We start from the raw sequence: 144,179 nt of genomic DNA on the forward strand, positions 1-144,179 counted from the left end.
ATTCCACGCCTGCAATAGCTAAAGCTAAAAACAACATCTACAATGAAAAGTCTAGACATATTCGCCGGAGGCATAACTCGATTAAGCAATTGTTGGCTAATGGAGTAATTTTTTATAGATTTTGTGAGATCTAAGGAAAACTTGGCAGATTCTTTGACGAAAGGATTATCGAGAGATGTTGTAAATGTAACGTCGAGGGGGATGGGGTTAAAGCCCATACCAGAGTAAATCATCTACGACTAGGGGTGGGAATCGGTCCGGACCGGTCGGTATCGGACTCTAACTTCATCGAACCGGTCGACTCGGACATAAACTGTTGGTGACCACCTATTTACTCGGGCGGACTCGGACGGTCACTCTCAAGAATTCTTTGTCCATTGACCGTCCAAGACCGTTTATTTTACCGGTCCAGTCGGACACCGGACGGTCTCGGTCCGGACTTTCCAATAAATTTACTTATTCAGAACTTTATTTTTATTACCACAAACAAAATTACTTACAAATGAAGATGTTTAGCCAAGAAATCAAAAGTAAATATAAAAAAGAAAAAACACAGTTGATCATCATTCGACAAGATATAATTAAGCCATTCACTAATGTTTGGTCTTCCAGAGGACTATATGACTATAGCCAACGAACATCATATATTTATATGTCTATAAAATTCAACGGTCAACTTCTAAAAATGAGGACAGTTTAGTCGGCCAACCTATTCGGTCACTCGTACCGGTCGGTCAGCGGTCGGTCCTTCGACATAAAATTTTGACCGTGACCGTCCGCCAATTCTTTCGGGCCGGTCGGACACTGACCGTTATGACCATCGGGTGTCCATGGACACTTTTTATCTCGGTCGAACGGGTCGGATAGCGGTCTTCCGGATCTTTTTCCCACCCCTATCTATGACGGACACCCATCCCTGGAATTGGAGATCCCGTGACCTTGGTTCAATTGGACAACTAAGTTGTAGATGATAGATTATGAACACTCAGAGGAGAAAACTCCTACCCATCCCTATGGGAAAGAGAGTGTACCTGTTCAATGTGGGGGATGAGATCTATAGCTTGGGTATACCAAGTGGGGTGGAACAGGACACCCTTGATGGACTCACCTATATTAGTGTAGAAGTAGGGTCGCTTCCTATGAGAACTGGGCTATTCTCTAGAGCACTCATGAATACTAGGATATGCTCATGGCCGATAACAAGCACGACCGAATGATCTTGGCAGAAATTAGAGGACTTGTGTGTGAGATTTGTTGATAGAATCTACAAAACAGAAGTTCAGTTCAAGAACATCATGTTCACTAAACGACTAGTAGTCCCAACGAATCATCACAAGCAACGGTTCAAGTCATAACGACACCTTTGCTGATACACAATGCCTTATACTCTTCTCTTCTATCCAGCTCTTCTAATTTTATTCATGTGGGGAATTGTTAGTTGTATTTGAATAAAATATGACATTTAGTTTTTATTTTGAAATAAAATGAGCTAAAGTGAGCTTACCTTTTTGGAGAGAAATTTTGGTGGGAACTCTTTTGATCCACAAACAAACAAAATACAATGTCGTACTAACAACACTTGTGGAATAAAGTTAAAAACCTTTTCATCCTATTTACTAAAATAGAAATGAAAGCTGATGGGTCATGAAAATGTCCCATCTGAGTCGTTTAATTTAGTCGAGTTAGTTCGTTTCGAGTCTTTATTATAATAAAATGGTTGGTTTTCTTGATTAGGTGTCTTTTGGAGAGTTAGGTGTGAAAAACGGTTAAAAACGAGGAAAAGGTGCATGAAGGATATTTTGGTCATTTTGAGTCAAGGAAATTCTGGTAATTTGGCCAAGGTCAGTGCGTGGTTGAAAAGTAGAGGTCGAGACGAGTCCGTAGGAGAAAACGGAAGTCAAATCGGAGTTCGGATGAGTGAAATATGCAAAGTCAAAGTCAGTCAACATTTGGTGCACATTTGGTCAACACTCGGGACAGTGTCGGGCACAGATTTGGCGCGAGGTACACCAAGGAACACGTGGCGCGCTATGGAGGCTGGTGCATCTAAATCCCGTGTTTCCGCTAAGCAACGAAATGGACCCTATAGGCCTGATCCGGTGGAGCGCGCAGCAACTTAACCCGGTAGCCCCACTTTAACGTTTTAATCTTGATCGTTCTTCTCCGCGTGTCCCAGATCGACGGTTGCTGAGCGTCCTTCTCAATTGATGCTTCTGTGTAGCCCGTTGCAACTTAACTCCGTGCACCCGGAAGCAACGTTTTAATCTTAGCCGCTCCCTTCCGCGTGTCCCAGATCCGACGGCTTCCGTAAGTCCCGTCCTTTATTCCATTCCCATGTTGCCCGTAGCAGCTTAATTGGATGCATCCGATTACGTGTCACTCTCCCGACCCTCCAGATCCCGCGTTCTTTTCCATCCGACGGCTACTGAATCATCTCACCCTATTATCTTATAACCGGGTACACCAAATCACCCGAATTCCCACCTTAAAGCCCTAGCCACCTGGTTTTGTCCTTTTAACCCATTAAATTCCAAAAGTAACCCTTCCTTTTAATTCCTTTTACCATTTAACCCAACCAAAACCCTAACCCATCTATAAATAGCACCTTTCTCCTCCATTAAAACCTAGACTTGCAAACCCTCTCAATCTCCCTTCTTCTCTATTCCCATACTCCTTCTCTAATCCCTCTTCTCTATATCTCCTTCTCCTCTTTCAATCCCCTCTTACCTATTTCTTTCTCTCTTCTCTACTACTAAATCCACTTTATCCATTATTTTACCATCTCTTTCTCTACTACTACTTCTTCTCTACCACTATTTTTCTTCCATTAATAGTCTTCTTCTTCTTCCTTCCATATTCTTCTATCATCTTTACCCTCTTCATCTTTTCTTTCCAACTTCTTTCTAGATCTAAATTCTTCCTTCTCTTTCTTTCTCTTATTTGGGTGGCAATAAAATAGCTATTACTTGGATTTCTTGGAGTAAAATTCTTGAGCATAAATGGAGCAAATCTTGGATAAAATGGAGATACATGGGGATATGGAATTGGACATTCTTGGTTATTTCTTTCCATTAGTTTCTTAGTATATTCATTTATTTTACAATGTCAATGAATGTTATTTCTAGATTCCATGTATAGTTAATTTAGCAATCTAAGGTTGTAGATGAAACCCATTTTGGATCTTTGTAATACTTGTCTTGATTAATTAAATCCTTTGATGTGCTTTAATGTCTATTGATTGTTTACCTATATGGATTGGATTTTCTTTCCATTACTCATGCCTCATAATTAGATATTTCATACTTTCGTTAAGTTGTTAGATGGAGTATGCTTTTTAGATGATGAATAATAGTTAAGTGATCCGAATCTTTATAAGGAAGACAATTAGAATTAGTGATTATAAAATTGTTTTATCTAGAACATGATCCGGAATCCAAATAGTTCATTATATTGGATCCCGAGTAAATACAAAAGAGATTTAAGTAATTAAGTGCTTGTTTATAAAGTGAAATTATGCGGTGGATTTTATAACCTTAGATATCCTCTTACCTCTCACTTAGATAGTTTAGTAGTTTTATTTGTTTTCTTATTTCTTGCAAATCAAATCAAATTTATGAGTGGGGTGTGTGTGTGTTTTAGTCTAAGTTAGATATTGACATCTTGATTATTGGGCTAAACTCGCCGTCAATATCCGAAGTGCCTACCTATCCCTTGGGACGATTCTCGATTTACTCACATACTATAACTTGACCCCGTATACTTGCGGGAATAGACCTATTTTTAGGCCTACCAGAAGCTTCAAACTAAAGTGTTTTGTCCCACATCTTTCAAAGAAAAAAACTAGTTTGTGTTTATATAGAGAAAGTTGGGTGTAAGGGGTGCGGCCCCTTGGGGTTACAATAGTGCTCTCCGGAGGACGACCTAAAGTCCTCTGGCCAGTGGAAACATCCCAAGTACGTATGTACTGGCTAGTTATTATCCACTGTTGGATCAGGACGACCTAAAGTCCTCTGATCAGGTTCTCACTTTATAAATAGGGAAAACTCCCAGAAGGAAAAATACACAGAAAAACATATCGTCTTCTATCTCTCTCTCAGCTTTTACTCTTCTCTCTGTTATAGTTCTGTCAAGATCAGAATTGAAGTATGCTTCTTCAATCTCTGATAAGGAATAGTTGAATCCTAGGGGTTGCGCTCACATACTGCAAAAGCAATAGTACTAGATACGACGGTAGCAGGGGCGTTTAAAGTCTTCAGGACAGGGAGTCTAACTCGTGCCTCTGTTCCACCATTACTGTTCTACTGTCTACGTGCAGGTTCATTATCTTAGATTGGTTCACTTACTGTTCAATTAAGTTCTACAAAAAAGATAAGTTGATTATTTGATCTACTGTTTTATTGCTCAATTAATTTCCGATTTTGTTATTTGGTTTTAATGCTATTTTGATAACATGTTATATCCAATTTTACTAATTCTCTTGCATATTGATACTGTATTTATATATATCTCCAGATTTTTTTTGAAAGATTTCAATTCTACACTTAATATTTGTAGAAGCAGAAAAAAGATTCAGACCTGAATACTGGGTCTCAAGTCTGAGATACCAGAACCAAAGGTTATTCGCCAATTCCCGCAAACAAAACCAGTCGGAGGTACATCAACCCAGAGGAAATCTCAGTTGTCTAAAGACATCTTGGCTGGGGTAACCTTCTGATTGTTATCTCTGAATGTCATATTTCATCGCCAAAATCACCAAAAATCAGTTATAAAATTAGAGAATCCTTGCAGTAATTCGAATTGTGTTTATTCAAAATTGTTAGTATGGTGACTGAATGTAACGATGAGTTTAAGGGTTCTTTTTGGCATGTTTTTTTCTCCCTAAAAATGCAGTGATTGAAACTAATATAGTACTGTCTGAAGTAGTACATGCACAATTTTACCCATCCACTTTTTAGAGGGTTTAATGTGGAGTTAACATCAGAGATCTCGCTTTGAGTTTTTATATTCTTGAGATGTGTAGATAAGAAACCAATTACAATCTATCATAGCTAGCTGTGTTTAGGCTCAGGCGCTACGAGGATAAGATAGACAACAATCCTTAGTTGGAGTGGTAAGAGGTATAATCTTCCACCTTAGAGGTCAAAGGTTCGAGGCACACACTGAACAATTCAAAAAGAATGATAAAATAAAATTTGAGGACCTGAACAAAAGACTAGGGCACTAGTGGATCTCAAGATTCAGCTACTGCGAAATAGATGAAAACTACCTTGATCATTTAAAACCAGCTTGATGAGTGTAATAAGTTCTTGCATTTTACTGGCTATTATAATCTCTTTTAGATAAACATTTTCGTCTACGTAGGCTCCAACTGTGGATAGATAAAGTTCATCGGCTGAGGCATTTCTCTTTCGTAATAGTATTTGTTTAAGTTTGGAGTATTTGGTCATTGGTTTAACGAGTGGTAATGGTATATTTTATAATGTTTTCAATTTGAACGGAAAATCTAGAATCAATAGGACATTTTAATCACAAGCACAAATTTGTACCGGTGAGGTGAGTTGTGCGACTCTGTCAGAAAGGTTTGGTGATTGTGTTGGACCAGGCGGAGAAAAACATAAGCTGGACAGAACCTAAATTTAAAATATGGAGCCTACGTAGACGAAAATGTTTATCTAAAAGAGATTATAATAGCCAGTAAAATGCAAGAACTTATAACACTCATCAAGCTGGTTTTAAATGATCAAGGTAGTTTTTTCTAGGTCAGATCTGAAATCTGACTCGAGTCTATTTCGGGCCTTTGACCTCTAAGATGGATTTTAGAGGTTCAACCGACTCATTTAGAACCTTTGACCTCTAAGATGGTTTTGAAATAGAGACTAGTGCCAAGAACAAAGCAGCTGTCGATAGACATCGTCGGAAGAAGGTATATGAAGAGGGTGAGGAAGTGATGATCTTCCTACGAAAAGAACGTGTTCCCGCGGGCACGTATAATAAGTTGAAACCTAAGAAGTATGGTCCATTCAAGATTCTGAAGAAAATCAATGACAATGCTTATGTGGAGGATCTTCCAGAAGACATGGGAATTTTAAATACCTTCAATGTTGCTGATAGCTATACCTTCTACCCAGATGTTCCACTTTATCTTAACCATAACTCGAGGTCGAGTTCTTTTCAAGTGGAGGAGACTGATGTAGAGGAATTGGCCGAGAAATACAATGGATGAAATAGAAGCGGTCAAATTCAAAGGTGACAGACTAAAACTGCCAAAACCGAAGCTACGGGTGTCAGAATTGGACGAAATTTTGAGGGATGGTGCGAAATTGCGTTCTGGTCATTCGCCGTCGCTTCGTCAACTACGGGCCCACTTTGAGGGGCAAATTCCATCGTTTAGGGCCTCAAAACGGACTTTTACTAGTTTTATTTCTATTTTTGGAATTGTTATCAGTTTATGATTACTACTATTCTAGTATTTTATTTTATTAGGAGTTGCTATTGGAGTTTGACCAAGATTAGGAAACCCTAGGTCTATATAAAGAGGGCTTAGAAGTTGTTTCAGTCATTCCTTCATCAATAAAATTCAGTATTTTAGTATTCTTGTTATCAATTTCGGTTCTATAGTCTTTAGACGAAGATCTAAGACTTTTTTTATTAGTTTTCCGCTGCGTCAGAAAATTTATCGCCTGTAGTTTATTAGCTTGGATTGAAAGTATAAGCATTGGATTAATAATGTAATTTTGCGGGGAAAAAAATTGAATTGGTGATGTACATCACATAATGAAGACTAAATGTGAGGGGTCAAGTATGTTTGAGCGTTACATGACTATAATTATATAGGATGGGATACCGAAAGGCCAACTAGCTTCTCACCTATGTCATTATGATATTAAATATGCGGCCCCAAAATTTCGATCTTGAGTATTGTTACCTATTAACCGTTTTGAATGATTTTATTCTTTTTCATGGGATCACTCTTATGATGAATGCATCCAACCTAACAATCATATGAGGGAAAATCAGCTTTTAAACCTTTAATTCTTTAAACCTTTATTATGTACTGGCTAAATGGTGACTTAACAGGTTGATGAATGTGTATCTACTGGTTCGATTTGCAAACTAAAGTAATATTTTTTGTGTGTGAAAATTATACATATTATAAGTACAAATGGTTAGGTTTAGATGATATAGTGATATGCTTTTTCAAAACTATGGCCCTTGGTTTGCTACTTAACTACATTCACATAGTTTGAGTCTCAGGTTTGCTCGAGGGATGCCATAGTCAAAGTAGAACCATCTACTATCCACTGAAGTCGTAACTATTTCATAATATCACGTATTGAGCGGGCAAGCCATTAGTTACCACTATTTATCTTATGACCTGGTTTTTAATTGATTTATTATTTTGTTTTGCTATAACAGGTTGAATGAGATTTTCACGATCAATGAGACCGAGATGTTTTGATCATTTATAATCTCTACAAATAGAATGTTTTTCTTTTTTTTTTTAAATGAGAGAAAATTCTCTCCAGTCATTTTCAAAGTTAGTTACCGATGCACCCTTCTTCCGTTTACATTGTTAGGTGCAACTTTGGTTTCCACCCTTGTAACTTGCTTGAAACAACTCGGTGTTAACGGAGGAATCACATTGAATGAGCCATATGAAATTTTGGGTTCCACATCTCTGTTTCATGTGAGTACTTTGATTGTTGTTGTACTTCAATTGTTTCATTGTGCATCTTGGGTATTTTACTACATTTTAGAATTTTTGTTTATGAGGTTTTTCTTATGCCCCTCTATAACCAAACTTTGACACATGTGTATACATTTGGCATTGCCTTGTGTAGGTGATTCAATTGGAAACCTTGTAAAGGCATTTGCCCAACATTTTGGTGCTAGATTGCTTATCGTGGTGGTTTTTTTTCAAACATGATCCTTGGCTTTATGATCTATCAATACTTGTGTGTGTTTGTAATTTACAATGAATTATTGTTGATTGAAGAAAGCAAACATAAATAGACATAAAACAAGAATTAAATGAAATAATTTCGAATGTTGAACTTGAAAGTAGCGTATGAACTTCAAGTCATGGTAAAAAGTATTCTATACCTTTCTACTTGCTAAATACAAAATGAATAGAATATGGGCAATATCTAGTGATATATGAATTTGTGAACTAAATGTGTTTTAAAGTAAACACTATTAGTAATTGCTCTAATAATTGACTTTGCCATTCCTAAAGGCATATGCAACAACATTGAGTCCATTCAAAGGACTTTCTGGTGGGGAAAATCCAAAACATTCAATACTCTCAACTGGTCCACAATTTGCAAGCCCCGTAAATTCGGTGGACTAGGCATTCGTCTCCCCCTTCTTGACAACCAGGCTTTCCTGAACAAGATTAACTGGTGTATAATCAACAAACCTAATGCAGTTTGGGTCAAACTTTTTAAAGGGAAATATTTTCCTAAGTCGCATAAACCCACATCTCCCAAAGCTAACCACTCTTGGATTTGGAAATCCTTAAATAAACAGTTCAGTCAGATGCATAACCTTATATTCTGGGACGTCAACAAAGGAGACAATATCGATATTTGGCAGGACTGCTGGATACAAGATCACCCTCCTCCTATCACGAATCATACCGAGTCTAACCTTAAATGGGTTTCGCAACTTATGGATAATAATAATTGGAATACTAATAAGATTCAAAGTTGCTTTAACAATGATATCTGCAACTCAATCCTTAGCATCAACATCCAAAGCAATCTAGAGGACATTCCCAGATGGACGCTTACAAAATCAGGTAACTTTTCGATTAAATCTATGTATAATTTTTTGAGAATCAGAAGTACTAACCTTATGCAGGATCAAACTGACTGGTTTTTATATGGAATATGAACACTATACCGCGCGTTAAACTATTTCTATGGAAATGCTGTACTAATGGGCTACCAGTAAAGGAAAAAATAGGAAAATACATTGGTAACCAATTCTCTTGTATTAACTGTATTGAAAACGAGACATTAGATCATGTTATGCTGCACTGCAACTTCGCGAAAGCGATTTGGTTTCATTTTCAGGTAAAAACAGATCAGATAGAATCGACAAAACAATGGATCTATCAATGGAAAAACCTAGATGAAGAACTTGGATTACTATATGCCAAAATTCTATGGTTTATATGGAAAGCTAGATGTGAAAACTGCTTCAACACAACAAAACAAAATCCGAGACAAATCATTGACAGGATATATACCACATCGATTACGCCTATTAAGATTGAATCTATTATCTCTAATGTATGCAGGGAAAAAACTAAGCAAAAAATGTGGAGACCTCCTTCGGCACTATTTCTAAAACTTAATGTTGACGCATCCTTCTCCAAAAGCACAGAACCAGCCGGCATCGGTTGTATCATTAGAGATGAACACTCTGCTTTTATTATAGCAGCGGCAGACTCAGTACATTGTCAGAATGCGGAAGAAGGTGAAAGCATAGCCATACTATTCAATATCAAATGAGCTTTAGAACGGAATAAGGTGAAGAGTTCAAGGATAAATTTGAAGAAATAATATTCACATTTGTTAATCGGGAATGCAACTCTCAGGCTGACGATCTAGCTAAATGGGGTATGAAAAATGGTCATAGGAGAATATGGAATGTTATTCCTTATTTTGTTACGGATGTACGTTAAACCTTTGTACTTGTTTTTAGTTATGCTATGTTTACTTCATCAAAAAAAAAGAGTTAATTCCTATATGGCCCCGTACTTTGTGACCAGCTTCCTTTATGGCCTCCTTTTTTTCGTAAATTCAAATATGACCCCCTATTTTCAGGTAAATGTCATTACTACCCTTCCTAATTCTAAATTTAAAACATTAAAACAAAATTATTTCCACCTCACCCCTCTCTCCCTCCACTTCATCTCACCCTTCTCTCTCTCTCTCTCTCCAATTCACCTCTCTCTCTCCAACTCACCTCTCTCTCTCTCTCTCCAACTCACCTCTCTCTTCTCCGGTGAGGTGGCCGGTCGGAAAATTTTCCGGCCGGCCACCTTCAAATTTAAAAAAAAAAAAAATCTCTCTCCTCTCTCTCTCTAATTTTTTTTTTAATCTCTCACCTCTCTCTCTCTCTCTCTAAAACTCCGGCGAAGGGGGTTTCTCTTCGCCGGAGGATCTGTTCGTGAACAGATCCTCCGGCGAAGGGAAACCCCCTTCGCCGGAGTTTTAGATAGAGAGAGAGGTGAGAGATTAAAAAAAAAAAATAATTAGAGAGAGAGGAGAGAGAATTTTTTTTTTTTTAAATTTTGAAGGTGGCCGGCCGGAAAATTTTCCGGCCGGCCACCTCACCGGAGAAGAAAGGGGTGAGTTGGAGAGAGAGAGAGAGAGGTGAGTTGGAGAGAGAGAGAGAGAGAAGGGTGAGGTGATGTGGAGGGAGAGAGGGGTGAGGTGGAAATAATTTTGTTTTAATGTTTTAAATTTAGAATTAGGAATGGTAGTAATGACATTTACCTGAAAATAGGGGGTCATATTTGAATTTACGAAAAAAAGGGGGCCATTAAGGAAGCTGGTCACAAAGTAGGGGGCCATATAGGAATTAACTCAAAAAAAAAACTCTAACCAGTAACCCAAATTCACTAGCTCTAGATTAATTTGGAACCAAATAACCAATGAAAGTAACCTCAGAGGTTAAGAGTTCGAAGCACGCTTGCAACTAAAAAATAAATTAACTTAAAACGATAAAAAAGTCAACAAAAGTACCAGTAACCGAAGAGGTTAAGAGTTCGAAGCACGCTTACAACTAAAAAATAAATAAATCTAAAACGATAAAAAAGTCAAAAAAAATGACAGTAACATATAGTTAGGACAATTTTTCACTAATTCATCAAATCAGTCATCTAGACATCAATTTAAGGCAAAATCAGACATCGTTCACAAATTGCATTCCATTAAATCAGACATCTAGATAAATACTTCCCCACATTTTTGTAGTGCACTTACTTCACAATTCAACAACTAAATCAACAATTTGCAATGGTTAAAAACCGATGAAATAAAAGTTACAACCCACTCACATTGAAAAGTAAAAGCAAACATCAAATTTCAAGACCAACTAACAACAATTGAACTTCCAGCGGCGTGCTTCCCATCTGACCATTCCAACCGGCCGAACTCATTCGTCCGAGACGACATCAAACTAGCCATAAAAGTGAAAATGTAACTTAGCTTCTCATTTGCTTTACTGAAACCCAACTATCCAGGTTCAACCGATATCTTAATCGACCCGATGCTGAAATTAGGGACACTTTTGGGGTGCCCACATTAGTTAAAGTCCAAGTATATTCAACCACAGAGTCACTATTATTTCCACTTTAGGCAGCCATAAGGGGCACGACTTACATTGTTTCTGTTAAAATCCTTTAATTTTTGTTAACAAAAAAATATAACGAAAATTTGTATTTTCTTTGTGTAAAAAACTCAAATATTTGTATTTTGTTTAGTTAGAAATGAAATATTTTTCGCAAAATTGTTGTAAAGTGTCACAAAACGTTGCAAGGTGTTGCAAAGTTTTCGCACGGTGTTGTAAAATTGTAGCGTGGTGTTGCAAAATTGTAGCGTGGTGTTGCAAAAATGTCGGAAGATACTGTGAAACTATCGCAAGGTGTTGCAAAACCGTCGCAAGATGTTGCAAAATTGTCGCTAGATATTGCAGAACCGTCGTAAAATTTTTCAAATTTTTGGCAAAGCGTTGCCAAACTTTTGGACGGTTGATTTTCCCAACGACGTTTTCCGGTGATTCGGTCATAGAAAAATTTCCGTGTCCAGAACCATGATCCAACGGTGTTGATGGCTTACCAGTTGCTGTGTCTAAAACACTTTGACCAGATCTGTAATTAACATGGGTTGTGGTTTTCACAGCTGACCGAATTGCTGCGATGCTCCACCATGCACGGGCTGCCTTCAGTAAAGTGGCCAAACCAGTCACGTGCGGGCACCACATCGACGTACCTGACATTATGTTGAATTCTAGTCTTCTTGTATCTACGGCTAATCCTGTTGGTCTGACCTCACCTGACCAACCCGCTAAGATGTTGACACCTGGTGCGATTATATCGGGATTAAGTATCTGAGGCGTAATTGTACCCGGGAAAAGAATAGTGGCCGTTGGATTAGGATCTGAGAAAAGATAAGATTTGATTATATCACCAGTTTTCTCAGTCACACCGCTCACCGGCAAAAGATGAGCATCGGCTATAAGATTTTCGCCGTTAGCGGCGGTGTTGGCCAAAATCATTCCGACACCACCAGCATCTTTCACTACTAAACCCTTCTGAACCCTATCGTTAATACCACGGTCACATAGAACGATTTTCCCAGCGACTTTTTCCGATGATAAACTTCCCGTCATACAGAAATTTCCGTTCGTTGATGTACTGATGTGACCAGCGTAAACAGACGATATTGCCTTCTCCGGCAATGGTTTCCCCTGATAAATCGACACACCTGAGAAATTTTTCCCGTTACCGAGACTAACGTACGCCGGAAAATCACGATATAGGGTTCCGGCACCAACTGTAGTTATCCATGGTGGTGCGACGTTGGAGAGACTGTCTGAAGATGGACCAGAGTTTCCGGCGGACCAAGAAACAAGGATTCCTTGTTCCATGGGGGTAAAAATTCCGATAGCTACACTATCAATGTGAACACCATCGTCAACGGCTTTGTCCAACGCTGCTAAAATATCAGCACTATAATAACCACCGAGGCAACAAACTTTGTAAGCCGAGATTCTAGCACGAGATGCCATTCCAGGAGCTGTAGTTGAAGTATGAGTTCCGTGTTCCTCATCATCTGTAGGCGATCTCGATTCCTTTGACTCCATCGGTCCAAGAGTAGCTTCATATCGTCTAGAGAAGAATCGGGCACCGATTAGCTTTTTATTACAACTTGAAGAATTGAATTTCTTTGAAATTTCACAATCTCCTTTCCAATTTGTTGCAATAGGATCGATTATAACGTTACTCAGTGAGTTACACTCGGGAAACAATGATCCTTCTTCTTTATGAATCATTTCAGCCGATTCTGATACCGATTTGAGTGACGATACATACCAGTGTGAATGTTGAGTGAATTTCTCTGACATTTCGGATTTCGCCATTTGAACTATGTAAGTTTTCTTCTTTTCAATGGAGGCCGATGATGATTGGGACAACCCCATAAACAAAAACAGGAAGAGGGCAATATATCTCAAAGTCAGCATCTTTTTCTTTTTCTTTGCCCCAAATTTTAATTTAGGAAGAAGTAGTATATATAGACATCAGATTTTTATGATTTCAATTATTGACAGAAAATTTTCAACAAAAAAAAAAAAAATTATTGACAGAAAATTGGGAGCGGAGGTGTTTTGATGTTGTGACCTTGTGCGCTTTGTTTGTTTGCTTACGTTTTTTAGGGTTCTCTTGTTTTTGTTTTTTAATCAAATTATTCAAAAAAAAAATTATTGACAGAAAGACCGAGAAAAGTCCTCACGTTTTCCTGCGTTCAATCGGTTCACCCATTTCAATTAGTACATGTAAGAAATGTATTTATTTATTTTTATTTTTATTTTTTTTGTTAAAAAGACAACCCATCTTTTTAACTAGATAGGCTCCAAGTAAGTTGTAAAAATAGGTTTGAAGGACATTTTTAAAGGCACCAACTTTTTAAGAGTCAAAAATACCCTTCATTAAATTACAACTACCTAGTAATAATCTAACTAATAAATCAGGAATTTGAGTTTTTCCCATGAACGAACCGAGTTGGATTGTAGATGCCGATTAGAATTTCTGGGATTTGAATCGATTTTGGCTATAAGATAGGCTGATGTTTTTAGGTTTTGGTGATTTAATCTATTTGCTTGTTGTTTGAAGAGGCTTTTAAGGGGTTTGATTTAGTTTTCGGTTCTAAATTCTAGAGAGAGAAAGTTTTATATACTTTCAATGGAAGGAGAATTTGATAGTGTTTCAAGGTATAATCCAACTTCTTCATGGCTTTATTTTCATTGAGTTATGAATGACAATTTGTTAGTTTTGATGTTTATGTTCAAACTTATTTGTTGGATTTATATGGAAGTTGTGAAAGTATAGTTGATGCAAGCAATGTGTTTGATAAATGCTTGAAAGAGATGTTGTTGCTTGGAATGCAACTTTAGTTGGTTATACAAGACTTAGGTTGGTTGAAATAGCTATAAAGTTGTTACATGAAATGCATGTGAGAAATATTTTTTCTTGAACATTCATGATTGGTATTTATGTTCAAATTGAGAATTTCATGAAAGCTTTGAAGATTTTTCGAAGAAATGTAAGACGATGGTGCTAGAGCTTATAAAATGACTATTATGAATTTGTAGGGGTTTTAGCTAGTTTTCGATACAACATTCTATTAGACAAAATATAATAATTTGTAACAAATTTCATGTTAAATCAATTCAAAAACGAATTTGCAAATCATTTGCATGGCATTGCAAGGTGTTTGCAAGGCTCTGCAAGGTGTTTGCAAGGCTTTGGAAGGTGTTCGCAAGGTTGTGCAAGGTATTTGCAAAAGTCATGCAAGGTGTTCGCAAGCCTCTGCAAAGTTTTTGCAAGGCTCTGCAAGGTGTTCGCAAGGCTCTGCAATTTGTTTGTAAGGTTATCCAAGGTGTTTGCAAAACCCATGCAAGGTGTTTGCAAAACCCATGCAAGGTGTTTGCAAAACCCATGCAAGGTGTTTGCAAGACTCTGCAAGGTGTTTGCAAGGCTTTGCAAGGCAGTGCAAAGTGTTTGCAAGTCAGTGCAAGGTGTTTGCAAGGTATTTTCTTAGACTAGAGTTAGGTTGGTCTTTTTACTGAAATTGAAAATTACATAATTGCCATCAGGGAGGTGAAGCCTAAAAAACTTTGATGAATCCTTTTTAACCGAAGTTATAATTTCTTAGGGAGTTTTGGCCAAACTAAATGTTTGTGAACAATGTGGATATCATTTGTTAATTAGTAGTTCAGATAGAATATTTGAGCTGACTAACATGTCACAACTTTAATATCTCCATGTTTAATTTGAACTTCAATTGGTTTCTCTCTCTAAAAATTAGTATAAGACCCACAGTTTAGAGATAAAAGATTAGGAGTTAGAAGTTATAAATAAACTGATCGAGGGAAACTTCCTTTTTCTTCCCTGCCGTAGCGACACTGACATGGTTGGAGAGACTAGTTTTTCTTGCGGATTACTTAACATATATTAAATTGAAAATTAGATAAAAACAAAATAATTGAATGTCTAGTTATTGGAAAGTGAATGTCGTTGTTGGAAGTGTCAAGATCCAACTAAATCACGACCCTAACCAAAATAAGACTAATTCAAGAAAGACATTAAATAATTGTCGTTGTTGGAAGTGTCGTGATCCAAATCTATCCATATAAAGCTTTCTTAAAATTGATATAGAGAAATTGAAATATAGAATTTTTTCGAAAACGTGTTTTTGTGTAAACAAAACTTCATATAAATTGTGTTTAATTTGCACGGCTAAGAAAACATTTATTTGCATCAGCTTAAGATGAAATTTGTTTTCGAAGAGAATATATATATACATATATATAATATTAAATTGAAAATTAGATAAAAACAAAATAATTGAATGTCTAGTTATTGGAAAGTGAATGTCGTTGTTGGAAGTGTCAAGATCCAACTAAATCACGACCCTAACCAAAATAAGACTAATTCAAGAAAGACATTAAATAATTGTCGTTGTTGGAAGTGTCGTGATCCAAATCTATCCATATAAAGCTTTCTTAAAATTGATATAGAGAAATTGAAATATAGAATTTTTTCGAAAACGTGTTTTTGTGTAAACAAAACTTCATATAAATTGTGTTTAATTTGCACGGCTAAGAAAACATTTATTTGCATCAGCTTAAGATGAAATTTGTTTTCGAAGAGAATATATATACATATATATATAATATTAAATTGAAAATTAGATAAATTCAAAAAATTTGAATGTCGGTCCTATTGGAAAGTGAATGTAGTTGTTGGAAGTGTCATGATCCAACTAAATCACGACCCTAACTAAAATAAGACTAATTCAAGGAAGACACTAAATAATTGTCGTTGTTGGAAGTGTCGTGGTCCAAATATATCCATAATAATAAAACTTTGTTAAAATTGATATAGAAAAATTAAAATAAAGAATTTTTTTCGAAAACATGTTTTAGTGTGAATAAAACTTCATATAAATTGTGTTTAATTTGCACGGCTAAGAAAACAATTATTTGCATTAGCTTAAGATGAAATTCTTTATTTCAATTTCTCATTCAAAAATAGTGAGGTGAGGTGTGGAAATAGTGGCAACCGGCCCACTATTCCAGAGGGTTCCCTTCTTAGTGGCAAAGTAGGGTTCCTTGAAACTATTAGTGGGCTGACCCGGGTTGCAACCCTCGTCAACCCACAAATACCTCTCAACCTAATAATAACAAAGCTAGTGGGATCATTTCCTACATATGACTTACATATACGATAGAATGTACAAACGTTGATCATTTGTTTTTCTTTGTTTTGGGTCGAGCCCTTTAACCTGCTGACAAATTCAAAAAGAGAGAGGGGATTGAGGATAGAGATAAGAAGGATAAATAGAGGTGGTGGTCGGATTTGGTGTTGGTGGTAGGAGATAGAAAAGAAGAAAAAGTGTTGTTTTTTTTAAAATTTTGTACTCCGAGAAATTGGTCAAAATTTATAATTTCTTTTTAAAATTTTATACTCAAGAAAATTTTAGAAAACTTCAAGACGCTTATGAACTTCTCAAATGACCATCATCTTTGGAATTTAACTTATGCAAATTACACAGAAAACCAAAAATCTCTTCATATTAATGAAATTGTATGAATCTATTTTTGAAAGAAGAAAAACCAAGATTGAAAGTTCGGATTCTAGTCTTTTATGTAGAACTTACAAGTGAATCGGGGTAAAAGGTATTAGTTTAGGTTAAATTATTCAGAATTTAGAAAGTGGGGTAAAGGATATTATAGCATCTCCAATGCAACACTCAAACTCTAAATCTTAGAGTGCCACATAAGATTTTTTAGAGTTTTTCTTTAATTTTGAAGACGAGAAAATACAATGACTTTTTGTCTTGAATTTTGAAGTTGAAGAAAGAACAAAAACAAAGTTTGAAAGTTCGGATTCTGGTCTTTTATGTAGAACTTACAAGTGAATCGGGGTAAAAGGTATTAGTTTAGGTTAAATTATTCAGAATTTAGAAAGTGGGGTAAAGGATATTATGGCATCTCCAATGCAACACTCAAACTCTAAATCTTAGAGTGCCACATAGGATTTTTTAGAGTTTTTCTTTAAAATCCATCTCCAATACAAAACTCAACATGAATCTCTAAAGTGATGTGTCAAGATTTATTTTAGAGATCCTTAAGAGGATACTCTAAATTTAGAGTGTCCTCTTGAGTTTCTCTAAGTGCCACATAAACAAATCTATTAGTTTTAAACTAAAATATAGGTTTTTAGAGTTTTTCTTGAATGTTGCATTGGAGATGGTTTTGAAATAGAGTGTCTCTAAATAGTCAAATAGAAAAGAGGACATTTAGAAATCGATTTTTCACACTTGATTCAGCTGCCGATAGATCCACTAGTGCCCCGAACCTTAGAGGTCAAAGGTGCCTAGGCACACACTGAACAATTCAAAAAGAATGATAAAATAAAATTTGAGGACCTGAACAAAAGACTAGGGCACCAGTGGATCTCAAGATTCAGCTACTGCGAAATAGATGAAAATATAATTTAGATGATTCCGATAATGAAGCAATCAACCAAACAGAAAAATATTTATCCTGAGATTATCTTTTGCAAATATTGGAATCGTGAATAGAGTATTTATAACTATTTCATAGTCCCCCTAAACATTAAATCCCAATTCCACGCTTATCAAACGACTGCTCATATGAAGAAGGCAAGATTCACTCTTCCATAGCGTCGCCTCCTTCAACCACAACCTCTCTCTCTTTCAACAGCTTTACCGTAGTTGAGAGAACCTCTGCAAACATAAAATCAAAACCCAATTAGACGAACTAACCCTTATAAAACTTAGGTCATGTAGTTTGAAATCTTAAACCTATGAATAGGCTGTCCTTGACCCTCAATCCCTAAAGTTCTACTGAGCTGTGGGGATAGTCCACTCAAAGGACTTCAAGATTTCAGTCTCAAATAGAATGGACCACATCATATATGAGATTTGAGTAGAACCATTTTTAAGTTGAATAGATAATTAAATCAACTCCACTACTCAATACGCGCACAAATCAAGTAAACTAGAAAAACAACAGAAGTCACTACTTCTATTTTGAAATGAAAAAACAAGAAGCGACAGATATTGTGGTGATAAGTTACTAACCAGTCTGACCCTTAGTAAAGGAGTATCCCTTCGAACTTGTGTAAGTACGAGGGTTTGGAGAGAGGTGATTCCTCAGGTACTCCTTCCCTCCCTGAAATAGCAAGCATTAATCAGATGACTGTGTGCCAAGTCAAGTTTTCATTGAGTAGGAGACCGACAGACATACCTTGGTTATCACACAGACATCAACGTTGCTACCACTTCCGAGATCATTGAAGATACCTGAGCAGATAGCCTCACTTACAAGTTTAATACCTTCTTCCCTCTGCAAGACAACAGTAAAAAAGCATCGGACTCCAAACTAATAGAGGTCATTCTATAAGGAAGTACGAAAAACCAAATTTCTAATTTTCTTTGCAAACCAAAGACTAATCGTGAGTACTTCACTGTACTTGTTAAGAAAGACTATTTAAGATCTTGTGCATGTCAAACAGTAAGGATGCAGAAAGAAAAAGAAAGATAGCTATCGACCATGTGGTAATAAGTGAGAGATAGTGTAAAGTCAGAATTAGCAGCGAATGCAGTCATCTAGAGTTTAGACAAGTGCATAACCAAATAGCATCTAGCCAACTTACTGTTAGGCCTTCCTTGTACTTTGATTCGAACATTGCCATAGCAGCCAATGAACCAGAACCCATTGTCGCATATGGAAGAGTATCAGTGGAACCATGAGGATAGATCTACACAGAAGGATGAGACGATTTAGCTCAGAATACCTAACATGTTCGATAAATAAAATATTCGAACAAATTGACTTCTCAATATTTGTTTTAAGTAGTTTAACTCACAGTATGCAAATGAGGTCCAGTTACATCAACTCCTCCAAGCACCAAAGCAGCACTTACATGACCTTGGTATCTGGACAAGAGTTAAAAATTTCAAATGTTCAGTGTTATCCATGTTTTTGCTTAAATACTTTGTCAAGATCGTCGGTCAAAAACCCAGTAAACATTAAAACTTACTTGAAAAGGTGAGACTTTAGAAGCGTAAGAGCTGTTACAACCCTTGACTCACGGCCAGTTGCATGTCGGTGTAACTCGAGTTGGGAGCTGACCATGTCTGAAAAAGAAGCATTTTTTAGAAGGTCATAGCTAAAAAGAAAATATTGTTTTTCATACTAAACATGAATAGCTTGGAACCAGATAGCGCATTTTCTTTCAATGTAGTTGCTGCCACATGGTGAGGACCTGGAACAACATTAGAGAGAGAGGGAGTACCTGTCACCGCCTCCGTATCAGCAGCAGTTCCTGCTCCACAACAATAAATGTTTGGAGCCATGTAGTGAATTTTCTCACAATTTTTATCGCAGACAATGGGACCTTCAGTAGCCCTCGTATCTGCCCCAAGAATAACACCATCCTGAGGGAAAAAAGTTCAGAAACCATGGGCATAAATAATTGAAACTTCAAGAACACAGTCAAATGATGAGCTATTTATCATCATATACACATGATTAGTGCCCAGCATTGCACAACCTTATCAGGACAAGACTTAATAAGTACAGCTAAAATTTTACTAAGAATACTTGTCTTTAAGGCTTAAATGCATAACATCTTTATATACTTTAAGCATCATCAAAGAGTAACACTAGACAAATGTTTTACATACTAAGACAATGTCTAAATAGGCACATAAGATGCGCAGCGGTACAGACGCCAAGAGTCGAAGTATAGGTGTACCGCATCAGGAATTACGCATAGGTTTTATTGTGACTTCCTATGTTTTCTTTAACTTGTAGATATAGTTAAAAGGGTAGAAGTGACAATCATATCCTTTAACTTTATACTATTAGGAAACTAATTTTCTGGAGTCCTATAAACAAACTCAAGAAAATATACTATTAATAGAATAAAAATACTATTACTACATCAACATATATGAAATTGAAGCTACACCTCTTTACCACCTCGAGGCACCACCACACATTGTCAAACAAAACTGCATTTAGGTGTAAGAACATGGAAACACTTTTTTAAACATAGATACTATCTATTCATGGGATTGAGCCTAGTTCCGGTTGTGGAAAACACAACGAAATGCATGACAGTGTCGGACCTTTATGGTATTAACATGATTCTGCTAGCAGTATGTCATTTGTTCTTTCTTTAAGTTACATAGTACCTTCAGGTTATATTTGTGGAACAGTGGAAGCTCGTTCTTTTGTAGTATAGGTGATCCATATATGAATCAGTTGTATTAATCTTTTGTAATAACCCTATACGGGTAATTTGTAGGCACAAATTCCAATGTTAGTGTTCTGTAATAGAAGGTACGAACAGGTCTGAATGGTTACTCTTCACTCCCTAAGAATAACCATTCAATAACCCATTATATATCTTTTTTCTTCTCCACTTTATCAATATTTCCCTATAATGACATCCAAATTTTGAACTTACTATGCACAAATTCCTACTTGAAATCTAATTACACAATGTGTTCCACCACGGCAGCTTATGCATCATCACACACCCAAGAAACTACTTGTCTAACTTTTCTTCCCCTAGTCTCAAGAGTCAGACTCTCAACCAAGAGCCCTAACTGACCCAAGAAACACCCGTCATTCATTAAACCGACGAGAAACAATCACAAAACCGAAGAAGGTAAATCCACTAATCTAACTTATTCCGCTACACATATATTAATCTGGAGCCATCAATAAGTGTCATCTTTTCATATCTATGAAAAGTAAGTTCATAATTCATCACTTCAACTTACAAAAACAAACCTAACCTTTTCGTAAACCATTGATAGAAACATTGATTTCTAGCACATGAAGATGACGCAAGTATGATTCAAAAAGTTGTAGGTTATTAGTTCATAATACAAACATTAGCTCAGAGAGATCCAATTCAAACCCGATCCAAAAGGTAAACAAAAATTAACGAACAAAAAAAAACTTACCTTGAAAACCAGACCTACGATTGTAGTTCCAGTCTTACGATAAGAAGGTGGATGAACACCTTTCTTTAAGAGCATTTCGTTTCTAACACATAAATCAAAGTTAAACCCTACTTTTGAAGGAAGATCCATTGTAGATTGTTGAACCATATTTGATCTAGTAACTTTTAGACCTAGAAACAAATAAAACCAGGAAAAAATTGATTAGTTTGAGTTTGAACTAGATACCATTAACAATTGGATAAAATCATAAAAAAATCACTCCTATCTATGTAACTGATCGAAACTCTGCAATTATTTCAAATTTCCCGTAACCAATCTGATAGTATTTAGCAAGACCAAGCTTTACTAACAATGTGGGAGTCGAGATGAGAGAGAGAGAGAGGAGAAGGAAGTAGCTACCTTCTGTCAGTGCTCCTCGCCGGTGAAAACCGGAGGTGGACGTTCTTGCTGGAAAGGGTTTAAAGTGAGTCCAGACGGGAGAAGGAAGGGAGAAGAGGGAGACTTGTTCTCTAAGTTGGGGGTTTTCTCTTGATTTGTTAGATTTTATGTAAAAAAAATTTTTCCAATGGAACACTATGCAGTGATGGGGAAACATCTTTGGGGTTAAATAAACGGGGAGTGCTATATGTACAAAAATTTTGACAAAATTCTCGAGACTGAATAACCCATTTTCATTAAAAGATAAAAGTTGATCACATTTTTTCAAAGTTTGACTTTTATCTGGACCGTTCTTTTAGAATTTTGTCAAAAATTATTTGTACAACTCGCATTTACCTAAATTTAAGAGTGAAATAATGTATTAATTAGATGTTTCCAATTAAATTTAAGAGTGAAATATGTATTAATTAACGAGCACATGGACTGGAGGTGGCTTTCATCCTTTTCTTTCAACCGTCTTAAGAAGTTTCCTCATGTTCTCTCTGAACCCCTTTCAGTCTCTTTTTTGTTCGCCTCTTGTGTTTCTTTTCATGTTGTCTCCTCTTCCTTTTCGCAAAGTATTTTTATGATCTCCAAACGAACAGACTAGAACGTGTGATCAGTGTGGCGAACAAAACCTTTGCGAGAGACTAAAGAAGTTTTCTTCTTGCTTTGATCTCTCTATATATTTTTATTTGATCTATTTCTTCTCGTACTTTAGGAGACCGGATTACATCGGGAACAAACACTGACATCTCATTCAATCGAGCGTGATGATTTACTGCTCGATTGTCTGGTGGTGGTGTTCACAGGGAAAAGAGAGATTTGAAACAAAAAAAATCGTCGACTATGGCAGCTTATCAACAGTCTTACCAACATGGAGAAGGAATGGCGGTAGGGTTGGAGAACGAAAAAAAAGGATGCAAAAGAAAATTCACTCAAAATTTTACACAAATTTTCTTATTTTCCCATACCCATAGCAGTACCCACAAAAAAATGAAAAAAGATAACCTAGTATTTGTTGTAATTGTTGTTTTCTAAAACCCATTAAATACTATTCAACAAAACAAAAAAAAACCCATTAAATACTCAAAAGGAAAAGGAAAACAAGGACAATTTTGTATGCATATATTTACTTAAATACAAGTCTACAATACAAAGCTTCACACAGATTTAAGTATCAACAAAGACAAAGCTAGTTAACAACAAACTCATACATATTATATAGAGTGAGAAAGTCATAAGAAAACTATCAACTGATTTGGAGCTCAAACATCTCTATTCAGTCTTCACATGTTCACCATGATTAATTTATCTAGCAGAAACACTAGATGGTCTCATCTCAAGCTCGTCACGGGCCACGGAGTCACCATACCAGCCGATAAAGAAGGACGAATCCTCGGGACCCGCTTCACAACCGAAAATGCTTCATTCAGACGAGCCACACGGGTCGTGAACTGAGATACTTTCTGCAAGTTTAGCATCCCACCACAAAACATCAGGGTAAGACTAACATGAATTCAAGGTTTTGTTAATTTAAGGAAATCCAAAGAGAACAAGCACATTTAAGGAAGACCAAAGTGATCTGCAAGTTTGTACTTCGGTTATATAAGATAACACGTTGTTTTCAAAGAGGTTTGGGGTAGAGTCTACAGCAGAACCCATGGCGAGGAAAAGTCTTGTACTCTAGTGGCCAAAATCGAGGACAATATAAGACTAGTATTGAAAGGGATGTAACGAGGCAAGAAGTAATCGTGATCGAAAGAAAAATAGAGAGAAGAATGAGTTCAAGATCTGATCTTATCGACGTTCATTCTTCTAGCTCCTCTTTCTACTTATCTATTATTTTGTTTCTTCAATTTTTCCTTCTTCCTCTAAAGGAATCATCAACTCACACCTAATGTTCTACTCAAACTAGTCCTGAGTTGAGTAATATTTCAATCAACCCGCTTATTTTTAAAGAGTCGATTCATTAGAATGAATCTAAAAGAAACCCGACTCGTTTAGAAAATTACAGTACTTAACCAAATCCAACTTGACTAGGCTCTCGAGCAAACCAAAACAGAAGTTCAACCACAAATCAATCAATTGGCCTTAATCCATCTTTCAAATTTAGGTTCTGTCCAGCTTATGTTTTTCTCCGCATGGTCCAGCACAATCACCAAACCTTTCTGACAGTCACACAACTCACCTCACAGGTACAAATTTGTGCTTCTGATTAAAATGTCCCATTGATTCTAGATTTTTTCCGTTCAAATTGAAAACATTATAAAATACTACCATTACCGCTCGTTGTACCGATGACAACAAACTTCAAACTTAAGCAAATACTATTACGAAAGCGAAATGCCTCAGGCAATGAACTTTATCTATCCACAGTTGGAGCCTTTGTAGACGAAAATGTTTATCCAAAAGAGATTATAATAGACAGTAAAATGCAAGAACTTATAACACTCATCAAGCTGGTTTTAAATGATCAAGGTAGTTTTTTCTAGGTCAGATCTGAAATCTGACTCGAGTCCATTTCGGGCCTTTTGGTTTGGATCCAACCGAATCAGGCGATTCGGATAAAGATGAGTCAGATTCAGACAAGGAGAACAAGTCTTCCTTAGGTAGTCAGATAGCAGCTCTCTCCCTATTGCAGTTAAAACTATTATCATGGAATCTAAATGATATAATGAATTTTGAGCATAATTCGATAATTTAAAACTAGGGTTTCAAATAGAAGATCAGAACTGAGTAATTCTAACACTTAATTATCATAATAAGAACAAAAACAACTCAAGGTTTTAGTAGAACTGACCTTGTCATCAAGGGTGATCTTAAGAGCAAAACTCTGGCTCTTCTGCTTCATCTTATGCAATCTCCTCTTTAAAATGACAAACCCTAGTAAAGCAGCAGCAACAGATATAGACCAAACTGGACTAACCCTAAAAACACAAAATTTCAAAACCTCAAATGGAAGTTTCCACCAAATGATCCCTCTTTTCTCTCTTTCAACTGAATTCACTGATTCCTCAGGAACATTTCCAATTCCATCTACAACTTCACTTCCTCCTGCTTCAACAAACTCAGCAGAGTTCTTCCCACCTTCTCCATCTGCACCTTCCATAGCCATACTGGATTCAGAAGAAAACCCTAAATCATTTTCAATCTTCATGCCATTATCAAAACCCTGGTCACCCTCTCCTTCATTACACTGTAATTTTGCAGGTAATTTTTCAATCACATCACCAGAATCAGACCAGGATTCACCACAATCATTAACATTTTCTTCAATTCCTTCAAAACCCACTTCTCTTTTACAACCATCTGTAAACCCTAACTCCCGATTCTCTACCAAATCCTCAAATCTCCTCGAAACTGACTCATCACTAGCAGAATCAGACAAAATTTCACTAGATTTCTTCTGCGGGAAAGTAATTCCTTGAAAACCCACTTTACTTAAGACATCATCAGAAGATGGATCAACCCAACTAGGATTACCCGATTGAACAGAACTTTTCTCGCTACAGTGATCATCAGAATCTACAACTATTCTACCATAACTCTGTTCAGAATCTAAAGAGAAGTAATCAGACCTAATTATACCTTCTGCATCTCCTTCAACATCAACAAATTCGTTCGAGTAATTGGGTGTTTTGGGCGAATTTGGAAATTCAGTATCGGAATTGTCTAGTAATTCCCAGTCCTGTAAATCCCCTGGTTCTTCCATGACGATATGGAAAGATGAAGGGGGTGGTTTTTCTAATTGTAGATGATAAATAGAGAAAAGGGAGAATAAAGTAGCTTCCTGTTGTTTTCTCTTTCTTTAGTTTTAGGTTAGAGATATTCTTTGACAGGGAGGAGAGGTTAATTAGCTTGTATGTGTCACTTAGGGGCTCAACCGCTTAGATCCTGTCTTGAGGTGAGAATCTTTAGTTTCTTGATTTAGATTCACTGATAGTTGAAGTATACCGCTCATGGTTTGATTAGGGATTTCTCGGACAGTTACAAACCGCTCATTGTTTGGCTCAGTTAGACAGTTACCAATCAACCCGTCAATGAGTGGTTTGGATACTATTGGATACTAAACCATCTATAGAACACAATTTGTTTTCCATGAAAATCGACGAATCGAGTTACTCTCTTCATACATTGACGTATAAAATCAAGACAACACTTTTTAAAAACCTGAAGAAACAATCAAACTAACATAATACGTCGAAAAACATTTAAAACATTTAAGGCATGTGCAAGCCACCAACCTATACACTATATAGTAGCTAGTAACATTCATACATGGATTGTTTTAATCTAATACTAGCTAGTAACATTATATTGCAGTAGTGTTGTTGTTTTGTGTGGATAGTAGTTATTTGTGTTTCTGACAAGAATTTGATGAAAGATTATGTATTTGTATGAAATTATAGAGATATGATAGGTATATTTTTTTAAAAAAATTATGTATATAATAATTGAATTTGACTGGTTCGCTTTGGTTTCAATAATTCCTAAAAATTACATCCACTTACCGAACCAAATCAGTTGGTTTTTGGAAATCCACAACTGTACCAAACCACTCGTTATTTGGTTCAGTTTGAAAACCGACCTGACCGATTTGGTTTGATTAGTTTTGGCCTATTTTTGCACACGCCTAATTTCTGGGGAATAAATTCTCTAGGGAATCTAAGTTTTTTGTATATTCTCGGGTGAATATTTTATTTTCGTCCAAAAATTCACTTGATCAAACATTGTCCCCTAATCTTCATCTTCCTTATCACCACCACAACAATTTTCCGCCACCACCATTCCGACCACCACCATGTCGATCGACATTGTCATCTCTTCTCCTCTCTAACTCAATGTTGCCCCCCCCTCTCTCTCTCTATCTCTTTTATTGTTGATCACTCATTATTTCTCTCGTTTTAGACATATTTCTCTCGCGGTCTTTATCTATCTTTCTCGCAGTCTCTCTCCCTCTCTCTTTCGGTCTGTATAGACCTCTATAAGGAAAACCCAGAGTTTGTGGGCACGAAACGGTCATGGCCACAAAATGTTTCGTGGGTACAAAATGTTTCGTGGCCACAAAATCCTCGAGGAGGGTTGTGACGAAGGGAACACTTTTCTTTGTCGAAGCGGTGTCTGTGTAAGAGAGGGAGTAAAACAATGAGAGATCGAATGAGAAACAATGAGAGATCGAGATACATAAATAGTCAGAGCAATAAAGAGAGATAAGAAGAGATAGACAATGAGGAATCGAGAGAGAGAGAGAGAGAGAAGAAGGAAAAAAAATAAGAAAACTAGAGTAAGAAGATGAAGATTAGGGGACAGTGTGATCAAGTCAATTTTTGGATAAAAAAATATATGCCCTTGAGTCAATATTCATTCCCCGAATTTTTTTTTAGTTTTTGAAGCCGTGGCCTAATACAAAGAAATAATACCATTCACACTCTGCACTACTCATGAAACAGTTGGCAGTGATAACATTTGTTCCCACAGGGACGCTCTTGGGCCACAAAATTAAGAACATGGTGAATATGTTCAGCCACTTATGCGACATGTCTAAATTCGGCAAAAGAATATGGTACCAATTACAACACACCCATTGAAATCGCATTTAAAGCATTAGTAAATGATTATTTAGGTCAGAATATTATTAGTAATAACCAAAAAAGCATGTAACTTTTCTTATTAACTAAAGATTACCAAAATATTTTGGATAATGATGCAAAAGGTTGAAAATAATATACAAAATTATCAATCAGGTCATTTTTTTTTAAAAATCTTCCTGAAATACCCTTACCAACTAAACTCATATTCTCTCTAAAAACTCTCATAAGATTTTAGGTTTTTTTTCATTCTTCATCTTCTTCCCGATTCATCTTCTTCACGATTCATCTTCAACTAAACTCCTATCTCGATTGATGATAACTCGGATCACGAAATTCATCCACATACGACCAAGCTGCCATGGTTTCTTCTCCACCAACATCTTCCCGATCAAAGCAACAGTAAGATTTATTCTTATTTCATCTCTCGTGCTCTCTGTCTGACGGAGGAGTAAAGAATTTCTCAGTCATGGTTTGCCGCCGTCACTGTCGGTGGTGGTAGTGGTGGTGGAGGAGGAGGTGGAGGAAATGAGAACTTTCAGAACCCATTAATGGGTAATCATCAAGTTCTTTGTTCTGGAAGTAACAACCAATCTATGTTGCAGATGGAAGTTGCCCCTTATGGAGTTAGTAACAAAGAGTACAGGTACTTTGAATTGTCACTCTCAATTATAATATCAGTCTGAATCTTTATTGCTAGAATTAGCTTTGTTTAAAGATTGAAGAATACTAAAAATGAAAAGGGATTATTTGTTATTAAGGAATTCAGACAACATGATTATGTGTTTGTCGGATAAGAGATGTTCTTGGTAACTGAGGTGATTAATCAGAAGAGCTACATATGAGATGTTTGATGAAATTACTAAGAGAGATTCATACCCCTTTTTCTGATCTATACTTCGAGCAAAGGCCTGTAGGAATATCTAAAGCCGATAATTTCAGCTACTTAGTCACGCTACATATGAGATGTTTGATGAAATTACTAAGAGAGATTCATACCCCTTTTTCTGATCTATACTTCGAGCAAAGGCCTGTAGGAATATCTAAAGCCGATAATTTCAGCTACTTAGAGCTTGTTCCAATCTTATCTCAATCACCAAGACAAAAACTTGTTGAAAGTCTATGATTACAGTAAGCAAGCATGGGTGTTCAATACTCTTGTGGCTATTAAGAGGCTTTGCCTTCCATAATGACTATGTGATTATAAAAAACCCAGTTTATGAAGTTTGTGAAAGAATGTTTTGTGATGGAAGATACTATTTGTGGTTGAGATGGATTATGGTTATGTGTGTGAGTTTGGTAGCTTTATTAGTATATAATTTTGTTGATTTCTTGTCATTGGTGGGTAGTAGTTTTTGTGTTGTATTAGGGTTTATATTACCATCTTTGTTTAATTTGATAGTATTCTACACTTTAAATAGTTATTTTCTCTTTAAATTATGTGATCTTTCAATTTCAATCCATATTATGCAAACACATATTTACAGTTTACATTATGCAAACACATGTTTGCAGAACAGATAGTTGCAAACAAGTGTTTGCATAACTTGTTTGCAAAACAGATTGTTGCAAACTCGTTTGCATAACAGATTGTTGCAAACACGTTTGCATAACAGATTGTTGCAAACACGTTTGCATAACAGATTGTTGCAAACACGTTTGCTTAACAGATTGTTGCAAACACGTTTGCATAACAGATTGTTGCAAACACGTTTGCATAACAGATTGTTGCAAACACGTTTGCAGAAAAACGTAAAGGAAAAAAACGCCGTTTTTTCTGGGTATTTTTTTTTTTGAAAAAAAGTATTGAAAGTGGATCTTGTTAGAAAGCTAATGAAAAATCATTTCTAAATATATAATTTTTATAGAAATCCGACATCTCAAACAAAAGTTATATCGATTTAAAGTTTAATGAAAAATAAAAGAAATTAGTTACACAAAATGACAAAAAAGGGTATTTTAGTATTTGCACACTTTTTTACCTGAATAATAATTTTCAAATGTTTTGTGCTTTTCTACTCATTTTCAATATTATTTTGACCTTTCTAGAAATTACCTCTTAAAGCATAGAGAATGAATAGGACGGCACACAACTCTTAAAAGCGTGACTAGATCACTCAACTACTTTTTTTTTATGAGATCACTCAACTACTTATTGGGACACCTTACTCCAACCCCCACATTGGGGTTTAACACATAATTAAGAAAAATATGTAGTTTTTGGCTTTTTGCAACAACAAAAATATGTAGTTTCCAAAATTCTTCAATCTATTTCGCTCTAAATTGTAATAAAACATAGGATCAAAATTTTTGTTATTGACCCAACCATCACCATTGGATAAAAATGAATCCTATTTTTACAGACTACGATATTCTAAAGCTTGAATAATGTACGTGACTAGTTTCGACAGCGTGATAAGTACTAGAACCAAATTTTGCCGAGCTATCTTGCTTTGGGTTTCTCAAGCGCCATAGCTATTGGTTCTCGGAACGTGGAGATGATTTGAGGCCTGTGAGTTTAAGAACTACAAGGTGATTTTGAGATAACTATAGGCATCTCCCATGGAATCTGCTATTGTTACGGGTCTTAAACCAAAGGATTTGTATCCCAAATTGTTGTCGATTTCAAATTCGTGTCATTGTGGTTCACCGACAGATAGATCACAAAGGTTGAAGTGAAGTCTACTTCGCCTTCTTTCGTGGTTGGCATACCAAAGGCATGTAAACATAACTCGGATATACATATATAGTTCAGAGTTATTTGGTCAGTGAAACGAAAGTTGGTTTGGACTGAGTCGCAGACATTGTTGTTCTCTTCAAGGCTATTAACAACCGATTCCTTTGTACAATGAGAATTCAATGCATATCCCTTGATCAATTTCTTACAGAAAAATTTAAGAAAATAGAAAACCGAACACACTGTTTTGCTCAAGAATTTAAAATTGAAAAGAAAAACGGAATATAAAATGTTGTGTTTTGTTCTGCCTTTCTATTTTTTCGCGAATTATAGGTTTCACACTATTGAATTGAGGGAGAAATTTTACCGAAGAATAAATTGTAATTGAAACTAATAAATTTTTTTAATACAATATTATATTGGACGCAAAATCATCCACCTATATCGACTAGTTTTTACTTTGGGTTATTTTCCAAATTGCCCCCAACTTTGTGACAGGTTTCCTGCCTAGCCCTCTACTTTATCAAAAATACTCAGATGACCCCCTTTTTCAAATTCCATTATAACACCGTTAACTAGTCATCACCCCTCTCTCATCCAACTCATCGCCTCTCTCTCATCCAACTCATCACCTCTCTCTGCCACCTCATCATCTTCACTGGCGACCTTCAAACATAAAAAAAAAAGATTCATTTTTTTAAACTATTCTCTCTCTCTGAGAGAGTTACAATTTTTTTTAGAGAAAGAGAGAAGAGTTAAAAAAAAAAATTACGTTTCAAGGTCGCGGTCGGAAAATTGGCTGGTCGCCAAGAGAAAGAGAGAAGAGTTAAAAAAAAAAATTACGTTTCAAGGTCGCGGTCGGAAAATTGGCTGGTCGGCGATCTTCGCCGGTGAAGATGATGAGGTGGCGAGATGATGAGGTGGCGAGATGATGAGGTGGCAGAGAGAGGCGATGAGTTGGATGAGAGAGAGGTGATGACTAGTTAACGATGTTATAACGAAATCTGAAAATGGGAGTCATCTGAGTATTTTTGACAAAGTAGGGAGCTAGGCAGGAAACTAGTCACAAAGTTGGGGGCTATTTGAAAATAACCCATTTACTTTTTACTTGTGAGTTTGTGTATTAGCAAAGAGTGAGAAAAGTATTTTTATTGTGTCTTACATAAACTAAACTCAATGAACTAATTAAAGTCAAAAATTATTTTACTGTCTACTTTTTTAAATATATATAATTTTCAACAGCTCCCAACTCATATTCAAAAGAGTAGAAATACTCATAGGAAAACTTACGGTAATGGTGCACGCAACATATCCTGCCTTCTCTCTGTGATCTACTCGAGAACACATTAGAATGATAGCTCCAGCATACCATGGAACAGCAACCACAAAGAACCCAAGTATGAACCTTCAAAAAGAACCAAAAGAGTCGCGGAGATATTTTAAATCCTAGTGGCGCCACCTCCTGGTCGTTGCAAATTCGGTTAGCAGGGAAGATTTTTACGGTTATTTGAGGAGATCATGGGCGGTTATTGACGGTTCCGTCGGTTCCTAGATCTCCTGGCTAAAAAAGTATCATAACTGCTTGCTCGGATTCAGGCTTTAAGTCGGAAATTCTTCTTAGTCGCTCTTCAGGAGACTTTAGTTTGAGATTTAGTTATTGTGATTATTAGTTTGCTACTCTTTTATTATGGATTCAACAGATAGTGCTTTTATTCAGAAATTTGCCGCACTAACTACAGATGAATATCAACCAATTACTGTCGAGGGAGAGGATCTGGAGTCAGATTCAACTAATCTTATTAGGAATGGTGTTATCTGGTTTCAAAGTTCGAAGAAAATAGAAATAATTCAAGCGATGATGCGTTTGGGAAGGGTGTTACACGGTCCTAACAAGTTTAATCTTACTGAAATTAAAGATAATCTGTTCTTAATCAAATTTACAACGGCGACTGAATTAGATATCGCGCTGGAAAGTACCCCTTGGGTGATCCAGGATGAACTTATTGTTCTCCAACGTTGCAACCCTGATATCTCTCCGGCAGATCACATGTTTGAACACGTTTGGTTCTGGGTCCAAATGCACGGTATCCCTTTGGGTAGTCTAAACAGTGAGACAGTCAATCGTTTGGCAGGGGTCATCGGGAATTTTCAGCCGGCTACAGTGGAGGACTCATTCAAATGGAGCACCTTTGGGCGAGTTCGTATCGAACTTGATATTACTAAAGCTCTCCGCCCGAATGTTTATCTGAAATTATCTGCTACTAAACTAATTTTAATTGAACTTAGGGTTGAAAAATTATCCCGATTCTGTACTTTTTGTGGTTTTTTGGGACATACTATTAAGTTCTGTCCCACTACTCTTGCGTTTGGAGATTTGATGAAACATAATCTCTCTGACGAACAGACCAGACTCCTCACTAAAGCCATGACACCGAGGTTTAATGAGAATTTTAGAGTGCCTTTTAGTATTCGTTCCTTACCCCGGGAGATGGGTTCTTTTACCCCGGATAATTTCTGAAACCTGAAGGGGAAACAATAATAGGCAAATTAAGATTTCTCTACAACTCTAACTTTGGTGATATGTTATCAGCACTTTGTCAGACAAAAAAAAGCAAAGTTCAAACTTATTCAGGGATTAAGGCGATTGGTACATCCAGTCTTATCATCGAAGAACAGGAACGGGGGACCACTCAGAATATTACTATACCTACTGTCAAGGTTCGGGGTGATGATACTAATCTGATTGAGGATAGAGCAAAGAAACATTATAAGAGAACAATTCGACTTTAAACACCGATGGAGACTGAAGAAAGGGTACCGGCAACCCAAATGCCGGAGAAGCAGTGAATTTCCTAGCGTGGAATTGTCGGGGACTAGGGAACACTCCGACAAAATCCACTCTAAATCAGTTCCTAGGAGCGACAAAACCATCTCTGGTTTTTCTTTCAGAAACTAAAATATCTACTTATAATCCGTTATCTTGTTTTATTAATAATAATTTACCTAAGTTTTTTTATGTACCTTCTGTAGGTAGAAGTGGAGGGTTAATCATTCACTGGTGTAATTCTCTTGATGTTAATGTTATCTCTCATTTTCCCAATCTTATCCATATTACTATAGATTACCCTCATGGTTTGAATAATTGGAACCTATTTTGTATTTATGGGCCACCTAGAATTCAGGATAGACAACAATTTTGGGACCAATTGCAAACGAAAATAGAAAATATTAATACCCCATATTGTTGCATTGGAGACCTGAATGCCATAGCCGACCCAGCAGATAAGTAGGGTGGCTCTCCTAACATTCCTTTTTTAAATTCTTTTCAGAGATTTGTTCGAGACGCTCATCTACTGGACTTGGGATTCAACGGACCCGCTTTTACATGGACTAACAGAAAGGCTTTGCACCATCTTACGAAAGAAAGATTGGACAAAGTATTATGTGATGCAACATGGCTAACGAACTTTCCGGAGGCTGGAGTATTTCACTTACCGTGTTACAACAGTGATCATGCCTCGATTCTCTTGAAATTAAAAGTCCAAGGTCAACCACTTCAAACTATTGCGAAATTTGAGACTTTCTGGACAAAACATGAACAATACTCGACTAACTTTCAAGCAAATTGGGAAGCAGAAACAGGCCCTTTTCTTGAAAAAATTCAAAAGGTAAAAGATTCATTACGAAGATGGAGTAAAAAAGCATTTGGACTTATTAAAAACAGACTAACTTTTCTGAGAAATCGATTGTTGGACATTCAAAAGCTAACTCCAAATGAAAACTTACTCAACATTGAGAGCACAATTCAAAAAGAAATCATTTACTTGGAAAATATTCAATGTACTAAAGCGGAGCAAAGAACAAGGACGAAATGGGTTAAAAACGGGGATAGAAACACAAGGGCTTTCCATGTTGCAATGTCTACTAGGAGACAGAAAAATCAGATCCATCAACTTACTCTTTCAAATGGTCAAATATCCAGGAACGAAGAGGAAATATCAAGTGAATTGATTGATTATTTTCAGAACTTATTTGAAGAGGAACAGGTTTCCCAACCTCCGACCGAAATCATCAATGCATACAAGGTTTTCTCGACGGAACAGATGGCCAACATCTCTAGGGTCCCTTCGTCTGATGAAATCAAGGCAGTAGTTATGGAAATAGGGTCAATTAAGAGTCCAGGACCAGACGGTCTCCCTTGCTTTTTCTTTCAACATAACTGGGAGATTATTGGACCCGAACTTATACATTATATTCAGGAGGCGTTTCGATCAGGTAGTATCCATCCTTCTCTTAATAATACTACTATAGCCTTGATTCCAAAAATTAGAAATCCGAGTATGGCCTCTCAATTCCGGCCGATCTCCTTATGCAATTCTGTTTATAAGTTCATCACTAAATTAATCGCCAATCGTATCCGACCTTTTCTAGAAAACAACATAGAATGGACCCACAATGCTTTTGTTCCAAATCGACAGGTCATGGACAACATCATAATTACCAAAGAACTTTTACATTCTATGCATAACTCTAGAGCTAAAAAAGGGATTTTTTCATTGAAAATGGACATGGCGAAAGCCTACGATAGAGTAAGCTGGTCTTACCTTGAACTTGTTCTTAAGGCCTCGGGTTTTAATGGCCTCATTCTGAGTCTTATTATGTCTTGTATTTCGACTGCTACCTTTAATATCCAGATTAATGGGAAGAGGGTAGGTAATTTTACGGCCTCTAGAGGCCTGAGATAGGGTTGCCCTCTTTCACCCTATCTCTTCATTCTATCCTCCCAATCTCTCTCTCTCCTGATTAATCATTACGAAAATCAAATAGTGTTTACAGGCTACAAAATTAATCAGTCCAGTCCGAGTATTACACATTTACTCTTTGCTGATGACCTGATTATTTTCGGGAAAGCAAATATTGATAATTTAAACGCTATAATACATATAATGAATGAATATGCAAGCTTTTCAGGACAGCAGGTAAACTACTCCAAGTCTTCATTATATTTCAGCCGAGGTGTACCAGAAGTAATAAGGCACCAATTTACCACTAGACTCCAAGCTCCTCTCATGAACGATCGAGAAAAATATCTGGGGGCATTAATACTCAAACCAGGAAACAAAGTACAGAGTCATAAATGGTTGATTGAAAAATTTGAGAGTGCTCTAGCAGGATGGAAACAGAAGTTTATTTCACAAGCGGGAAAAACAGTTCTAATTAAAGCTATTCTAGGGTCATTTTGTACCTACCCATGTAGTTATCAATTGTTACCTATTCAAGTAGTTGATAAATTGGAAAGAATTGAAAGAAAATTCTGGTGGGAGCACAATCAACAAGAAAGGAAAATTCATTTCACAAATTGGGAGATTATTACCACTGCCAAGCATAAAGGAGGGCTGGGTATAAGATCAATCAGAGAAGTTAATCAATCTTTGATAGCCAAAATAACATGGAGAATTCTTACATCTCCACAAGCAATATGGGTAAAGTTATTAGAGGCTAAGTATCTTCAAGGAACTAACTTCTGGTTATCAAATTCAACTCAGAGGTCTTCACCTTTTTGGAAGGCCATCAATAATTCTAAAATCACAATGAGAAAGAATGTTATTTGGTTAACAGGTGATGGCAGATCGATTAATATTATAGCGGACCCTTGGGTCCCTAATTTAATCGATAATGTCCCAATTTTAGTTCTTAATCTGCCTACTAATATCTGTTTGGTCTCTGATTTGATTATCCAGGACACGGGACAATGGAATATAGAATTAATTGAAAGGTATTTTACAACAGAGTCTATAAATGCTATTAGAAATACAGCTATTGGCAATGGTGTTCAAAGAGATACTCTCATTTGGTGTCCGAAAGACAATGGAAAATTTTCCCCAAAATCTTATTATACTGAGATAAGGAATATGCCAATTATGTCTACTCAAGTTCAAACATTTCAGTGGAAGAGGTTTTGGAACATACCAGAGATGAATCCGAAAATTCAGCTCTTCATATGGAGAATAATTCATGAGGGTTTACCAACCCTAAACAACATAGGCAGAAGAGTTCAATACATACCTCAGGTGTGCCTTATGTGCAGTGATAATGAACAAGAAACCTCTGTACATCTCTTTGCCCAATGTTCGAAATACAAGGAACTTATTCAAATAGCAGGTCTCCAACACCTACATCATATACATGAAGATCCAGTGAGAACATTGAATACATTATTGGAACAAAAACATAATGGTAGAGAAAATTGGTTTAAGCTTACGTATCTTATGTGGGAGTGGTGGAAAACTCGAAATAATCGCCATTTTAGAAATGAATCAGCTGATTTGAATAGATGTTGGTGGTCGGCCAAAGAAAATCTAAGGTATGTTACTGACCTGAATACTCCTTCCACTACTAACTCTGTCTTGCAGATACACAATTGGTTTCCTCCTCCGATGGGAAAATACAAAGTCAACTTTGATGGATCTTATAGAGGGAATCAAGCATCATGTGCGGCCTTAGCTAGAAACTATGAAGGGACGACGATTGGAACGAAAAAATGGAGCTTGGATCCAAGTTCGGCTCTTCATGCTGAAATGAAGGGTTTCGAATGTGGCTTGGAGCTTGCACAAGAATTAGGGTTGCAAGACTTTATACTTGAAGGAGATTGTAGGGTATTGATAGACCTAATTTCAACGGCAGAGATCGATCCGCCGTGGAGACTTATAATAGAGATCGACGGTTTAAGAGTGCGGGTGAATAGACAACAGCTGTCTCTTAGTTATTGTCCGAGAATCCAGAATGAGGACGTGCATTTACTGGCGCTTTCGGTTTACCCCCCTCAAGATTAAAGATTACGGTTTAGTACCTTCTGTTGTTAACTATGTTATGTTTAGACTCCAAAGTTAACTGTATTGGTATTTATTTTTCCTTTGGGTCTGTCCAATGTAACATACTGTTTGATTAGTAAGGTTTTACTCAAAAAAAAAAAAAAAAGACTAGAATTGTACATAAGCAAATGTGTCAGATATATACATATGTAGTACCTTAACAGTTGAGATGATCGACTGAGCTTGTATAACTATTATCAAATCACGCACGTATGACTATGTAGATTTGACAACGTCCAACAAGTCGAACACTGACATATGGCCATTCCCTTGGTCTGGAAGGAGTATATTGATCGTATCCTCTGCGAATTGCCTAAAAGAAGATCACCTACCTTCTTTATCTCTTATCTTTGCCAAAGTATAGTCGCCTCACGAGAACCTTTAACCGTTTTCCACACAAAAAGAGGACCCCAATGCATCACCTCGGCTTGTTTTGGTTAAAGATGAACAAGTTTCGGTTTCATGATTTTGGGGACCACAATGGGAGAAGTTTTGTCTTCTCGTCATAAATAACCTGTCAACAACAAAAACGATGGGATGAGTTTTGCTGAACCAAAATTGCCTAACTTTGACCAAATCAAAAAGCGAATGAAAAATTGTCGAGTTTGCTGAGTCGCACTTGTTGGACTTGATTTTCCACTTTGTGACTTGCCTATGTACCACTCCTAGTACACCGAAGCAAACCCTTCGTCTACGTTGTTTTTATTTTTCCTGATATTTTAACTAGGATAAAGATATTTCACTTCACAATTTTTCCCCAGCAACCAACTCTCTTTACTCGAAAATCTACAAAATTAGAAAGAGTTTTGTCAATTACTTCGGATAATTTGGGGATGCGTAAGTAAGAGTGTCATACCCTCCAAAAGAATCCACTCAGATCAGGAAAATTTAGCTCTTAAAGTTATGGATCCATTCTCCATAAGATGATGTTTGTGAATTAAATATAGTAAAAAGTTTGAAACTTTGCCACAAAATTGTATGTCACTACGAATTTATTTCGTAAAATCTGATTTATTCCTCTCAAATAAGAAAATCAAATATACAAAAAACAACATTAATGTTTTACTTCATCAATATCACCAATTCATACTTAGAAATTCATGGATGTTTTTTACTTTTCTATGGGTCTCTTTCAGTCTATGTATGGTGCTTTACTTTTCTAGATTCCATCTTTCTAAAATCACTAAAATTTATATTCAATGTTTTGTTAATACATTTTCTAAGTTGATTTATCTTTATTTTTAGATTATGGATTAATTTGTGTTTTTTCAATAAGATCTTTGTAGTCTTGTGGTTGGATGCTTCATTACTCTACGATAAAAGATTTCCTCACACAAAATCTGAAATCCAATTCAAAATCGAAACTTATTCGAGACAGATCTAAAACCTTTCTTTTCATGTGATCTTTGATGTTTAACTACTCAATGACTACATTTGATTTCAGATCGAATTGAGTTAGGCCTTTCATATCAGACGAGACCTACTTTTACATAACAAAGAAAATAAAAACCAAATGTACATTTACATGAAAAGTGTCTAATGAATGAAAACTACCAAAAAACCTCATACCGGACATACCCAAAATATAACCACTACCAGTAAATGTAAAATAAAAAACACCAAAAAACCGTTATTCCCGCGTTATATTACAAGGTTTTTGTGATGAAACTATTTACAATCTTAAATTAATTCATGGTAGTTAGTTGTTTTTTTTATTCTATTGTATTTGTTTTATGAATCTTAAATTAATTCTTATTTAATATTTGAATTTTTATACTTGTGTGCTCTAATTAAATAAAAATAAAATAAGTCAACTAAACTTTTTTTTTTTTTTTTTTGTTGAACTGGAGTCATCTAAACTTGCATCAACAAGATAATTTTGCCCAGGTCAAATTTTTGTTTGTCTATATATTGGCCATCATTCTGTAAAGCCAGGCCGAACAGTTTCACTATCAGCTCCCACTCTATGGTGGGTAATTTGTGGCAGTGTGGCTCGGGTTTTGTAAATTTCCCTTCCTCATATTCTGAGTTGGGTCCACTGAGCAAATATTCAAGCCTAAAGTGTTGGTAACATGGGCCTTCCTTCAGAGCCCATCAAATTACCTAGTCCATTAGCAACCCTAGGGTTTTTCTCATGAAATGCGTTCATCTTCATAAATTCCTGATTTCAGTAACACCACAAGAGACGATACGAAAAAAAAGGAGAAGAATCTGGGTTTAATTTTCATCAGAGAGACAAGTTCAGGATTCAGAAACCTGATCAATCAGCCATGGCTACCGCTAAAGAATTGTCTCAAAAAGAGGCAGATATACAAATGATGTTAGCAGCTGATGTTCATCTTGGGACTAAAAATTGCGATTTTCAGATGGAACGTTACGTCTTCAAGAGACGAACAGACGGTAATCTCTCTATCTTTACAAGATATTAATAATTTTTCGCTTTGTGGATATTTCTCTGTTGAGAATTGCACGTAGGTAAAACACTGATAGAGTGATAGTGTTTCTAGGGTTTCACGGTTTTGTAATTGTTCTATCTATTTAGGATTACTTGTCTTTATCTTATTACTGATCCGGAAATGGTCAATCTTGGTGATCAGGAATCTATATCATAAACCTTGGAAAAACTTGGGAGAAGCTTCAGATGGCTGCTAGGGTTATTGTTGCTATTGAAAACCCTCAAGATATTATTGTTCAGTCAGCAAGACCATATGGTCAGAGAGCAGTTCTCAAGTTTGCTCAATACATTGGTGCTCACCCAATTGCTGGACGACACACTCCTGGAACCTTTACAAATCAGCTCCAGACATCGTTCAGTGAGCCACGTCTTCTCATTCTCACTGATCCAAGAACTGATCACCAGGTATGAAACCCTAGTGTTGTAATATTCGACTTCCAATTTCTCGATTTTGCCAGAAACATTCAAAATTTACTTTTTAATGACTATTCTTGAATTCTATGTGCAGCCAATCAAGGAAGCTGCCCTGGGTAATATTCCTACAATTGCGTTCTGTGATACAGATTCACCTATGAGATATGTTGATATTGGAATTCCGGCAAATAACAAGGGAAAACACAGCATAGGTTGTTTGTTCTGGTTGTTGGCAAGGATGGTTCTTCAAATGCGTTCAACCATTCTTCCTGGACACAAATGGGATGTTATGGTAAAATCTCAAACTTTATAACCCGATCTTTAATTGCACTAAATTTGTAGATATCCAACTCGAAACCAATTGGTAAGGACTACTGAGTGGAGAGGTCCTTGATATTATATCGTATACTGTTGGTCATAAGACTTCCCTTGATTCATTTTGGACTGTTCTCACATGCCCCGTCTTATGTTGTATTTTCAAATCCTATCGTGTATCTTTTTTGTTGGGGTGATAAAGTTTGTGTTGTAATTGTGTCTGTCATGTTTGTGTGTCTGGCTCTTATACCATATAAATTTGTTTAACATCCAATTCAGGCCAATAGGCTATCAGCAGATAAGTCTTAAATAATATATTGTTGGCATGCCACTTCCCTTTACTTGGATCTTTCTTGAGGTTGCATCTATAATTTATAGCTAAGGCAAGCAATGATGGTTCTGCAAGAATAGGGTTTAGGGGCAGTCTTTCGAAAATAATTACTTTCCATATTTACTGCCGGCCGAAGGTTCTAAATCAATTTTTGCCATGTGCAGGTGGATCTATTCTTCTACAGAGAACCCGAGGAAGCAAAAGAGTCTGAAGAAGAGGGTGCCCCTGCCCTTGAATTCGGAGTCACAGATTACTCAGCCAATGCGATCGGCACTGGAGGTGATCAATGGGGTGCTGATGCCCAGTGGACTTCTGATGTGGCTGCCCCAGCCATTCCAGCTGTTCCTGGTACCGAGTGGGCTGCAGATCCACGTTGTTTTCTAACTGACTTCTTTTATTTAAATTTCTTTAAGATGCATTTAATATATCCGTGGTGCTTATTTATGGAAAACCACAACTCCTTCAACCCTGCAATAGAAATAATTCTTTCCTCTGTATTTCCTTTGTTGAAAAAGTAGTTCTTATATTAACAAGATTTCTTTGGAAAATAAATGAACTGCAGTTTTCTTGATAGTCACCACAGTAAGGGTTTTCCCTTGATCTGAATATCCTACTTCTATGCATGCTTGTTGCAACCTTCACACATTTTTTTTGTTAGTATCAATCTTTGACGTTACAATCTTTACTTTATGGACATGAGAATGTAATATCAGTTTTTCTCAAGTTCCATTTTGTTTTTTGAATGAACATCTCGATAAATGAATTTATTGGCGTTTTTTTCCCTCAGGACATTTTTTTTTTGTTGAAAACCAGTAGTTCATTTGTTACATTACATTTGTACTAGATCTTCAGCTATGATCTTAGCATATATGATACAAGTAGGCGTTTTTCTGTTCTTTCATCATTTATCCGACTAATTCTTTGTTCCGCAATTGCAGTATCTGTACCTGTTGACTCATGGGAACCAGCAGCTGCACCACCAGTTGAGTTTCAAGCTGTTGCTGATGGGTTTGTTCCTCCTCCAGCTGCAGGTTGGGAATGAGAGATAACCTCTCCCAAGTTCACCTCTCATAATCGATATCTAATGTTCTTAAGTTTTGACTTGTTTTGGAAATGGAATTAGGGCGTAAGTATAGTTGTTGCAGTTGAGTTGTCAAGTCCTTGAGATCGTCAAAATTCTCTATCAAGAGAATTTTAGATATTGGAGGTTTTTTGTTTTAGTGGTTTGCTATATTTGACTGGTTATTTAGGTGAAGAATTTTTGTAGTTCTTATATGAGAAGACCCATACTTCTAATTTTTCTTTTAGAGGTTGTTTGAAATCTGTGTATTTTCAGCCTCATGTTCTTGGCAAACCTGTAGATTGATTGTTTGCATTAAGTTTATCAATAACTTAATTCCCAAGTGAGCCCCTTTTTAATCAGTAATTTTCTTTGGCTTTTCTAATCTTTCTCTTTTTATCTATTTCCATGTCAATCTCCATCTTCAATGGACTTCCCATCGACGGAAGTCCATTTCTTCGTCTGATCAGAACAGGACTGTTTTTCCAGTTTCAGGCAAGTCTTTCTGTTTGAAAGCTTTATGTTTTATATCAGTATGTCCGCCTCTATCAGCTTTCCTCCTCCTCCTCCTCTATCAGCTTTCCTCCTCCTCCTCTATCAGCTTTCCTCCTCCTCCTCCTCTATCAGCTTTCCTCCTCCTCCTCCTCTATCAGCTTTCCTCCTCCTCCTCTATCAGCTTTCCTCCTCCTCTATCAGCTCTCCTCCTCCTCCTCCTCCTCAACTAATCTAACGTGTCAAGGATGAATTGCAACTAATCCAACGTGTCAAGGATGAATTGAGATTCCCTTTCATAGGTGGCACAATTGAGATACTCAATTCAAAATACTTCTCTAATGCAACAGTCAAAAAACTCAACTTTTAGTTTAGATTTACTCTTGTTCATCATCTATATAACAAAACATGATTTGTTAGTTCTGAATAGGATAAAATTAATGCAGCTGACTAGGACAAAATAAATGTCCTTCTTTGCTTATTAGGATAAAACACCATGTCAGTTTCTTTTCTCTCTCGCCCTTTCAACTACTTCAACAATCGTTTAGTCCTTCCTCTCTTCAACTCCCGACTCAATTTGTCCTCTGTATTATCTCTTCGTTCCAACCATTTCCCCTCTCTTCATTTAGTTTAATCAGTCCCTCGGTCGCCTACTTTATCGCATCTTCCTTTTCCGATTTTAGTTCTATATCTTTTCGGATAAAATTCTTTACAGGGAGAAATTTTTTTAAAACCGAGATTTTTTCTACAAAAAGAGAATAAAAGTTTGTACAAGTGGGGGAATCATAGCAACAAGATGAGATTTCATTTTTGGGAAAAATCACTCATCTTCCTCAAATTTTTCTTCCAGTTGTTCAGATTACTGTAAGTTGACATCTTCCCAAAATTCTTGACATTTAGGTTGCAATCTCTCTCACAAGTTCTGGATAGATTGCAATCCCTTCAGGTAGATCTCGGTTGTTACTTTATTTTGATTAAGCAATCAATATTTTTTCTACGAAGAGAGAATAAAAGTTTGTACAGGTGGAATTATATCAACAAGATGCGATTTCATTTTGGGAAGAATCAATCATCTTCCCAAATTTTTTTTTTTCTAGTTGTTCAGATTACTGTAAGTTGACATCTACCCAAAACTCTTGAAATTTAGGTTGCAATCTCTCTCACAAATTCTGGATAGGATTTGGATATTTATGATGACAAGGTATAAAACCCTAATTCAGATAAATCTCTGTTGTTATTTTATTTTGATTAAGAAAATTTGGGCATTAATGATATATCTGGTTTTATTTACTTTCATTAATCTTCAAGTTTCAGAACTGAAGTTCAAATTTATCATAGAGTTATTTCCTTTTCGGCCCCCTACTTTATGACCAGCTTCCTTCTTGACCCCCTATTTTTCATAAATTCAAATTTGGCCCCCTATTTTCAAGTAAATGTCATAATACCCTTCCAAATTCTGGATAGGATTCAAATATTTTTCTCTTAGCATGTTTTGATTCATATGTACGTTTCATTGCTACACTAAATATCTTTGAATAATTTAAGTACAACGCCAAAACCTATACGAAAAATAGAAAAATTAAATCGAACAAATAACCATTGTCTCATAAAATAGTTCAATTATTTAGATTCAATATCATATAAATATTAAAAAAAACAAATCAGTGACAACAATTATCTTAGATATTTGTTGGATAAAAAGTGATATTAAAAAATATAATGAAGAAAGAATAGAAAAAAATGTAAGTGAAAGAGAGAAGGACTGGAAGAGAGAGAGCACAAGACAATAAAATTCGGCATAGAAGTGAAACATACATGTGGGATGTGGCTGTGTTAGACGGGAGAGAAAGAAAAAATACAAGAAAGAAGAGAGAACATCGTAAAAAAGTGAGAGAGAGACAAATAGAAATTAATTAAATATGGTTAGGTTTAGGTGAATAAAATAAAGGGTTAATTTTATTTTGGCCCCCTAAAGATGACCAACTCACCAAAATGGCCCCCTAAAGGTGACCAACTTCCAAATTAACCTCCCTTTTCGTTTTTCCGTCTTTTACTCCGTTACATGTTAGTGAGCTGGAATTTTCTTACCACAAATACCCTTACCCGTATCTTGTTTGTGCCATGCTTTACCTAGCATTAAATGCTAGATGTGAAACATTTGCCACTCCCCCAAAATTAAACAATCTATTTTATAAATTTTCAAACTATCATCATTAAACTCTATTTTTTATCAACTATAATTCAGGTCATAGCTCTCTCTACCTTTATATGTCTCTCTTTCTCTCACCATCACCATCTTCATGTGGACTATTGAAGGAAAAAACAGAAAAGATATTGGTTTGATGTTATCAGTATTTTACAAACAATGACTTGGGTATTTGCAACAAGCAAATTTTTTGCACCAAACCTTGAAGTTCATCAACAATGTTACCTCTCTTAAGTTCATTTGATTTGATTAAATTTACTGATTTTTAGAGCACACAATTTTTTAGTTTTGAAGATAGTCCATTAATCTCATAATAGCCTCCACCTCCATTAATCCATTTATTCTCCCGAAACGAGAAATTTTATAACCAATTTCTATCAATTAATCACCATCTGTTTGATTGTGTGTTAAATCAATTTTTTTTCTTTTAGCTTTTAACTAAACTTTTGCTACCTGAAATGTTTGATCGAACATTTGATAGAAATGAAGATAAAGATGAACCGGTGGAGATGATTACCTCCAACCATGGCTTTGATGAGTGTAGATGGAGTTTGCCTAAAAAAAAATTACCCAAACTAAGTTCCATGGAGGTGTTATTCACTATTAAGGTTTATGGTGATTTTAATGGAGATTTTGAGGGGTTTTATGTTGAGTGGTTGAAGGGAAGGAAGGAAGATAAAAATGAGTTGATGTGACTTTTGAAAATTGAAAATTAACTTGATTTGACCATCATAATTATTCTTGAGACCATAAAGATTTTAGTCTTGACATTAAAGATATGGGTAGATGCGGGAGGGATAAATGTGGCAAGAAAATGCCAGCTCACTGACTTCTAACAGAGCAAAGGACGGAAAAACGAAAAAGGGGGCCAAATTAGAAGCTAGTCATCTTTAGGGAGTCAATTTGATCAGTTGGTCATCTTTAGGGGGCCAAAATGGAATTAATCCTAAAATAAAATGAGAAATTAAGTATAGGTAAGTAGGTTTCCTTTTATCAATTGCTTAGGGAGATAGGGTGGGTCAGTGACACTCCTCAAGTGAAAATCTTGTTTGGGCTTGGGTTCACTGTCAGTCTAAACCGATGTCTTCTTATTAATTTCTTTTTTCGAGAGGGTGCCTTCAAATAAATTGAATTTTAGGGCCCTTCACTAAATGGGGCCAAAAGCAGCTGCTTTGGGCCTGGTCCGCCTCTGTTAGAGTGCTATTTTTTTGTTAATTTCTTTTAAATTACTTAGCACCACCACGATTACTAAACCTCAACTACCACCAGGGCCGGCCCGATCACTTATGGGCCCAAAGCCATTTCCAATTTTGGGGCCTCAACGTAAGTTTTTTTTTATCCTCTTAAAAAAAAAGATTGTTAAAAACATTAACTTATGAGGACTCGAACCCTGGTCACTTAGGTTGTAAACAAGGATATAGACCAGTTTGCCAACTACAGTTCTATGTTGAAATTGGAACAGAAGCAGTAATATAACTTAAACACTTTGTCATGAGGCCCTATGAAATTGGAGGCCCAAAACCACCGCTTTGGTAGCTTTGGGCTGGGGCCGGCCCTGACTACCACCATGATTACCAAACCGCAACTACAACTACCGAAATTATTAAAACCTCTATCATTGTTCCTCCACTGCAATCACCATTACTAAACTTCAACATCACAACTACCATCATTAAATTGTACGTTTTTTTTAATTATTTTAGTTGATACTTCTACCACCACCACGATTACTAAACCTCCACTACCACCACCACCTTTACTAAACCTCTACCACCCTACATCCACTACACCGCTATTACTAAACCTCAACACCACAATCAACACTATCATTGTAAGCACACACAAAAAAATGGTTGAAATTTCCTTCGGTTCTTTTATCGGAGAATTATTTTTAGTACTTTTTTTCGGTTAAAAGAAAAGAAAACTGAACGAGTTACTGACTCAAACTGAGTTCCGAACTCGCTGAACCACTTTATTGAGAGATCAACTAAGGACATACTAGGGCTTTTCCTGAAACTGAGGATTTTCCGAGTAACTCAATCAGATCGTTCGATTTAGACTACAAGTTATGAACAAAAGTGCCATGTTTAAACCTCACATTATTTGAAAGGAAAACTTGAAAGGTTTTGACATACAATTTTTTTCTTGTAAAAGACGTGTAGGCCACATTTTTAAAACTTGCTTCGGGCCTCCGAAATCTCAGGACCGACCCTGGTCAATGTTTGTTTTTTGTTCCTTTTTCTTCTTTATTATCGGTCGTTAATTCGTACAGACACCAATCTTGCTTCACCTTTACATTTGTAAGATAAAAATGAATCAATAAGAAACGACTTTTAGGGGTTTGACTATGTTAGAATATAGATCATGTTGTGCCGCAAAACATCTTAATCATGCTACACCTCGCAAGTACACACCTAAGAAAACAACAAAATCGGAGATAAAACATATGAACAAAGCTTATTAACATTTACTGCAACACTTAAGAAGTTTTTTTAACGTAAATTATTTTTTCATTTATGATAAAGTTTTTTGAACCTTTTTATGTTTATTGACATTCTTTTCTTACCTATTTTTATTTATTTCAATATTTTAAATTAATTTTTAATTATTGAAAAGTTTATTTCAAACGTTTATATTAATTTTCCATTGAGGATAAAGTTTTTTAAACCTTTTGATGTTTATTTACATATTTTTCTTACTTATTTGTATTAATTTTAATGTTTTGTTTATTTTTATTATTAAAAAGTTTTTTTATTATAAATGTTTTTAGTAAATCTTGTACATATATATTTTAAGTTTGTACTTATTTTTTTCATTTATCATAAAGTTTTTTGAACCTTTTTATTTTTATTTACATATTTGTCTTACCTATTTCTATTTATTTCAATTTTTTTAAAATTTTTATTATTAAAAAGTTTATTTCAAGCGTTAATATTAATTTTCCATTTATGATAAAGATTTCGAAACCTTTTTATGTTTATTTACATATTTTTCTTACCTATTTGTATTTCTTTTAATTTTTTTTTTATTATTAAAAAGTTTTATAATATAAACGTTTTTAGTAGATCTTATAAATATATTTTTCAAATTTGTTTTTATTTAGTTGGATTGTTGTTCTTTTAATTTAGAGATAGCGTTAACTTCACTTTTACTTTATTAAGACCATTAATAAAATTTTCATACTATAAACTTTCTGTCACTATAAAAAAGCAGATGTCGAAGTAATAACGTTGTGCTTTATAAAATGGTTTTCATAGTATTGAAATTACTTTACTTAACAAATCGAGAAATTAAGTATTCTGTTTTTGAGGATGTTTCTATGAGCACGAAAAACTCATTACATAACTTTTTCACACCATCCATATCTTTAAAAATAAATTGTTATTTACAAATTATAAGTTATTTAAATTATTATAAAAAATGGATTATAGTTATAAACTTACGTTTGTTGACTGTTTTATAGCTGTTGTATAACCATGCATTTTCACACCATCCATCCATATGTGAAATGCCTTCCGTCATCATATCTTATTAACTTTTTTATATAAACTAAAGTCTTTCAAAAACATAACAAGTGTTTGAAATATATTTATAAAATTTATTAAAATACCCTTATTAAATGTTGTAAATTTATATACAACAAATTTTTTTGAAGATTATTTATAACAACTTTTAACTATTAATAGTAGAAGAGTTTTCTTACTTATTTTTTATTTATTCAAAACGTTTTATTAATTTTTATATTTATACTTAAGTTTCTTTAAAAAGAAATTATTTTTCTATTTATTATAATTTTTTTTAAAAAAATTTATGTTTATTTAAATATTTTTGTTAGCTAATTTTATTTGTAATTATTATAAAGTTTTATAGTACAAACTTGAGATAGATATTTATAAATCTTGAAAATTAAATTTGAAATTAATTTGATTTTCAAGATTTAATATGTTATACCTTGAAATGAAATTAATTTCGCACACATCTCGACGATCCGGAAATATGACGAAAAACTTTTCATGTATATCTATAACATTTATTAAAAGCATTTGTAAAATTTTCTTAAAGTGGGAGATTGTGACTATTTGAGTAACTATTAAATGAAACATGTTAAAGAAATTTTAATAAGATTAATGCAGCTGGCTAGGACAAAATAAAAATAAATGTCTTTCATGCTAATTGCTTATTAGGATAGAACACCATGTCAGTTTCTTTTCTCTCTCGCCCTTTCAACTACTTCAACGATCGTTTAGTTTTTCCTCTCTTCAACTCCCGACTCAATTTGTCTGTATTCTCTCTTCGTTCCAACCATTCCCCCCTCTTCATCTCGTTCAATCAGTCCCTCGGTTGCCTACTTTATCGCCCCGCCTAGGGTTCCTCTCACAGACTAGAGGCATCTTTCTTTTTTCGATTTCAGTTCTATTTATTTTCCGATTAAATTCATTACAGGGAGAAATTTTTTTACAGCCGAGATTTTTTCTACAAGAGAGAATAAAAGTTTGTACAAGTGGGGGAATTATAGCAATAAAATGAGATTTCATTTTGGGAAAAATCACTCATCTTCCTCAATTTTTCTTCCAGTTGTTCAGATTACTGTAAGTTGACATCTTCCCAAAATTCTTGACACTTAGGTTGCAATCTCTCTCACAAATTCTGGATAGGATTCGGATATTTGCGATGACAAGGTATAAAACCCTAATTCAGGTAAATCTCTGTTGTTATTTTATTTTGATTAAGCTAAAAATTTGGACATTAATCATGTATCTGGTTTTATTTACTTTCATTAATCTACAAGTTTCAGAATTGAAGTTCAAATTTATCATACCCCAAACTATATTTGAACACAAAAACCATTTACAAACCAGATCCATTATGAAATTTGTAAAATCACCAACGCCTTTCTGAATTTTGTTGCTTTTATATCGTTTAATGGTTATCTCTACATAAATTTGTAATACAACTTTGTGAATAACTTATCTACAAAGATTTAAATCGTTTGATGGTTAAGTTTTGAATAAGGATTAATGGGTTATCTCTCATTTGTGGACAGATTTTCAGGATAGATTACAATGTAAAGAAGCAACTGTATTATATAAATGTTTGTATGTAAACGGATCACTATGTTTCTTGTAATCTTTCTCTGTATCTTTCTATGTACGTATGTAAACGGATCACTTGAATCTTAGATCTAATTGTAGTTTTCATTTCATTGCAGAGCCTACCCTGATGTGTAACTTATTTATATGCTCATTTTCATCTTGTAGGATTCTCTACAGGAAATGTCCTACGTTTTGCAGATACCAGGCACACTCCTATGGTAGCAATGAACTTTCATGTCATCTTCATCATGGAGAAAACTTTTTGCCATATGTTCATATGTGATAACTCAAATCCTATTCATTAATTCTATTACTTTTCTTGCGTAGGCGCGATTCCAGTTGGGACATGAAGACTCTACAAACCCTCCCAAAAAGCTTTTACTCTTGCTAAGCTTGAAGTTGCGCCTAAAGCTTTTACTCTTGCTAATCTCAAACTCCTGCCTAGAGTCGGACGCCACTTTGGCCAATCCCCCACGCAATTTTCGATTATCAAACTTTTTTTCGTTCTTCGCGAACGTGGTTCCATAAAAACACCGTAAATGATACTTATGGTGAATCAACTATTCCAATTTAGGACTTCTCTCATTTGTTAAAAAAAAGATGGTTTCTCGTAGGTTGTAGAAGACGAATATCGGAAACCCTTTTTCATTTAGTTAGTCTGTGGTTTTCATTACCCATTCACTGTGTCATCATTTATTGTGCAGAAGAATATATTTGGAGTCATTGGCATGTCGGAATCTGGTTGTGTCATTCAACAATCATCAAAGTTTTGGGTATTAGCAACTCCTTACTTGATTTTGCAAAGTAATCTTTATTATCATTCACAATATCATCATTTATTGTGCAGCAGAATAATTTTGGAGTCATTGGCATGTCGGAATCTGGTGGAGTCAATTAGCAATCATCAAAGTTTTAGGTATTACCGACTTTTTACTTGATTTTGCAAACTAATCTTTATTATCATTCACTCTTTGTTAATTTTGTGTTGTATTTGAGAGTTAATAGTGGACTTCAGATGTATTTCACTCAGTGAATAATTTTTCTACAGTAGTTAGAACTTATAACTTCTTACCTAGAAATTGCCACATCTAATAGTTCAGTTATGAAGACTTATTTATCATTTTAAGCTTGAGTTTTCATTTAGGATTTACTGTTTGTCATTACTTTTGCAATATCTCATGGAGAAGCTTGAGTTTAGAAGCCGTAGAGGTTGGTATGTCTTTCTCAATTTTAATTCTTAATATTTGAACATGGTAGGCACTAATAAAGGTTGTCGATTTTCCAGAAATATGGAAGCATTGAACCAACACCTGTTGTCATGGGTACCAGAGGAAGAAATTCAAGTCACAGGTAAAACCTATTTTCGCTGATGAAAACTACAAATCTTCGAATAAAACTTTAAAACTTAAAAGCTATGATGAAACCTTAAAACTTGTTTTAGGTTTTTCTTGATTGCAGTCAGTGTCTCAGTGATTTAGTAACAGTCAATAGTTTAGGTTTCAATGAAAACTTTAAAACTTAGTCGATGTTTATGTAATGTCTTCTTTTTTGTTTGTATTTTTCCTTTTTGTACTGCGCTTGTATGATCTACGAGTGTTCGGATATCAATAGAACGTTAAGAATTATTAAAATGAGTCATGAACAATAAGTATCATAATTTGAAAGAGATATTGGGAGATTGGAAAGTCAGTACTTATTATGTTAATCACTTGTGTTCTTTTCTTATTTGGTATGGGTTATATTTGGTATATGATCGCCGTAGTGTCAAATCTCACCTTAGGTCGATATAAGTGAATAATAAAAGAACGATGCTTTGGAGACAGAGAAAACTGTTACGATGATGAACGTTCTAAAGTAACGTCGTGTAATTACTCAAACTCTACAGAAATGAAAATAAATAAGGGTCAATATTCCTCTCTCTACAAACATTGAAATGAAAATATTGTTGGATATTTTTCAAAGTACCGAATGGGTACAATTTCCATTGTTGGTATTAGATGGATACATCCATTCATCCATGGGCATATCCTATATGTAGGGATGCACCCATTAGATGGTATCAAGTGAGAAACTATAAATAAGTGGCATAAGTGCCACTTAACAGTAAACAAAAAAAAATCCAACGAGTTTTCTCTCTCTATGTCTTGTTCTCATTTTTCCATTTTATTACCGTGAAGGTGGTCTCTTGGTATTTTATTTATACAAGTTTTTGGATGAGTGCGAAGTCGTTTTTTGTTTTGGCATTATCAGTGTAGTAATACAGAGTGTTCTTGGTCTTGGTCAAAGCGTACATACTTTGAACCAAACAGTTGTTGAAGGGCTTCATCGTATCCTGAAGGCATAATTCCTGACCTGTTGTGTACCCGTGGTTTCATACCATAATTGGGCGAATTACTGTCTAAAAGAATCGAGATTCTCGAGCTTTGAAGTCTAGTGATCAACGTGATTTTATTCATCGATTATTTTCCACCTTCCATTTCAACTTAAACGCCATTTTTTCCAACAATTTTTAGACAGTAAATTCTATAGTTGAAATGAAAGTTATTTCAATAACATCTCTCCATATGATCACGCGAACTAAGTGAATAAAATAAGCGAAACACCTGTAAGTATTTCAGTTAAATTTGATGCATGATTTTATGTGATAAAATGACGTAGATTTTGATATCTTTTACTAGTCATGCTATGTTAGAATATCTTATAGCCATAATACATTGTTAAGGTTGGTTGTGATTTTTGGTTACCATGAGACCCTTAACATTAGTGTTGGTCCATTTTATAGTTCGTGAGAATTATTTGGTTTTGGAATCCAAGTGATTACCCACTTGAAGAGGTATTTATGAGTCTTAGAAAAAAGTGACTTTGGTCACATTGTTCTTTGTGTTAGATGGAAGTGCACTTGATCCATTTACGAGAGAGTGAAATATGATCTTTTGGTACACGAGGTATATCTCATGTGTGAGTTATATTTGTTCAATTTAGAGAGACAAAAGTATATTACTTCATGTTATGAGTACATCATTTTGTTATCTATGAACATGTGAAACCTTCTAATTAAGATTTAGAAGATGATCTGCATTTGAGAAATTCATTGTTACGAAATAACGAACATTATTTTGTATCATAAGATATTTAACAAGTGGTTAATAATGTTCGTCGAATTATAATGCATTTCGTGGAAGAAATGAATGATAACTTCTAACTTTGAGTCTTTGACATGATGAAAAAGTTAATGGTGATCTTAGAATTAAAACCCTAAGAAATGAATAATCATATTCTTGAGTGAAGAATATAATGAATGGAAATTGTATTGAGTAAGAGTACAATTATAGTTCTTTTGGACTATTTATTTATCAATTGACATGATATTTTTTGGTTTAAAAGAATATCCAATTGTATTAAGAGAATACAATTACACAAGTTGGTGGATTCATTTTGGGGTCCATACATAAATCCTCATGTTGTGAGATGTTGTTGTCTTGAGCATTCAAGAAACAAGTGGTGATTTAATTTCACTAAAATTGGCTTATTTGATTTCTCCAGTCATGTGCACTAGAAAGAAGCTCAGTGACGAATTATTTTGCGTAAGCTACATGATACAAATAGTAGACGGTTGAGAAAGTATTACTCATAAAATGTTTTGGCCAAAACGGGTGCCGTCAATTGTTGTTCATGTAAAGTTATGGTTGACTGTATTAAGTCAATTTTGTATCTAGAGAATATTTTCTAATGTTGTTGTCATCTAGACAAATATTCTCTAATGTTTTCAGAGGTATCTAGAGAACTTATCTCTAAAGAAAAAGAAATGGGCTAAGGTCTGTGAATGAAGGTTGATCGCCTTTAACGGGAGCCCAACTTATGTCTTGAAATAGATAGACAGAGTTCAATGGGTACTAACAAGTTAAAGCTTTCGCGATTATGGAATACTAGCATTTTATAATCTCCCATTTCTAAGCTAGTATTGATTTTTTCTGCAAGACAAAGGATGAATGAAAATTCTTAATAAGTCCAAGTTTTAAGTGGTGCCTCGCGGAAACACCTCATGTGGACTTACCTAAGTGAGTGTGGAAATTAGGCCGTTTCCTAAGAAAATAAGACCGTTTTATGAAGAAGACTCATGAAAGGGATATTGCACATGGCCATCAACGTGCGGAGTATAAATAATCTGTCCTCCGAAACGAGTATGTGCGATGACTCCGGTTTTATCATTTAAGGATTCTTGGTTCAAGATACGTTCATCATAGCATTCTGATAAAGCTTTGAGTTGTGTGCACTAAGTGAAGGTTCAAATCCATAAGATACCTATCATTTATGTATAAGTTTCTACAATAATGCCAAAATCGTCGTTTATTCCAAAATTGTTTCTTCTAATTTCTTTTGTTTCCATTTCCGATACTTTGTTTTTTATATATATTTTAAATGTTTGAAAAATGGTGGGGGAATGTTGGATATTTTTCAAAGTACCGAATGGGTACATTGTTGGTATTGGATGGATACATCCATTCATCCATGGGCATATCCTATATGTAGGGATGCACCCATTAGATGGTATCCAGTGAGAAACTATAAATAAGTGGCATAAGTGCCACTTAACAGTAGACAAAAAAAAAAATCCAACGAGTTTTCTCTCTGTATGTCTTGTTCTCATTTTTCCATTTTATTAACCGCGAAGGTGGTCTCTTGGTATTTTATTTATACAAGTTTTTGGATGAGTTCGAAGTCGGTTTTCTTTGGCATTATCAGTTTAATAATACAGAGTGTTTTTGGTCTTGGTCAAAGCGTACATACTTAGAACCAAACAGTTGTTGAAAGGCTTCATCGTATTCTGAAGGCTTAATTCATGACCCGTTGTGTACTTGCGGTTTCGTACCAGAAGGGGGCGAATTACTGTCTAAAAGAATCGAGATTCTCGAGCTTTGAAGTCTAGTGATCAACGTGATTTTATTCATCGATTATTTTCCACCTACAATTTCAATTTAAACGTCATTTTTTCCAACAAATTTTCCATATGTAAATCTATTTTGGCAACTTGGTTAGTCTAGGTATTAATGTAGTTTGAATCTTACCACTTATGAAGTAGTCAATTGGAAATTATATTCGACCTTCGGTTGGAACTTGAAACTTCCATCTTTGTTTACATTATCAATCTTTGATCCTTCAGTTTTTTTCCTTTCAGGTTTTTATGTAAATGCCCACGTGTATGTTGTTCAAGAACATTCATCATACCACAATATGACATCAATTTAGCTTTGATAGCTTTCTCTAAAAAATACGATATTCTGATTACCAATTGCTTACTTGCACATATTTGGCTTCTGTTTATTTCAACATTCAGAATGAAGGAGGAATTCTTCTAAGGTGCTGTTTGTTTTCAATTTTTTTCAGATCTGAAATCTAAATTGAGACCCAATTCAGATTTCAGATGTTTGTTTTTAAATTTAGGTAAATCTGAAAACTCAGCTGAATTTTGTCATTGTCTGAATGGGCTGAAAAAGAACCCACTTATTTCAGACTTCAAAACAAGTCTGAAACAAGAGCCTAATTTCTGAAATGTGTAAATTGACGCTAGTACCCCTATTATTTAGAAAAATCATGTCTCAACCACCAGTGCACCACCCATCCTCACCACCACAACCATCACCGCCAGCACCACAACCACCACAACCACCACAACCACCACCATATCCCATAACCACCACCACCATTACCACAAAACCACCACAGACCACCACCATCATTACCACAAAATCACCACCAAAGACAACCACCATAAACTAGACGGCCACCACCAAAAACTAGCAGCCACCACTATAAACTAGAGCGCCGCCACCGCAAGCCACATTACAAACCAAACAACCACCACCCCTAAACCACAAGAACGACACCACATACACACACCAGACGACCACCATAACACAAACAACCACCACGACTGGAAGATCTATGATCTGGCGAGGTCATCTTGCTCCAAATCCTCGCCAGATTTGGTGAGGGTTTGCTGGGAACTTCGGTTTGTAGAGAGAGAAAGAGAGAGAGAGGAATTAGGCCCATACCAGCAGCAAGATGGGGAAGAGAGAGTTGTCTTGCTAGGGTTTGTGTGAACTTCGGTTGTATGGAGAGAGAGAGGAATTTCTTAGTAGGCAGGAGCAGCAAGATGGGGGGAGAGAGATTCCAGGAAAGAGAAAGAGACATTTGAAATGTTAGGGTTTTTTGGGTTACAAAATGGGTGTGGGTATAAATGTCAAAGTTTTCATTCAGACTTTAATTTTCAGATTTGAAAAACAAACATCTAACTAGTAAAATAATTCCGTCATTTCAGATTCAACTAATTCAGTTCAAACATTTCAGATTCAGCTAATTCAGATTCAGACACTAAAAAAAAAACAAACACAACCTAAGTCTTGAACTTGGATACCATCATTGTCCAAGTAACTGAAACTGTCGTTAGATACACAAGTACGAACTATACGTTTTTTCCCCTCCCTAATTGCCTGAGTAGTTTTTCTATCTACTTTTTCCATCTAACAAAGGCACAAACGTGGGGTACTTGATAATTGTACCAATGTCAGGATACAATGGCCACATAACGAGGAAAAGGAGTACAAGGCCTACACTACATTTTTGTATCTTTTTTTTTCAATCAACCTTTTGCATTACCCCTCAAGATATTATAACCTGAAGTGGTGTAGGGTGGTTTAAGACGATTTCAGCCCGGTTCACATAGCACGTACATACAAAATCTCACATTATACCAACTCAAGTTGCGAACTGACGAGGAAAACGCTGTACTGGATAATGTGAAAATGGTCTGCACTAAATACTTCGTTTTCTTCTGAGGATTTAGAAGTCGGGTTTCTGCTGGAGAACTTAAGTCCCTTCTCCGAGGAACCCATGTTATATTTTCTGAAGAATTTGATATTCGAATGGTGGAAAAAACCTGTGTTGTTCTTGCTTTCTCGAACTCCAGTTATACTCAGAAATTCGTTTACCATTTTCTAACCAATATCCATGCCGTAGGCACGGGTCATACCTAGTTTTAATGCATAAAATGGCGATGTGGACCAATTGAGATACAACAATAAATGTTGAGATACTTAAAACAAGACTCAATTATTGAGTTCTGTTTTGAGTATCTCAACATTTATTGTTGCCACATCATATTGAGATTCTAGTTGAGTTTAGCATTGTAGAGTGTAGCATTTATTGTTAACAAAAACTCAAATTGAGTTTTTCAAGTTGAGTGTAGCATCGGAGATGCTCTAGGAGCATCTCTAATGGGAGAATCAATCTCTAACACTTAAAGTGTCGCATTAGAATTTTTGTTAAAAAAACATCTCCAATGGGACAATTTGTTAGACACTCTATCGTGAGGTGGACACATTTAATATAGTGTCTAGAGAGGAAATTCTAAAACTAGAGTGTCTCTTTGAGACTCTCCAAGTGTAGTTTTAAAATTTAAACCAATAGAAACTTTTTCTTTTCAACTACTTCTTCCTTATCCAATTTGAGTATTAAGTAGAGATTTCTTAGAGATCTCTATTAAAGACCGAAAAAATTTAGAGGGTCTCTAAATTGACACTTAAAAAAGAAAATTTGACACTTGACAACTAAACTTTAGAGTTTTTGTTAGTGTCCCACTGGAGATGACCTAAGTGCCACTTTGAAAACACCTTTTCTTTTCAACTATTTTTCCCCTAATCAACTTAAGAGTGACATCTAAGTGCCACTTTAAAAACACCTTTTCTTTTCAACTATTCCCCTGTTTCACTTAAGAGTGACATGTTTATTAAGTAAAGAGATTTTAGAAATCTTCATTGAATACCAAAAATTTAGAGCGTCTCTAATATTGACACTTAAAAAAAAAAATCTTTATTTGACATTTGACTTTAGAGTTTTTGTTAGAGTGTCTCATTGGAGATGCTCTTATACGAAGAAGTTTACCTACTTCTCTTAGGCCACCAAGTCAAATTACATCCGCATACCCTACCATTCTGCCATATTAACCCAACTAACCATATTAAACTCCTTCAACAAAAAAAAAACTAGCCATATTGAACTCAAATTGTTTAACCAAAGATCCAAGAAATTCAATCAAATAAACAGCTATACATGACAGTCCTACCAGTAAGCTTGCCCTAGAAGACCCAAAAAAACTAAACCCTAAAACTCAATTGATAACCTTCCCCAAAAGTTAAAAGCTCATAATTCAACAAAGCCATAACCAAATTATTTGAAGCTAATACATTCCCACTACCAATCAAATCAAGACCCAACCTATGCAAGACCAACAGTTATACTTTTTTTCTCTCTTGCTAGATTTTTTCATTCTCACAAAACAATTGATGTTTAGGTATAGAGACTTCTGTGCTCTGGTTCAATCGTGTCAAAAACAAAAACAAAAAGGAGGAAACAACCAATCGCAATCAAGAACAGACATCAGATTGGAATCAACTTGAGTACTGAACCGAGTAATGATGTAAATCAAATCATCCTTACAACCCCGAGTACTCTTGGTCCACCTTTTCGATAAGAAAAAGTTTTATTTCCAAAAAATATCTCACCTTATAAAATGTACAATGACAAAATCAAGAACAGAAATATTAGAACTAAGCAGTTGATTCCTTGAGATAAGCAATGAGGTCTGCTCGATCTTGTGGTTTCTTTAGTCCTGGGAAAACCATCTTTGTCCCTGGTATATACTGCATTTACAACATAAGAACCACATTGTCAGAGAAACTCCAGACAACGATTACGACCTAAACATTTAAAAGAGACACAGGCTCCATATCAACCACATACGGATAAGAAACATGAATCGACTCGTACTATCCGTCTATGTTATGATCTGAAAATTGACTAGGTCTATTGCCAAACTGAACTAGGCTGAGCGAAAACACTCATTCGCGTTTAATTGTGTTTTCAATGAATTTATTCATGTCATTTTCCTACGTCAGATATCAAATGAATTTATTCATGTCATTTTACCATATCGATACATTTATATGAGAACAACAAGAATGCATGAATCATGCATTTCAGTTTCGGTATTCACGATAAACGTATTCACGATAAACCTCAACAGCAGGCATGTCACATAGTGAGAAGGCAACGAGCATGAATTGGGTTCACTATTATAACAGAAAAGCCTACCCAGATACAACACCTACCCTATACTAGATTTAGGCAGAAGAGAAATTGAAAACAAATATAGAAAATTAACATCAAAATTCTGCTTATTTTGCTAAAGACTATTCTAAATAACTCAAATAATAATACTTATTATTTTAGAAGTATGAATATTACCTTCTTGGGGTTGAGCAAGTAATCGTACAACGTTTTCTCCTCCCAAACCACAGCCATGTTCTTGTTGGCAGTGGAGTAGGAGTAACCGCCAGTTGTTCCAGATTGCCGTCCGAAAAGACCATTCAGATTGGGTCCTGCAAATTTCAGTAGAGTTAGCTAGAAAATCTCAAAGGAAGGATTCCTATACAAAGAAATAGGAAAGAACAAACAAAAAGCAAATATAACATTATAAATTTAATCACCCTCACCATAACATTTTAAAAATGAATTTGATCTAGGAATAGATGGGCTTTCAGGCCCCTAAAATAGGGGCTAAGGGTCTTTGTATGTCATTTAGGACCCAAGATGTTTTAATATGGCGGTTATAGAGATCATCCAAATTCATGATGTATTACATATTATGTTCATGATGTATCAATGCCATCCCAATGTAATTACTCTTGGGAGGCTTCGAAGTTGTGGATCTACTTCATTGGTGCGGCTGGAGAGAAATGGTGCTGTCCCACTTCAGTTTCATTGCTCTGATTTTCTCTTATTGTCTTTAAACCGATTTCTGCTCTGTTTTAAAACCGTTTTCTATATTGATCTATAAGCATTATTTTCTGGTAATACTCCATATTACTCATAATGAATTCTTGTTACTTAAAGAGCTAGAAATTAAGGTATTATCAAACAGATAATAATCGGCTAGTCAACATGACAATACAGGAATCAAACAGGAAAAACTAGAACAAGATAAATCTTACAATTACTCAATGGATTAAACCGATAATGAATCAAATCTAAACTATACAAACTGATAAAAAAAGATAGCAATAAACGGATTAGACGAAGAGATGAATAGAAAACCTTGTTTGTGACCGGCTCCTTTCTCAACGGTATGACACTGAGCACATTTCGTCTTGAAGATCTTCTCTCCAGCCTTTGCATTGCCTGGTGGAGCTTCTTCAAATGATGCCATCTTTTTCAGAAATCTAGAGAAAGTTAGGGTTTTCAAATTCTTCGTCCCCGGAAGAGGGACCTTCGCGTTTCCAAGCTTTTCTAGGGTTTCTTCTCCGACAAGTTCGACGAAGGGAAGAGGCTCCCTATTTATAAGTAACTCTTTCGTTATGGTTATGTCTAATATGCCCTTGTATTTTGATTTTTCTAGAACTCTCTCTCTTTCTCTATTTTCGAGTTCCGTGGACGGCACGAAACTGCGACGTGGCGTTTGAACAAGGTCTCTGGCGTTTACACCGTGCGAAAGGGCTTGTGCACAATCTGTCCCGACTCCATTGGGCCTTTCCTTCAAAAAAAAAAATGTCGCAACCCAACTGGGGCATAATGTTGATATAGATTCCAAAATCTTCAAGTTCGATATTAAACCCCATCTTCTAGAAGCTCGCATTGGGCTGGCAAATTTCCCTCTTGGGACTCCACTTTGTCCCACGCGAGGTGAATACTGAAGCCCACGATCTTGCTCAATCAGCTTTGGCCTACAGAGTTCAATTACCTTCAAGTTCTATGTAATTGTATCTTTGGTTTTCATCCTCTTATAACTTCTGTGTACCTGACTCTTTAGCCATTGACTTTATATGAAGTTATTTGTTCCCAAAAAAAAAAGTTCGATTATTGGAAGAGGTGGATTGCAAGGTTTATTGAACTTGAGTTATTAAGGTATAAATAATGTTGTTGGAGTTTAGGCCGTAATTTATTTGGGCTATAGGCTTATTTTTGTTAAAGTTTGAATTAGTCAGTTATCGTGCTTATAACATCTTTGATGTATCAATGTCATTGTAATGACTATCGTAGATCGTAGTTAATTTCCACGAAAAACACTCTTAGGCATTGTGTCAACTCGTTGGAATGAGATGACATTCCCATAACGTGATTCTTGTGCAGTGGTGTGATCGAATTTTTGGAGGTTCGGTGTGAATTTCATCCATGACCCTTTTTATGATGATCTGAAAACTAAAAAAAGTACATGTCATAAGGAGTAGATGAATAACTAAATAACTTTTTTGAAGATTTTTGTGTAAACTATCGTGAATAATATATATTTATGCAAAAGGTAAAGCTCTAATGTCGCATTGATTACATAACTAACTCCATTAAAAATATTAAACTATACCTCATTATCATTATATAAGTCTAAGACTCTAAGTTAACAAATTAACTCATTGTTTGCAAATTGTAATTTTATATATGTTTTATATTTTGGGCACATATAAGAGAAAGAGAAAGAGAAAACTAGAGGTATAAACTAGAAATGGCCACTAGAGTGGCCTTTAAAATGTCTATAAAAGTCATGAAATCGTTAAAATAGATTTTATATTTTGGGGCACCTACAGAGACTAGAGGTAGAAACTAGAAATTAGAGACGGGAATGGCTTTTAGTGTTTCCATAACTGGATTTTTTCTATTTTGTATACGAGGCACGAAACCAATAAAATTTAAATGCCACGCGGCGCCTATAGAAGCTAAAATTCAATAACTTAAATAATAAATATATTCACGGTGTGACGGGGATTCAAAATGATGACTAGGGTAAGCTTAAGTGTATCACCAATTGCACTATATACCCTTTTGGTATTAAGAACGACATATTGTAGAAGGTTACCTTTAGCTCTGTCTGAAGTGAGGCCCCTTGGTAAAGGGGTCCCAGTGTGGCTACATATCCTCACTGTCGTTCTTGTTCTCATGAATCATATTATTTTGGTTGATGAACATAAATTAGATTCCGACAGATTCCTAACTTGGTGTTTAGTGCGTACAAGAATATGAATGTAAATTTTTATAAAAATTATGTTATATCCTTATTTAAACTACGTTCACTTCAACTATGTTATATATTCTAATCAGTATTATTTACTTAAATTTGTAGATTTATTTAGAAGAAAACTTGCATTCATTAATAATGAAATAAATTCAAACATTTTACATGACTTTGATTACATCATTGAGTACAAAATAAAATTTGGCGATGCTAAAAACACCTGCCCGAAATACTGTACGGGGTCGACATCATGATGATTGAAGTAGCCTTTACTGTCATAAATACAAATACTTTTTTTTTTGTTAAACAGTGAATAACATTAAATAACTAGAGTACTTTTACACTGTCGATTACAATATTTATTAACTAGAAAATACGGGACATTCTTCCAAGTCTTGGATCGATCTTTCTTTCGAGCCTATTTGGCTAGCTTATCTGCTAGAGAGTTTAGATTTCTCTTTGATGTGGTTGAGTTTCACGCTTCCGAGCCTGTTACCGATGTCTTTGATTTTTTTGATGTGTACCATTGATTGCCACTGGATTTGATGCCTTGAGTTATTTAGGTGCTGAATGAGATTGATGTTATCACTTTCTATAATTATTGTATTATGATGATGTACCTCTGCCCATTCAATGCCATGAAGGATTGCCAATGCCTCACTTTCTTCACTGGTTCGTGCCCTAGCTGTAGTAACTTTAGCTGCCATAAAATTCGACTCTGCGTTGTGTACGATAAGACTTATACCAATGTTAGTGTCAACGGAAGTATAAGATGCATCTACATTAATTTTCACATAAGGATAAGGTGTAGGGAGCCATTTTTCTATTCCAGTCTGTTTTGATATTTTTTTTTGTTTTGATAATTTTCAGAAATGCCATGATCATGTTAATGACCTTTGAAAGTCACAACAATGCCCTAATGGCTATAGTAAGACCCTTAGACGTTATAATAAGACCCAACAAAGCCAATACTTTATTTATACCATATGTGTAATACCCACCCCACCTTATATAGGGGAAGAATAGTAAAACTCTTTCTGAAGTCCCCCACCCTAATTTCACTATTCTTTTCTTCTCCTTTCCTAGACTTGCTGCAGCCGAGTGAAGGAGGAGATTAAGCTAGAGAGAGAAAGTGAGGATAAGGTGAGAGAAAGTGAAGATCTATAAGGGGCATCAAGGGGCTTTGCTAGGGGGCTTGGTTTTTTTCTTTCTTGTGCTACAAATCAAGTAGGGCTGTCTTGTCGAAAGTTTTTATAGTCCATGAATTTCAAAACTAGATTTGAATGGTAAAACCATTAAATAACATCATAGATTTAATGTATGTTAGATTATAAATGATCTAGACTTATACCTTGTTAAACTTCTATAATGACTGAATGTGATTCCAAACAGCAACGTAGTAACTCTAAACTATCGGATTATATACTTAGAGTACTAATATTAGGGGATGAAAACAGGTTGGACTTGGATACCCGTGGATACCTTAAACCTTGGGTCAGCCATTCCGAGTAACAAAATGTACAAACCACTAGATTTTACGAGTGGGCTCGGCCGGACATGAGTAGAAATATCTTGCTTAAACTCGTCATGGCACCTGATTGCAACAAACTCTCATAATTTCGGGCAGGTCGGGTAACGGGTACAAAAATCTAACATTATAATTTCAAAGATAAATTAGATAAAAACTTTGTTTTCGTAGATGCTATATAGAAAACTTCTAGGGGTATTTCTTTTTTGATCCTCTAACTTGTGACCAACTTATTTTTTGGTCCCTTATTTTTTTGTAAATTTTAGAAATTGACCCCCTTAGTCTTAACTCAATACAACTATTACTGGGGTCATTATTTCTCTTCCAAAATTGTCCTTCTGTGTGTTAGCGTGTCTGGTGACATCATTATTCATTCTTGAAGTTGTCAAAATCAAACCCTTGGCTTTTTGAATCTTTTGATATTTCTAAATACGTTGCTTTTTCTCTTAACAAAAAAAAAAATACGTTGCTTTTTGAACCTTGACATAGTAAGCCAAATTTCGCACAACGGTCAGATGAAGGCACATGAGGACGATTGACCTCCTTTATCCATCTAGAGAGGATAATCACAATCATTTAGAGTTGAATTTGCGACGCATGTGAAGATTTAGGAATCCAACCGACAAGTCTACTAAAAAGAGTCAAACATAAACATAAAAAATAACTGAAATAGAGATGTCAGCTTCTATCCGATTTTATAGTATCAGTACTTCCACAACCTTCTGATTCCATATCGCACAAAATTCAAATACTAATTACTTGATGGTGATTCCAGAAGTACAACTTTTCAAAAATTTCAATTAGTAGAATTATTACTCTTTCTCTAGCTCTCTAATTCTTCTCCGCTACCAAACCGGAATTTCAAGGTTAGATTATAAAAAGATGACAACAATTAAGGAGAGTTTAACCCGTCTTGTGAACATAATTTAGAGAGCTTGAACTGCTCTTGGTGATTATGGTGGCGATAATGCTTTACCTACTCTAATGGGAAGTTCTTCCTTCTGTCGTCGCTGTTGGAAGCCAAGTACTCCCCTCTCTCTAGGTTGTTTGATCTATCCATTTTGATTGCTCAAACTAACTGTTTGTTTGAATATTATGGAATATATAATTTGATATCTAATAGCAACGGTTATAATGGATGAAGAATATGAGGTAAGGATGTATTTTGGAATAGGATTGTATTTCTTGGGGGTTATATTTCTTGAAAATGATAAATCATGATTACTCGATTGGTGGATTTGAGAACTTCGAAAGTGAGGAGTAATAATGGACGTTGCCACACACAAGGGAAATTTTAGAAGATAAATATTGACTTTAACGACAACTTGACGTTGTTAAAGAAAAGGGGGTCACTTTTAAATTTGCAAAAGACAAGGTGCCAAAAAGGAAGATAATCACAAATTAGGAGTCTGAAAACGAAACAACCCATATTTCCATCCAATATGAAGACAAACAAACAAAAATTACAAAAGGGTGTCTTTAAGCCTTAACCAATTAAAGTACATAGAGAGTTATCATTTGGTCTTAAAAGTTTAGACATGACTTCAAAGTGATAACATGACCCGATAATGAAACTTGCATGGCCAAACATCCACAAAAAAATATAAAACACAAAAATAACATTGTTCCAATCTTCAAACTTTTAAGTATATCATATGGTGAAGAAGTTCATCTGAAAGACTTCAAAACTTTGAATTCACAAAAAATGGTGTTTGTACAGAGCATTAGTTCAATATAAAAAGTACAATATGAACATCATGTTGGAATCGGTACTGAGCTCAAAAGTAGCTGGACCGGTTTTTGACTAATTTGATGTACCTATATTCGTTAGAATCTCGAGCAAGACGTCTCGTTGGATTCGTCTCGTCGAGCTCTTGAATTTAGACTCAAATTTTGTCCAAATCCGATTCCGTATGAGTGAGTTATTACAAAATTCGTTTGGTATGGGTACCATTAACTCAAAACCGGGATTTTGAGTTAGTACCACATTTATGAAAGAGGAAATGGTTTATTTCCTTTTATAGAACCTTCCATATATTTATGGTATGTTCTTTAGAATAGAAAGGTGACTCACGTGGTTTGCACCACGCAAACCGCGCACGCGCGGCGTGGGCGAATGGGCGTTTAGGGCGCATTTGAGGCGCCCGCACGCACTTTGCACTTCGCACGTACATAGATATGATCTGACGGTCAGGATATTTGGCGCTCTTTAAGATAGATCCGTTGATGATCTAACGGTGGATGTTCAATGCGCGAGATCTTAATAGATCCGTTAAGATCTGACGGTTAACATGGCACCCGAAAACCAACAGACAAATATGACTGTTGGGAAGCATCCATTCTTTTCTAAGGCACCTGTCTGAAGTGTCACCAATACTTCTATAAATACCAAACAGAATCCAGCAAACAAAACACGAAAATTTTAGCATTCACAGTTACATAGCATTTAGAGTTTAAGAAAGAGATTCATCTGTCGTTCTTACTACTTGTTCTAAGTTCGCACGCTTTCAGAAAACGAAGTACTCTTAGTCGTCATACTGAAAGGTACAACCGTTGTATCCTGGGAGACAAACACCTTACTGGTTTTAGTACTAATACCAGGGTGTTCACTGTCTTAAGGAAAGAGACAACTCGACTCGGCTTTCTCTCTCTAATCTTTTATTTAATCCCTGTTTTTAAATAATATTGTTTTCCATTTAATCTGTTTGAGATATAATATTAATTTTTTTTTTAGAAATAAAATTATCTCTGAATCTATTTCAGAAAGACACTCTAAAGTGTATCCCTGTTTTATTAAAAAAAAAACAGGAAGATCAGATTCTTGGTTTTTTTTCATAATACCAGAAGAACAACACATCATAACTATCCCACAAAAAACTGCAAAAATTTGAGAAAACATGAAAAAATAATTAGGAAAAAATATATTAAAACTTAGATGGTAGAGAAGATAGACCACTTAGACATATTATGTTAAAAATTGACAACCCTGTGGGAAATTATGTCGAATGAGGCGTAGGTTGGGAGCACCCATTGAACCCACAACCTCTTCAATAGGAGTTAAGTCATCATTTAAGGATCAATTTCAAGAACAAGGTCTTTAAAATTGAGCCTTCCGAAGATCTTTCAAGAAAAAAACGAACTCTAACATATCAGGAGTAAGGCTACTCTTATGATCACCAAGAACTCTTTTGGTCAAAGAAAATGGGGATTCAAGGGCAATAGTTGAAACAGACACCATCTAACCAATTGCAGACAATGTAGGAATTCGTTTTTCATTTTTTCCACCATCCCAAAACATCGAACTTCTCAACATTATCGACCAAAAGATCAAGTTCAGTATAAAAAAACGAACAATTTTTCCAAGTGCAGAACCAATAAGACCGAGATCCTTGCAACGAAGGTCAAGATTTTGCCAAACTGAAAACGACTAGAAGAAGTACTACTTGGTTCTGAAGAATTACTACCTAAGGTGAACACCAAATTAAAGTTATCAGGTAAACTTGTAGTATTTGCACGAAAAAAATCTAAAGGTGGGTGATTTAGGGAAATAAAAATATTTTCTGGGGTGGAAATTTTTAAAGGAAAAATGTGAGATTTCGAAGATTTTCCTTGGAAACAAATTTTTAAGGGAAACAAAAAATTTCTTCTTCTTCTTCGTCAACTCCGACCAGCAACTTCGGCCACGATTTTTCTTTTCTTTTTTCTTCCTCCCCTCTTACCCCGTCTCTCACTGTCTATCTCTTTATCTCACACAGTCTATCTCTTTATCTCACACAGTCTATCTCTCCCTGTCTCCCCTATCTCCCTCTCAATTCTCTCACTCACAGTTCCTCTTTCACAGTCTCCCTTTCACAACCTCTCCATCTCTTTCACCGTCTCTCTCTCTCTCTCTCTCTCTCTCTATCCCCCTCTCTCTCATACACAATTTTGGCGAAGGGAAGTTATCCCTTTGCCGGAACCAGACCTCGGTGAAACCCTCCTCGAGGGTTTCTTGGCCGACCAACCATAAACCTCTTGGGGTTGGCGCTTCCACGAAATGCTTCATGGTAAGAACACCCACGAGATGCAAATCAAACATCTCGTGACCGGTCGACCACAAAACATTTTGTGAAAGGGTCAGCCACGAAGTCTGCAACCTCGAGGAAACCCTCTTTAGGGAGGGAAGAGAGAAAGGGCGACACAGAGAGAGAGGAAAACACCGTGAGTGAGCAAGAGAGAGGGGACGTAGAAGAGAGGCAAATGATGGTGGTGGTGAACAGGGTTGGTGGTCAAAAGAGGAGAGTTGAAAGAGAGAGAGAGAGAGAGATTAAAAAAAATAAAGGTCGTCGATAATGGCAGTTTGCCGGCGACCCTTACCGGAATGGAGAAGAAATGGTCAACACAAATTTATTGCTTATAATATATTGACCAATTTTTGCCGAAGTCTCCCAAGAAAATGTTCTTATTTCCCCCAAATCACTCACCAGTCTAAAACAACATTGTATTCATTAAACGAGTCTTCCATCTTCCGTTAGCAGTTACACTTTGAGAAACAAAACAAGTAATATATTGGGCGAAGGCAAAAAACATGCCTCAAGTTCAGCAAAGGATAAATTCAAGTTCTGATTTAATTGTAGGATCCATAATGCAAGCAATTTAAAACAATAATGGTGTACCGCCTCAATATTTTACAAACTTCGACCCCATTACAACAATAATCTTAGAAAAAAGTGGATTATCACGATATTCACTAAAAACAGTTCCAACTTGAACTAAATATTCAAGACCATGATTTGCAATCACATACATAACTGAAAAAAGATAGTGGCGTCATAGAAATGACACAAACAATTACACAACATTTCAACATACAACCAATCCATATCAGTTATGTCATGAGGACATGCTCTATAAGACAAGAATGAGTTTATAACATTTTTGTATGTCAATGCATCTTTTAACATTAGATAGGTAGAATTCCATCCATGTTTTACATCCAATTGTAATTTTCTTTTTGGATTTACACATTTTGATTGAGAAAGGGTCTTAAACTGCACATATCCAGTCCCAGATACAAATATAAACTCCACATTACCTTTTATATGTTGTAGCATTCCCTTAAATTGATTTTACCTTTAGATCATCTTGAACAACTAAGTTTAATTAAAATATGACAACAACAACGTACACGAAACAATTCATCATTCAAAGGAAGAGTAGGGAGGAAACCTCTCAACTTACTAACTGCAACTGTGTTCGCACTTGCATTGTTAAGTGAAAGACAAAGAAATCGAAAAGGAGAAACAAGCTAGGCAGTCATGACCTTCGACAATCCTTATCACAACAACCTTGCCATGTGAATAAAGAACCAAATGTTAAGTTAGAGCATGACTCGCAACTCTGGCAAAGGTATACTTATTATCTTTAATAAATTTAATTTCTTGTTAATAGATAGCGGTTATGTGACTAACCCTGACAGGTGGCGTTAGAAGTTCTTCTACTCCTTTGCATCTTTCATTTTGCTAAGGAGTGGGGGGTTGAGCCAAACATTAGTTAGCTTTGACTAGTTAAGAAGTCAACATATTGACCTGAACTACATGTGCCGAAGTTCAGATGCGCACGAGCAAACCCCTAATAGCGCCATCAAAGAGCCAGACTGGACAAAGCTTTACCACAAAAGTCCAACTCTAACCAGAGAAATCGTTGGGAGGTCGATACGAGTCTCCTAAACACGTTGAACCTTGCATTGCCCAGAAGTAAGCAAAAAAGGTGGACCTGTGTCAGCACTGCCCCTGAGCCATGCACTGGTAAAGAGACAAAGTAAGGAGGTCTGCAGAAGTCAGCTTAACACCTTGAGCTTTGCCCTGCCTAGACAGAACGACAGTTACGCGAAAGGCCAGATGACACCCATAAATCGTTATTTTCAGAAGATTTAACATTGTTCGAAGATACACGCTCAACAAGATATTATCTTCTATTAACCATAACACGTGCCTCTCATCAAGCCGGTGCTCTACCACCGATTATCTCTACCGGTGCTTTGCTAAGTCCCTCTAAACCTATATAAGCATATTAAGTTTGCTTTAAAGGGTGAAGATTCTTTCACACTCACTTAAGTACTTCTTAACTTGCAACACTTGAATGACTTGAGCGTTAAAGTGTTTTTTTGTAGGTTTCCTCCCCATCCCAGATCAAATTTAGTGAAGAAAGATAGTGAGTAGAGTTACAAGAATCAATTTTCAGGATATACTCGGAAAACCACTTTTCGACAACATCAGGTTCAGATGTGATAATTTCACTTCTCGTGTGTAGAAAAGATTATCTACATCAATTGCATATAGATTTATACTAGGTGCACACGAGTTATGTCACATGGTTTATGTCAAAGCACAACACCAGATTATGTAAAGGACATTTTAAAAGGAATTGTGCATTGGATTCACTGTGTAATATACCAGATGACGTGAGGGATATATGAAAATGTATTGTGCATCGGAAAAATATTTCTTTATACACGGTACATTAAGTGATATACAAAGGGAAAAATGTTACATACAATTTTTTATGTACTAGAATAGGCAAATTTTTTCTGAAACAAAAGTTTGCTAATGTCGTACTTTTGTGCCAGTCTGAACATAACTTTTTCGATGTACACTCTATTTCTATTTATTCATATTTTTTCTGGCTTCGGTCACTCCTTTTTTTTTTTAACCATATTCATTCCATAAGTGATTAAATCACCGATTTACATGGATAATTGATTATTCCTCTCGGTTCAGCGACATAAGAGTTACATAAGTAAATTCTCAAAACTTCGAATGTAAAGTACCTCATGAGTTAAGAGAAATTGACAAGACTCTGACGAAAAAGAAAGAAGAAAGATAAAAGGATCCTAAAGATCACGAATTAAAAGACCCTAAAGGTCAAAATAACAGTACTAATACTAAAAGAACCACCGTAGTCGTCACCGGAAAACCGCTTTCACCTCCGGGAAACTACCTCCGTCCTCAGAAATCACCGCTGTCACCGGAAAGACCATAGTCACCATAGAAAAACCGCCAACATTGCGAGAATCCACGCCGCCACCACACCACCATCACAAACACACCAAACCACCATCCCCACCACCCTAAACCACCACCCTTTTTGCCACCACCACACCACCACCACCACTATCATTAAACACCACCACAGTATCCACTCCACCACCACACCACCATTACAAAACACCACAATACCACCACCACATACACCACAGATATCCAGTCGCTTCATCATCAACATCCCACCACCACTTCTCCATCACCACCATCATACCATCATCATCACAAAACACCACCACTAAACCCCCACCACCACCAAATCTCGCCATACAACCCAAACACATCACCACCACCACGACTAAAGTCAGAGAGGAACCAGTAGATCCGATCTACTCCACCACTACCAGCTCTTGTCGTGATCGAATCGCACCACCACAAACAGTTTAACTGTAAAAGAGAGAGAGGCAAAACAAAAATCATAAAATGGTTCCGGCGAAGGGAGGACCCTTCCCCCGAGAAAAACAACTAGATCTGAATCGGTTTGTTTAAGAAACTTAGAGAGAGAGAGAGATGTTAGGGTTTCCGTCAATGGTTGAGAGAAGAGTTTTTTTCCGCTTTTAGGCTTTTAGTTATACCGATCACTCCCTTATTAACCATGGACCTTGGCCAGTATTTTGGGGAAAGAAGCAAAGTTTCCGGGGCAATAAGTTTTGGGCGGAAACAATTTTTTTTGTTTCCTCCAAACACTACCCACTTCTTATGTCTTCTTCCACCATCTTCCTTCTTACCAACATCAACTCCGGCGACAACAACTCCGGTCATCCATCTCCCTCTCTTTCCTCTATTTTCTCTCTCTTTCCTCTTTTTTTAATCAAAATTCCGGCAAAGGAGAATCCCCTTCGCCGGAACCCTCGTCTGGATCTGGAATTCTTCCTTCGTCTGGTTTTCCAAGCGAAGGGTTCTGGTGAAGGGACCATTCCCTTCGTCGGAACTTAGAGAGAGAGATGAAGAAGAGAGATGCAGAGAAGGGAGAGATAAGGGAAGGAGAAGAGAAAGGAGAGAGAGATAGAGAGAGGAGAGAGACCGTCGCCCGGTTGCTGGTGGCCTGAGAGAAAGTTGGCCGGAGAAGAGAGAGTTGGGAGATAAGATGCGTTTGGATCGTGTTTTTTTGTTTTCCACCGTCTTCCCCGGATTTTTTTTTTGCTTTCCCCAAAGCGGTGGCCTTTGTCCACTTCCCATTTCCAAATTTAACTTTTTGGTGGGCCAGCCCGTCTAATAGGCTCTCAGTCTGGTCGGTCGGCCTTTGAGGCGAGGCAAGCTGAAATCTCAGCCGGGGCCTGGTCCAAGCCAAAGTCAACCTAGCCCGTCTAAGCACGAGACGGGGCCGGGCTCTGCTTAAACTGGCCAAGGCCGAATCAGTAAAACAGTTTCTTAGGAAAGACATTTTATTTCTCACTAAAACGCTCAACTGATCCAAAGGTGAAATCGATCTATAGAGAGAGAGAGGGGAGTTCGATTCTCGTCCTTGTAGTGGATGATTTTAAAATCGTGTTGAATTCCAATTATAATGAAGGAATCATCAACTTGTATAACATAAATTAATCAATATGACATCTACACTTCAAATGATGGATCCAAATCTGGAGTTGCAGGAATCTGGTTGGGAAGAATTAAGAAAGGAAGCAAGAAAGATCGAAGGAGATCTTGATGTTAAGCTATCTTCTTATGCTAAGCTTGGCGCTAGATTCACCCAAGGAGGTTCTTCCTCTTCCTCTCCCTCTCTCTCTCTAGTTTTGATTACCCTATATAGGGTTTCTTTTTAGACATAACTGCATTTTTTATCAAATTTGGTATTGTTCATGTTCTTAATTTTAAGTTTCTACGGGTTTTCTAAATTGGGGATCTTAAGTTTGTAGGGTGAAAACAATAATTTGAACACAGTTTTGTATAATAGTTTAGAATGAGTTATTAAATTTAGTGTGGGGGTTTATAAAAAGTGAAAAGCGTACTATCTTCGCGAGTTAATCCAGTGTGTGGATGTGGAAATTGGTAACATAAATCAAACAAGGGCAAAAAGTTTGCCAATGCTGAGAGTAAGTAGACGTTCGTACGGTTAAGTTTGTGGCAATTAGTAAAGAGGGCATAAACATTATTCTCTTGCTTACTAAATCATCTTTCCCATGTGGGACTATTCTCACATCACATTAATGCCAAAAATGTGTTTTTTTTTTGCGCGAAACTGTTGGGAATTTAGGTTTCCTATCTGATAAATTATCGTTTTGAGTCCGCCCGACCACCCCATCGTACCTCTCTTTGGATTTTCGGACTTCCACGTCTCTTGTCACTCTGTGGACAACTCTTAACTACTTTATTACTCTAGATCTTAGTTAGTTGTTACATTTTAATTTGTTTACGGAATGTGAGCGACACTTTTGTTCGGATTGACCAATTATCAGTTTCCCTTTCCAAACATGTCGAGATAATAATCGTGTACCTGAAAATGTGTGGATTGTGGCATGTATTTGCTTTTTCAAGCTTGACCTGATCGTTTGATATGCTTTCATTGGTTTTTTTTTTAATCAGAGGTCTAGTTTTTCTTTAGGGTATTACACAAAATATTTTCTGCATCAAGTTTCTTAAAATGGCCAAAACTTGAAAAAACAAAAATGTGGATTAGGTTATGCAGATAATGGTTCACCAACTGTTTCTTCTGGGAGATCATGGAAATCAATGGAGATGGAGATTCAATCATTGCTTGAGAAGCTGTTAGATACAAATGATGCCATGAGTCATTGTGCTGCTTCTGCAATGCCTACTAATTCAGTTACCCAGAAGCTAGCTAGGCACAGGGACATACTTCATGAGTTTACTCAGGTTTACAATCCCTTGAAATTGAATTTTAACCCACTAAAGTGCAATGTTTTAAAAACTTGAAATTGAATTTTAACCCATGGTAGTTATATTTGTTGTCCTAACACGATTATATTAGGACCACTGTATATATAATCTCACATTATATCTGCATCACTGTAATTGTGACTGTCTAACAAGAGTAGGCGACAAGGCTATTACTAGAATTGAGTAACCATCAAACCATGTTAGTTGTTCCATTGGTCGTAACACGATTATGCCCAACCACACAAAATATTTACATACAAAATCTCATCTTTTACTCACTGAAGTGACTGAGAGTATCTAAGAAGAGTATACTAGCATCAAACAAGAGCACGTGAGTGTATTTGTCACTGCAAAAAAAAGAAGGAAAAACGAGTATGCGTGTTAGTAAGTTGTGAGAGTAATGCAGGTTCACCCTTTGTTTCCTAATCTTTTGAACTTCTGAAACATGTCTAGGATACGAGTAGGAAGTCGCAAGCTGCACTAGAAACGAAAATCTCACTCAAGCAATCCTACAAATGTAGAACTAAATCTAGGGTTCCAGATTGAGTCAATAGGAAGTGTGTCGCCCAGACAGATAGCATGCTAAGAGGAGAAGCCTCCATTAAGACGAAGTAAAGAAAAGTCAATTTAATTGCTCGGATTTAAACGGAGGGTTTAACTCTCTTTCGATTGTCATACTCCACACTATCTGCTTTTGTGTATGTATATTTCCTTTGAGAATCTTAGTTCAGTCCCTTGAAACACTACAACAAGGTAATAATTTCACAAATTATGCATATACAGACACCGTTTAGACAAACCTTATATTGTCAATATATGTCTCCTTATTGAACTAAAACCGAGACATCTTTTAGGAGTTCAAGCGAATCAAGGGTAACATAAATTCCATGAAGGAGCATGCTGAACTTCTCAGTTCTGTGAGGGATGACATCACTGAGTACAAGGTGAGCTAAACTTCACTGATGAATTCAAATTATCAGTACCCTGTTGTCTGTTCTTAGCTAATACTGTTTTTTTTATCTTATTATTCACCATTTAGGCCTCTGGCAGTATGTCACCAAGAATACAAGTACTACGAGAGAGATCTGCAATACATGGAAGCATATCTCAAGTATGATCCTGTCCATTTCTTTTTTTGTTTTCTTAGTCTAGCATCGGCATTTCATAATGATTTGTCGTGGAACATTTCATTTCTGTATAACTATGAGAGTGCTTGGGGTGTTTCAGTTTTTATTGGTAAATTTTGTAATGTATTAGCAACCTTTTCGAGATAGCCACTATCTGTTAAATCCAACCAATCATATTAACTCTAAATTGACATATCTGGAAGCATCCTCATACGGTCAGTTGTCATGACTCTCATGAGCATCTGTTTTCTGTCGTCTTTGTAATGAGCGAGACATGTTTTAGTACAAATGTTACATATATAACACTACTTAAACGTATAACAAGAAGTATTTTAGTTAGTTTGCATTCTGAAGGTTTATTGTAGAGAATGGAATTGCCTAACCTAGCAATAGGCAGAAAACATTTAAAAGTTTTAGATGAAATGAAATTATGAATAATGTCAGTTGCACAAAATTTAGAAATTAAGACTGAGGAAATTGACAAAGATTATGGTATTGAAAGATGGAGTCTCATCCTGTTGGTGGCTGTTGAGTCCACTACTCACCCTCCAACCTTCTCCCTAGCGAGCAATGCATGCATCTCAAGACTGACCATGTATCATCTACAAGTGCAACCATCAATGCACACTTAACGGCATCCAACAAATACAGAGATTTTCATGATATGGACTTGCACCAAATCCGGCCCAACTCCAACCATTCTGTGCCAAAATGAAAAAGAAAAGCATTTCCGACTAAGCTGTTTCCCTTTTTCGTCCCTCGGATTTGATGCATGAAGTGACACTTGATGTGGTCAAGGCATATTCTCACTATGGGTTTGGAAATGTTTTATTTCTTCTTAGCACGGCAGCGACATTTTAGCATTGGCCACATGGTGGTCAAGGTTTAATATATCTTAGTCTTCAAATGTATTTAACCCTAAGTAGCAGTCTCCCTCCATTAAGTTTCTTTTGAAAAATAACAGCAGAGGGTATGATTCCCTCTTCTTGGGCAAATTATGGTACTCATACCTTCAAAGTGCATCAGTTAAACTTCTAAGTACTATAAATCAAAATCTGGATTCCTCAAATATTGGCTCTGGGGCTTACTGTTTTATCCTTTGGATTCCAGCAGTAAAAGAAACTTGCATAAATTTGCTATGGTCCAATCATTACTGGAACTCTTTCATGTTGGATAACGGTTTGAATTTGAGTTCACATTACTTCTAAGTTCTAAGTATCTCGATGTTAATAAATTATAATCGTGAAAAATTGATACATCATTACATGTTTGCACTTGTTAGTATCTTGTAGGCATCACGCTGAAATGTGTATTTTAAAGTTGAAAAAAATTATGTATTTCTCTTGTTTGATCAACATTTTTTATTATAAACTTGTCTGCTTTTGTTTTGGGTTTCACTTAAGTTCTATATAGTTTTTCTTTTGTTGCAACACTTCAGTTCTATATAGTTAGCCACCTCAACATTCAAACCACCTTTTGCAGATTGATGAAGTTATAAGTCAAGCTCAAACAACAAGATCGGTTTTGGGATCTCAACGAACTTTGCTAGGAGATGTTCAAGGGAAAGTCAAGCAACTCAGCGACAAATTTCCCGTTATTCGTGGCCTTCTTGGTTTGTTATCAATAATACCAATTCCATTACTGCATGTTTTTTTTTGAAATACTATTTCAACTCAAAATAGCATCTTCCTAGTCCTTTTTATTCCGAAAAATAAAAATGTCCTATAAATACCATTTGATTTTTTGCAGGTGCTATAAGAAGAAAGAAGTCTAGGGACACCCTCATTCTATCTGCCGTTATTGCAGCTTGCACACTGTTCCTTATTATCTACTGGCTTTCGAAGTAGAGGCAAAGATCGTTAACAAAACCAGAACGAAACATCGATTATAGTCCTTTGTCAAGAATTTTGATTACATCGAGTTGATTTCTTTCGAGGTACAACAACCTAGTGTAATGAATTAGCTGGTTTTCAGTTACAAACTTTATGTTCTTATATATAGTGTCTTGTTTCATGTATGAAATGTATCGATGGATGATGTTCGGATTTGTATTGCTCACGAGTTCTTCGAAAAAATATGTTAGTTTCAATAAAATTATTCTTCAGAATACTGAAGGAGAACAACAGAACCAGCATTAGCTTGAGCATTTGATTTTGATTGAAATCAAATGAGATTTGGTTAGATTGAACATTTGGATAGATAAGATAAGTTCTGGGTTTTCATAAAGAAAATTTGCACGGAAGATGGCGTTTGAGGAGATGACAAGTTGTGGGGAGAGTCAACAACCCTTGGTTGGAGTGGTAAGAGGTATAGTCTTCCATCCTAGAGGTCAAGGGTTCGAGACACGCTGAACAATTCAAAGTTCATGAAACTACAAAAAAGTTGTGGGGAGAGATGAATTAAGATAAAATTCATGAAATGGGTTTTGATCATATCTGCTGCAAAGTTAATGAAATTACAAATAATGTAGGTGGAAACCCTAGAATTACTATTAATCATCAACCAAGGATTAGATTTCCTGTGTGTAGGAAAAAGCATACTATCCAACCAAACTGGGTTATTCTTATTGTTCTAGTGCTCTCTTCTAGAGAAAATCAAATTTTTTTGCATGAATCTTTCTGAAAAATCCTTAATTTACAACACTCCTATTGTTTGAGACATTTAAAACCTAATTTTACTATTTGGGTTGGAACTTATTGTAACCCAATTAATTTACATTTTTAAATATATATAACAAACAAAGATATTATAGTAGATCTGTATCACAATCATCAAAATAACTTTTGGAAAATTGTCTTGTAATGTTTGTAACTCATTTTCATCTTTGTTGTTATATTGGTAGCTTTGTATAGAAATGGAACTAATAAGCTTATGATTTGAGTACAAAAACAAATTAGAGCTTTTTTATATCTCATATTCAAACATCAAATCCTATCTGACTAGGGTTTCAACAAAAAAAATCCGATCTGACTAGGGACCTCGCTATACCAACACTAAAATTGTTGTTATAGCTATGTGACTGGCGCCTACATATGTACGACTTCAGAGACCGTATCTAAGTTCATACTCTTTAGGGCAGGCCAAACAGATGGGAGACCCAAGAGCCAGTTAAAATTTTAGGGTTCTATGAGAAAAAATAAGAATTTTTGGGCTTATAGCCCAAAAAACGGGTCCTAATAGGACATTTAGTCCTCTCTAATCCTATAAAGGGTTTCAAAACCAACAAAATAATACAAATGGATATCTAGTCCATTTGGTGTCATCTAGAGAGAACACAAATCCCTAGAATACATATTAATTTATAATACCTATACTAACCTTCTTTATATATAAAATCTGATTTACATTCTAAAACTCAAAATATCTTTTTCCATTTTTATCTCCCACCTTTCTCTCTCCAATCACGTTTATAAACAAAGCAACCGTGATCTTCATTATCTTCAGTAACCGAAACCTGCTTATTTTCTCTCTCTCTAAATCAGAATCGTTTGATAATCATCCATTAATCTCAGAAATCTTGTTTCTTCTTTATTAGAGCAGCTGAAATCATCTTCTTCATTGTTTATCAGGTAAGACACATTACAGAAGTCATTTTTCGTTCCATTGGAACAGATTCTCAATCAGATTTAATATTGCTTTTCAAGTAATGTTAAAGGTTTTGATTTCTTCTTTTCTGTTTAATGTTTTTCATCTTCATCTTTAACTTTGTTCGTGAATTTCATTATAATCGAATTTCTCTCTGTATCATCTAATCAAATCTTCATCATTATTCAGTATTTTCTCTCTCCAAGATTCATAACCGATTTTATTATGTTAATGTTAAATCTGTCTTTACTGAAGATAATGCGATTAAGAAGTGTTTGTATCTATGTATTTTGTTACTTTTTAGTAGTTTTAGGTTACAGATTTTTAGATCATTTCTTCAAATCTTCATCAAGGTTTCCGTACAATTTTTTATGCAGAGAAGATCTCGTACGATTTGTTATAACTGAATGCAAACGATATATAATTTAACATAAATTACGGATCGTTTACATTAAATTACATATCATTTTTTATCCAGAGTAGATCTAGTACGATTTGGTTGTAACAGAATGTAAACGATATATAATTTACACGACATTACATGAGGTTTACTGAACATAACACATACATAGCGCAGACGTCTTTTGTACGATGTTTTTATAACAGAATGTAAAATATATGTATTTTGTTACAAATTATACATACTTTATAAATAATATAAAAAACATCTTATAAATCTGCATAAATTAAATATAATTTATTCAACATTACGCGTACTTTTTCTCCAAAACAGTTGCCGTTTATAGTACAATAAATGTTCCAAAAATTATATGTAATTTATTGCACATTATACATATTTTTTCACATAACAGTGACCTTGTGATTCGAACTAACGTTATGTTTGTCCCTAACACATTATGAAGTTTAACAAACAGTATGCATAATTTATTCCATTATACATGTCGTTTCTAGTAAATTATATGCTTTGTTAACAAATGTATATGTTTTCTTTTTGTAGTTTTGTTGTTACTTATGGAATTTCCTACTGAAGTTGGTCATTTGTTTCCTGGTGGTGCAAAATCATTTGGATATGCTCTTCGACAATATAGTGTAAATGTTGTTTGTCCTGCTGAAGACTACATATGCTCTTCGACAATATAGTGATTTTTTTGTAACAGAATGTAAACGATGTGTAATGTAAAAGAAATTATGTGTAATGTAATAGAAAGTATGTGTAATTTACTGAACAAGAACCAAATACATTTGATAACTTACGTTGTATACTTGACTATTGATGGTTTTCTCGTCATAAATAATACATAATTTACGTATTTGTTTCATAATTTGTATTCGATGTGTATTTATGTATGAGTAAAAACGAAGACAAATGCTGCTTTAATGTTCCCAGAAAAATATACTATTTCCAAAACTGAAAGTTAAGTGAGAGAAAGTGATATATATGTTTTGTATATTAACCCCCAAATCACGCTAAATTGATTCTAGATTGATTCGGATAATAGGAGAGAGAAAATTTGATTTCCAAATCTGTTTAGAGGAGAGAGAAATTATGATTTGTTTCTATCCATTTCTTTCTAATAAATCTCCATATTAAATCTGTAAAGAAGAGAGAGAAAATTTATTTGGGAAAGTTTGGATTTTGTTTCTAAACAGATTATAGAAGAGAGAGAAATTTTCGTGAGAATCTAACCGTTTTTTCCTAAATTTATCCTAAAATCAAGGTACATTAAACCGTTTGAAATTTTTGTGCGGCCCACACATAAAAATCCCGTGAAAAACGACTGGGACATGGAAGGAATTATGTAATATATATTAAGGGTTTTTAGTCCAAAGAGCAAAAGGACTAAAAATCCATTTTTTTGGAAGATTGGACCCTAAACCCTTTTTGAACATTATTTTGGGCCATATACCTACGGACCCAAAAAATAAATAAAATTTCTAATGGTGTTTAGAGGAGAATTTGTACAGTTGACCTCTTGTAAGAGATCGAAACTCCTAAAACTACTAAGCTACATTTTAAATTATGTTATCAATATGTTTAAAATATAATTATTATTTCGGAAGTGAAACACAAAATTCGAATAATGAGACACTTAATTACGTTGGGGTCCAAAGCGATTGCTTTGGTTGTTAGGCTCCGACCACCCCTGATCTAATTGATTACCCTAAACTATTACTTGTTATTGATACTAGTAGGTTGAGATCACAGTGTAGAAAAATTAAACAAAAAATTGACCGAGGAAGAGAATTGAACTTATAACCTACCTCAAGCCTATTGTACATAATGTTTACCAACTAAGCTACATGTCACTTATGGTTTTGACACGTGCGGTCTAGGTTAATCTATTGATTTCTTGGTTAGTCAAAGCTTACCAATATTTAGTTAAGCACGAATCCGTCCCCCTACTCACTCCTTAACAAAGTGGAGAGAGTTGTTAAATTATTTAGACTCTCATAACTTTGAAGTTGGTATTTAAGGTCAGGGCCGTGCCTGAGAGTTTAAGGGCCCCGTGCGAAATTTGTTTCTGGGCCTTTTATAACAAACAAAATTTGAATAAAGTATAATTTCTTTGTTAAAATATATTCTTTCTTTGTACAAGATATATTATAGAATCTAAAAGTGGGTTTTTGGATGTGGCATTTTTGTATCATGATTTTCACATACATACTTTCGAGTTTTTTTTACGAATTTTAGATATCTATTTCTAAAAATACTTCAAAAAACGAACCCAAACACGCAACAAAATGATAAAAAGAAGTGTAACCAAGTAGAAAAAATAAAGAGTCAATTAGCATTGTACCATCAACATTAATTACAAAACCGGCTAAAAAGCAAAATTAATTTGCAAGCAGTGGGTTTCGAACCCCCGCCAAATGGGTAGATTTAGCCACTTCCAACCAGCCCGGCTAAGAGATGCTTAATATAAGTTCTTGTATCTATATTTTTTAAACAATAGCTATAAGGATATTATTGCAAATGGGCCCTTATCGGCGGGGGGCCCTGTGCGGCCGCCCTGCCTGCACGGGCCCAAGCACGGCCCTGTTTAAGGTCCTAGCTCTTTGGGTAAATCGTGGGGCTTGAGGGGCCCAAGTGCGACCACACCCCCTCAATCAAGCTCATGAGATATAGTAATTTTCAAACTCAAGTTTTCCACTTGAAAAACAATGTTAGAACTGAGGGTGCCTCTATAGGTGCCATATTATTGTCACCCCACTCTATAGACACACCACCTTTTCGCCTGTTTGTCTGTAAGTGCCCCGATAACTCCTTGATTCTTTTTCCATTTTCATTTCGATATTTTTTTAAAATCTTTATCAAAACTTTAAGATTTCTTTGAGTTTTTTTATGGATGTCAAATATAGTTCGTACATTGGAAAAGGAGTCTAAAGAAAGACTTCAAAATATTTCGATTTCTTATTCGAAATAGTGTTCGAAAAGTTTTTGAAGTGGTTTAATACTTGAAAAGTGTTTATCATCGGTTTTAGGTTGATTTCAAGTGACTTGTAAACAGTGATCGGTCCTCTCAAATCTGAAAATTCCAAAAAGTCTTTGACTCGAATCAGTCTAGAGCCTAAGCCAGGCCTTGGTCTCGAACTAGCCTGAGAGTTTACTTGCTTTCTCGGACCGGACAATCCTAGCAAAGTGCGCCTATATAGTTTTTGAGTGAAATTTGGGGACGTGGGAGCAAAAATTTGTCCCTTATTTCAAGATGTAAGAGGATTCAAATTTCAAAAAAAGTATGGATAGAAATATGTGAGTCTAGCTTAGAACATTTTAGCTTGTTAATAGTTTCATATCCTAGTTTATTATATATCATTGTCCTAATTTTCCTTTCACAATTTCCAAGTCTAAGGGTGTTTGTTCATTAGCCATACGATTACAATATATATAAGTGAAGAGTTAGGACTACTAAGAGAACAAGACTAATGGTTAGTGGAGACTTAATCTAGTGAGACATCTGAGTTTGTCATTGTTCTTCGAGTGATCTCTTCTGCCCAAACTCCAAGTAGAATGAATAGCTACTCAACTTCGTAAGTTTTAAAAAAACTCATTTGATCTCGTCAGTTTGAGTTCTCCAACCACTGAGGATGTCATCAAGAATGCGAATAATCTCATTCTTGCAGTCTGAGATACTTGATTGGTAGTACCATAGTAAATGGAAACATATCATGCCACCATACCAACTTAATTTATATCAAGAATTCTGAGAGGAAAATAAATAAGTAAAGAAAAGATGAGGTACCAAAGTATCACTTCACCATCATGACTATTATTACCTTTAGGATGGTACTATTGGATAGTTGATCAGGTGAGAAGATGAGGAACTTCCCCATTCGTAGTAAAGTGGTCGTAATCCTTTCATGAAATTGTACCTCTGAAATTTTTGTCCTTAAATAATGTGTCGAGTCATATTCCGTACACATGCTCATACAAACAAGTGAATCATTTTAATTGACTTTTGTTTTTCTGAGCGTATGATTGTGAGGTTGAAATCGAGGCGAAATGTATAAATAAGGGGATAGAGGTTTTGCTTTCTCTGAACTGAAACAGTGATCGTGAGTCTAGATTACCACTGAGAAGTTTATAATATCTGAACAATGTCTCGAACTTTGATCTTTATCTATTAGTTCGGTAAAGTTTGATGTTGGATAAACTAGTTCTAATTTGGTTATTAAACTCTAAATAGTTTGGACCCTGTTGTAGTTTTGAAATATGTGAATTTTGTGAGAATATTAACTGCAAATTTACACGAAACACAACTCGTTAACTGGGCATTTGACGACTTGTTGCACTTAATGTACTTTAATGTTTCAAATTAATCGTACTTCGATTAGGCTAAGACACTAACAAACTTCGGATCCGAGTTGTATGATATTTTAAGTGAAGTGGGTTATAGATTTGTTCATCATGAATATTCTTTATTGTTTTATCTTCCGAAATTAGAGATTGATTTCTACCAATTTTTGAGTTATCAAGAGAGGAATAATAAATTAAATTTGATATTAGATTCAAGTACGATTGTTAGTGGGTGAATTCTGATATCCTAGATTCACAATATAATATTTTCTGTACAATTTTATTTTGTTTTCAGATATTTCTTAGTATAATAGCAAATTTTGATTTAGATTCAATTTCGACGAATTCTCGTGGGATAGACTTCGTCATATCATCGCAAACGGTTCGTGGATTTGTGAGTTTTAATTTGATTGAATTGACTTATTATTTAGGTCGACTAGATATCACACCATATTGTCATTCTATTTTACCCCTTTATTCATATTTAAGGACGGTAATACCTTGTTTATTGGTTATTTAAAATTAAGATCTCTTCTCTGACATTTTGTTTCTATATACTTATCCAAGATGCATAATATTTACAATTAAATTTGGTATATATTAGTTTACTAAAATTTGCCTCCACAACCAAGAGTTTTTGGGTCCTCCCTCTGCACGAGTTCTTCAATTAAAAAGAACTAATTAATTTTGAGTTGGATGACCACAAATTTTATGTGACATCAAATCTGTAGCCACACGAAATAAATTAAAAGAGACGCATGCGCTATGTTACACAAAGAAAAACAAAAGTACATGTTAAGCTCAGACAAACCCATGCCCAAAGAGGTACAGGTGGAATGTCCGGGATTGCAACCCGCATAAACCCACGGAGTCACGAGTTGGTGACTTTGGGCTTGGACGATGTTTGAAGTTCAAACTCTGCCTTCTTCGTCTTAGTTTGTTTTACTTCTAAGTCTTTAGAAAGTGTTTGCTTTGCATATTAACAAACTTCAATTTAATACCAAATACCTTATTTTTTATCAGTTCTTTTGCCACAACTATTTATTTATTTTTTTGTTGCAAGCCACAACTATTTCTTATGAAAACTTTTTCTTGGGGGAAAATTTATAAAGAGTTATAAGGGATATGGATGTCCATAAAATTATTGGTATAAGCATATGTCTTGGGTGCTTTTAAGATTACCTTTCTCTTACCAAACAAATACTATGGATGCCCACCATTTTCATATAACCACCTATATGTGGTGTCATTACATGGGAGCTCCATATGCAATGTATCATCTTGGTAGTGACAACACATCATGCAAGTGACAACTCATGGGGTTATGTGTCACCATTCTACACCTCCATATGCAAAGTGTCATATTGGTGGTGACAACACATCATGCAAGTGATATGTGTCACCATTGTACAAATCCATCCACCCTATAAATAGGTATAATGTTGTAATGTTGTGATATGGAAAATTTGAACGGAATACCTCAAATAAAGTTTGGTTCAAGTTCATCTCTTTTTGTTTTAGTATATCTAAATACCTCTATCTCTTTCTCTTCCTTTAATTCCATTAAGTTGCATGCAAATATCGATACACATTGAGGCAAATAGACCGACAATTTACAACACGTTATCAGCACGAGTCTCTAGCCAACTGAAAGAAGTCGTTACTCTGCTTCGTTGCCGAAGTCAACATCGGTGAAATATCGAATAAACTAAGCCGCCACTCCGTCTGGTGAAAGGTATAATATTTTCATTCATATTTCATAATGTCTAACCTTGCTAGACTTGAATTTGCAACACTAGATATAACAGGTAAGAATTACATGGAATGGGCAGTCGAAGCTAAACTGACTCTAAAATACAAAAATCTCCTGAACACTATTGTTGAAGGGAATAATGCAGATGAAATCTTACGGGCACATGCTTTAAGCTTTTTGAGACGTCACATACATGATGACCTGAAGTCAGAATATTTGTATGTGGAAGATCCCTTGACTTTATGGAGTATCCTAAAAGATAGATATGATCACCTGAAGATGGTCATACTTCCAAAAGCTCGAAATGATTTTATAAATCTTCGACTGCAAGATTTTTCTTCAATTTCTACTTATAATTCCATCCTTTGTAAAATTGTTTCAAGACTAAAAGTGAGAGGTGATATTATCACTGATGAAGAGATGATAGATAAGACATTGAGTACGTTCCATGCCTCGGATATTGTCCTGCAGTCACAATACTGAGAGCGACGTATCTCTAAATTCTCCCAATTACTGACTTGTCTTTTGGTCAATGAACAGAATAACCAGTTGTTATTGCATAACCATGAATCTCGACCCACTGAGTCCGTACCTGTGCCTAAAGCACATGCGATATTGTCAAATGATCATGGTAGGAAACAAAATTACAAAGGGAAACGTGGTTCCGGAAGAAACCACCAACGTGGATCCCGCACGAACAAATGAGAGAGAAACAAGCAAACCCCTTACCACCGGAAGTGGGGAAAGGGAGAAAGTTCAAAGAATTATGCAGCGAGAAAGCCTAATAAAGTAAAGGGTAAAAATTATACCCCTCCCAAAGCTCGTGAAGAAGCTTGTTACCATTGTGGTATGGAAGGTCATGGGTCCCATACCTGTCGTACGGCGAGACATTTGGTGTATCTATACCAAGCATCTCTTAAATCTAAAGCTGCACTAGAGATGAACCACATGAAACTTGATCCACCATTGTGTGTTGGAGATTATCTCCCTGAAGGAGAAAATCAAACTGATGATATGTTTAATATTTAGTGTACTAACTTTTCTAACTATTATACTACTATATTATAATGTAAAATAACTTTTGTCTGTTAGATATTAGATAGTATATTATATGTACCTGTAATAGTTTTGTTTATGTTATAAATATAAATAGTTGCGGTTTGAATCTTATATTATATTATGAAAGGTATGGATTCCAGAAGAAACATATCTAAATTCGATGAAGATAGCTGTCTAGCAGACAGTGGGACCACAAATTCGATACTTCGAAATACAAAATATTTTTCGACCTTAAAATTATGTGAAGCAAATGCGATTACAATCGGTGGCTCATCAAGCCTTATAGAAGGCTCCGGAAGAGCTACTATAATATTGCCCCGTGGTACAAAAATAATTATTGAAGATGCTTTGTACTCGACCAGATCCCTGAAGAATCTGTTGAGTTTCAAAGACATTCGTCTGAATGGGTATCACGTCGAGACTGGGTCTGAGAATAATAAAGAACATTTATATATCACCTCAAGTATATCATGCCAGAAGCGTGTTCTAGAAAGACTTGAACCTCTTTCTTCTAGGTTATATCTTACAGAGATTAAAACAGTTGAATCATATGTCTTTGTCAACCTGAAGTTGCACGATCCAAATACTTATAAAATTTGGCATGATCGACTGGGACGCCCAGGATCTACCATGATGAATAAAATAATACAAAACTCCCAAGGACACCCTCTTCGGAACCAGAGGTTTCTGATAGATAGGGATTTTACTTGCACTGGTTTCTCATTGGGAAAGTTTATTACTCGCCCATCCTTGACGAAAGTACATATCGAATCTCCCAAATTTTGGAAAGGATTCAAAGTGATATATGTGACCCTATACACCCGCAGTGTGGACCATTTAAATATTTTATGGTATTAATCGATGCATCAACTAGATGGTCTAATGTAAATCTGCTCTAGACACGGAATCAGGCGTTTGCAAAGTTATTAGCTCAGATAATTCTTTTACGAGGGCACTTTCCTGATTATCTGATTAAGTCGATTCGTTTAGATGGAGCAGGAGAATTTACATCGAGTACTTTTGATTCCTATTGTCTCTCAGTTGAAATTAATGTTGAACATCCTGTAGCTCATGTTCATACTCAGGATGGTCTAGCTGAATCATTCATAAAACATATTCAACTGATTGCGAGACCAATGTTGATGAGGACTAAATTACCGGTTAGTGCATGGGGACCTGCAGTTCTTCATACTGCAACTTTGATAAGGTTACGCCCCACTTCGAATATTCAATTCTCACATTTGCAATATGTTCAAGCCCAACAGCCAAACATATCTCATTTGCCTATTTTTGGATGTGTTGTATATGTTTCTATTACAGCCCCACAACGCACAAAGTTTGGGCTTCAACGCCGATTAGGAATATATATTGACTTTAATACACCATCTATTATTCGATATCTCGAACCCCTGACGGGTGAGACTTTCACTACGCGCTTCGTCGATTGTCACTTTGATGAGACAGTTTTCCCGCCATTAGGGGAAGTAAATTTTCCTGAAGCAAATGTTACCAAAAGGGAACTGTCTTGGGTTACACCAAATTTGTCTCATTTTGATCCTCGTACTAATCAATCTGAAGTTGAAGTACAAAGGATAATACATCTACAAGAGATTGCTAATAAAATGCATGACGCATTTAATGACGCAGCGAGAGTGACAAAATCACATATACCTGCTGCAAATGTTCCAGCAAGGATAGATGTCTCTGGAGGACAAGATAAAAATATTGCAGCAAATGAATCGTCCAAAACACGTCTGAAACGTGGACGACCAATTGGTTCTAAAGATATAATTCCCCGGAAGAGAAAAAACCAACCACAAGCAAGTAATTTTCCAGAAAAGACGACAAATACAACCCTAGAAGTGGGTGAAGCCCAGAAGAGGCAAAAGCTCTTGAAGAACATGAGTTATCTCCAAATGAAGAGATATCTATAAATTATGCTTGTAATGGTAAAGTGATGAATCAAGATAACATAATCATCGATGATATATTTGCGCTTTCAGTAGCCACTGATATTATCACTGGAAATGATGATTATGAACCACATTCTGTTGAGGAATGTCAAAAAAGGACTGATTGGGTAAAATGGAAAGAAGCAATCCAGACAAAGTTGAATTCACTGTCAAAACGTAACGTTTTTCAACCTGTAGTCCGGACATTCAATGATGTAAACCCTGTAGGTTTCAAATGGGTATTCGTTAGAAAACGAAATGAGAATAATAAAGTTGTTCGCTATAAAGCAAGACTTGTGGCACAAGGTTTCCTGCAGAAACCAGGGATCGATTATGAAGAAACATACTCTCCAGTTATGGATGGAATAACCTTTCAATATTTGATCAGTTTAGCAGTTCTAGAAGAACTCGAGATGAATTTAATGGACGTGGTAACTGCGTATCTATATGAAAAATTAGATACTGACATTTATATGAAAGTCCCTGAAGGATTTAAATTGCCTGGAGGCCACCCACGTACCATGTATTCACTGAAGCTTAATCGAGCTTTATATGGATTGAAACAAGCTGGACGAATGTGGTACAATCGTCTTAGTGAATATCTGATCAAAATAGGTTATGTAAATGATCTCATTTGCCCATGTTTATTTATCAAGAAAGGAGATGTTGGATTCGCTATTCTTGCAGTATATGTTGATGATGTCAACCTTATAGGAACTCCAGAAGAGCTCTCTAAAGCAGCAGAATATTTGAAGAAAGAATTCGAGATGAAAGATCTCGGGAAAACAAAATTATGTCTGGGCTTACAAATTGAAAGAAGCATTATACAGTGAAAAAGTCCTGAAGCACTTTAACATGGTGAATTATTATCCGCTTAGTACTCCCATGGTTGTTAGGTCTCTCGATGCTCTGAAAGATCCATTTCGACCTAAAGAAGAAGACGAAACACTCCTTGATCCAGAAGTACCGTATCTGAGTGCTATTGGTGCGTTATCATACTTAGCTCAATGCACTAGATCGGACAATGCTTCGCAGTAAATCTATTGGCCAGATATAGCTCCGCACCAACTAAGAGGCATTGAGTTGGAGTAAAGCAAATTCTAAGATATCTGAGAGGAACAACTGACATGGGATTGTTTTATTCAAGAACTTATCCGGTGATTCTCAAGTAAAGGGATACACAGATGCCGATTATATTTCTGATCCGCACAAAGGGATTTCTCAGACAGGTTATGTATTCACAAACGGAGGTACAACTTTCTCATGACGATCTAGTAAACAAAGTATGTCCGCTACCCCATCTAACCATGCTGAAATTATTGCTCTCCATGAAGCAACAAGAGAATGTGTATGGCTTAGATCCATTATTGAACACATTAGAAGCTCAAGTGGTCTTGATTCAATCACAAAATCTCCCACAGTCATTCACGAAGATAATTCGGCTTGCATCGCTCAGATCAAAGAAGGATACATCAAAGGCGATAGGACTAAGCACATATCCCCTAAGTTGTTTTACTCATATCATCTCCAGAAGAATAATGAGATTGATATATCCAGAAGATACAATCGTGTGAGAATTATGTTGACTTGTTCACCAAGTCTCTGCCTACTACAACGTTCAGAAAATTAGTAGATGACATCGGAATGCGGCGCTTGAATAATCTGATGATGTAAGACTACATCGGTCCAAGAATATGATATTCATCAAGGGGAGTCTATTATTATGTGCAGGTTCATGTATCGCTATCTATGCTTTGTACTCTTTTTCCTTCGTCCAGTTTTTGTCCCAATGGATTTTTCTGACAAGGTTTTAACGAGGCAGTATTTTGCGTATTCGTCGTCACTCGATCTATCCTTTGTACTCTTTTTCCTTCATCAGATTTTGTCCCACTGGATTTTCTGACAAGGTTTTAATGAGGTAATTATTTCAAGTTGGTCATCCAAAGGGGGGTGTCATAAGGGATGTGAATGCCCATAAAATTATTGGTATAAGCATATGTCTTGGGTGCTTTTAAGATTACCTTTCTCTTACCAAACAAATACTATGGATGCCCACTACTTTCATATAACCACCTATATGTGGTGTCATTACATGGGAGCTTCATATGCAATGTGTCATCTTGGTAGTGGCAACACATCATGCAAGTGAAAACTCATGGGGTTATGTGTCACCGTTCTACACCTCCATATGCGAAGTGTCATATTGGTGGTGACAACACATCATGCAAGTGATATGTGTCACCATTGTACAACTCCATCCACCCTATAAATAGGTATAATGTTGTAATGTTGTGATATGGAAAATTTGAATGGAATACTTCAAATAAAGTTTGGTTCAAGTTCATCTCTTTTTGTTTTAGTATATTTAAATACCTCTATCTCTTTCTCTTCCTTTAATTTCATTAAGTTGCATGCAAATATCGATACACATTGAAGCAAATAGACTGATAATTTACAACATAAAGAGTTTTTTTTTCTTTTTTGGAATCAAACTTCATTTATAGGTCAAAAGGCTAATGAGAATTACATCATGAAGTTGAAATACAAAGACCCAACCAAACAGTCTAACAAGTCAAGTTAAACCCACTTGGGGTGCCTCTAGAGCTGCCTAGTCCAACTAGTGGGCTGCTATTCTAATGCAGACACCATACCCGATTGTGGGTGGTTATATAACTGCTTGTTCCACCTTCTTCTCTTCTCGTCGTCAACCCGACAGGTAGATTCCGGTCTGCGCCTCTTCTTCTTCAACCATAAGCTGGGTTGTAAATCGAGCCCCCGCCTCCCTGAATGGAATAGTACGAACTCCACTTTGTATTGTGGTTGTACCTTGCCCATTATGAGTTCTTGTTTAGCATTGTCAGTGGTTTCTTCCATTAATTGCAGCAACTTGAGTCTTCTACTACAAAATGTTATGAAGAATACCAAAGAACCACATCGTCTATAGTTTATGGATTGAACTTCTTGGGATGATCATTGGGCTGTGACTGGTTCTGGTACATCGGTGGAGAGAGTTGTAAGTTGTTGAAGAAACTCCCAATGGTTTCCCATGACCAAACACTCGATCTTGAAATCGAACGAAAAAAAAAGATTCTAAAGATCAACAAAACAGGCTCTAAAGACCAACAAAGAAACTGATCTTTATTAGAAACGAAGAAAGGAATCCGGCGAAGGGAAGACCCTTCGCCAGAGAAGCAAAAATTATCCCTGGAAGGTCTCTGGATTTGGACAAGCAGTTATGGAGAGAGAGAGAAAAAGTTTTATAAAAAAATTATAAAGAGTTGCAGCAGCGACAAATGTTATTTTGTTAAGGTTGTACAACGACAACTCTGAAGATCAGTTTTTGTGCCCCTACTTTATCTTTCAGTGTATATTGGTGTCAAAAGTCTTTTCTCAACAACTTTTGGTTGGACTCGTTACTAAATTGGTTTCCACCATTTAATTCTCCAGTTGGAAATACAAATGCTATATTACCCTTTCTAAAATGAACAAAATTAGCTTATAATATCCCAAATTTTGGACTTTAGACCACACGCTTGTAATTGTTCCATCACAAATAGCTTCAAATATGGACAAAATTCAAAAACAACTTAATCTAATATACAACTTTGTTTGTTTTACATCCTATTATTCCTAGGGACAAGTTTATACTATTATGATTCAGTAGACTTTGTATTAAAGATTGAAAGAAAAAAATCTTACACTTTTGATACAAAAAAGTTAGTTTTAGGTTTAACCTTTAGACCGAACTAGCGTACCTCAATTCCTAGCTCCGTCTTTGTAACCGAGAGTATAATTTCTAAATATTCTCCACTCGGCACTCACGATCACTATGTTTCGAGTGGAATAACTACAAACTTTACACGGTTTGATTGAATTGACTTATTATTTAGGCCGACTAGATGTCACACCATATTTTTATTTTATTTATTCCTTCTTTCACCTTTATTCATACTAAGTTTCCTCCCCGTCCTACGGACGGGGAAGATCCCTCTTGGCTAACGCCTTTGAGGAGGAGAGAAAAAAGATTTGATAAAAACATTGGGAAATTTAATTTCAATTTTAAGTGAAATAGTTAGGTGGTTGAGAGAGAAATTAGGAAGATACGGGAGAGTGGGTTAGTTATTTAGATCTCCCACCATTTACATAGGTACCCTTCTTTTTTTAGTCTATTTACATAAAAAAGATTTTATATCATCCGTCGAATGTGTTCCCAACCAAATCTCTAAAATAAAATGGACGGCCAGACTTATCCCCTGGATAACCGACTGACCTGTTTTAATATGATAGATTTAAGGATGGTAATACCTTGTTTGTTGGTTATTTGAAATTAAGATCTCTTCTCTGACATTGTGTGTCTATATACTTAACCTACATGCATATTATTTATTTGTACATATTGGTTTATTAAAATTTGCCTCCACGACGAAGAGTTTGTGCGTTCTCCCTCGTAACCAAATCCATTAATTGCACGAGTTCTTCAATTAAAAAGAACAAATTGATTTTGAGTTGGATGACCACAAATATTATGGCATCCACACAAAATAAGTTAAAAGAGACGCATGCTCTACGTTAAACAAAGAAAAACAAAAGTACATGTTAAGTTCGAAAAATCCTATACACAAAGACGTACAGGTGGAATGTCCGGGATTGCAGCCCCATCAATCCACCGAGTTGGTGGCTTTGGGCATGGACGATGTCTGAGGTTCAAACTCCGCCTTCTTCGGCTTAGTTTGTTATACTCCCAAATCTTTAGAAATTGTTTGCTTCGCATATTAACAAACTTCAATTTAATACCTAATACCTTTATCAAGAGAAAAGAAAATAGTTTTTTTGCCGCAACTATTTCTTTTTCTTTTTGTTGCAAGCCACAATTATTTCTTACAGAAACTTTTTTCTTGGGATGTAGAAAATTTATAAAGAGTTGCAGCAGCGACAAATATTATTTTGTTAAGGTTGTACAACAACTCTGAAGGTAAGTGTTTGTGCCCCTACTTTATCTTTCAGTTAAAAGAATATGAATAGGTTTTGTGTGAGGAAAACCATTAACCTCCCTTGTATATTTATATTGTTAATAGTTTACATAAATATGTAATTGACATAGATAGCTATACACAAGAGAGGAAAGAAAATACATAAGAGAGGAAAGAAAATACATAAGGTAGGAAATAGTATATACAATATATTGGAAAGAATCAAGTCCAATCTCATCCAAAATCTTTAGTCAATTATTTCCCGAATCTGATTATTATTACCATTATTACCCTCCCGCAAATTGATCTTCGAGGAGACGCGAAGGTTCAATTTGGGACAAAGCTCCAAGAACCGGAAATGAGATAAGCTTTTCGTCAAAATATCAGCGAGCTGATCATGAGATGGGACAAACTGAATCTTCACTGATCCGGCTGCCACCTTTTCCCGAACAAAGTGGTAGTCCAAAGCAATGTGCTTAGAACGACCATGAAACACTGGGTTGGCAGTCATGAGGATGGCACTTTTATTGTCACAATATATACTAATAGGAGTAGATAGGCGAATACCCAATTCCTGAAGAATATAACCAATCCAAGTTAAGTCAGCAGTAGTGGAGGCAAGAGCCCGATATTCAGCTTCGGTGCTGGAACGAGAAACCGTAGGCTGCTTACGAGCACTCCAGGTGAGAAGATTCCGACCAAGAAAAATGGAGAACCCAGATGTAGAACGACGTGTATCAGGGCAACCTGCCCAGTTAGCATCAGAGTAAGCATGAAGAGAATTAGAGGCAGAGTCCGCAAACAACTGTAAACCCATGTGAATCGTCCCCTTAACATAAAGCAATATGCGTTTAACAGCTTGAAAGTGGTCAACTGTGGGAGCGTGCATAAACTGGCACGCCACATTGACTGCATAGGCTAAATCTGGACGAGTTAACGTAAGATACTGAAGAGAACCCACCACCTTACGATATAGAGTAGGATCTGAAAAAGCAACACCCTGTCCTGACAACTGAATGCCTGTAGTCATAGGCGTAGAAGCTGGTTTGACACCCTCTAAATTTAAAATTTTAAGGATGTCTAATGCATATTTAGATTGAGTAAGTCAAAGACCATCCTTATTCGAAGTTGCTTCAATACCCAGAAAATAATGTAGAGAACCCATATTCTTCATATCAAACTCAAAAGATAGTTGAGAAATAATAGTATCAATGGTGGAGGAATCAGCTCCCGTGAGTATAATATCATCAACATAAAGCAACAAATAAATCATACCCACTTGAGTCGTACGAATAAAAAGAGTGGTATCAGACTTACTAACACGAAAACCAATACGGAGTAGGTAAGAGCTAAATTTGTCATACCATGCCCGAGGAGCCTGCTTCAAACCATAGAGAGCCTTGTGAAGACGACAAACATACGATGGATGGGAAGTATCAACATAGCCAGGAGGTTGGGCCATGTAAACCTCCTCAGTTAGATCCCCATGAAGAAAGGCATTCTTCACATCTAACTGAAGAATGGACCATCCACGAGAAACTGCAATAGATAAAATAATCCGAATAGTTGTAGGTTTGACCACAGGGCTGAAAGTCTCATCAAAATCAAGTCCAGGTTTCTGAGTAAAACCTTGGGCAACCAAACGGGCTTTATATCTGTCAATAGTGCTGTCAGGTTTGAGCTTAGTGCGAAAAACCCATTTAGAACCAACAATGTTCATAGAGGGGTCAGGGGGCACCAAAGACCAAGTACGTTGTTTCATAAGAGCTTCCATTTCTTCTTCCATTGCACGTTGCCAATGTATTGATTTAATAGCCATGCGATATCCTCGCGGTTCCGTGATAGCAGATAAGGCAGCATAAAAGCTGGAACCAGAAGAACCAAAAATATCAGAATCACGGGGAGAAATAGGGTACCGAGAATATACCTGAGATGGAGTCGTGTCAACTAGTAGAGCATCACGCATGATTGAGTCCATCAACCTGTAACCTTGAGGACCACACTCCGAGCTAGAATCTAATGAAACCGTCGGAGCAACCCCTCCCGTAATCGAATCCGTCAGAGAACGCATGGGAACCGGAGTAATACCTGCCAAAGAACGAGGGCCCGATACTAGAGGAGTGGTAGGAGAAGATTCCGGTGGTGTAGTAGAAGGAGCTGCGGAGGGGCCCTCAGTCGAGACTTAAGGCACCTCCCCAGTAGGTGCAGGAATAGGGGTCACGAATGAACTGACAGGGGTATCATCTAGACGAATTGTGGTAATTAAAGGTGCCTTTGAGGCAGAATCATCCACCGGAATGGGATTGGCTTCAATGCTAGGGGTAGTAGTGGAAGACGAGACAGACATTAAGGGACGAGTATCAAGAAAACTCACTAGATCATCAGATGAAGACACAAAATCAGACGTTTTAAACGGGTAAATAGCTTCATCAAAAATAACATGACGAGAGATAAATACCTTCTTGGTGGTAGGATCTAAGCATTTGAAACCCTTATGAAATTGACTGTAACCGATAAACACACATGGGAAGCTCCGAGGTGAAAGTTTGTTAGAAGCATAAGGTCGCAAATAAGGGAAACAAAGACATCCAAACGAACGCAACATGGAATAGGAAGGTGGCTTACCGTATAAAGTGGAGAAGGGAGAAGCATCCTGGAGCACTGTCGTAGGCATTCGATTAATGAGAAAATTTGCTGTTTGAAAAGCTTCAACCCAATAAACAGCAGGTAACCCACTATGAAATAAAAGACTCAGTCCAGTTTCAGTTACATGACGATGTTTACGCTCTACACGAGCACTTTGAGCAGGTGTATACGGACAAGAAATACGTCTGTCAATGCCATTTTCACCTAGAAAATTTAAAAATTGAGTATTGTGAAATTCACCTCCTCCATCTAATTGAAGAGTCTTAATTTTAGAGTCCAATTGATTTTCGACAAGAGATTTAAATTTTACAAAGACTTGAAAAAATTCAGATTTAGCACAAAGTGGATAAAACCAAGAAAATCGACTGTAATCATCAACAAAAAGCACATAATATTTAAAACCATTAGAATTAGGAACAGGAGAAGGACCCCATAAATCAATGTGCACAAGAGCAAGAGGAGAAGAAGCTCGTTTATTATTCAAAGTAAATGGAAGTCTATGACTTTTACTCATATTACAAGAAATACAAGTAGAAGACATAGAATTCTTGGAAACAGACTGAATTAAATTATCCTTAATTAAAATATCTAATACCCTAGAAGACACGTGACCAAGTCGACTATGCCATATAGCAAGTGGTGCTTTGACTGAGACTGAAGTAGAACTAAAAAATGAGGAATGAGCTTCATCCAAGACAAACAAATTTCCTCGCCTACTGCCGGTGCCCAGAATCCTTCCTTTCTCCTGAAAGATAACAAAACCATGTTGTGAAAATAGAACAAAACAATGAAGATCATCCACAAGTTTTCCTATAGATAATAAATTCTTAGTAAGAGAAGGAACATGAAGTGAGTCAGGTAAGGTGAGGACACCATGAGGAGTGGGAAGAGAAAGGGAACCTTTATGTCGAATGGTGAGAGGCGAACCATCACCGTATTATCAAGATGATGAACCAGATGTTGACTTTCCAATAAAGATAAAATCTGAGGACGCCATAGCAAAAAAATTTTTTGAATCAAGTTTTAAGTTGATCATAGAGCTAAGATGCGGATAAGATATCATAGTTGGTGCCGAGGGAGATAAAATAGCACTTGAAATAGAAGAACCGGGTGAAGATTCCATAGCAAACAAACTTAATAGTAAAACCTTTTGAAGATTTTAACCTCGATATGAAATCGGAAAAAAAAAATAGCTCTTGAAAAGAAGAAGACCTCGGTAAAGATGAACCGGACAATAGAATAATGATCTCGGTTGGAGACAACCGGAAAAAATAACAAGGATCGAACTCGTTAGAGAATGGCTCTGGATACCATAAAAGAATATGAATAGGTTTTGTGTGAGGAAAACCATTAACCTCCCTTGTATATTTATATTGTTAATAGTTTACATAAATATGTAATTGACATAGATAGCTATACACAAGAGAGGAAAGAAAATACATAAGAGAGGAAAGAAAATACATAAGGTAGGAAATAGTATATACAATATATTGGAAAGAATCAAGTCCAATCTCATCCAAAATCTTTAGTCAATTATTTCCCGAATCTGATTATTATTACCATTATTATCAGTGTGTATTAGTGTCAAAAGCCTTTCGTCAAAAATTTTTGGTTGGAGTATTTACTAAATTGATTTCCACCATTAAGTCTCCCGTTCGAAACACAAATGCTATATTACCTTTTCTGAAATGGACAAAATTAGCTTATAACATCCCAAATTTTGCATTTTAGATCACAGGCTTGTAATTGTTCCATCAAATAGCTTTAAATATGGACAAAATTAAAAAACAACTTAATCTAATATGCAACTTTGTTTGTTTTACATCCTATTATTCATAGGGACAAGTTCATACCATTTCTGATTCAGTAGACACTGTATTAAAGATAGAAAGAAAAAATCATACACTTTTGATACAAAAAAGTTAGTTTTAGGTTCAACCTTTAGACCGAACGGGCGTACCTCAATTCCTAGCTCCATCTTTGTAAACAAGAGTATAATTTCTAAATATTCTCCACTCAGCACTCACTATCACTCGAAACAAGAGTATAAGTTTTAGTTATTCCACTCGAAACAAGAGTATAAGTTTCGAGTGGAATAACTACAAATTTTATAAGGGTTGAGTTGAATGACGACAAACTTCAAATGGTATCAGAGCTAAACTCAACAGCCACTACGGCATTTAAAGAAGAACAAGTCTTACACTAAAATGATGCAACAGCATGAACAAATATGTAACTAGCTAGTGTCCAAATTTCTTATTGTTACAGAGAGTGTCCAAATAAATACCAACTTGTTACTGTTAACCAAAATCTTGAGATCAAAAGTAAAGCAATTTTGGGGTATGAACAAAAGTTTTTGTTTCCATGCAAATGGATGGACATTATGGATTTTTAAACTTTATTGTAAGATAAAAATGAATACATTGAGACATAAAGAAGGTGAGTTACTTTTCAAGAACAGAAACCAGAGCCTCAGAAAGAAACCCTAGCTATTAATGGTAGTAGATAAAGCCAAACAAGATATTAGCTAACAAAAGTTAAATAAACAGAAAATCCAAGAAATCAGAGATGAAATATAAAGGTAATGGAGATCTCTGTCTATACTGACTAACATATAAGTAGAGAGAGAGAGAGAGAGAGAGATTGTGTGTAGTCAAATCGATAAAAGTAAAAGCTTTTAACATAAAAGTAATAGTTGATTAAATAACCCTAACCCTAAGGAGGCGGAAGAAGAGGTTATGTTTGTAGTTTGGTTTATTATCCACAAGTTACAAGATCATAGAGAGAGAGAAAGAAACTAGAATGGGGCTAAAGGGTCTATCTATGTATCTATCTATCTACAGTTTCACTCTCACACCCAAACAACAAAACCCTAGCTACCAACTGAGAAAACAACTGATGAATGAGAGTGAAAATTAATCACCTCTCCATGCAAACGTCCCTTTCTCACTCCTCTCCCCCACCTCTGCCGCCACAGCTCTGTGATCTCTGATGCTGCTGCTGCTACCCTAACTTTCTCTCTCTCTCTCTACTTTCTCAATCTTTGCTTTCTTTCATTGGGAATGACACGTTGTCAACCACATATTTTTCTTTTTCTTTTTTGAGTAGTAGGGTAGTAATGTATGTACTCCTTAACAAGGATGCTCATCTTCCCCACTTATTGACTTTGGATTTTAGGGTTTTGAGGTCATAAATTCTGAAGAACAATAGAGAGACGTGGGACATAGAAAGACAATTTAAAGACAAATGGGTGGGCCGCTTTGGTACGATTGTATATTAAACTACTCTTTTGTTTGCATCCATAATTGTGTGAGTTCATAGAACCATTTCAAGTAGATTACTCCATCTTAGAAATTTTGAATGTCACATAATTTTAAATTTTTAATCGAAGTTCAATATATAGTTTAATTTTTTTTTTTTTTTCAAAAACAACCACCAAACCAAAACTCAATCTGAATCTCTAAGATATTGTGACCGTGTAGTTAGAATAAAAATATCTAAAATGACGCCTTACAAATAAAGTGTTTTCTTGAGATATCTCTAATTCTAATTGTCTAACTCATTATTTTATAAAATTTAAACCAATTGAAATCAAGTTTTCATTATATTTTCAAAATAACTAACTTTTTTTTGCAAAAATTATCATGTCACATAAGTAAACAAAATAACTTTAGAGATTAGCATTAGATACAAAAAAATTAAAAGATCTTTATGTTGATACATAGAAATTAGAATCTCAATTAAATAGTTAAATAGAGATGTCTTAGATATTCTATTTTTAGAGTGTCTTCTAGAGTTATCTCAAATTGCATAGAATAACACTGTCATATAATATAAGTAAGCAAAACAAATTTAGAGGCTTGCATTGGAGACACAAAAAACTGAAATTTTCTATTTTGTCACTTAGAAATGAGAATTTTAACTGAGATTTGACACATTTGACCAGGGGCGGAACTGTGTGTAGGCCAGAAACTTCTCAGTATCTCTCAAGAAATCTTAGCAGAAGCTGTAGAAGAAGCTTTGTCTCTCTCTCTCTCTCTCTCTAATCTAGGTACCCTCTTTCTTCTCTCTAATTTCTTTTTTGAGTAGAAACTTCTCAGTATCTCTCTGTAATCTAAGTATCTCCATTTAATCTAGGGTTTCATATCATCGTTTTGATTATTCTCTCTAGGTTTTCATATTATAGTTTTGATGGGTCTCTTAAAATTTTGATTCATTGTATATTTGGTTCAATGTAGTTTTGATGCAATGTGGTATGTGATTTTAATTTTCATGGTTAATGTAGTTTTGATTCGATGTAATTTAAACCAAACTTGGAATTTTAACATTAGGTTTTAGATCCCAAATTTATCATATTGGAAACAATACGTTGTTTGGTAAAATCCTAAATTTGGTCAAATTTGACCCCTCATAGGTCTGTTATTCTTTTTAAGCACTAAAACTTAACAATTTCATTTGGCACTTCCAAAAAAAAAAACAATTTCATTTGGCTTTTAGTTCCAAAATATATCAAATTTAATACCACTTCCAAGTTTTTTATATAGCATTTTGTAGATTCTAATAAAAACTAATAATTGGTTACAACACAACTAAGATTCAATGTTACTTTTAGGTTTATAGTTATAGAATATAGCATGATTAAAACACTATTTTTGTATGTTGGCTAGCATATTGCAGATTTTGATAAAATGGTTGGGTTAAAGCTTTCGATCAAAAGGATCGTATATGGTGGATCTTGCAGTGCTGCGAAGGATGGTGCCGCGGACACACCCGCTGTAACACCCCTATTTTTTTATATACATATCAAATTAAGTGGAAATAACAAAACTCTAGGTCAATTTGGATTGGGCTTAACATGTAGAGTAAGTGTGGACTTGAGTATCATAAAATAGAAGTGGGTTAGAAGGAAAAATAGGGTTGCTTGAGTTAATTATATAAAAGGGGTCTAGAGCTCTTTTTTGTAGATCTAGAACAAAACTTGGAGAGAGAAAGAGAAATGGTATTCTTTGGAGAACATTTTGATGAATAAATTGAATGAATCTATGGATTGTTTATGTTATAGTTGGTATATATTCTTAATCTTCAACAAGTCACTCCTAGTGAAGGAAGGAATGAACAAAGAAGAAAAGAAGTATAGATGGAGTTCTCTAGAGAGAGAAAGAGGCATGATTGTAGTCTTGAAGCCATCTAAGACGAAAAGAGGTAGATTTCCTATCTCTTAATTCTTTTGTAGGCTCTGTCAATTTATTTCATGATAGGTTTAGTATTGTTAATCACATAAGTTCTATAAAGAATGATTGAATAGTTTAGAATTAGTTCTATCTTGAATTCCATAAAACATCTATAGAGGATAATATTTCGGTCTAGATTAAAATTGAATCTGGTATTGATAGATGATTAATCTCGGTGTGTATCTTATATAGTTGGAAAGGTCTGTTTGTCTGCTTTCTAATGCTTCAAACAGTGCATTGATCGGAGTCCCGAGTGAGGAGTTATGAGAGTTTTTTTGTGTAAGGTGTCAAGACAATCTCCAATGAACGAATTTATTGAGATAATTCACATGGTTTCTATTCTTTAAGCAATGTACCTCCTAGGTAGATGGTACCTTATATTGGTGAGTCATATTTGTTAAGTATTATTCTTATTTATTTGTTTGAGGTTGCAATCCACATGAGGATTTGTTATGAGCATCATCTCTTTTTACTTGTCATGTGTTGTTGGCTTGAATTGTTTGGTGATCTTGTTTGTAATTCTTTATAAGAGTCAATTTTTGTGGTGTGATGTTATTATGTGTGTGTGATGTGATGGAGTTGGTGGAGGATTGTATGAGTTTTTGTGGTTGGTTCGACCCTCTCTACCAGATATTTATTGCGGTGACCGACGGATTCGCATGGTGAAGGCATACGGAGGTACGACCTAGGTATGGAGCGTATGGGATCTGCGCTAACACAAAGATAGTCTTGTGGTCCACACTCTCATTCAACTTATGTTGTGGTGTGATGTTATTATGTGTGTGTGATGTGATAGAGTTGGTGGAGGGTTGTATGAGTTTTGTGGTTGGTTCGACCCTCTCTACCGGATATTTATTGCGATGACTGACGGGATCGCATGGTGAAGGCGTACGGAGGTACGACCTAGGTATGAAGCGTAAGGGGCCGGTGCTAACATAAGGGTAACCTTGTGGACCACACTCTTATTCGACGAGGGTTTGATGATTATCTCTTTTGGCATAATGTTTCGTCGACTTCCATGTCAAGTTTGGGTTCTATAAAGGTCTATCTTAGTTAAAAGTATGATCTTTTTATATCTATTGAAAAGGAGAAAGATTGTTGTATTATGAGAGTTAATATTGGATTAGAATACGAGAACATTGAAAGCCTAATAATCAAGAAGATAAATTATTAGTTTCTACAAGCGTGTGGTAAATCTCGTTGTACTATGTTAGTTGTCACCATTAAATTTTAGATAATGTCAATAATGAATATGAATGCAATGCTTCCTTGATTGGGGATTGAGCTTGCCTGCCCGAGACTTAGGTTTGTGGAAACTACTGCAGTTGGGTTGTAACCCAGCTATTTTGTTTTTCAGGTAATGATTGGACACTCATGGTAGGAGTTGCTCATGGATCCAGTTTGAAGGTCTCAAATCTTCGATTTCAAGGCGGTTAGCTTGAGATTTGAGATTTGGGGTGCTACACCCGCGGTGTGGATAAGTCCTACAGAAAGGACTTTACCACCAAAACACGGGCGTATGGTCGAATCTCCGATAAAGAAAAGGAAACCCAGAGAAGATGGGTATGGTGTACATGTAATGTTTGTTAAAAAACCTAGTAATAGCAGTTAACATTTGAAAAAAATTATTAGAATTTTTTAATATCTTTGTAACCCGTTTTTATGTTTTTATCACTTTTACCATCTTAATGTTATATATTTTATTTTATTTTGTTAGCAAACAGACTCGTCGGGAAGGCTTAACTTGGTGTTTTTATTGAACCCCCGAGTGAAAGGATAAAAAATTGCAAAAGAGGTGGCGCCTAATCCGAAGGCAAGAAGATAGTTGATTTCGTGGAGGAAACACCATCAGAAATAGAAAATGTAAGAATTTTACCCTTGAATTCTTAATACTGTGAATGCAATAAATGATATTCTCTTAAAATGAATGAATGGTAGTGGTATTATTACATTATGTAATGGCAATATGTAGATTTCACCTAAATTGTCTATGTGCTTTTAATATTGTTGTAATGTTTTTGGGAATAACATTTTTGATGTTTGAGTCTTGAGTCCACCCAAGTCCAAAAATAAGAGGTAATTAGTCACATATAAACTCCTAAATCAATAAAGGCTATAAGCATATAATAAAACATGAAATGAAAAATAAATCTAAAAATGTACTTTTTTGCGGGTCTCAAACCTCAAGCCATTTATTTTCTCCCAGTAATGCACTTTTATAAATGTAGTTCAATTCACTAGTAAAGGAAAGGTTGTTTAGGGTTGAGTTCATCAAGATATTTTTTCAAAAAATTATAAGAGAAAATTTATTGTCAAAATTTATTGTTACCAAAACCAATCGCCCATATCTCCCTAATAGCAAATAACGAAGTTTTCTATACTCTCTATAGTAGGATTTTAGTGTTTGCTTTGTAACTCTATATATTTCCAAAATTGACATCAACTTATTCATCATTAACGTATGTCCACCTTAAGATATTTGAAGTTTTTCCGGTTTGTAGATGTATTATTGGAATTTTTTAATGGTTTTGTTGTACTTTTTGTTAAATAATCTGTACAAGATGTTGAATGTTATCCTAGCACTTTGTTGATTCCAACATCATACTTACGTAAAACATATTTAGATATTTATTTAGGCCAATTGTACAATATGGTGAAATATTTTCTAGCATTACGTGGAACATATTTTCTGATTTACTTAGAATAAGTACACAAAATTTTCAATGATAATTTTTCTAGCATTAACACAATGATAAATAGATATTAAAAATTTTGTTTACATAATCTAAGTAAATAAAAAAAATATGTTCTACTTAATTGTGCTATTAAAATATAAAACATTTAGAAAAGTTTCAAAATATTGTACAACTGTTCTATATAAGTACGTTGACATAATTTATTTAAGTATGATGTTAGAATCAACAAAATCATAGAAAAACATTCAACATTTTGTAGGATCATTTAACAAGAAGAACAACAAAACCATTAAAAATTCAAACAATCCATCTACAAACAATAAAAACTTAAAAGATCTTAAGAGGGACGTACCTTAATGATGAATATGTTGATGTGGATTTTGAAAATAAGAGATACAAAGCAAACACTAGAATCGTACTTTCATGAGGGTGTAAGAAGGTAGAAGAGGGAAGGAAATTTTGTTATTTGCTATTAGATAGATACCACCTGTTTTTTTTTTTTTTTTTTGAAACGGTACACTGAGAGAGGGCTCAGACCCAATTAAATAAGAATAAAAGAGACTACTTAATTCTTAAATACAATTTTCCTTCTTTATCCTCACGAAGGATATCGTGTAACTCCTCGGTGAAACTCGTCTGGTGGAGTTCTTCATATGTGTTTGTCGTGTTCCAATTAGCTAACATATCTGCAGCTCTATTCGACTCTCGATATATGTGTTCGACCTCCAGTTCTTGTAATCCCGTAGTGAGGCGCAAAATTCTTCTCCAAATGTTCCAACAATGCCACGGTGGTTTAGGGCCATGTGTGGTAAAGAAAGACTTGACTGTTATCGAGTCAGTATTGAGTTGCACCCGACTTAAATGAAGGGCGTTAGCCAATTTAAGTCCTGCCTCAATGCCTTGGAGCTCATGGTATGTAATAGTTGAAGGACTTGTTGTGCCTACTGCTGCACCTATAGTATTTCCTTGTTCAATAAATTTTCTCTCTTATAATTATTGGAAATAATACCTTGATCAACTCAACCCTAAGAAACTTTTAGTTTACTAATGAGTCAAGTATACTATAAAATGACATTATTGGGGGAAAATAAATAGCATGAGGCTTGCGGCCCACCAAAAAAATACACTTTCAGACTTATTTTATATTTCATATGTTTTATTTAGGGCTTCTTGTCTTTATTGATGGTGGCCAATACGTGGACAACCAATTTTTCTATATGGACAACTATTTTATGTGGACAATTAGAGAACTTAAAAGTCTTATATGGACAATGGTTTTTAAGGGGACATACCTCCATTATTTTTCGCTAATGTCCTCCAAAAATTAGATCTCTTATTTTAAGTCCTCACTCTTTTCTTCCATAAACCTTAAATTTTTTTTCTTCTTCTACTTCTTCTTCATTACCAACAAATTTTTGGAGAGAGAAACTATCTATATACCTATCTAAATCTATCTAACTCTCTCCTCAATAACAATTTTGGAGATTCATAAGTGTGACTGTGATGTGGAATGGATTCATAAACTCACTGTTGACATGGATCAAGAAGAAAAGGTGGGTGGTAATGATGATTAAGCACTTGAACTGTCATTCTATATGAACCAGTGGAAGGATCAAAGAAAGCATTTGACAAGCTTCAATTAATAAATCGTCATTTTCTTCCCCAAATCTACCTTTTATAACATCTCATTTTCAAATCAATTCTAACCCATTCCCTGCATCTAGGGTTTGATAAGATATAGCTTTTAAAAGCTTATTTTCACTCAACTGAAAACATATAAAACAGAAATACTCTTACAACCCCAAGTCCTATATAGGGCAAAACAGAAGAAATGTTTTAGAGATACTCTTTTAATCCAACATGAACTACTCAGATTACTTCAAAATTATCCATTAAAGATTGAAAAATCGAGAAGAAGTTTGCAATTACTATATATGAACTACTCAGATCTACTTCCATAGATATTGATGGATTAAATTCTTCTCTCTACAATTATGAACCAAAAGACAAGACATTGTTTCAAAGATTACTCCATGAAGAAGAAGAAGACAGTTTAGGTTTCCAATCTTTAACGATTATTTTTGTTAGTAGTCCACAAGTTACTAATTATTAGTATTTAAGACTTTATGGAGTTGTCCCCTTATTAAATCAAAGTCAACTAAGTCAAGCATAGTTGACTCGCATCGGGCCCGAAGATAGTTGTCCATATAAGAAAAACGGTTGTCCGCGTATTGGCCACCTTATTGATTTAGGAGTAGATATACAACCACTTACTTCCCATATTTTTAGACATTAGAGTCAAAAGTTATTCAACTAAGTCTATGATTTATTAATATTTCAACCTTTATATCATTTGTAAGTTATTATTTCTCTTTAAGACTACAGTGAGAAGTTTTTCTTTGAAGCAATTGTCGCTTCACCTTCAAAATACAGTATGGGATTAATAAACGTTTTATTATCTTTTCATAGTCGAATTACTTTTGAACTTTTTTGTTATTTTGCATTTAAATTCTTACATGGGCTCATACAAAGTGCGCAACTAAAATTTGTGCCCCGGCTTTGGGGAATAAAGAAAAATCTCCGGGGCATAAAGACTTAGTCAATCAAGATTGACTTACGGGGCATATTTATTTTTTAACCCTAAATTATATCAAATTGTTTTCTAACCCTTAATCTTCATCTTCACCTCACCTTCATCCACACATTCCGACCATCACCGCCATAATTTCCACCCACCGCTACCATTTTATTTTCTCTCCTCTGTCTCTTTTTGCCATCTTTCTCAAACTTATGGTGGTGGTGAAAAAATAGTGATGGATGATCGATCATCTCCACTATCACTTACTACCACATATTTAACCTTACCAATTGTCTCTTCCTCTTTCGTTCTCTAAAAACCCTAATGTTTCTGTAGAATCTAGAATGAATTTAGTTAATGTGGAGAGAGAATATGAGAAATTAAGAAAGTAATAGACAACAAGAACGTAGAGTTTTGTTTCCATTTTGTTAGTAAAGAGAATTGCCTAAGTGGTGGTTGGGTAAATTTAGGGTTTTCATCAATTTACTTCTGTTCTTTCTTCACTTTTAAAACAAAATCAATACTCCAATATGACATAATCTTTCCTTTCTTATAAATTGTAATCTTACACAAATAAACTACTAACAACACAAGCATGATCTATACTCCTTTCTCCCTCTTTCATCATTTCTCTCACTAAAATAACCAGTTGTGTTATAGGGTATTACATTCGGGTTATTATCTTTAGAGAGAGAAAGCTTAGAGAGAGATAATGGGTAGAGGAAGAGTTGAAGTGAAGAGGATTTAAAACAAGGTTAATCGTGAAGTAACATTTGTACGAGAAGAAATAGGTTGCTTACATTCTCTAAGTGAAGAAATGGGTTGCTTAAGAAAGCTTACAGGCTTTTGGAATGAGAATAAAAGAAAGAGAGAATATATGGGTAAAGGTGGGGAGATGAAGAATAAGGGCTAAAAAGAAATCAGATTTCGTGAAGTAACATTTGTAAGAGAAGAAATAGGTTGCTTACATTCTCTAAGAGAAGAAATGGGTTGCTTAAGAAAGCTTACAGGCTTTTGGAATGAGAATAAAAGAAAGAGAGAATATATGGGTAAAGGTGGGGAGATGAAGAATAAGGGCTAAAAAGAAATCAGATTTATTTTTGGACTAACAAATAAATATGTCCTCTAAGTCAACTTTGATTGGCTAAGTCTTTATGCCCCAGAGATTTTTCTTTATTCCTCAAAGCCGCGGCCAAAATTTGGCATTGAGCTTTCAAATTTTCAGCCACAGTCATGCTGCCTACCTGTCACTATGTTTTAGGTTTTCGATGTTAGGCTTAGAATATGGAAGTAACAAAAGACAGTTATTTTTATTTTGATGAAATTGCCTTTCGCATTTTTATTCATTCAATAGAATTCAACATCAGATGATTATCTTTTTGGATAACATCCTTAATACAATTAGGCGGTGTAGGTCCCATCCGTAATTTGCTTACATTGTTCTCTCGATAACATCCTTAATACAATTAGGTGGAGTAGGTCCCATCCGTAGTTTGCTTACAAAGTATAATTTGTCAAAGAATGGGCTGCACTGTTGCGTTCTCTAGGTAAAAATTTGAAGATGCATGGTAAATTCAAATTTCTTCTTCGTACCATGGATCTCGCCAATTAATGCTCTGACTTTCCAAGGAGAGTGGTTCAAATGTGTCGAACATACTTGTTACACCGTTTTGCATCACCTTCAGTTTCACAACCTGTTACGCTTAAATGAATTGCTAACTCTAACCTAAGTAGTATCGATCTACACTCTGATTCCATGGATGTGTATGCTAGAAAAAATTTTGTTTCACAAGCTAATTCTTCTCCTTGGTGGTTTCTTGCTATACATGTTGTTGCTCCCTGATTTACCATCAACATTAGTCTTCACAACATTCGATTTTGATGTTTTCCGTAATTCTGAGATGAAGGGTTGTTGTTCTCTGGGATTTAATCACTCAACCTCTTTCTCTTGGTGCTCCTCATAATCAAAATACATTTTCGTTGTTGTTATTATCCAAAGAAGATGCCCTCAAGTAGGCTTCGTTTAAAACAATCGTTGTTGCTATTTTGGGCTTCAGAGCCTCTGGTTTGCATCCTGAAACATTTCTTTGTTTCTCTAAAAGAGCAATATTGTTAGAACAAGAAATCTTTATTGAAGGATAGATGAAGACGACTAACACAACCCGCAAGTTCGTCCCAAGATGGTACCGTATAGTAATAACCTTCTATACTAAATCTTCGACGACCGAGAAATTTAACACCGCTCAAAAAACTATGAAAAATTTCTCTCACTCTTGCTCTCTCTCTTTAGCTCTCTCTAAAGAAGAGTTGTTGTTGCTTGTGTTGGTGTGTTGTGGTGTTGATCAACCCCCTATTTATATTATTATAAGCCGGTTCAATTTAAGAAACCCAACCCAATTTAGGAATCCAAACCGCCTCTCAATTGGGTTGCTAAACCGCCTCACAATTGATGCCAATTTAGAAACCAAACTGCCTTGGAATGAAACCGCCTACTTTGGTTTCTAAATTTGGGTATTGGTAAACCGCCTCTCACAATTCTCCACCTCGTACACAATTTGATACTCTTCAAATTTTGGACGAACACTAGGATACTCCTTGTAAGATATATCTGCTTCTTGTAACTTCATCCGACTGCGCCATATGACCATGGCTGCCTACGTACCCTTTTACAGGATCAAGCCTACCGTAGTTCTACCAACCCTTCACATAAAGAAAACCTTGTCGCCATTACGCCCTTTCGGGCAACTTAACACGAGCCGATTTGTAGCAATTCCAGGCAATGCCGAAACTTGCTACATGTCACCACTTTAGTCAACATGTCCGCGGGATTCTCATCTGTGTGTACCTTCATGAGAGAAACATCACCTTCCTCTATGACATCTCGTACAAAGTGATACCTGACATCGATATGCTTAGTACGAGCATGATGGACCTGATTCTTCGCCAAGTGGATCGCACTTTGACTATCACACCATACATCCACGCACTCCTGCTTAATCCCTAGATCATCCAGAAGACCCCACAACCACAATGCTTCCTTCACACCCTCGGCCATAGCCATATACTCGGCCTCCGTAGTAGATAACGCAACTGTAGATTGTAACATCGATCGCCAACTAACTGGAGCACCATGTACCCTAAATACATAACCAGTAGTAGATCGTCTTCTATCTAGATCGCCAGCATAATCCGAGTCAACATAACCGCTTACCTGACATGTGTCTCCACCAAAGCACAAACCCGTATCAACGGTACCCTTCAAGTACCTCAAGACCCACTTCACAGCTTTCCAATGTGTCTTCCCCGGGTTTGCCATAAACCTACTAACCACACTGACCGCTTGTGAAATATCCGGACGAGTACACACCATAGCGTACATCAAACTGCCAACTGCACTAGCATACGGTACACGATCCATATGATCCTTCTCCACCATAGTAGTGGGAGATTGTTTTCCCGAGAGCCTGAAGTGTGGTGCCAAAGGTGTTGACACCGCCTTCGCATTCTGCATCCCGAACCGAGAAACTACTCGTTCGATGTAACCTTTCTGATTCAAGTACAGTTTCTTACTTGACCGCTCTCTCTTAATCTCCATTCCCAGTATCTTCTTTGCAGCGCCCATGTCTTTCATCTCAAACTCTTGACTGAGTTGAGATTTCAACTTATTTATCTCCACCATGCTTCGAGAAGCAATAAGCATGTCATCCACATACAAAAGGAGATAAATAAAGTCACCTTCGCGAAGCTTCTTGATGTATACACAACAATCATAGTCACTTCTGCGAAAACCATGCTTTAGCATGAAAAAATCAAATCGTTTGTACCATTGGCGAGGGGATTGTTTCAATCCGTAAAGAGATTTCCTCAAACGACATACTTGATTTTCTTTGCCCTCAACCTTGTATCCCTCAGGTTGAGCCATATAAATTTCTTCTTCCAAATCCCCGTGCAAGAAGGCGGTTTTAACATCGAGTTGTTCCAGCTCAAGATCACTATGAGCAACAATACTCAATAACACCCGAATAGAAGTATGTTTCACGACTTGTGAGAAAATCTCATTGTAGTCGACCCCTTCTTTCTGTGCATAACCCTTGGCCACTAGTCTTGCCTTATACCTTGTACCTTTGATCTCGGAAGAATCCTCTTTCTTCTTGTACACCCATTTACAACCAATAACAGACTTACCTTCGGGCAATGGGACAACCTCCCATGTCTTGTTCTTGTGAAGAGACTCCATCTCTTCTTGCATAGCAACCAACCAACTCTCTCTATCCTCCGCGGTAACAGCTTGTTTGAAGGTGACCGGCTCGTCGTCTTCCACCGAGAGTGCATATTCAACAAGATTTGCCTGCCCATAATGCCTAAGAGGTTTGTCTGACCCTAACCTCTGTACCGGCTTATATAACCGTTTCGGCCTAGTGTGTACCGAAACATCCTGTTGTTGTTGTTGTAAAACTTGTGTACCTTCCCCTTGAACCTCCTCATGATCGGGTTCATCAATTTTCTCATCCTGAGTATTATCCTGATGCTCCACCTGATCATGATTCCTAGAAACCCGTTGGTCTTCGGCTTCTACTTCCACTACTTGAGCTTTAGTAGACCCAACATCACCACAACTAGGCACCGTAGCTTTCGCCATAGCTACAATAGATGACTCATCAAACACCACATCTCTGCTGATTACAAACTTCTTGTCTTCCGTACACCATAGCCGATAACCCTTGACTCCTGTAGCATATCCTAAGAAAATTGCCTTCTTTGCTCTATTGTCAAGTTTGTTACCTTTAACATGGTAATAGGCCGTACAACCGAAAACCTTAAGTCTCCCGTAATCTGCATGTTCACCTGACCACACCTCGTAAGGTATGCCGCCATCTAAAGAAGAATGTGGAGACCTGTTCACAATATAACAAGCTGTAGCAACAGATTCTGCCCACCATTCTACGCCTAATCCCGAATTGGAGCGCATACATCTAGCCTTCTCAAGTAGTGTACGGTTCAATCTCTCTGCGACTCCATTCTGCTGAGGTGTGTTTACTACTGTCCAGTGCCTCACAATGCCTTCCTGATTACAAAACTCCTTGAATGCCCCATCCGTGTACTCGGTCCCATTATCCGACCTTAACGTCTTCAGCTTTCGACCAGTTTTGTTCTCAACCATTGCTTTCCACACCAGGAATGTGTTGAATACCTCATTCTTATGCTTCAGAAAATAAAGCCAGACAAATCTCGAATGATCATCAACGAATGTAACAAAATACCTGGAACCACCCTTGGAAGGTAACTTTGCCGGTCCCCAGACATCGGTGTGTACGTAGTCTAACACCTCTTTGCTCCTGTGCTTGCTCGTAGAGAACGTCACCCTGTGTGCCTTCCCGAACACACAATGCTCACAAAACTCCATGCAAGGCTTCTTCATGTCCTTCAACAAGTCTTTCCCGCACATCAGAGATAGACCTTTTTCTGACATATGCCCAAGGCGCATATGCCAAAGCCTCGTACTAGCCGTTGGATCCCTTCCACTGATTCCTACTGCTACATCTCCCGTAATTGTTGTCCCCAAAAGTTTGTATAAATTTCCGTAACGAGTACCTCTCATTACCACCAAAGAACCCTTAACGACTTTTATGGAGCCATTCTCTATAATTATCTTACAGCCGTTCCGCTCCAACACACCAAGGGAAATTAGATTTTTCCGCAAATCGGGTATGTGTCTTACGTCCGTCAATGTTCTCACCACTCCATCGTGCATCTTGATCCGTATTGTTCCGAGTCCCACAGTTTTACATATACTATCATCACCCAGTATAACTGTACCACCATCTATACTCCTATAGGTAGTAAACAACTCCCTATTTGGGCACATATGGTGTGACGCCCCTGAATCAAGCATCCACTTATCGAAGATCTTCTCAGACTCCTCTGTCACCGAGAAACATTCGTCCGCCTCTTCTGACACATATCCCGCCTCTTGCATCTCTTGTTTCTCCTTGTAGCCTTCGTTCTTTTGCTTCAACTTTCTCTTTGGACAAGCCGCTTTAAAGTGGCCAAGCTCACCACAACTAAAGCACGTTTTCTTGAAAGAGCCTCTAGATTTGGATCTAGATTTCCCGCCCTTTCCCTTTCCCCTTTCATTACTCCTCCCCCTCGTTACAAACAACCCTTGTGCTTGTTCCTTGTCTACTCCACCCGACGCCATACTGCTAGTAGCAACCTTACGAAGGTCATCCGCTAATAGCGAATTTCTCGTCTCTTCCATGGTTAGACTATCACCAACAAGCATCAAAGTTTGAACAAGGTTCTCATAGGATTTAGGTAATGAAAGTAACAATATGAGGGCTTGGTCCTCATCCTCAACCTTAACATCAATATCCTTCAAATCTGAGATAATCCTGTCAAACCTATTCACATATTCCTGAATAGAAGAACCCTCTTCCATTCTACATGTGAATAATTTGGATTTTAAGTAGACCCGATTCGTTAAAGTTTTCGTCATGAAACTGTTTTCTAATTTTAACCACACACCCGCCGCCGTTGTTTCTTCGTCTACTAGGAACGCCACGTCCCTCTCAAGACACAACATAATGGTAGCCCGTGCTTCGAGATCTAACTCCTCCCAATCCTCATCTGACATATCTCCTGGTTTCTTTCCCGTCAACGTCTTGTGTAATTTCTGCGAGATTAACAGATTCTTCATCTGCATCCGCCAATAAGAAAAATCGTTTTTCCCATTGAACTTCTCTATCTCATATTTCCCTGATTTGACCGTACCACTTCTCGATCCCATCTTCTTCTTCGTTCAATCTCAACAAGGCTCTGGTACCAATTGTTAGAACAAGAAATCTTTATTGAAGGATAGATGAAGACGACTAACACAACCCGCAAGTTCGTCCCAAGATGGTACCGTATAGTAAATATATATATATATATATATATATATATATATATATATATACGTGCCTTGCAGTTGTATTAATCAAATGTAACGAAATTTTAATCTAGTGCTTCTAGAGTCGCCCCATAGTATCGTTTTAGGCGCTCTCCTCAAACATGTCACCGATTTTTGGTATTATTATTGCTATATTCTGGATACCTTAATTTTTTGGTATTATTTTCTTTTTTTTCTTCAAACATGTCATCGACTTTCCGTATTTATTATTGCTACATTCTGGATACCCTAATTTTTGTCATTAATTTCTTTTGTTTCCTTTTCTTAAATTAGTTATTATTTTATTGAAAGATATTTTAATTTCTTTTTTTAACCTTTGAAATATCTTTTGTTTCCTTTTTCTTAAATTAGTTATTTTTTTCTAAAGACATTATTATTTTTTTTCTAAAAAGGATTATCTTTTAAATTTTGAAAAGGGCTTCTGGACAATATCTTTTATTAAAAAAATATTATATCCCAATCATCGTTTTCCTTTCTGTTTTATTATATAGATGTGTATATGTGTGAAGGAAATTCAATATGCAATTGAAAATTTATGTCGGTTGAATGCGAATACAAACGCTCAAGTAGTATTGGCAGACATATACCGACATTTAATACCCTACATGTTTTTCAAATAAGGGAACAAAATTAAGTGGTCCATGCAATCATTAGGTCAGAATTAGAAAGGTGCAATATTTTTAGGTGTGATCAAATGCGAGGTGCAAATTTGAGAAAAGCCTCTACGGAATAGTAACAAATATTTCATGTGAGAGACGTTGCCATGGGGTGAATATCAGAACTATATATCAACGGAATCCTGTGAATACCTCAGAAAATGATTTTTGTACCTGTTGCATGACCGCCTCATATATGAGAAAGAGCAAAATGGTCATTTCATATCTAAGAAAGGAGTTGTCTTTTGTCTTAGAGGCAGGTGATGTGGGGGTAGTACAGGAATAACGCTTTATACCTCCACACCACTATCTTTAATTTCCTCTAATCTAGGAATTAGTTCTCTAAACTCTTGACCGATAGAACTCAAAGAACTTCACCGAGAAGAACCTCTTGACAAGAAACTCCACCTATCTCTTTCTAATCTCTTCTTCACCAGTGCCGGAGAAGACCATAAATTCTTAAACGAAAGTAATATAGGTATTGCTTTCTCTTCTCTATCATGTGATTTTAATTTTCATGGTTTAATGTAATTCTGATTATAATAAAATCATTAATTTTGTTTAGCACTTTACAGATTCTGGTAAAATTAAATCTTAAATTTCGTTTGGCATTAGTTATGTAATAAATCAGATTTAATATCATATTTTAAAATATTTGTCCAGCATTTTGAAGATTCTAAAAAAATCTAGTGATTAGTAAAACCAACCCCCAATTCCATGTGATTTTAGTTTTCATGATCCAATGTAGTTTCGATTATAGTAAACCCATAAATTTGGTTTATCATTTTACATATTGTATTAAAAACTCTAAATTTGGTTTAGCAATTTTTTTTTTCTGTAACATTTTATTGATTCTAGAAAAACCCTAAATTTGAGTTTAGATTCTACAACATATCAGATTTAATATCAAATGGTAATTTTTTTTTTGTCTAGCATTTGAAGATTCTAATAAAACCTAATGATTAATCACAACCCAACCCCCCACTCTCTGTTATTTTTGTTAACACTCAACTTGAATGCATATCCGTTTGGTTTTGAGTAAGAGAATATAACAGATTTTGAAACACTATTTTTGTTTTTGGGGTAGGATTTTGTAGATTCTGACAGAATGGCAAGATTAAAGCTTCCGACAAAAAATGAACGTAGATGGTGGATCTTCGAGTGCTGCGAAGGATCGTGTCCCGGATACACTTGTTGTGCGAATGAGTTCTAAGTTTTGTGCTTCCATTTGTTATGAAGTTTAGAGTACACATCTTATTGTTATTTTTCAAGGTTACTTTTTTCTTATTATCGTTTTAGTCCACAAGTTTGTGTTAATTGGTCGATCGTTTTCCAATATGATTTGGATCACATGGATTTTTCAAATTAGCTAATGTAATCTAATTTTCAGATGTCGATTGATTTAGAACGAACAAATACTCTTAAATATATATGGAAGAACTACTTTTATTTTTGGCCTTCAATTTCTTTTTTGATGAGAATAAAATGGCTTCTGCAATTCTTTTTCTTTGATTTCGGGATTCGTTGCAAGTTATGAAGTCATAAGAGGGTGAGTTGACGGACACTAAAGACGCCCTCGACCACGAGTTCACCATTGAGACGATTGCCTTTTCTTATATTCTCTATTCGATTGTATCTATCTACCTAAATAATTTATCGTAATATTGCTTTAACTTTTTATTTTTGGCAGAAAAGAGGTGAACAACTGGTGGTGAGGCTCCACTAAATGAAGGTTCATATGTTTTGAGTGCAAAAATTGCATATATTGTGAACAAGAGAAAATTTTTAACACGTTTTTTTTGCAAATAACACATATTTGTTGTTATTGAGTTTTTGTGGTAGTTGATAGTGGAGCTTAAATTGTACAAAAGCCTGTTGTAAAGTAGTATGAAGCATATTACAAAGTAAGAATTGCAATTTGTGCACCAACAAAAATGGTGTTTGGAGTCAATTCATGTTTGTTGTATGATATTTATATTTACATGAATACTTTTACAGTTTTTTTGCTCCCTTTATTTTTGTACAGCTAGACCACACATGGAAACAGAAAATAAAAACTTAGATAGAATCCGGATCGGTTATTTTGTGGTCGAGTTGTACTTGTCAACTAAGTGGATTGAATTTATTGGGTCTTGTAGCACTTCATTAAGGTTTATTTATCAGTTAAGTTTCATGAGAAAGACTGTCAAAATATATTCTACCACTATGAAAATTCATCTAGGTCACATGTTCAACGGATTTCGTCGTGTCGAAAACCCGAGCTGTACCTAGTAGATTACAAATAGTGAATCAAGATCATGTGAGGTCTAAATCAAAGACTCCAAGATTGTGCCAACCAGTAACATTCATTTCTAAGTACATCTCATAAGCTCATAATTGTTAGTTTAGCCATTGGATTGAACATCAATTTTTCATCATTGACTTAAAGAATCCACTAGTGTGACTACTAGATAACTCCATGATTAGAAATGCTAAAATCCAATGGTTAAAATGAATCATCAAACACTGGCATATGAGATTAATTAAGTGGTCTGAAAAAGGTGGATGTATAAAGGATCAGAGTACCCTAAAATAAAGTGTGGCAGATGGTACCCAAAGAGAGTTAGAGTTAGATATCTATCAAACGGCTGGGAGCTAGTAGCTTCAACAAGTAAATTAAAGCAAGAGGACAACATCCCTTTTTGGGGTTGTTCTTTATAGTATCAACTACTCTCTCTCTCCTTCCCTCATACATACTTTCTCTTTCTCTCTCTCTCTCTCTCTCTCATTCCATAAGGTATCTCTATCTATCCATCCTTTCAACTCTCTGCTCATCTTTCACAAACCCATCATGAAAGGATAATAAAAGAGCTAGCAGATCCAAGGTAGTTAATTTCACTGTCAATCTATCATTCAATCATCTATCATATCAAATTAGAAGGTGTTTGTTTTGTTTGTTTGGGTAGAAAAGAAAGAATCAAATTAAACATGTCATCTTCTAATTCTGCCTTTTCACTGGACCACCTCTCTCTTCCTTCCGAGCAACTTTGTTATGTTCATTGCAACCTTTGTGACACTGTCCTAGCAGTAAGTAATTAACCCTATCATCATCATCCATTCATCCTCTTCTCTCTCTCTCTCAAATTCTCTTACCCTTTACAGATTGATTGATTTCTTCTCTCACACTAAAGGTTTGATTTGCAGGTCAGTGTTCCTTGCAGCAGTTTGTTTAAGACGGTAACGGTTCGATGTGGACATTGCACTAATCTTCTCTCTGTGAACATGCGTGGGTTGCTTCTACCTTCAACTGATCAGCTTCAACTTACCCATTCTTTCTTCTCCCCCACTACTACTACTACTACTACTACTACTACTCATAATCTTAGGGTATGATTTTTTTTTTTTTGAAAAGAAAAGAGAGACTTTTTTATTACATTCATTTCCATTGCTCTCTCTAATCTCTATTCTCTTTAACTTGAATTTTTCTAGTCAATTTTGAATTTTTGTTGTTGTTGGTTAATGGGGGAAATATATGTGTGTTTAGGAGGAGATTCCAAGTCAAGCACCCAATATGTTCATTGATCAACAAAGTCAAAACAACTCTAGGATGCAGATTCGAGGACAGGATGAACTCCATAAGCCCCCAGTTGCTAACAGACGTGAGATCTCTCTCTCTTTCTCTTTCTCTTTCTCTTTCTCTTCTTGATGAGTGAAATTAAGTATTTAGGGTTGGATCTCAATGGTGAGATTTTTTGTGTCTCTTTAAAAACCAATAGGAATTTAGGGTTGGATCACAAAAAGAAAAGTTTGGAATATTAGAATGGTAGTCTAAGATCTCGTGTGTAGAGGAGGAATACTCTAATGAGAAACCCTAGCTTGGCCCTTCTTTGCCCTCATATTCAGTCTTTTGTTGAAAAGTACCATAGAAAGCAAAAGGACTTCTCATTCTTTACCTCCTCGGACTCCCACTTGAACCGTCTATGAGAAAAACCATTTCCTCTCACATGTTCAAGTCACTTGTAGAGAGAAATCCTTGTTTTTCTGACAGACGATTCAAGTGGGAGTCTGAAGACGATAGTATTATACAGTTCATTGTTTACTGATTTAAAGTCTCTAACAATTTCGTGGTATAAACAATTATATTTAAGTTCAAAAATTGTCTACTAAATGTCATGGGAAGTCCTATTAATTTAGCAAGTTATAGTTCTTAAAGAATATTTGATAGATAGATGGGATAGATGTTATGATGAAGTAATGATATATAGAGAGAGAGAGAGAGAGAGAGAGAGAGAGAGAGAGAGATGAAAAAGGTTGAAAACAAGAGAAGAGAAAAGGAGATTTCTTTTCATCAAAAGTCAGCCATGTGTTTTTTAATGGTTTCTCCTTTTTTTTTCAGCCCCAGAAAAGAGACAGAGAGTCCCCTCTGCTTACAACCGTTTCATCAAGTAAGTAATTATGAATTCAATTTTTATAACAAGGAGAGTAAATAATTAGGGTTGATCTTGACATGTTTCATTCTATTTCCTGTCCCTGCAGGGAAGAAATCCAACGTATCAAAGCTGGAAATCCAGATATTACCCATAGAGAGGCTTTCAGTGCAGCAGCCAAGAATGTAAGATTCTTTACTAATCCTCACATCTAGGGTTTCATTTCATTGACTTTTAAGCTCAAACTAGGGTTTCTTTCCATTGGGTTTTTTCTACTTTTGTACTTCCTTGTTGGTACACTCAAATTAGGGTTTCTTTATTTTGGTTTTTGTTTTGAGGGTTTGTATTTGTTTTCTTTTAGTGGGCTCACTTCCCACACATCCACTTTGGTCTCATGCCAGACCAGAATCCAGGAAAGAAACCTAACTTACACCAGCAGGTAAAACTCACTCTCTCTTTCCTTCTATCTGACTCTTTGGTAATTTATAATCCATGAGATTTTGTGTGTTTGACTTGTGGTTAGGAAGGAGAGGAAGTTCTGTTGAAAGATGGGTTCTGCACACCAGCTAATGTGGGTATCTCCCCCTACTAATGAAGAGATGATGATATCACTAAATTAGGGTTTCTGTTTTCTTTCTTGTGTTGACTAGTAGTATTGGTAATTATCTTCAAAACATTTAGAACAGTTAACAGACTTAACTTCTTAGTTTCTAGTTTTAAAAAGGTGGGAGAAGAGAGGGTTTAATTAACTCAAGGAGAATGAAGGTGAAACCTTAACATCTTAAATTAGTGTCCCTCTTATAAAAACCATCAACAAATGTAAGAATACTTGGGTGTATTTCGGATCTTGTATCTTAGCTTTGCTTTCTAATCTAGTATTTTGCTTTCCTTATTAATCTCATGTAGCTTGTTCATTTTTTTGGTCTCGTATCTTACTCTTTTATATATATATATAATAGGGTATAGCCCGTGTCCTAGGGAACGAACAGTTCTATCAATTACATTCAATGAAATTATTGAAGAAATTAAGCCGAACATCAAATTGTCATAAACAGATTCCTTGAACGTTAAAAAAGAGCATATAGGTTGAAATTTAGAGAACACAAATGTGGTACATCTATCATGGTGCAGTCGCAGTCATAGGTTAATTAAGAAAAATAAAAATCAAATACAATTTCATTTCTCTTGCATAACTTTTTTAACATCCAAGAATTGGTGATTGTTTTCTTTGTAACACTTCTAAACTTAATCTCCTGAAAAACCCACTTGCATTTCCAGTGGAAGCAACAAACATCAAACAAATATGGAGATAAAGATACATATCGAGATCATAGTACTTAAATGAACAACTTCTTTTTTTCCTCAGGCTTCAACAACATTGAATAATCAAAACAATATCTCTTCTTATATATCATCCTGCTGGAAGAGCAACAAAACATAAGAGATTAACAATGCAACAATGAATCTATTTATCTTTCTATTAGAAATATAAATTGCATACATACAAAGCTAATACAAAAGTACGAAACAAAATGAGTTGGTGCAATCTGAACTTCTCTACTACTAATAGAGACATATTAGGAAACTAAATGTACTTAACAAACAAATTATGAAGTAACAAAATTATTTCACATCTGATGGAAAAATAATTAGAGTAACCAAGTCCACAAATAAGAAGTAACAAAATAAAAAGTTATGATTCATGAAGAACCTATGTAATAAAACATGAAGAATCTCAACAAAACATGATTTTTTATAATGAATTATAAGAATCTCTATAACATAAAAAGGTAATTCTAGATTATAATGTAATATTTCTTAACATGTTACACTCTATAATGAATTTTTATTTTAAATCAAAAATCTCTATAATGGGATTAAAATATTTATTATGGACGTGAAATTTTATCAAACAGTTGGGCCAAACCTAAAAGAATATGAATAGGTTTTGTGTGAGGAAAACCATTAACCTCCCTTATATATTTATATTGTTAATAGTTTAGATAAATATGTAATTGACATAGATAGTTATACGCAAGAGAGGAAAGAAAATACATAAGAGTTGAAAGAAAATACATAAGGTAGGAAATAGTATAACAATATATTGGAAAGAATCAAGTTCAATCTCATCAAAAATCTTTAGTCAATTATTTCCCGAATCTGATTATTATTACCATTATTACCCTCCCGCAAATTGAGCTTCGAGGAGACGCGAAGGTTCAATTTGGGACAAAGCTCCAAGAACCGGAAATGAGATAAGCTTTTCGTCAAAATATCAGCGAGCTGATCATGAGATGTGACAAACTGAATCTTCATTGATCTGTCTGCCACCTTTTCCGAGCAAAGTGGTAGTCCAAAGCAATGTGCTTAGAACGACCATGAAACACTGGGTTGGCAGTCATGAGAATGGCACTTTTATTGTCACAATATATACTAATAGGAGTAGATATGCGAATACCCAATTCCTGAAGAATATAACCATTCCAAGTTAAGTCAGCAGTAGTGGAGGCAAGAGCCCGATATTCAGCTTCGGTGTTGGAACGAGAAACCGTAGGCTGCTTACGAGCAATCCAGGTGAGAAGATTCCGACCAAGAAAAATGGAGAACCCAGATGTAAAACGACGTGTATCAGGGCAACCTTCCCAGTCAACATCAGAGTAAGCATGAAGAGAATTAGAGGCAGAGTCCGCAAACAACTGTAAACCCATGTGAATCGTCCCCTTAACATAACGCAATATGCGTTTAACCGCTTGAAAGTGGTCAACTGTGGGAGCGTGCATAAACTGGCACGCCACATTGACTGCATAGGCTAAATCTAGACGAGTCAACGTAAGATACTGAAGAGGACCCACCACCTTACGATATTCAGTAGGATCTGAGAAAGCAACACCCTGTCCTGACAATTGAATACCTGTAGTCATAGGTGTAGAAGCTGGTTTGACACCCTCTAAATTTAAAATTTTAAGGATGTCTAAGGCGTATTTAGATTGAGTAATTAAAAGACCATCTTTATTCGAACTTGCTTCAATACCCAGAAAATAATGTAGAGAACCCATATTCTTCTTATCAAACTCAGAAGATAGTTGAGAAATAATAGTATCAATGGTGTATGAATCAGCTCCCGTGAGTATAATATCATCAACATAAAGCAACAAATAAATCATACCCACTGGAGTCGTACGAATAAAAAGAAAGGTATCAGACTTACTAACACGAAAACCAATACGGAGTAGGTAAGAGCTGAATTTGTCATACCATGCCCGAGGAGCCTGCTTCAAACCATAGAGAGCCTTGTGAAGACGACAAACATACGATGGATGGGAAGTATCAACATAGCCAGGAGGTTGGGCCATGTAAACCTCCTCAATTAGATCCCCATGAAGAAAGGCATTCTTCACATCTAACTGAAGAATGGACCATCCACGAGAAACTGCGATAGATAAAATAATCCGAATAGTTGTAGGTTTGACCACAGGGCTGAAAGTCTCATCAAAATCAAGTCCAGATTTCTGGGTAAAACCTTGGGCAACCAAACGGGATTTATACCTGTCAATAGTGCCGTCAGGTTTGAGCTTGGTGCGAAAAACCCATTTAGAACCAACAATGTTCATAGAGGGGTCAGGGGGCACCAAAGACCAAGTACGTTGTTTCATAAGAGCTTCCATTTCTTCTTCCATAGCACGTTGCCAATGTATTGATTTACTAGCCATACGATATCCCCGCGGTTCCGTGATAGCAGATAAGGCAGCATAAAAGCTGGAACCAGAAGAACCAAAAATATCAGAATCACGGGGAGAAATAGGGTACCGAGAATATACCTGAGATGGAGTCGTGTCAACTAGTAGAGCATCACGCATGTTTGAGTCGATCAACCTGTAACCTTGAGGACCACACTCCGAGCTAGAATCTAATGAAACCGTCAGAGCAACCCCTCCCGTAATCGAATCCGTCAGAGAACGCATGGGAACCGGAGTAATACCTGCCAAAGAACGAGGACCCGATACTAGAGGAGTGGTAGGAGTAGATTATGGTGGGTAGTAGAAGGAGCTGCGGAGGGGCCCTCAGTCGAGACTGAAGGCACCTCCCCAGTAGGTGCAGGAATAGGGGTCACTATTGAACTGACAGGGGTATCATCTAGACGAATTGTGGTAACTAAAGGTGCCTTTGAGGCATAATCATCCACCGGAATGGGAATGGGATTGGCTTCAATGCTAGGGGTAGTAGGGGAAGACGAGACAGACATTAAGGGACGAGTATCAAGAAAACTCACTAGATCATCAGATGAAGACACAAAATCAGACGTTTTAAACGGGTAAATAGCTTCATCAATGATAACATGACGAGAGATAAATACCTTCTTGGTGGTAGGATCTAAGCATTTGAAACCCTTATGAAATTGACTGTAACCGATAAACACACATGGGAAGCTCCGAGGTGAAAGTTTGTTAGAAGCATAAGGTCGCAAATAAGGGAAACAAAGACATCCAAACGAACGCAACATGGAATAGGAAGGTGGCTTACCGTATAAAGTGGAGAAGGGAGAAGCATCCTGGAGCACTGTCGTAGGCATTCGATTAATGAGAAAATTTACTGTTTGAAAAAACTTCAACCCAATAAATAGCAGGTAACCCACTATGAAATAAAAGACTCAGTCCAGTTTCAGTTACATGACGATGTTTACGCTCTACACGAGCATTTTGAGCAGGTGTATACGGACAAGAAATACGTCTGTCAATGTCATTTACACTTAGAAAATTAAAAAATTGAGTATTTTGAAATTCACCTCCTCCATCTAATTGAAGAGTCTTAATTTTAGAGTCCAATTGATTTTCGACAAGAGATTTAAATTTTACAAAGACTTGAAAAAATTCAGATTTAGCACAAAGTGAATAAAACCAAGAAAATCGACTGTAATCATCAACAAAAAACACATAATATTTGAAACCATTGGAATTAGGAACAGGAGAAGGACCCCATAAATCAATGTGCACAAGAGAAAGAGGAGAAGAAGCTCGTTTATTATTCAAAGTAAATGGAAGTCTATGACTTGTACTCATATTACAAGAAATACAAGTTGAAGACATAAAATTCTTGGAAATAAACTGAATTAAATTATCCTTAACTAAAATATCTAATACCCTAGAAGACACGTGACCAAGTCGACTATGCCATATAGCAAGTGGTGCTTTGACTGAGACTGAAGTAGAACTAAAAAATGAGGAATGAGCTTCATCCAAGACAAACAAATTCCCTCGCCTACTGTCGGTGCCCAGAATCCTTCCTTTTTCCTGAAAGATAACAAAGCCATGTTTTGAAAATAGAACAAAACAATGAAGATCATCAACAAGTTTGCCTATAGATAATAAATTCTTAGTAAGAGAAGGAACATGAAGTGAGTCAGGTAAGGTGAGGACACCATGGGGAGTGGGAAGAGAAAGGGAACCTTTATGTCGAATGGTGAGAGGTTAACCATCACCAATGTAGACTTTATTTAAACCAGAATATGGAGTTAAGTGAGAAAAGTTACCGGAACCTGACGTCATATGACTTGAGGCACCACTATCGGCATACCAAGACGAATCTGACAGATTGGTGATGACGAGAGACTGAAGAGCATCAGCGGCGGCTTCAATAGATTCAGCATCGGCAACGTGGGCTTCTCGGCGAGGTGATAGAGATCGATCATGAGGACGACGACGAGATGAGTCACGGGTCCGATGAGGAGAGGGTTCTCGGTACGGTTGTCGTGGTTAATATTGATCACGGAGATAAGGAGAGTCTCTTTGACGTCGCAGTGGTCGACCAGTAAGCAAAAAACAACGATCAGCAGAATGGCCAGGCTTCTTACACCACTGACAGACAAACGTCGGTGTGGACCGAGAGGGTCGTCTATCATGGCGAGGGAGAGACCGAGAAAACCGATCATAACGAGAGGAACATTGTGGAGAGCGATATTGGCGATGACCTGAATTGTGGGTAGAGACATAAGCACCTTCGGTAATAGGAGGAACAACCCGAAATGATTTTATAACACCTTCTTGAGCCTGAAGCATAGGTAAAATATCTTTAAAAGTTGGAAGAGGTGGTTTAGAGAGAATGGATCCGGCTAAAGTTTCATAATCCGGACCGAGACCTTTCAAGAACCAGTATACTTTCTCAGCTTCAGAAATATGATGACCAGTGGTGGCTAAGGTTTCACATAAAATCCTGTAATTACGAGCATAATCCGCTATAGATGCATTACCTCGTTTAATACATTGAATTTGTTTCTTGAGCTGAAGAGAGCGAGTGATGCATGGACTAGCATAAGTTTGATTGAGCTGAGCCCAAACATCAGCCGCTCGGGTTAAGCCTATAATATCAGTCATTGCCTCTTTGGAGAGAGAACTATAGATGATCGAAAAAACAAGGCGATCTGTAGTTAACTAAGATTCATAGAGAGGGTTAACAGTTAACGAACCTGTAGGGGAAGCAAGTGTGGGTTCCGGTGGAGGGACCGTATTATCAAGATGATGAACTAGACGTTGACTTTCCAATAAAGATAAAACCTGAGGACGCCATAGCAAAAAAAATTCTGAATCAAGTTTTAAGTTGATCATAGAGCTAAGATGCGGATAAGATATCATAGTTGGTGCCGAGGGAGATAAAATAGCACTTGAAATAGAAGAACCGGGTGAAGATTCCATAGCAAACAAACTTAATAATAAAACCTTTTGAAGATTTTAACCTCGATATGAAATCGGAAAAAAATAGCTCTTGAAAAGAAGAAGACCTCCGTAAAGATGAACCGGACAATAGAATAATGATCTCGGTTGGAGACAACCGGAAAAAAAAAATAACAAGGATCAAACTCGTTAGAGAATGGCTCTGGATACCATAAAAGAATATGAATAGGTTTTGTGTGAGGAAAACCATTAACCTCCCTTGTATATTTATATTGTTAATAGTTTACATAAATATGTAATTGACATAGATAGCTATACACAAGAGAGGAAAGAAAATACATAAGAGAGGAAAGAAAATACATAAGGTAGGAAATAGTATATACAATATATTGGAAAGAATCAAGTTCAATCTCATCCAAAATCTTTCGTCAATTATTTCCCGAATATGATTATTATTATTACCATTATTAAAACCTAAATCACCCCTACAATTCTCAAGTAAATTCATCAATTTACACATCAAAATGGTTAGAATCAAAGCAATTATTGAGTACTTACCAGAAATCTGAATATCTCAAATGAATCCTTGAGAGAGAAAGTGAAGAGTTAAGCTAAAACCCATAAACCCTAGTTGCCACTCAACTCCTTCTTATTGTGGACTTCAATCACCATTGTCACCATAAATACTTGAAATTTGAGAGAGAAAGTGGAGATTAAAGATAGAAACTTCTCCCAAAACCCTATTCAAAAGAGAGAAAGATATAGATTCAGAAGTTTCTAACTTTTAGTGCGATTAAAGATAAAATCTTCTTATTGCTTTTCGATATTCAGAAGATAGAAGTTTCTAACTTTGGCTTAGAGAGGAAGAACTCAATTTTGGTTAAGAGAAAGAAAAAGAAAAAGAAAAAGAAAGAGTTGATCAGTGGAGGAAGAAATAAGAGTTTTGGGATATTTCTTTTGGTTTTGATCTAAACTGAACCGTCGTTACTTTCAACGGTCCAGATTAGAGGAACGCCTAGGGACGAAAGTGAAAACATAAGAATGTTATGGACTTAGAGTAAAATTATAGTACCTTTATGCTGAAGGAGATGCCTTCGATCAAAGTGGCGATGCAAGCAATTTGTCGGATAAGACAATTGGTGAGGAAGATCATCATGTTGGGTTATGGTGTCTCCTAGTGTTTTAAGCGGAATCTCAGACATCTAATGTCTGACACTAGTATTCTCAGGATCTCATAGCTAATAATGTACTAAGAAGTTAGAGATTACCTTAATCGCTATTTCTCCCTCGAACCTTTTCAATCGCTTATGAAGACCAAGAGCTTCAATTATCGTTCCTCTACTCAAGACACCCGAGAAATGAACTTGATCTCCCACCTCTTTGTTATCTAGAACTTCAATGGTGGTTAGATGAAGAACACCTTTAGAATAGATAGATAGTTGTAGAGTTAGAAAGCTTTTTTAGAAAATCCCACCTCTTTGTTATCTAGACCTTTTTTTTTTTTTTTTTTCTCTCTCTCTCTACTTGATTTTGTAGAGTTAGAAAGCTTCTTGAGAAAATCCACACCTTATTCAAACTCTAATGAGATATTATATAGAACCCTAAGTTAAAGTAAAACCCTAATTAGCTTTCCCAAAAGGACCTTTTGAATAAGATTTAGGAAATAGTCGAAAATAAAAACTACCTTCTATTTTCTTATTTCCCTTGTCATGGCCGACCATAACCCTGTTGGGTTTTGCACCCTTCTACTAGTGTTTATAGCGGAATAAGACATCTAATGTCTACACTAGTATTCCCAGGATCACATGCATAAGCCTATGATAATCATTAATTAAAACTAGAAAGATAAATACCTTATTCGCTAGTTTTCCCTCGAACCTTTCCAATTGCTTATGAGAAGATCAAGAGCTTCAAGTGTAGCTCCTCTACTTGGGACACGAGCAATCAATTTGATCTCCCACCTTGTTGTATAGCTAGCACACCAATGGTGGTTGGAAGAAGAACTCCTTTCTTCTTGACTAGATAGATAGTTAATGGGAATTAGCTCACTTTCTCTTCTCTACTTGATGTGGTAGAGTAAGAAAGCTTAGAGAGAAATTCCACACCTTATTCTCTGCCCTAAGAGTGTTTATATAGAACCCTAATAAGAATCCACCTCCTTTTAGGTTTCCCAAAACACCCTTTAGAATAAGATTTAGGGAAATAGTCGAAAATAGCAACTATTGGTATTTTCTCAATTCCCTAAGGAGATGACGTCCAAACCCAGCCAAAATTGGCAGATTTAATGTTCATAACATAAGGAAACGTCCCTCCAAAAATCAGCCCAATCCGAGCCCTAAAAGTGCCCGAATCGGCCTAGGCCCAAAAACCCTGCTTTTGGCCTTTTTGTACTATCTTTGCCTAATTCCTTTTTAGGCCTATGAGATATGTTTATGGGACACTCCCATGATTATATCTCACTCCCACTAGTCATATCCTAGATCAATTTGTCACTCTTATGTGTAACCCGTTGTAGGATCCGATCGAAGTTAGCCGCGAATTACTTCGTAATTCGACGATCGTAGTTGGTCTCTAGCTACAACTCTACGATCCCTAAATCAATCGGACTTGATGATCTTCCACATCAATTGTCCTATCCGACAAATTGTTCGCATTGTCACCTTGGTCGAAGGACATCTCCTTCAACTCCTTCAGACTCCCACTTGGACTTAGAACAAGTACAATGCTCGATTCCCATGTCACTTAGTATCCCATCTGATACGTCACGTCTTTCAGACTTTCTTGATCTCGAGTACAACTGTCAAAACAAATGATTAACTTTTAATCCATTTGAGCACGGCCATGCATTTTCAGTTGCTGCTCGTCAAGTGGCCCGAGGACACTGCATCCTAACATGGTTAGGAGGACATAATCCATTCTTGCGCTCCCACTCAACTTCATGTCTATCCTGTCCTTCCCAGTATCCGCCTTTATAACCTCCTTTTACGGCGCGGCGTTTAACGGAACCAAAGTCAGACATTCCTTACATAAGATGAGCTGAGCACTCATGTTTTGAGGAATCTCTTCAATCTTGTCTTTATGAGAAGTTTGACGATTTCATCATTCTTTGGATGAACTTCTCATGTTGAGGGTTATTCCAGCGCATAATCTCTATTATGCACTCACGTAGTCGAATCGAATACACTATTCCTATAGCCCATGAAACTGCGCTATCCCATCGACTCCCGTACTAGTCTTCGTGAGTCATTGTTGTCCATGCAATGACCTGGACTAGGGAATTGATAATGAATCACTCCAAGTTCACTTAGTAGGGTTTCATTCATCAGATCACGTATCTGACAAGCCTACTCGGAGCGTTTTCTTTATCGTGTGGACTGTCTCTTAAAATACCAAACCAAATTCTAAGGACAAAATAAAATTTCTTTTATTTTATTTATCGAATGTAAGTAATTAGGCACATAAACTCTTTTATGAATCCAAATTACATTTGTTGCCATTCCCCAATGCGCTTTATACCAATGTCCCTCATGTGTGAATCATGTTTGGACTGAGGTAACGGTTTGGTCAACGGATCTGCAACGTTATCATCCGTATGAACCTTGCAAATTACCACATCTTTTCTTTCTATGATTTCTCTAATCAAGTGGTACTTCCTTTGGATATGTTTGGATTTTTGGTGCGCTCTTGGTTCCTTGGCTTGGGCTATTGCTCCGTTGTTGTCACAATAGAGAGTCACGCCCTCTTCCATGCCAGGTACGACACCAAGTTCTATCATGAACTTCTTGATCCAAACTCCTTCCTTTGCAGCTTCCGAGGCCGCTAGGTATTCTGCTTCAGTGGTAGAGTCTGCAACTGTGCTCTGCTTGGAACTTTTCCAACATACCGCTCCTCCATTCAGACAGTAGACGAACCCAGATTGTGATTTGAAGTCGTCTCTATCAGTTTGAAAGCTTGCATCCACATGGCCTACAACTTTTAGTGTATCTTCCCCGCCATATACCAGGAAATGATCCTTAGTCCTTTTCAGGTACTTTAGGATATTCTTGGCGGCGTGCCAGTGCGCTTGGCCTGGATTTGATTGGTAACGGCTACACATGCTCAAAGCATATGAGACGTCTGGGCGAGTGCAGATCATGGCGTACATGATTGATCCTATTGCCGAAGCATAGGGTACTTTCATCATGTGTGCTAGCTCATCAGGACTCTTAGGACACTGATCTTTGCTAAGCACCATACCATGTGACATGGGAAGGAATCCTCTTTTGGAGTTTGTCATCTCGAACCGTTGAAGAATCTTATCTATATAAGTTTCTTGACTAAGTCCGATCATCCTCTTTGATCTATCTCTATAGATCTTGATTCCCAATATGTATTCTGCTTCCCCTAGGTCCTTCATAGAGAAGCATTTCCGAAGCCAGTCTTTAACTGATTCCAACATCGGAATCTTGTTTCCTATGATTAATATGTCATCGACATAAAGGACTAAGAAAACTAGGTCGCTCCCACTAACCTTCTTGTAAACACAAGATTCTTCTGCATTCTTGAGAAATCCAAATTCTTTGATTTTCTCGTCGAATCGAAGATTCCAACTCCGGCTTGCTTGCTTGAGTCCATAATTGGATTTCTTAAGCTTGCAAACTTTTCCAGCATTTTTGGAATCTAAAAAACCTTCGGGTTGTGTCATGTACACATCCTCTTCCAAGTGTCCGTTTAGGAAGGCGGTTTTGACATCCATTTGCCAAATCTCATAATCATAATGAGCTGCAATTGCTAGAATGATCCGAATGGATTTAAGCATTGCGACAGGTGAAAAGGTTTCATCATAGTCTATACCATGAATCTGTTTGTATCCTTTCGCCACGAGTCTAGCTTTGAAAACGCTAACGTTTCCATCCTTGTCAGTTTTTACTTTGAAAACCCATTTGCATCCGATTGGTTTTGCTCCATCGGGCAAATCGATCAAGTTCCATACTTGATTTTCTGACATGGAATCCATTTCCGACCTCATGGCTTTTAGCCATTTTTCGGAGTCGGGGCTCGCCATAGCTTGGTTGTAGGTACTCGGCTCATTATCTTCTAACAGTAGGATATCTGTTTTCTGAGATAATTCCTGGAGCCTTTGAGATCTACGAGGGGCCTGAGCAACTTTTGGAGTGTTCTCAACTAGTTGAGATGTCTCCTGCGAATTTAATTCGACTTGAGCGGGAGGTACTCTCTCGACCTCATTTTCCTCTTCCATACTTTGTGTATAGATAGGAGCCGCTAAACCTCTTGATATCTCTATATCTGTGTTTATTTGTTGCTCATATCGAATTTCATCGATATCTACATTTCTCCCACTTGTCTGTTTGGAAAGGAATTCCTTTTCAAGGAAGACACCATCTCGAGCAACAAACACTTTGTTCTCAGATTCGTGGTAGAAGTAGTAACCCCTTGTCTCTTTTGGATAGCCCACAAAGAGACATTTGTCTGATTTAGGTGCGAGTTTGTCTCCTTGTAAACGTTTTACATAAACTTCGCATCCCCAGACTTTGAGAAAAGACAGCTTTGGAACCTTTCCAAACCATAACTCATATGGCGTCTTTTCTACAGCTTTTGACGGAGCTCGGTTAAGTGTGAAAGCAGCCGTTTCTAGAGCATACCCCCAGAACGTGTTTGGAAGATTTGCTAAACTCATCATAGATCGAACCATGTCTAACAAGGTGCGATTTCTCCTTTCAGAAACACCATTCATCTGGGGTGTTCCTGGCGGAGTGAGTTGAGATACTATACCACAACTCCTAAGATGATCGTCAAATTCTTGACTCAAATATTCACCACCTCGATCGGATCGAATGGCTTTTATTTTCTTGCCAAGTTGATTCTCTACTTCGTTCTGAAATTGTTTGAACATGTCAAACGATTCGGACTTATGCCTCATCAAGTATATGTAACCATAACGAGTGAAGTCATCCGTGAACGTGATGAAGTAGCCATAGTTACCTCTCGCCGGAGTACTCATTGGTCCGCATACATCCGTATGTATGAGTTCCAAGGGTTCTTTGGCTCGGTCTCCTTTTCCTTTAAAAGAAGACCTCGTCATTTTACCCATTAAACATGATTCGCATGTGTCATATGATTCTAAATTATACGAACCTAGAAGTCCATGCTCATGGAGCTTCTTCATGCGTGTCATGTTAATGTGACCCAAACGACAATGCCAAAGGTAACTTGGATTTGAATCATCTGACCGTAGCCTATTGGTTTCTATGTTGAAGACTTCGTTCTCAATATTCGTAATATAGAGACCGTTGTATAGCTTAGCACTGGTATAAAACATTTCACCTTTGTATAAAGAACAACGCTGGTTTTTTTATTAATAGGTGATATCCCTCTTTGTCTAATTCTGAGACAGAGATAATGTTTCTAGAAATAGAGGGTACATAATAGCAATTATGAAGTTCTAAAACTAGACCAGTTTCTAAAGGTAGACTGAATGTTCCTACAGCTTTTGCAGCAACCGTTGCTCTATTTGCTACTCGTAGGACAAGCTCCCTTCCAGATAAATACTTGATTCCCTTAAGGCCCTGCACATCATAAATGATATGAGCACCACATCCGGTATCGAATACCCAGGATTGAGAATCAAATGTATTTGCTAAGTTAACTTCGATAACATAGATACCTTGGTCGGAATCGCGAGTTCCTTCCTTTTTCCTTTTGTTCTTCTGAATCAGTTGAAGTTCTTTCTTTGATTCAGACATTCCAATGCCTCTCCGGATTGCCTTGGAAGTCCCGTACTTCCTCAACCGTGATTTGTTTCGGGACATGTCCCTTAATCGACGGATGATTGTGTGCGCATCCATTTTCCTGAATCTCTTTTGAAGATTAGGTTCCATGGTTGCCAACATAAGGCAAGTTACTGAAATTGATTTCATCCGGATACTTTTGGCCTGCTTTTGTTCCTCAACCTTTGAGTTCGCAGTTATTCTTGGAATAGGGGTATCCAGTACGCTTTCTTTGTTTGTAGACTTGAGAACACTTCTCAATCTCTTTTCCCAATCAAGGAAGTTATCCATGTTCAATTTGTCCTCATCAAGGATTGAACATAGGTTGAAAAGATTGATTTTTGCCATAGTAAAACTACATGAAACAGAAAAAGGATTTTGCTAAGTATTACATTCGATAATTTTTGCAAAAAAGTTCTACGTTTTTGCCACATTATTCAAGATAAAACATGTCCCTAGATGAATAATGCGATTCCGAGATCCCATCTCTCAAGGATTAAGCGGACTAGGGCCCTGCCCTTAATTCCCATTGATTTAGGTGAGTGAACACTTTCACTGATCATACCGTATGATTCTCGGTTGATGGATTACATGTTAAGTGTAAAATCCATCCTTTTGCCTCGAGTATCCAAGACTCTCTTGCTGATCTCGTTGAGTAGAACCATTTAGACATGTAGGCCTCTTCTATAGGCCTACCCGCAATGTCCCAAGGTAGAGGAGGTACTCTGCGAAGGCCGACCCACCTTCCTCGAACAAGGGCGCAAGGAGTGTCTTAATTTGGATAGGCACTGTACTCAAAATTACTTTTAGGGACTTTTACGCTAGTCTGGCGTTCGTTTTAGTGAACTAATTAGCCTAACTAACATCCACGACATAAAGCGTAAATAAGTAAGTAAATGCGCGCGAGAAAGTAAATCAAGCACATATGGATCCTAGTATGGCCTCTAACCTAGAAGATCTAATCTCCTTTGGTTTGCTTCTTGTTTCGTCTTTTGGTTCGTCTAGATCTCCATCTTTGAACCTCCATTGATTTCTCCCACTCACCTTAGGACTCCTTCCTTGAGCTTCTTCAATGGACTCATAAACCCTAAACTCTAATTACAAGACTCAAACGATTCGCAGATCGTGTAAACTTGAAAATTAAAATTATTACAAATTAGGCACCCATCCGTGCTCAAAACAAAAATAAGAAACACTTTCTATGGCCATACTAGTTTCCGCATTCACATCACATGCAATCATATAATATATTTCAAGGCTAACAATTATATATGCATGTATATCCGGGAGATACTTTTGTCGACATCTATATGTCATGTACGTACCTTAAGTCTACATCAAAGGATTAGACTAATGGTGCGTCTTGGTTTGATTTTAAAATCTGATTTTAAAGAGAAATTCCGTTTAGGCTTTGAATGGCCCGGGTTTATTTCGGAAATATTTGGATTGGAATTTTGGAGAAAATTTGGATAAAACTCCCACTCGAATAGTGGTCCCTTTTCGTGGTCCGAAAAGCCTTGAAAAGACCCGGGACAAGTCCTAGACAAGTCCCGGCCCAAGCCCTAAAAGGGGCCCGGACAAGGTCCGGACATGGCACGGCCCATAGGGCCGGCATGTCCGAGCCGAGGCCAATAGGCCTGATCTCGTCCTGGCCGGAGCCAGGACGCTAGTCCAAGCACCAGACGCGTCCTAGACGCATCTGATGCTGGACCGGACCAGCACTAGGTGTCTCGGACTTAGTCCGAGACACCCAGGACCCCAGACGCGTCTCCAAGACGCGTCTGATGGTAGCTACTGGACGCGTCCCAGACGCGTCCTGGTTAAGCTACTGGTCGCGTCTGGAAGACGCGACCTGGAGTACCCGGACGCGTCCCCAGACGCATCCACCAGTAGTCTGGGACGCGTCTCCCAGACGCGTCCTCCAGACTACTGGTCCGGCCAGGAAGCTTCCTGGCCGGACCTATTGAGTTTCTAAAAAACTCAATAGTCTTTCCCCTTTTTTTTTTTTGTGTTGCAATTCTAAATTGCTATTTCCAAAATTTGAAACACTTCTAAAATATTTCAAATTCTTTTAGAACAATTCTAAATTTCCAAATTTTGTTTTTCACAAGTTTCCAAAAACTAAAAAAAAACAACTCTTACTCAAACTATTTTGGATCAAAATTTCAGGTTTTGAAACTCTTTTCAAGAACAAATTTTGAAATCTTTTGACAAATACTTGAATCTTATTCAAAATTAATCAAAATTTTGTGTTCAAAACACTTTTAAACACAATATTCTATCTAGAAAAGCATGGAATTGGTCCAAAACTTAGATAAGATAGGCTAATTGCAAGAGGCTCTGACGCCACTGTTGGGTTTTGCACCCTTCTACTAGTGTTTATAGCGGAATAAGACATCTAATGTCTACACTAGTATTCCCAGGATCACATGCATAAGCCTATGATAATCATTAATTAAAACTAGAAAGATAAATACCTTATTCGCTAGTTTTCCCTCGAACCTTTCCAATTGCTTATGAGAAGATCAAGAGCTTCAAGTGTAGCTCCTCTACTTGGGACACGAGCAATCAATTTGATCTCCCACCTTGTTGTATAGCTAGCACACCAATGGTGGTTGGAAGAAGAACTCCTTTCTTCTTGACTAGATAGATAGTTAATGGGAATTAGCTCACTTTCTCTTCTCTACTTGATGTGGTAGAGTAAGAAAGCTTAGAGAGAAATTCCACACCTTATTCTCTGCCCTAAGAGTGTTTATATAGAACCCTAATAAGAATCCACCTCCTTTTAGGTTTCCCAAAACACCCTTTAGAATAAGATTTAGGGAAATAGTCGAAAATAGCAACTATTGGTATTTTCTCAATTCCCTAAGGAGATGACGTCCAAACCCAGCCAAAATTGGCAGATTTAATGTTCATAACATAAGGAAACGTCCCTCCAAAAATCAGCCCAATCCGAGCCCTAAAAGTGCCCGAATCGGCCTAGGCCCAAAAACCCTGCTTTTGGCCTTTTTGTACTATCTTTGCCTAATTCCTTTTTAGGCCTATGAGATATGTTTATGGGACACTCCCATGATTATATCTCACTCCCACTAGTCATATCCTAGATCAATTTGTCACTCTTATGTGTAACCCGTTGTAGGATCCGATCGAAGTTAGCCGCGAATTACTTCGTAATTCGACGATCGTAGTTGGTCTCTAGCTACAACTCTACGATCCCTAAATCAATCGGACTTGATGATCTTCCACATCAATTGTCCTATCCGACAAATTGTTCGCATTGTCACCTTGGTCGAAGGACATCTCCTTCAACTCCTTCAAACCCTACTCTAAGGTCAGATCTGGTTGGCCTCTTTATGCGGTGGCCGTCCATGCCTAGGCAGGCCCCTTCATGGGCCCAAAACCTTTTTAAGCCCCGACCCAAAACTCATTCGTTTCGGCCTTCGTACTATCTTTGCTTTATCTTTCTTTAGGTCTTATGGACATATTTATGGGTCTAACCCATGTTTATATGTCTCATTCCTCTAGTTATATCTTCCGATCAAATTGACACTCTTTGGTGTAACTCAATGTAGGATCCAGACGAAGTTAGCCGCGAATCGCTTCGTGATTCGACGATCGTAGTCGGTTTCTAGCTAAACATTACGATCCCTAAATCGTCCGGACTTGATGATTTTCTTCATCAATGGTCCTATCCGACAAATACTTTGCATTGCATCTCTAGTCGAACGACATCTCCTTCACATCAAGTCCGGACGACTTAGGGATCGTAATGTTTAGCTAGAAACCAACTACGATCGTCGATTGACGAGGTGATTCGCGGCTAACTTCGTCTGTATCCTACTTCGGGTTACACCAAAGAGTGCCGATTTGATCGGAAGATATGACTAGAGGGATGAGACGTATTCGTAAAGATTAGATCCAGAAATATGTCGAAAAGTGAAGGAGATGTCCTTCGACCAAAGATGCAATGCGAGCAATTTGTCGGATAGGACAATTGATGAAGAAGATATCAAGTCCGGACGATTTAGGGATCATAGTGTTTAGCTAGAAACCAACTACGGTCGCCGAATCACGAGGTGATTCGCGGCTAACTCCGTCCGGATCCTACATCGGGTGACACCAAAGAGTGTCGATTTGATCGGAAGATATGACTAGAGGGATGAGACATATAAACATGGGTTAAACCCATAAATATGCCCAAAAATGCTAAAGAAAGCTAAGACAGAGATAGTATGAAAACCGGAACGGAAAGGTTTTGAATCGAGGCACTCAAGGCCCATTAGTGGAATAGTGGGCCAACCATGCCTTGAACAACCACACTATAAGGGGCCGGCTAGATCTTCCCATTAGGGATAGATATGGCCGACCATAGTAGAGAGATAGGGAAAAAATAGATTCAGTTTCTATTTTCTAGAAAATCATTATTCTGCTTCTATTTTGGCTTTTAGGCAACCTAATTAGAGTTGGACTCTAACTTTGGGATTCTATATAAGGCCCTCATTAGTTCAGAATAAGATGTGGAGAATTCTCAAACGAGATTTCTAACTCTACAACATCAAGTAGATAAAGAAAGAGATAATTAATCGCAACTATCTATCAAGTCTAAGAAGAAGGTGTTCTTCGTCTAACCACCATTGAAGTTCTAGCTAAACTTGAGGTGGGAGCTCAAGTTGATTACTCGGAATAATAGTGTTAGCCCATTAGATGTCTGAGAGTCCGCTTAGAACACTAGGAGACACCATAACCCAACAAAAAGGCCAGGCAAAAGGTAAGGCATAGATAGTACGAAGGCCAAAACTAAAGGAATTTTGGGTCGGGCACTTAAGGCCCATTAGTGGGTCGGTCAAGGCATGGTCGACAACACTAATAAGGGCCGACCACACCAATAAGGGTCGGCCAGACCTAGCCCTTTAGGGCATGAGGTGGTCGGCCATAACAAAAGATAAAAGTTCTTATTTTGAGGAAATCCTAAGTCTGTTTTTACTTTGGCTTTAAAGAATCCTAATTAGGGTTGGACTCTAACTTTAGGGATTCTATATAAGGGTCTCATTAGAACATAATTAAGTGTGGAAAATTCTCTTATAAATCTCGAATCGCAAGGAATCAGAGGCTCCACCAAAGTAAGACAATATGACTTTACGAAAGGTGAAAGAGGTGAATCGATCTAAGGCGAGGGTGGAGACTCGATAAAAGGTGGAGGTGGAAAATATTTAGTCACGGTGGATACTAGAATGGCGTGGAAGGAGCCACAGCATCCAAAATATTCAAATGAGTGAAATTTTGCAGGTAAGATGAAATGTTAGTCACCGACTCAGAAGAAAATTTATTTTCAAAAGATATGTCATTTCAAAAGTCATAGAGGGTTTTAATCTCTAGTCATAAATGATGTAGCCCTTCTTTCGATAAGGATTACTGACCAAATTTTTTAATTTAGCTCGCATTTCAAATTTACTGGTAGCATTAACATTATGAGCAAAACACAGACACCTGAAAACACTAAGGGTCGAGTAGTCGGTGGAGTGTCATATAAATCCTTATAAGGTGACTTAAGAGAATAAAATTAGAGTTGACATCTGATTAATTAAGTAGGTTGCCATTTTTAAGTACTCACCTTATAAAAATTGCGGGGGAGGTTAGCTTGAAATCGCAAGGCACCGGCAACATCCATCAAGTGTCTATGTTTGCGTTCAACGGATACTCCATTTTGTTATGGAGTATGAACACAACTGCATTGGTGGATAATGTCATTAGAATGAAACCATGACTATGGATCCTTATTGAGAAATTCAGTCATGTTGTCAAAATGAAAAGTCTGAATAGGGCAGGTAGATTTTGTTGCCGAATCAGAAGAGATTGACTTAATTTATAGTCGTTTGATATTGTTTAATTATATATTTAAAGAAAATTTTCAAATACTTCTTAGTCTCAGATTTGAACTGCATAAGAAATGTCGAAGTATATTTAGAGTAGTCATCAACTAAGTTAAGAAAGTAACTTTTATTGGTGACTGAAGAGACAGGAAAAGGTCAACCAATGTAAGCATGAACTAATTGAAAATGAAGACTACTAATGAAAGTTAAGACAAATTATACATTCAAGCATGGAGTCGAAGCGAATAAAATTACAACATCGAGATAAGTCTTTGAGATGATCCAAATTATCATGTCACCGTCGTCGTTGTCAAATGCCAAACGACTTATAGAGTAAGTGTTGTAGATTTATGACGTAAAATGTATAGGTCGCCAATCTCATCAAGCTGTCCAATTAGTAGAGTCGTCAAAGTGTTTGTAAAAACACAGTAAGAAAATGAGAAAGTCTCACGACATTGTAAGGATTTACATGCGTGATTGTCGAATAGAAGTCAAATTAAATTTAATAGTTGGAATGTAATAAACATTTTCGATATGTAAAGTGGCAGAAAAAACCACATTATCCTCAAGGATTAACATAAACCGATACAGGAGCAAGTTCATATGAACCGAAATTGTGTAAAGAAAAACATATGTGGTTTGAAGCACCACTATCAATAATCCCCAAAGGGTGCTTCTAAAGGCACCTAGCCAAAAGGCTGTCAGCATCCAGAAATTTTATTGAGTCGAGTCAATGGTCATTGACTCGAGTTCTCTATAAGCACCTGTTTTTAATGTGGGTGACGGCCACCTTCGTTTGCTTCTTCCATTTTTATTTTATTTTTCTTGAGTCAAACCCATCTTCTTCTTTCTAAACAAAGGAGTCCTAACTAAAAAAAAGTGTAAAATCCACTCTTCTTCATAAATATTGAACGAATTAACTAAAGAATAAAACCCGAAACCGTACATTTACTGGAGAGGTGATATCAAGATTCTTAACAATACAAGTAGAAACAATAGTCAAAATTGATGTGAAAATAGTAAGACATTAAACCTCTAGAGAACACCAATGGTGGAAAGGTTGGTGCTGTCTGGTGTGAAGGAGTGATTCTAGGCACGTGCTTGAACCATTCTTCATCCAATGGTGGTAATTATTAATGCCCTTGGTATAAACAGTGATTATATAGGCATGTCCTTGCACCAGTCTTCAACTTCTTGAGCCATTCTCAAAATTTCCCCAATATTCAAACTCTAAATCCTAACCCTGATTATAGGCATGTCCTGTCTGTGAGTTGAAGTTTCGTTTTGAAAGCTTACAAAGAGAAAGTTTGAAATTCCCAATTTGGTTCACATTGTGTGAGGGATGGAGGGATTAGGGTTGACTCTACTTTGACCGGTTCCTACATAGTTGTACGGTGCTAACAGAGAAAGGAACAGTTGGGCTTGGTGCTAAAAGAGATGGATGTTAACAACCTTTTGGCCCGTTGCCTTTAGAAGCACCCATCCACGAAGTAGGATGAATTGAAAAATAGTTGCCGAGAGGAGTGTCGTAGTTGTAGGCTTAGGTCACTTGCATTTGTGTCTGGAAAAAGAATCATTTCTCAATAAAGGGAAAGGTATAGAAATAAGAGCCGTGATTTAATGAGCTCAAGCTCATATTTCCACATATGAGCTTGAGCTCATTGACTGTCGATCTAAGAAGATCAACAAGGGCAAAAAAAATACAGCTGTAGTCCTTATTAACAAATAACTATAAGTCACACTTTATATATATAATTACATAATTGCCACCATCTTCCCATTCATCTCTCATACATTCGTCTCTTAACTTTATTTTCCTTCTCAATCTCCACTGATGAAGAACATAATCCACTCTGCCTGGTGTCTGATGATCTCTCATGAACTCCTTTGAATAGTTTGAACAATCAGAAGATAATGAACTAAAAATACATCAATTACTCCATTTGGACTTCCAGGAATGGAGTCTTATTTGGGGGAAAAAGTTCTTTCTACTACTAGATCTAGTTCTAGAGAGAGAAAAAAAGTGGGGAGGGAGTAAAACAGTGTATATATCACTTGTTGATGGTGGTGGAAGGGAAATTAATGGTTTTTGAACTTCGGTTCATCTGGTTTTGGATTTAGGGTTATTGTTGTTCATTATGGGCGGTGAGATCAGTAGGGTAATAATGGTGATGAGATTATTTATATCTTTAACGGTGTTGTTGTCGTTAACCTGTTATGGTCGAATTGGTATTTCAAGACAAGAGAGATGATCTCTTTCTTCCTTGCTTCACTGTTGTACTAGGTTGCTTTTTTTTAGGAGTTTCACATCAATGAGTTATGATTTTCCATCAATGAGTTGTGATTTTTCATAAGGGGGTTATGATTATTCATAAATTTGATTTTTCATAAATGGGTAGTAGTTTTTCATCAATGGGTTATGAGTATTTGATTCCTAAGTTTCTTCTGATTATGTTTTTTGAGTATTTGATTCCTAAATTTCTCCAAACCACACGATTCAGGTCTGATTACTTTCTCTCTCTAAAAAAACCCTTACTTTTTGTTCCAGTTCTCTTGATTTAATGGTTTGTTTTTGAAGAATTTTAATGGGTTTTTCCAGATTATACCATCTTATAATCAATTGTCAATAAAGAGTATTTGAGGTTTAAATGATGATGATGATGATGATGAAGAAAAGAGAAGTAGGGCGAAGGAGGCAAATGATGATGGAGAGTGGGATCGAGCATATGGAACGGAAAAGATGGTGGCAGTTCTGTAATTAAATGTACAAAGTGTGTCTTATAATTAATTGTCAATAAAGAGTACAATTGTGCTTTTTCTTTATCCCGTCGATCTAGAAAGATCAACGGTCAATGAGCTCGAGCTCATAATTCCTATATGAGCTCGAGCTCATTGAATCACGCCTCTAGATATAATGGATTGGAAAAGATTATTAAAAAGAATATTCATAAAAAAATGATTTAAAGAATACCGCATGAATTAACCATCTAAAAGTAGTGGACCAATAATGGATACAAAAGAAAGAGAATAACTCATGGGTGAATTAAGTCAAGAAAATATTAAAGTTGGCTGCTCGAAGAGATAAATTGAGATGTGAAAGGTACACGAAGGTTTGAAAAGGAAATAATTATAAGAACATATCATAGCATTCAAATTGGCACATTTTGTAGAGAGAGAAAGTAAAAGTATGATGTCTGAAAAAATAAAATAATCTCTGGAGTGACAAATCCAGAAATATGTCAAAATAGGAAAATCTATTTGGAGAAAGAAAATTAGAGTTATAAACACAATGATTTTGCAGAAGACAAGGACCTTGACAAAGCGTCCCAAGAAAAACAGTGGCAAAAAAAGTGACAGAACCAAAGGAAACTGTCATGAATGTCATGTGAAAGTCAGGCAAGAAAAGAGTCGGAAAAGTAGAGCTCCGATAAGGAGGTGCTCTTGCCAATGAATGGCTCATTCATAGGCCAGAGAGTTTGGAAAACAAACCTCGAAAAGGTCGGTGGAATAACTTAGGTGGTGTCTGAGCAAACTATGTTAAAAAATGTAATTTGTAATTTCTAAGTGTGTTAGAAAAATTTAGAGGAGAGTAAATGAGTTGTGGTGGTCTTCAAGATAGATGGGTCTAGAGAAGTTTGACTAGAGATAAGTTTAGACTAGAGATAAGCTTAGACTATGACTTGTAAGTTCCAATGTGGAAGTCTCTAGGCTTTGCTAGATGTGCTAAATCCTCTACTATAAATAGAGGTGTTTTGTAATGTTGTTGATCAAGCAAAAAAAACAAGTTAGAAAAATCAGAAAAAAATTAAGTTATCTAGCAATCAAATATCTTTTCTCAAGTTATATAAATCCATAATCTTCCTTAGCACCCAACAAATTTGGTATCAGAGCCAATTATCCCCTTTATCTATTTCAATCTCATAAAGAAATGACAACACCATCTTCAAATTCCACCTTCAATCTTTCACCTAATTCCATACCAATTTTTGATGGAGAACACTATGATTATTGGAGCATTCAAATGAGGACAATTTATGTATCACAAGATTTATGGGAATTAGTTGATGAAGGTTATGAAGAAGAAGGCAAAACAATAGCTCAATTGAAAGAGCTAATTAAAAAGGATGCAAAAGCATTGCAATACATCCAACAAGGGATTAGTAAATCGATCTTTCATAGAATTATGGGTGCAACTAATTTGGTATCTAGAGCCAATTATCCCCTTTATCTATTTCAATCTCATAAAGAAATGACAACACCATCTTCAAATTCCACCTTCAATCTTTCACCTAATTCCATACCAATTTTGATGGAGAACACTATGATTATTGGAGCATTCAAATGAGGACAATTTATGTATCACAAGATTTATGGGAATTAGTTGATGAAGGTTATGAAGAAGAAGGCAAAACAATAGCTCAATTGAAAGAGCTAATTAAAAAGGATGCAAAAGCATTGCAATACATCCAACAAGGGGTTAGTAAATCGATCTTTCATAGAATTATGGGTGCAACTAAAGCTAAAATTGCATGGGATATTTTGAAAAAGGAATTTCAAGGTTCCGAAAAAGTTATTGTTATTAAGCTTCAATCATTGTGGAAAGAATTTGATAATTTGGGAATGAAGGAGAGTGAAAATATTCAACATTTTTCATCTCGTGTCACTGAACTTATTAACAAAATTAGAAGTCTTGGAGATACTATCGAAGACAAAAAATCGTGCAAAAAATTCTTCGAAGTTTACCGCAAAAATTCGATCATGTTGTAGCCGCAATTGAAGAATCTAAAGATTTAACTTCTCTCTCTTTTTATGAACTAATTAGTTCTCTTGAAGCTCATGAAAGTAGAATCAATAGATATCAAAGTAGTCCGGTGGAGCAAGCATTTCAATCAAAGATTAATATTTCAAAACAACAAAAAAAGGAAGTAAGGTTTTTCAAAAAAGAAATTATTTTGGAAAGCATCAAGAAGGACAAGGTTCTTTCCAATCTCAAGGAAAAGAACACAATCGAGGGAAGTTCGTCAACACAAAAAATTCTCAAGAAAATTCTGCTCCTTATTGTTTCTGTTGCAAAAAAGTTGGTCATGAATCTAAGGAATGTCGGTTTAAATGCACCAAATGTAAAATTCCCAATCATTCTCAAAGAGATTGTTGGTTTCAAAAAGGAAAAAGTGAAGTTAATTTTACAGAAGAAAAACAAGAAGCACAGTTATTTTCTTGCATGAATGTTGAAACACCACCATCGGATATTTGGTATTTGGACAGCGGATGCAGCCATCATATGACTAGAAATAGAGAATTATTTGTAGAACTTGAAAAAAATGTTTCTACTCAAGTAAAGCTTGGTGATGGAAAACTAAAACCTGCTGGAGGAAAAGGTGTGATTGCAGTAGCTACAAATAAAGGTGATAAATTTATTCATGATGTTCTTTATGTTCCTGGTATAACACAAAATCTCTTAAGTGTTGGGCAACTCATGAGGAGAAATTACTCTCTCCATTTTGACAATGGAGAATGTGAGATTGTTGATAAAAGAACAAATCTTATTGTGGCCACTGTCCAAATGACCTCAAATAATGTTTTCTATCTTATTATGCCAAAATGTGAGAATGTTTCATTCAAAAGTGAAGTTGATATGGCTCATATTTGGTATTTGAGATATGGTCATTTGAATTATAGAGGGTTGAAATTATTAAAAGAGAAAAATATGGTGGTTGGTCTTCCTTACATCTCAAAAAATGATGAAATTTGTGAAGGGTGTATTTACGGAAAAATGCATAGGCTTCCTTTTCCAAAAGTCTCTTCAAGAGCCCGTGCACCATTTGAATTGGTACATGCCGATATTTTTGGACCGACTAAAACACCTTCACTTAGTAATAAGAGATATTTTCTCTTATTTGTTGATGATTATACAAGAAAAATGTGGATTTATTTTCTTGAGCAAAAATCAGAAGCATTTGGTTTTTTTCTAGAATTTTTGGCTCTTGTAGAAAGACAAAGTGGCCAAAAATTGAAGACTCTCAGAACTGACCGAGGTGGAGAATTCATTTATAAACCCTTCATGAATTATTGCAAAGAAAAAGGAATTAAAAGAGAGCTCACAGTTCGTTATAGTCCACAACAAAATGGTGTGGCCGAAAGGAAGAATCGGACAATTGCAGAAATGGCTCGAAGCATGTTGAAGGGAAAAGGGCTTCCAAATAATCTATGGGCTGAGGCAGTAAATACATCGGTATTCTTATTAAATCGGTCTCCGACAAAAGCAGTTCAAAATATTACTCCATATGAAGCTTGGCATGGGAAAAAACCTCAAGTAGATTTTTTTCAAAATTTTTGGTTGTCTAGCATATTCTCACATTCCTTTGAGGAAAGAAAAATTTGATGAGAAGGGTGAGAAATTCATCTTCATTGGTTATAGTAATGAATCCAAAGGTTATCGTCTTCTTGATCCCATCTCTAATAAATTGGTAATTTCTCGAGATGTTATTTTTGATGAGATGAAATCTTGGGAATGGGGAGAAAGTTCTTCTCAAATTGAAAATAAATTTGATTTTTTCCAGATTAATGATTGTCAAGAAGATCAAAGTTTTCCTTCATCAAATTTATCTGAGATGCCACAAATTTCTGAAAATAGAGGAGTTGAAAGTTCTCCAAATTTTGTTGAGGATTCTTCGGATTCCGAATCACCTCCAAGAAAGACACGTTCTCTAAATGATATCTACGAATCATGTGGTTTTTCTTTCTTCACTTATGAACCACAAAATTTCAAAGAAGCAGAAAAAGAAGAAGTATGGAGAAATGCCATGAATGAAGAATTGACAACTATAGAAAAAAAATCAAACTTGGGAACTTGTAGATCCTCCAAAAGAAAAAGATGTTGTTGGATTAAAATGGATCTACAAGACCAAATTTGATGAAGATGGATCAATTAAAAAACATAAGGCTCGCCTAGTTGCAAAGGGTTATTCTCAACAACCCGGTATTGACTTTAATGAAACATTTGCTCCGGTAGTAAGAATGGAGACAATCAGAATTGTTCTTGCATTAGCCGCTCAAATGAAGTTACAAGTTTTTCAACTTGATGTTAAATCAGCATTTTTAAATGGAGAATTGGAAGAAGAAGTTTATGTTGAGCAGCCGGAAGGATACAAAATAAAAGGAGAAGAAAATAAAGTATACAGACTAAAGAAAGCCTTATATGGCTTAAAACAAGCCCCCCGAGCATGGAATAGTAAAATTGACGGATATTTTCAGCAAAATAATTTTCACAAAAGCAAAAGTGAACCATCTTTATATGTGAAGAAAGAAGGAAATAATTTTCTAATTGTCTGTTTATATGTAGATGGTCTAATTTTTACAGGCACAAATTTAAGGATGGTTGAAGAATTCAAGAAATCCATGATGAAGGAATATGAGATGACAGATTTGGGTCTCATGAAATACTTTCTCGGAATTCAAGTTCGTCAATCAAAAGGAGAAACCCTTATTTCCCAAGAGAAATATGTTGAAGACCTATTAAAAAGATTTCAAATGTCAAATTGCAAGCCTGTTATTACACCTATTGGTGTAAATGAAAAATTGCAATTAAATGACGGAGCACCTAAGGTCGATCCTAAAATTTATCGAAGTTTGGTTGGGTCTCTTATTTATCTAACAAATACAAGGCCAGATATTGTTTATCCCGTCAGTCTCATCTCTAGATTCATGAGTGAGCCGAGTAAAATTCACTTTGCCGCTGGCAAGCGTATTTTACGCTACATTCAAGGAACAAAAAACCAT

At 36.2% G+C, this 144,179-nt stretch overlaps 8 protein-coding genes, 1 long non-coding RNA gene and 1 pseudogene across 31 annotated transcripts; 6 read left to right on the forward strand and 4 right to left on the reverse strand.

The window, feature by feature from the left end:
• Positions 1–10,927: 10,927 nt before the first annotated feature.
• On the reverse strand, positions 10,928–13,272 carry LOC147537344 (subtilisin-like protease SBT1.7 pseudogene; annotated as a pseudogene). The gene has a single exon (XR_015225606.1). The product of XR_015225606.1 is annotated as a subtilisin-like protease SBT1.7 pseudogene (transcript).
• Positions 13,273–17,750: 4,478 nt separating this feature from the next.
• Positions 17,751–21,898, reverse strand: LOC147537345 (proteasome subunit beta type-7-A-like). Its single transcript, XM_086640755.1, has 9 exons — positions 21,705–21,898; positions 21,306–21,475; positions 19,622–19,763; positions 19,367–19,463; positions 19,193–19,262; positions 18,980–19,084; positions 18,571–18,669; positions 18,405–18,495; positions 17,751–18,047 (listed from the first exon to the last, which is right to left on the reverse strand). The coding sequence occupies exons 2-9, from the start codon at positions 21,450–21,452 to the stop codon at positions 17,971–17,973; spliced, it is 828 nt and encodes a 275-aa protein (XP_086496881.1). The 5' UTR covers positions 21,453–21,475; positions 21,705–21,898; the 3' UTR covers positions 17,751–17,970.
• Positions 21,899–22,824: 926 nt separating this feature from the next.
• On the reverse strand, positions 22,825–25,649 carry LOC147537346 (uncharacterized). The gene is made up of 2 exons (XM_086643573.1): positions 24,526–25,649; positions 22,825–23,191 (listed from the first exon to the last, which is right to left on the reverse strand). Exons 1-2 carry the CDS (start codon positions 25,435–25,437, stop codon positions 23,060–23,062), a joined length of 1,044 nt encoding a protein of 347 aa, XP_086499699.1. The 5' UTR covers positions 25,438–25,649; the 3' UTR covers positions 22,825–23,059.
• A 6,028-nt stretch (positions 25,650–31,677) lies between these two features.
• On the forward strand, positions 31,678–36,823 carry LOC147537347 (uncharacterized). Its single transcript, XM_086642766.1, has 4 exons — positions 31,678–32,299; positions 32,581–32,708; positions 33,320–34,703; positions 34,962–36,823. The coding sequence occupies exons 1-4, from the start codon at positions 31,678–31,680 to the stop codon at positions 36,821–36,823; spliced, it is 3,996 nt and encodes a 1,331-aa protein (XP_086498892.1).
• A 1,941-nt stretch (positions 36,824–38,764) lies between these two features.
• LOC147537348 (small ribosomal subunit protein uS2-like) lies at positions 38,765–41,780 on the forward strand. Its single transcript, XM_086640015.1, has 5 exons — positions 38,765–39,262; positions 39,460–39,722; positions 39,826–40,023; positions 40,542–40,749; positions 41,316–41,780. The coding sequence occupies exons 1-5, from the start codon at positions 39,133–39,135 to the stop codon at positions 41,417–41,419; spliced, it is 903 nt and encodes a 300-aa protein (XP_086496141.1). The 5' UTR covers positions 38,765–39,132; the 3' UTR covers positions 41,420–41,780.
• Positions 41,781–48,304: 6,524 nt separating this feature from the next.
• On the forward strand, positions 48,305–54,568 carry LOC147537349 (uncharacterized). 21 transcript variants are annotated; one of them, XR_015226211.1, is made up of 6 exons: positions 48,311–48,833; positions 49,394–49,507; positions 49,933–50,001; positions 50,076–50,144; positions 50,373–50,441; positions 50,514–50,930. XR_015226211.1 is itself a non-coding variant. In XM_086644278.1 (5 exons), exons 1-5 carry the CDS (start codon positions 48,807–48,809, stop codon positions 50,467–50,469), a joined length of 357 nt encoding a protein of 118 aa, XP_086500404.1. In that variant the 5' UTR covers positions 48,311–48,806; the 3' UTR covers positions 50,470–50,930. The 21 variants fall into 21 exon arrangements, 1 of the variants encoding a protein (XP_086500404.1); XR_015226215.1 differs by having other exon boundaries at positions 50,079–50,144; positions 50,373–50,437; XR_015226214.1 differs by having other exon boundaries at positions 48,311–48,814; positions 49,345–49,507; positions 50,373–50,437.
• Positions 54,569–57,669: 3,101 nt separating this feature from the next.
• Positions 57,670–59,643, reverse strand: LOC147537350 (cytochrome c). The gene is made up of 3 exons (XM_086643928.1): positions 59,381–59,643; positions 58,532–58,665; positions 57,670–57,927 (listed from the first exon to the last, which is right to left on the reverse strand). Exons 1-3 carry the CDS (start codon positions 59,490–59,492, stop codon positions 57,835–57,837), a joined length of 339 nt encoding a protein of 112 aa, XP_086500054.1. The 5' UTR covers positions 59,493–59,643; the 3' UTR covers positions 57,670–57,834.
• An 11,470-nt stretch (positions 59,644–71,113) lies between these two features.
• On the forward strand, positions 71,114–75,970 carry GOS12 (golgi snare 12). 2 transcript variants are annotated; one of them, XM_086641528.1, is made up of 6 exons: positions 71,114–71,594; positions 72,514–72,710; positions 73,589–73,678; positions 73,774–73,845; positions 75,344–75,473; positions 75,611–75,970. In XM_086641528.1, exons 1-6 carry the CDS (start codon positions 71,444–71,446, stop codon positions 75,706–75,708), a joined length of 738 nt encoding a protein of 245 aa, XP_086497654.1. In that variant the 5' UTR covers positions 71,114–71,443; the 3' UTR covers positions 75,709–75,970. The 2 variants fall into 2 exon arrangements, with proteins under 2 accessions (XP_086497654.1, XP_086497655.1); XM_086641529.1 differs by having other exon boundaries at positions 71,142–71,594; positions 72,523–72,710.
• Positions 75,971–113,016: 37,046 nt separating this feature from the next.
• On the forward strand, positions 113,017–114,155 carry LOC147537352 (uncharacterized). Its single transcript, XR_015226114.1, has 2 exons — positions 113,017–113,170; positions 113,780–114,155. It is a non-coding gene; the product is annotated as an uncharacterized LOC147537352 (long non-coding RNA).
• A 1,115-nt stretch (positions 114,156–115,270) lies between these two features.
• On the forward strand, positions 115,271–117,994 carry LOC147537353 (axial regulator YABBY 1-like). Its single transcript, XM_086643315.1, has 7 exons — positions 115,271–115,758; positions 115,876–116,058; positions 116,216–116,330; positions 117,068–117,116; positions 117,208–117,283; positions 117,460–117,537; positions 117,622–117,994. The coding sequence occupies exons 1-7, from the start codon at positions 115,660–115,662 to the stop codon at positions 117,688–117,690; spliced, it is 669 nt and encodes a 222-aa protein (XP_086499441.1). The 5' UTR covers positions 115,271–115,659; the 3' UTR covers positions 117,691–117,994.
• The last annotated feature ends 26,185 nt before the right edge of the window (positions 117,995–144,179 follow it).

The sequence above is a fragment of the Eschscholzia californica genome, unplaced genomic scaffold (assembly GCF_041429995.1).
Source record: "Eschscholzia californica isolate CP2 unplaced genomic scaffold, dmEscCali1.0.p SCAF_5, whole genome shotgun sequence".
In the NCBI taxonomy this organism is placed as follows: Eukaryota; Viridiplantae; Streptophyta; class Magnoliopsida; order Ranunculales; family Papaveraceae; genus Eschscholzia; species Eschscholzia californica.

Bases quoted from the DNA above. Each gene is read 5' to 3' on its own strand.
- LOC147537345 (XM_086640755.1), bottom strand. From the start codon at position 21,452: ATGGTTCAACAATCTACAATGGATCTTCCTTCAAAAGTAGGGTTTAAC. The intron at 19,764-21,305 runs GTAAGTTTTTTT...TTTTTCCCTCAG, and splicing joins TCGTAGGTCTGGTTTTCAAG to GATGGTGTTATTCTTGGGGC. The intron at 19,263-19,366 runs GTAAGTTTTAAT...ACTCTTGTCCAG, and splicing joins CTAAAGTCTCACCTTTTCAA to ATACCAAGGTCATGTAAGTG.
- LOC147537346 (XM_086643573.1), bottom strand. From the start codon at position 25,437: ATGGAAGAACCAGGGGATTTACAGGACTGGGAATTACTAGACAATTCC. The intron at 23,192-24,525 runs GTCAGTTCTACT...CTAAACTTGCAG, and splicing joins AGATCACCCTTGATGACAAG to AAAGTATCTCAGTTCACGAC.
- LOC147537347 (XM_086642766.1), top strand. From the start codon at position 31,678: ATGGATTCAACAGATAGTGCTTTTATTCAGAAATTTGCCGCACTAACT. The intron at 32,300-32,580 runs GTACTTTTTGTG...ATATGTTATCAG, and splicing joins TGAAAAATTATCCCGATTCT to CACTTTGTCAGACAAAAAAA. The intron at 34,704-34,961 runs GTAATTTTACGG...CAAGCTTTTCAG, and splicing joins GATTAATGGGAAGAGGGTAG to GACAGCAGGTAAACTACTCC.
- LOC147537348 (XM_086640015.1), top strand. From the start codon at position 39,133: ATGGCTACCGCTAAAGAATTGTCTCAAAAAGAGGCAGATATACAAATG. The intron at 39,263-39,459 runs GTAATCTCTCTA...CTTGGTGATCAG, and splicing joins CTTCAAGAGACGAACAGACG to GAATCTATATCATAAACCTT. The intron at 39,723-39,825 runs GTATGAAACCCT...TTCTATGTGCAG, and splicing joins ATCCAAGAACTGATCACCAG to CCAATCAAGGAAGCTGCCCT.
- LOC147537349 (XM_086644278.1), top strand. The intron at 49,508-49,932 runs GTGATAACTCAA...TTTATTGTGCAG, and splicing joins TTTTTGCCATATGTTCATAT to AAGAATATATTTGGAGTCAT. The intron at 50,145-50,372 runs GTATTACCGACT...GTTTTCATTTAG, and splicing joins AGCAATCATCAAAGTTTTAG to GATTTACTGTTTGTCATTAC.
- LOC147537350 (XM_086643928.1), bottom strand. From the start codon at position 59,492: ATGGCATCATTTGAAGAAGCTCCACCAGGCAATGCAAAGGCTGGAGAG. The intron at 58,666-59,380 runs GTTTTCTATTCA...TGAAATTTGCAG, and splicing joins AGGAGCCGGTCACAAACAAG to GACCCAATCTGAATGGTCTT. The intron at 57,928-58,531 runs GTAATATTCATA...TTGTAAATGCAG, and splicing joins ACTTGCTCAACCCCAAGAAG to TATATACCAGGGACAAAGAT.
- GOS12 (XM_086641528.1), top strand. From the start codon at position 71,444: ATGACATCTACACTTCAAATGATGGATCCAAATCTGGAGTTGCAGGAA. The intron at 72,711-73,588 runs GTTTACAATCCC...GACATCTTTTAG, and splicing joins TACTTCATGAGTTTACTCAG to GAGTTCAAGCGAATCAAGGG. The intron at 75,474-75,610 runs GTTTGTTATCAA...GATTTTTTGCAG, and splicing joins CGTTATTCGTGGCCTTCTTG to GTGCTATAAGAAGAAAGAAG.
- LOC147537353 (XM_086643315.1), top strand. From the start codon at position 115,660: ATGTCATCTTCTAATTCTGCCTTTTCACTGGACCACCTCTCTCTTCCT. The intron at 115,759-115,875 runs GTAAGTAATTAA...TTTGATTTGCAG, and splicing joins TTTGTGACACTGTCCTAGCA to GTCAGTGTTCCTTGCAGCAG. The intron at 116,331-117,067 runs GTGAGATCTCTC...TTTTTTTTTCAG, and splicing joins GCCCCCAGTTGCTAACAGAC to CCCCAGAAAAGAGACAGAGA.